The sequence below is a fragment of the Mytilus californianus genome, unplaced genomic scaffold, assembly GCF_021869535.1.
Source record: "Mytilus californianus isolate M0D057914Y unplaced genomic scaffold, xbMytCali1.0.p SCAF_3, whole genome shotgun sequence".
NCBI lineage: Eukaryota > Metazoa > Mollusca > Bivalvia > Mytilida > Mytilidae > Mytilus > Mytilus californianus.
Window position 1 is genome coordinate 41526655 of NW_026262679.1, and position 144179 is coordinate 41670833.

Consider the following 144179-nt stretch of genomic DNA (forward strand, 5'->3'; position numbering starts at 1 on the left):
TTTCAAGGTCTTTTGTAAACAAAACAATAACTGTGCTGGAAAGTTATGCAAAAATAAGATGTAAGCAGTCATTTCTATCAAACTTTTAGTGAATTTATGCACCAGACTGATATCTTCTTAAATACAATTTTGCAAATATGGCTTTGTTTAGACACTTCTAGTTCATACATTAACTAACTTATGTTAGTTATATGGTTAGAGATGATACTGTTGTGACAAGAATTCTTAATTGACCATTTGAGATATAAATTGTGAACTTTCATTGACAAATAGGCATACAGTAAGATGTGGACTGGAGACACAGGCAGGATTGGATACTTTGTATAATCTTGAATGTTGGAATGATTAACTACTAAACAATACATTTATAGTATTCTAAAATGCTTTCAATTTGTTATCAGAATAGTTGCAAACATGTTTTAGACATTTCATGTCAGAAAACATGCACATAGGGTAAGCTGGCAATGATTAAAGTCTTGTTTTCAAATTCTTTTAAAAACTGAAATAGGGGTAGGGGTATAAAATGTACTGTAAAAGGAAACTTAGAGTATATCCAGTGATTTCCTTAAGGCTATAATTCTGATAAATAAGTATTGTTGTGAGAAAAAGTGTTTTTAGAAGGTTTTCTATTTGAATAAATGTTTGTATAGGTTGCACTTTGTAAATACAGCTGTTTCTCAAACCACGCCTCTTTTGGGGAGATATATAATATTCATAGATATGTTAATTTGTTAATGTACTGGTTCCCATTTATGATCTCTGTGTTTCATCTCATAGAGACATCACTTGGGAATGTAACCAGTATAGAAAAACATGGTAGCGCCTAAATTTTAATTCTTAGGAGGTCCAAATATGAAGGTAAGGGTAGTATAGAATTTTAGTATAAGTTTAAACTCTTAGAAGTTCAGGGCATATAAATGTTGAAAATATGCCGCACAGCCCTATATTTTGACCTTTGAATAAAATAGTAGTGCATATAAACTTTCCGTTCTGGGATATTATTTTTCACGAAACTTCATAGTAAAAGTGTCACAGTTTTAGCTGCAAAGGGAGTTCCTATGGGAAATTGCATTGTCTATATTTACAGAATTGCAACCTATATTGAACATGTAGCGATGAAACTGAAAGGCTAACTGGTTATCCATTTGTTTTCCAGTAAGCCCATAACATGTTCACATGCCTGTCTCAAGTCAGTAACATTGTCAATGGTTGTCTAAAAGAGGGACGAAAGATACCAGAGGGACAGTCACTCTCATAGATCGAAAACAAACTGACAACGCCATGGCCAAAAATAAAAAGAAAAACAGACAAATAATAGTACAGATGACACAACATAGAAAACCAAAGACTTAGCAACACGAACCCCACCAAAAACTGGGGGTGATCTCAGGTGCTCCGGAAGGGTGAGCAGATCCTGCTTCACATGTGGCACCCGTCGTGTTGCTTATGTTATTACAAATCCGGTAAATAGTCTAATTCGGTAAGTCACATTCGTGAAAAGGGAGAGTATTGTAGTAACGACATAAGGAACATATCCGATATCATCTGTGAAACGGTTATTCCATAACGGTCAACCAACTCGTGATGGCGTCCGTAAAATTTACGAAGGGATGACTTCAACTTCACCATTTGGAACTCTTGATTTAATAGCTTCCTTGTGAGCAGCAATCCTCTATCAAGGAAATCATGATAGGAAACACAAGCCCGGGAATATCGTATCAATTGGGAGATATATATTCCGTATGCAGGCGCTGCTGGAATGTTGCTACATAGAAATGGAAAGTTCACAATTGGGAAGCTGAAATCATCTCTTTTGTCGTAAAGTTTTGTTTTCAATCGACCCTCATTGTCAATTTCTACACTATTATGTCTGTTTGTTTTGTTCACACATTGTTGTCAATATAATGGAATTTTATGCGACTGTCATACAAGTGAGAGATTTAGCTAGCTGTAAAACCAGTTTTAATCCACCATTTTCTACATAAGGAAATGCCTGTACAAAGTCAGGAATATGACAGTTGTTTTCCATTCGTTTGATGTGTTTGAGCTTTTGATATTGCCATTTGATATGAAACTTTCCGATTTGAATTTTCCTTGGAGTTCGGTATTTTTGTAGTTCTACTTTTTGTTATATCTTCATGTTTTCTTGTCATGTAGGGAAATTGGTGTAGTTTGCATCTGTTGCAGTAAATAAACTCATCATAGATACCAGGATTGAAATTTTGTATTTGCGACAGACGCGTGTTTCGTCTACAAAAGACTCATCAGTGACCCTCGAAGAAAAAAAATCTAAAAAGGCCAAATAAAGTACGAAGTTTAAGAGCATTGAGGACCAAAAATTCCTAAAAGTTTTGCCAAATACAGCTAAGGTAATCTATTCCTGAGGTAGAAAAGCCTTAGTATTTAAAAAATTCAAAGTTTTGTAAACAGTAAATTTATAATTATGACCATACCAATGATAATTCATGTCAACACAGAAGTGCTGACTACTGGGCTGGTGATACCCTCGGTGAAAAAAAACTCATCATAAATACCAGGATTGAAATTTTGTATTTGCGACAGACGCGCGTTTCGTCCACAAAAGACTCATCAGTGACGCTCGAATAAAAAAACATATACACCGTTTAATGGTATTCCAACCTCTGGACCGATACCTCCGCTTGATGACTGTGAGTCCCGGAGGGTATAACCAACCCAGAAGCCCAGTACTTCATGTTTTATTAAAATTTGCTGTATTAAATTAAGGCGACAGTAATTTATCGATGTTCAAATCTCGTAAATCGATTAAGAAGAGACAAATCAAGGTAACAAACAAAAAATAAAGAAATTGCATGCACTCCAAAAGGACCAAGACCGAGTTGGTCGAAAGGGTAAGTGTCTCTCTGAAGATTCAAGACTCCGAAAACATGCCGCTAGTGAGTTGAGACACCGACGAATCGTATCGGTCAACCAATTCGTGATTTTGACCGTAAAACCTCTTAAGTGTCGATCTCAGTAGTTCTTCCTCCTTACTCTGTTAGAACAGTTTTTGCGTAAGGGGCATACCCCTGTTAATTTAGTCCATTTATTGTGAACGAGCACGAGCGTAACGTATCAACTGAGATATGTAAACGCCATACGATGAAGCATAGGGAATGTTACTGCTGAGAAATGGGAAGTTGACAATTGAAAAGTTGAAATCAGCAAGTTTGTCATAGATGCTCTTTTGAGGAAAAGATTAAGATATGAAGTAGACCTTCTACTTTCAGTAGTTTCACTAATATCAATATATCTGAAAGTAAAATTAAAAAAACAAATTGCAAGATCCTTTTTTTATTGTCTTTAAGAAGGTTCTGGATGAATTTTGCTTCATATGAGTACATAAAAAGTAGGCAAGTAATGGTACACAGTTAGTACACATTGGATTACTGCTGAAATATCAATCCACCATACGCCACAAATACGTTGTCAATAAAAAAAAACTTGATGATATTTTCGGTGTATTTGTTATGAGAATCAGTGTCTTTTTTACAAAGTAACATTTTTCCTAACCTTCCTACACAAGGCATTCGTATCTACGTTTCCCATTTTAAAGGGAGCTGTGTTTAATTAGACGACGAAGTCGATTTATTAATCGAGCATAGGGAATAGTAGTGTTACGAGTAGAAATATCAAAGGTTTTGATATTACTGTAAAATTATAAAGATTGAAATTGAAGATTTTTGAGAAGGTTCTTTAGCATTTTAAAGAATCCACATTTGATTGATACCGCTGGTTGAATATACTTCATCACAATATTTTGAAGGCCATCTTTGTTACAGTAGACAGAATGGTGGTAAGATTTTTAGAAAGATGTTAAGTCGAAGATCTTGACGAACAGACTGACTATCGTTTTATACGGTTTTTTATGATGTTTAGGTATCCAGTATGCAGATAGGTGATTTTCAATGTCTTTTTGTTATGCTAATAACAAAGGAATAAAGGACGAATTTTTGATTTTATGAATGATGTAGTGATATGTGGGATTCCCAGTTTTGCTGTGAATTCAATTTTCTAAAGTTAGCCATCCAAATCATGATTTGTGCATCTAAAACAAACTTTTTTAAGGCTTTGCCTGATGGAAAAACAACAATAAAACTTGTTTGAAAATAAGTAATATATCTCCCTATGCATAGTTCTGATTTCTTGTCCACGTTTGGCTATAATTTGTCTTTTTTGTTATTTCTCCTCTTCAACGTTTATACTAGATTTTAGATTATCAAACATTTGTCCTAGGCATCATTGAAGAGATTTTAATTGACAAAATTCTAAATTTTAAAATGCTACATTTAGCTTCAACATAATCTAATATAACAATATGAAAGCGCATATTAAACTACTAACAAAATACCAACATTTTTTTAAAAGATACCAACATCAACCCTCAAAACCTTGTATTTGCTTCTAGTTGGTACTGAATTTTACCTCTTCCATCCGAGTGGGACACATTCTAAGGCAATTCAATTCCTTACAATATATGTTGTTTTAGGTCTTCAACTACCATAACACGATTTGCCACTCCATATATTGATAACAAGTTTAAATATTTTGTTAAATTGTTTTATTTTGTTTTTCAAAAAATAAAAGAGCATCTTACAGGAAAAAGATTATACTTTATAATGACGTGAACAAAATCAAGGATCAAATATCGCTTTCATTCCTGATTGCAGTAAATACAGTTTTGTTTGCAATGCATGATGTGGTTCATCTGTAAGCTGTTTTTTCTACTTCACAGCAGCTCAGATGCAATTGAAATGATTGATGCTTAACGTCTAATGGCAAATATGTCATGCATGTTCAGGACGAGAACAAATTAAGAATAAATACAATAGGTAGGTCCTGCAGTAGAGGCCGTCTGGAATAAATGTCGGGGAACTTTGGACTGTCATTGAAAAATGAGGGTAAATTGGATAGGGACAGAAATTTTGCCTTGCAACAAGCCACCTACGGACCCATCAAAGAGTTGTTGCAAGGGTTTTGAATGTGCAGAGATCGTGGTACTCTCTCTTCACGAGGCATCGAATTTAACGTCTCTATTATGACTAGACGTAGCTGCGAACTTATACATCCCGCACAGCCAAACGGACGCCCTACTTTGGCAAGGGATTTTACTGCAGGTCGGAAGAAAACAAAAGTGACCATATTTCTATTCCCCAGTCACCCTTTGGGATTAGATTTAATTGAAGAATTAGCAAATGAATTTGCAAATGGAAATCATAATGATCAGAAAATGTTCGTGAAACTTCTAGTATAATGATTATGTAACCAAGCATTTTAATACTTTTTATAATTAGTGGTCGTACCTGGACCTTGTATTTACGCGCTTCGCCTTTCTACCACTTAGCCACAGTTATTCGGGTTGATATCGCAGCTGGTGGACAATTAGTATCCGAGGGTATCATCAGCTCAGTAGTCAGTACTTCGTAACTGACATGAAATTAAGGAACCTTCAGGCAAAGTTGACCCAAGTTGGATTTGGTTATTGTTTTATGTCCTTTTTAGTTATAAAGCTCTTCAACTGTTTCCGTTGTTATACATCCTTGGCTTTCAAATATTTGACTTTGATCGTTCCTGATGAAAATTAATCTAGAAAAGCGCTTCGGATGCATGAAATATATAAAATTTAGTTTTCTTTTTTTTTAAATTTTGTTTAGTACTATAACATTTAAAAAAAAATTCTATTTGGTTTATAGATTCCAAAAGGCTACACCCATACTGCTTCTGTGAAATCATTGTTACTTATATTTATATTAAATAGATACACTTAATTTAATATAAGGGTAAAATATTTCAAATACTTTTTCATATTGAAATTTAGTGGTAGAATTTACTTAAGGCTTTGTACTTTGTTCCCCGTAAACGAAAGCAATATACTCCGATAAATAACGCCTGGTAAGAAGTGCAAAATGACATGATTTCTTACCAGGTCATGTCCTGTTTCTTGGATTTTTTATTGAATAGTAAAGCATTGACGTACAATTAGTGTGAATGACGTATGTAATAGACCAACGGAACATTATTATGCGATTTTTTCTTACAAGCGTTGTCAGTTTTAAATGTCGTTATACTTTGGAAAATATATTAACGAATGTCCCTTTTTTCCTTTACTTGGTGTCCATGCCCTCCAAATATCTTATTTATTACTCATTCTTTCTGTGTAAATCTTTTGTCTTGATCGAACATTTATAATTCTATTATTGAAACCTTCGTCCTGCGTAGTAAAAGTAGAGTCTACACCTTTTTTTTCATCAATGTCGTGTGCGTTTGACAATAATTTTTTTGTATCATTTAATGAATACAAACATGTCCTTTTTCTTATCCATTTCTTTTCTGCAATTTCTTATTTAAAATTTTTATTTGTTCTCTTTATAAGGGACTTTTAGTTAGACAGTGGGTTAATGTACTCGATAGGTATATGAATGTATTTCTAGTAAGAGAAAGATCTTTTAAGAGTTAAAAATCCAGGCAAAAGTAAAGTTTCGAGTCACTTATTGCGAAAGAAATGAAAGTTTTACTCAGGCTCATCTGTAGTTTACAGATATGACAGTTGTTATCCATTCGTTTAATGTGTTTGAGCTTTTGATTTTGCCATTGATTAGGGACTTTCCTTTTTGAATTTTCCTCGGAGTTCAGTATTTTTGTGATTTTACTTTTTACCTGTCGATTACAACTTTTGTTAGATCTATTGTCCCATTGAATAAATACAATAGCTATTGTTCTCTGTGGAGTTTATTCACTGGAACCTTTAAATTCTTTTAAGAGAAATCAATCACTCATTCAATAATTTACCTGAAGAAAAAAAATATCGTCTAAAGAGATGAAAACACATGTATTGACTCACAAAAGTGCATGTGATGTTGTATTTATCCAATATCAATAATATATTTTCAGTCTGTTTAATATAAACACTGATTTAAACATTAAAAGTTGAAAACCATAGGGATTATTGGTCTCATTTTTGCTATCTAAACCATTTTAGTTTGAGTGATATATCCGGGCGCGGGATTTTCTCGCTGTCTTGAAGACCCATTGGTGGCCTTGGGCTGTTTTCCGCTCTCTGGTCGGGTTGTTGTCTCTGTGTCATATTCCCCATTTCCATTCTCAATTTTGAAAACAAGTAAAACTGCAAATTTGCAACAAGATGCCGTCACGAAATTACGTTTTTTAGTCATTTTTAAAGTTTTTTTTTCATTGAACATATCGAGACAACTGATTCCTACTTAATAAAAATCAGACAATCCGTTATGATTTTTATATTCTTAAAGTGAAAATGTTAGAATTCCATGCAATTAAAAAAAAGTTATAGGGGCATGTTTCTGTGAAGAAATGTATTTTTGGCGAATTTACGTCTCTAAACATTTATGAATCTTAATGTATTTAAGAAATCTAATTAATTGAATCTCTGGAAGTATACATATTACATATATTTTATTCAGTTGGATTTCATTAAATCCCTCCTAAAATATATATACAATTACTAAGTACTTTGAAAACTGTTATGAAAAGACAGAAGCTGGTTTTAACGATTGTAAAACAAAAATGCTTAAATAGTTGAAACCATCAATCAACGTCTCATTGGAGTTGTTGCCCTCAAATAACATTTTTTATTTTACCAAATTAAGCATGTCCGCCTAGTATCTTAAACAATTATAGTTATATTAAAGAAACACCAACAAAGATGATCAGTAAATTAACATTTATAAAAATACAAATAAATTCAGTTTTATGGCCATGGCGTTGTCAGTGTTTGTCTTCGACTTATGAGTTTGATAATCCCTCTGGTATCTTCCGCCTCCCTTTTATATACTTCGTGAGTTCGAAGCGCTTTATCCGAGTTACCTTTTATCAGAATCGCTGAAACTTAAACATTTGAAAGCCAGGGATGAATAAACACATAGAAATGTTAGGAGCCGTATTATCATAAAGGACATAAAAATAGCCTAATTCATCTAAGGTCAACTTTGCCTGAGGGAGTTGGAATTAGTTATAATAGGTACCAGGCTTATTATTTAATACGCCAGACGCGCGTTTCGTCTACATAAGACTCACCAGTGACGCTCAGATCAAAATAGTAATAAAGCCAAACAAGTATAAAGTTGAAGAGCATTGAGGACCCAAAATTCCAAAAAAGTTGTGCCATATACGGCTAAGGTAATCTATGCCTGGGATAAGAAAACCCTTAGTATTTCGAATAATTCATACTTTTGCAACCTTAGTTTCCTAGTAATGTCTTAATTTATCAATAAAGTATGACAAACATGCCGAACTCCAAGGTAAATTTAAAAAGGGGAAATCCCTTAAAACTGACAAAATCAATCAACAGAACAAGTGAAAAAACATCTGCCATATTCCTGACTTGGTACAGGCATTTTTTGAAGAAAATGGTGGGTTAAACCTGATTTTATAGCTAGATTAAACTCCCAATTGTATGACAGTTGTTTGTAGTTTCGTTATACCAACACAATTGGGTAAGCAACCCAGACAGACATAGTAAATTAATGTGACAATAATTGGGACCAAGCAGGCAAAACTGTATGAACATACATCACAGACATACAAACAAACATACATTAATCTTACAAACACGCCAACAAAAAAGATATCAACGAGGAATTGTCAAATAGTTGTTATAAATCATGTTAGTGCCTAAGAACTGACTACTGAGTTGATGTTACCCTCACGTACTAACAGTCAACTAGCAGCGGTATCGACCCAGTAAAAATGACTATATAATAGATATACATGTTATCACCGAAGTGAATTTATGAAAGGACGCGGAAATCGTACACATGACAAGAAAAATGTTTTCCACACGAAACCTAAGCTAGTAGATATGGAAAATGTTCGGAGAGTAAAGAACTTTTTTGAATCCATCAAAATTGTATTTTCATTTCAAACTTTAATAGTCTGTCGAGTATAATGGTTATATTTGCACGTGCAGTGGTTTACGGTTGGTATTTTCTGAAGATACGTCAAGATGCATGTATCAATTAGTTCATGTATGAACAAGGACCAGTAATATAAAATAACCTTAGCAATATTACTTATTTTATATCGCCATTTTTTATTTCAGTTTCAAAATAATATATTATTTGGAGAGGATTATGTTAAGTTGTTATACATAAATTTTTATCTCATGAAATTGCTCTTTTATTATTGAATGGTCAACACTGTGGAATAACTCCTACCTTTCACTTTTGATCAAATCATAACAAATGTAAATTTCTTCAGAAAAAAACAACATTAAAGGAGGTTATGTGTTCGATATGTCTTCATTGAGAAAAAGGATGACACATATCGTGTTAATTATCAGTTCTGAAAACCTCCTTGAAGCTTTGGTATATGAATGTCGCGGCTGAAGACTTCATTGAGAAAAAGGAAGACATATATCGCGTTAATTACTAGTAACAGTTTGGAGGTTACAATGTACTAAATAAATTACATGGGCGCAGCGTGAAGGGAACATGACATAGAGATGAAAATAGCTGGCTATCTGTGATTGGTTGTTATATCATTTATGTATTTCTCTCCTGGAAAGCATTACGCATAAAGTTTCATGCAAGCACAAATTTGTCCTCAAATGTATATGATCAAGGGCCGGAAATGTTATTTTATTTTGATCAAAATTGGGGAAAATTTTCTGCGAAATCGTATGGTATGGTAAAAAACCCAAAAAAGCCATGGGACCATATACATTTAAGTGCGGTAATATCACAAATAGATATCGAGCTCAAATTAGACAACCGATCCCCTCACGCATGAAATAATAAAAATTGGCAGTTTTTAGATTTATTAAGACGTCTATCAACTTCGGACAGCGTTACACGCCGCCCAAAACGACATTCAATCCCGTTGACAGAAAAAAAACTAAATTTGAACTTGTAGGTCTGTAAATAGAACCATCTGAAAATTTAAATGTCACTTTTTTCGGCAATTACTCGTGGGACGATTGAATTTGTAGAAGTTTTACTCCATGCACACCAGTAAATGATACATGTGTCTCTTCGTTAACGTATTCACCACAGCATAGCATTCTCCGATTTTCAATATTTTGATCAGTTGAATTAGAAAATTGCGATTTAGAAATGTACATACCTTTCGAAGCGGTGACAATTACTCCATTCATGCATAACCGGAAAATCCTCTCACGGTTTTCATTGCAGAACCAATTGTTCTGCGTGTGTAGATTACCAGCCGTGACTATTTGATATTGAAAACGTGAATAGATTATTCTCTTGATTCCTAACCGATATATACCTTCCCTAAACAGTTGATTATTTTTTAAAATCAAAATGTGGTTCTTAATTGGTCACAATTTATTTCCTTTTAGAGTAAGAAAATCACCCCCTTACCTATTATTAACGCGCAGAGCTGTGTAAACTTCCCGTGGAAGAATACATATTTTCTCAAACTTCTCAACGTTATTCTCTATTAGAAACTCATACCATAACTCCTTTATGAAAAGAAGCCTATGAACTTGAAAGAAAAATTTAAGCATCAGATGCCTCGAAAATAAAAGTATACATTTGAGCAAATTCAAAAGTAAACCTTTATACACTGATTATGACTACGCGGTAAAGAACAGTGATTTAACTAGGTACTGGAATTGGATAGCTTAGGACAAATCCAAAGAGTTGCCTCGACATTTCGGCATATAGTTATTAGTTTTCTTGTCCACAAATAACCTTTAATTTAAATCTCCTTTCGTTGGCAGACACAAGGTGCATAAGTACTTTAACGTTTTACATAAATGAAGCATGCATTTTTACCAATGCACCTATAAAAACCAAATAGACCGACAAACATTATAAAACTGTTGCAATGAAGGTGTACTGATACTTATCGGAATATTTGAATTTCTTCAGGCATATTCGTAAATAACTTATATATTTTTCTACATTCATATTTTCATATTTCACTTTTCCAATTACTATACAACCTATACATTATGACTTCAACTCTGATACCATTGTAGAGGTGAAATTGTGTTTTCCAAGTATTATTTTGACGCTTTTGACGATTTTAATACTTTTGTTTTATATAAAAATGCGCATTTGATATATTTTAAAACCTGTAATTAGCCCAAAAGGACTATAAACTGACTGGATTCATGGTGGTAAGAGATATGTCTTTCGTATGATTGAAATATGATGAGTATTTATTTAAACGCTGCAAATAAATAATTTGCTAAACTTTACAATGAATTCTTTATAAAGAGAAATTAATTCGAGAATGTTCGTTCTAATTTAATAAATATAGAGATACGTATGTTACATGTATAAAGGCTAAATTTCGACAACGCAATTTTTTTTTAGTTGAAGATGTGCCCTTCTCCCGGCCAACCGACTTCTAAGATTGACCAATTTATATTTTCTGCGGAGCATGTAACCCATCAGCAATGCCATTGATCTAGTGTTAGAGATAAAAAAAAATGAAAGATAACAAAATCAAGTTGATGGACCATGTACACAATTTGCCGTTTAAATTTCATCAGTGGCGACTGAACAAGAAATTTAAAACACTGAAGATCAAAATTATCACCAGTTAAACAATTCAACAACAAGCAAGCTAAGGAACATATTTGCATCGATAGTATTTGCCACAGTTTTCATATGTTTGTTTCCAATATAAATGTTCTCATATATCATTTTTGTTTTTGTCATAAATTCCACCGTTAGTTTTGTCGGTTTTAATTGTTTAACATTTTGTGATATAGGAAGAAGCTTTTTAAAGCTGACTACAAGGTATGGGATTTCCTCATTGTTAAAGGCCGCCAGCAGTGGTATTGATCCCAGCGGCAGTTACAAGGTACACAAATTAAGTTGGTTCATCATTTCGAATATTTCTTTTAACTAATGAAAAATTTCTAAATAATTCAAGTTTTGAAATTTGTTTGAGTGTTGAATTCTTTTCAATAAAAAAGGGATACCATATATTGCTTTTATATATATTCCACAAAGTTATACTTTTCTCAAACTGTTTATGACATCTTAACACTACATCCGTTGGATGTGTACTGATTGATGCTGTAGATAGGGAGAACATGATTTATTTATTAGTTGTTATTGTGATTGCCTTTGAACTAGCTTTCAGTAACTGTGAGAACTCTTATATCGCTTTTTGTCTATTGTTTTTAGGTTATTGTTTTTTTTTGTTGCTTTGTACCGATCTAATGAATTAGGTCATTTGCAACTGATTTTTACATCGCGATGACCGTGAGGGCATTCCAATGTATTGTTGCCGACGAGATTTCTACTTGCGTAACTTTCGTGTTTGACTGGTAACCAATCTACAAATACGCGGACATTATCGAGTGCAAAATAACATTCCTTATCGCTTGTTATTAAATATTTTTGTTAAGAACATACAGTGATAGATTGAAAATGTTTTGTCGTTCGAAATATTTATATAAGTAAAAAATCATTGATAATATCTATGCACACGTACAGAAAATTTGTGTTAACGCATGCAGAAGAATATCTCAAGAACGTTTTGCGGGAAAATATGAATGCCTGCTCAAATCCAATCTATTAGAAAAATCATATTATTACAGAAGAGTGTCCACCATGCACTTGCACTGCATTATTATTAGAATAGTAAAATAGAATGATACACAAATGGATGAAAATTATATTTTATACATGTAACGGTTATATAAAAACATTGATATAATATATAACAGCAAACCAGAGTATTTTGATTTGTATCACTACAATATAATAGTTATTACGGTGACGTTGAATTCCCTGTCATTTATTCATTATCCACGAACTTGTCTCAGAAAAAACATATATCTCTGTACATTAATCTCACTTTCAGGTATACAGATGTGATTTTTTTTTCTGAGACAAGTGACCATCCACGAGAACTTGCTGTCATCCGATGTTCAGTACTTCAGTACTTTGATTACAGTTTGTTCTTAAGTTGTGTTGTTACACGACTGTCCCAGGTTAAGGGGAATGTTGAGCTCTCACAAACGGGCTTAACCCCGCCCATTTCTGCATTTGCCTGTTCAATTTAGGAGTCTGCAATTCAGTGGTTATCGTTGGTTCATGTCTGTCATATCTTGTTTTTGTTTTTTCTTAAAACAAATTGTTATTAATCAAACCGTTTGTATTTCGTTTGAATCGTTTAATATTTTTCATGCCGAGGCCTTTTATAGCATACTATACGGTAAAGATTTGTTTTATTGTTGTATGTCGTACGGTGACCTTTAATTGCTTAGATCCAAGTAATCGGAACCCCGATGGATAGTTGCCTTGTTGGCAATCATACCACATCTCCTTATTTGTTTATATTATCAACTGAAAAACGTCTTTAAAGCAAGTGTTGATAACACGTTTGAAGGCACGTTTATCATTTGAAGTAGTAAATAAATATTTTCAATTTCGCATGTCGTTGACATGATGGTGTCTAGACAAAAGAACAACATGTTAAACCTTTCTAACAAGGTTTGGAGAGTATGATAAACTTACGGCAGCTGATGTTGTTGTGTTTATGCGATGTTTTTTGCTTTCCTCTTCATCTATTATGACGTTACCAAAACGATAAACATGCCTGATGATGTGACGTCTCATAGAAAAAAAAGACATTTTTTTAGGGATTGGAAAAAAGAAATTTCCCACATATTGTCTAGATCTTTTGAAAACAAGATGCAGTTTGCTTACATTCCGTCTAGAAATCAGTAAAGAAACAGATTTCACCATTTTCTACATGTTCTGTGATATGATATTTTCCCACTCTCACTTTCCTCACAGTTAACTTTCTAACTGTTTCTGGTGGAGAACTATCGTATCGCATTTGATGCAGTGATAGAATAAATATAAAACATATTTTTGAACTTGATAAAAATGATTGTTTAAAAGAAGACGAATTTTGGTATGCATACAATATATGACTTTTATGAATGTAGATTTAAATACTAAATGCAACATGCATGTATATGCATGTATGGTCCTTTTCAAATACAATATTTGAAGTAACAAAATACGGATTTTTACATACCTTATAACATATGTAGGACAGAAAATAACAGGACAAAATGTCACAAACAAAAAGTCGTGGAAAAAAAACAAGATTCAAGTTGAGATGATATTTTGTTTGATTAACACATTCATTTTTTTACCATCAATTTTGTATTTTTTATTATTATATTAAACAACTGTTAATACAATTTATTGAAAAAATCTTTATAGTGATAAATGTTTTGTTTTGAAAACAGGAACAGCTGTCAAAATAACGAGTTAATTTGGCATTCTCCCTTTACGCTAACAAATTAATCATTTACACCAAAACTCACATACGCCAATATTCCTTTTAAGCAAAGTTATTTGTTAAACTTGAATAAAATCATATTTATGCGCCAATTCAACCACAACCCTTTATACCCTTATCATAAGCAAACTGGATAGAACAGTCAGTTCACTGTTTTACATTTTGTACGTACCTTTAATTTTTCGTTATTTCAAATATGTTAATATAGATATTTTAGAACGCTTATCTATAAATTAAGGCATTCCCTCTGATATCATTGAACAGGTAGAATTTAGCTACCTATAGTCTTATTGTTGGTGTTATTCATACTAAAATAAAGCGCAGTTGATACATTTTAACATCTGTTATGAGCGCAAAAGGACAATTGCCTTATTTGATTTTTTAACTATAAACAAATGGACATTTGATATACTAGTATTTTAACATCTATTATTAAAGCAAAAGGACTGTTGCTTTATTTGGCGTTTTCCTTTAGTGTCAAAAAAGGAATCATTTGCACCAATGTTTCTCTTGCGATAATCTTTTCTTAATAACGGATATTCAATGCGCCAAAAATAAAAGCTTAATTTTGCGCCAATTCTCTAAATCTATTTTTTTCTAAATATATACATACATGCATACTCAAACTGTTGCAATGAAGGTGAGCTAATACTTACCCGGAAGTTTTTTTCAGACATATTCGGATATAAGCATTGCCTTTCTCTACGAACCTTCGGGTTTTCATATTTCATTATTTTTTTCATTATATGCATCTTCTAGAACGTTAACACACTCCTGATATAAATTGGTAAAATGTAGTCTTATTTTGGCGGTTTTTATACTTGATTATATATATGTTTTTAATTACTTATTTGATATATTTCAAAAACCTGCAATTAACCAACAAAGACAAACTAGCCAGTTAATTGACTGGATTAATTGTGCTAAGAAATGTATTCTTAGTATGAATAAAATATGATAATTTTTGTAAACAGGAAACCCTCACCTTGTTGATGAACCGGGTTTCGCTCCTTTTGGAGTTAATGCTATTCCCTCAGTTTTTGTGTGTGACCTTGCATAGTCTTCTTAATCGATTTATAAGATTTGAACGTCTGTTAACTACTTTTGCCTATAAATTAACACTGATCATGGCTTTATAGTGAATTCATTATATAAGAGAAGTTATTTTAAGAATTTTCTTTTACATATTGAATGTTATAAACTAATAAGCTGTAACGTCTGTTCCAGGAACTCTTTGTTCTATCAAATTATGAACCTTAGTTTCATTTAAAAGTATGAAATTAAAAACGGGATTTATTTTAGAAGCTCAGAATATAGTGTATGTTACCTTTCAGCAATGATACATACCCACTGGAAGAAATAAAAAATAAAATAAATAAAGATTTTCAAAAGTCATCTATTTAAAGGCTTTTCTTTTTGACAACCCAATTGTTTTCCAGTGGTAGCTGTGTCCTTTTTCCATCCAGCTGATCTTGTAATCCTTAAGCAATATCATCAGTCCAATGTTAAATATACAAAACTGAAAGATACAAAAATCAAGTTAATTGGCCATATACGCACTTTACCAATTGAAATTCCTCTGTGGAGAACATAACACTCTGCAGTGCAAAACGACATCCCCTCCCTCTTTTGGTAAAATAACAAAACGACAATCCCTCCAATGATAAAATAACAAAAAACAAAACTAAGGAATATATTTGCTTTGAGAAAATTTACACCACAGTTTTGATTTTTTTTTTAACCGAAAATTTGCATTCTCTTGTGTAAGTGATATTTACATGTAGTCCGGCATTGATCTCAACGGTAGTTATACAAACTACCAGGTAACTCTGTTCACTATATACTCATTTTGAATATTAAAAACACAATGCACCAATGGGAAATACTAAATAATCGAAGGTTTAATTTTTGTTAAAAATCTTCGATTGAATAAGTTGTAAATTCTTTTCAATAAATAGGGATTATATATTGTGCTTTAATCATCAATTAGAAAATTTCCTTAAAGCAGAGGGAAATGACACGTTTGAAGACACGTTTATCGTTTGAAATAGTGACAAATGTCGTTGACCAGGTGTAATATCAAAATAACGTCAATACAGAAGAACAAAAAGTTTAACCTTAAAAGGTATGAAGTGCTATACAGTATTACAAATTTACATCACTTTTGTATTTGAGTTCGTGTGATTTTTAGGGGGAAAGACGGAATTTTATTCAAAATTCATAATAATTATTAGTTTAATTTGGTGGTTTTCTGATACTTTAATTTGGGTTTCAGTTTTATTATCATAATCATTATTATTATTATCATAATCATTATTATTATAATTATTATTATTATTATTATTATTATTGAAAACAATGAGCAACAATTAAATCAAATAACATCTTCTCTCGCATAAAATAATTATATTGAATATGCTTTAAACAAATAGAGCTTCGGTTTGTAAAATGTAAATTGCAACATTTACAGGAGGGACTTTTGCTACTTTTTTTAAAAGTGGATGTTACCTTGCTGAATATGTTTTCTATACAACAAAGCGATTGAAAGTTCAATTTATGTCAGAATAACAAACATCTTAAAGTGATTCACCGACCTGCCAATTTGGAATTTGCAGAATTAAGCAGTGAAAATCCAGAACAGCACTCGTGTGTTACAATTAATAATTTGTCGAAATACAACCCTTCAATTACTTGAACCCCAGCTTGAAAATTATTTCCCCAGTCATCTAAAGTTGCTCGCTTAAGTTTTCTAACGTCCGATGTACACTTTAAAATGTAGTAATCTTCTTCTGGATCGTCCGTAAAAACGGCTAATATAATCCCGGGTTGTATTAATTCAATGAAACTATTTTCGTCGCTGTTTGCGATTAGTCTTTCATTTACCTCCGTTTCATGAACAAGTTTAAATTGACGAAAAGGTCTGGCTTCGCTAGTACAGGAATTAGTTTCATCACGACAGTTATAACATGAGTAGCAGGACAAGTCGCGAACTAAAACATTTCGAGGACTTGTACTTTTAATTTGGTGAGTGCACCTTACTGAAGGAACGACTTTAAATGATCTATATCTATTTTGGGGTACTTTCCCACATAACGAAAAATTCGCCTTTTACATATAGAGGACTGTCTTGGTGTCTCCAAATTGTCTTTGCAAATGTTGTACATATCATTGGCATTCTGAATCAAACATTTGCCTCTAGCAACAGCAAAATCAGCTTGATTTTTTAAACCTCCTGCGGTATCTTGTACTCCTTTAGCATGGGATGTTTCGAAATAGTTTCTGACTATGTTGAACCCAAAATCTTGTTTTGAATAGCTCAAATCCCCGAAACAGTGCCTTGATTTATACTGCGTTGCGCAACCGTCAGTAAACTCGTGCATGACTTTCACATCATAGTTAATAGTCTTAGGTAATCAGATATTGGCCGTTGTGCCTCATGTGAAAAATGATGATCATGAACTTGATCAGGACTTATAACAAAGAACTGAGAACTGTTCCTCAATTAATCCATCATTAACTTCAAGATCGGACGGACCGTTTTCATTTTCAATTGGATGCCTATAAATCACGGATACATGTATCGAAACTTCAGTTTTCTGAAAATAGCTGGATTGGATTTCAATTTTATCTTTACACGAATAGTTTTCAGAAAAATCATGAATGCAAATAGCTTCATTTTCTTTTAAGTTGCTCTTAATGGATTTCAGTTGTTCTGTTTGCCATTTTGCACGAAAAACGTGTGTTGAAAACTTTGATATCAATTCAAGAAAGTACTTAAACATTTCTCCCGGTTTTGTATTAACCTTAACAAGGCCCAGCTTTTTCTTTTCTCCGCTTTTTGTTGGAACGGAAACATACTCATAGCGCATCCATTCAACATTTGGTGCTTCTGTAGTTAGGGAGAGTTCTTCCTCCGATAAATGCAACTTGTTCACGCCACAGTCCTCGCACTTCCACTCCACACACTTTAACTGGTCGTGAGTTTTTGGACACAAAGTATGATTAGTCAGGTCAGTGTGATGAGTGAAAATTGGAAAATGTTAAGATGTTGGTATGTGTTTTTTTCGAAAATCCATGCAACTTTTAAATAAATATCTAGCCTCTACATGATACCTGCAGCAACATGTTTCTCGGTCACATGGACGTACAAGTAAAACAAAATATGGCTTTAACTGTTCAAATGATCTCTGTGAAATTTTTAAATCCGGATATTTTTCTTTGAAACTAATATAGACTTCTGTCTGAGTTTTTTCAAGCACGTGCTTCATGTGACTGGTGTATAATTTAGGACCTAATCTTTCGCGTTTGATATCACTCGTGTTTGCATCTGTCGTACCGATAGCCGGTAATAGAGTGTGAATACTATGCCCAAAACACATAAACGGATATAACGGCGCACACAAATGTAGGTAATTAAATCTATATACAGGTATTAAGCATTTCAAAATAAAATTGGCAATATTAAAAAAAGGCTCGGTGTTGAAGGCCGTACTTTGACCTATAATTGTTAACTTTAAATACAGTGTGACTTGGATGGAGAGTTGTCTCATTGGCACTCATACCACATCTTCTTATTTATATATATATATCATACAATTATCAAAATGATATTTATTGAAAAGTATTGTATATGGTTGATATTCGTTTATAAATGAAGAAAATGATATTGATAGCATACCTTCTGACATTCTTCTGATGTTAAATCCGAGTTTTTTGGACAACTGTATTCTGCATTTAGATTTTTGAACATTTTCACCACTCATCGCAGCACTCATTACATTTATGGTTGCTCTTGCATCATTTGTTATTTTGTGTTTGGTATCATACACAATGTCCTTCATGTCAGACAAGACAGCTTCCGCCATTTTAATGCTCCTGAGATCTTCTGGGGATGGATGTTTTTAAACTTATGAATCAATGCAACTGTTGGACTCTTTGTATCATTTAAGTAGGACGAAATTAAAGTTGCCCGGATTTCTGGAGTTTTCGGTAAATTATTTTTTTAACTTCTGAAGTGCTCTGTGTTTTTGTGTTCTTGATTGAAATGCAATTAAATTTGTTTTCAAAATCTACACCTTCAATTTCATTCTGTTTTAATTCCAAATTATTGCGGTAATCTTTTTTCTTTCTGTTCATTTCAACTCTTTTTTCTTTTTTCTTAATTAACTCGTCCTTCTTCTGTCGTCTGTAACTCTGTTTCTTCAACGCTGCTCCTGAGGGTTCTTCATTCCGCCCCTCGTGTCGTTTCAGTTGTCTTTTCTCGTTATATAGTGCTTTATTTTTATCATATTTTTTAGTTGTCTTTCTTTTTCCTTTTGTCGCTTTATCTCCCTGTAGTAGGCAACCTTTTCTGCTCCAGATGTAAAAACTGAAAAAAAGATATAGTTCATATAACGAGATATTTTTTTATCATTTCATCATTCTTTTAAAGAAATCGCTAATAACTAAAAATGATTTATAAAAATAGCAAAATTTAATCTGTGTCGAATCTATGTTCCGAGTCTAGCAACATGCACCATTCTTTTTTTCGACAACCATCAATATCTTTTTCCAAATTTCACCACACGATTTGTTTTAATCATCAGGAACATTTAATTGAACCAAATTTAGCACATATATTAGTAACGTCGGAAATAAGCGGTTTTTTTTCGGATTTTTCGACGTTTTCAGACGTTTGGACAAAATTTTTTATGTTTCGTAGCATTTTATTCCTGTAAGACCCAAGCATAGAGTTAATAAAAAAGAATCTAGGCATTTTGTACTCTTCGTGTATCTGTATCTGTATCTATCTAACTTTTGTTTTGATAAATTATGAATAACTTATTGAAATATCAGGTAAAATTAGGTGCTTTGACAAATGAAATATAATCTTGGACAAAATGACTACCGCTTGAAAAACGACTGTGTAGAGAAGATTGTATAGAATCTACAATTTTTGAACTCACGAACAATGAGGCAAATATTTGTACTTTTGGTAGATGTTATTATTATCTTACCTTTTTTAGACATTTTCTGCTATATCTACTTATAAAATTCACTTTCAGTCGTTGAGTCAACGAAAAACGTCGTTGGACATTTTTCTTATTCCAGCTTAATATGCAGTCATCGAGTCAAGTGAAATTTGACAAAATAACGACTTTAACGTCACAAAGAACCGACACACGTCGTTGTTTCCACCAAGTTTTAGGAAGATCAGAGAATAAAAAATAGAGTCACTATACTTTATAGAGTTAAAACAGTTGTTCAAAAATGTAACGTCGAACATTCGTTTTTTTCACATAGGTTTTTTGTTTTAATCCTCAAATATACTAGATATTACTAAGCATATGACCAAGAGCTATAATTACATAATTGAAAACATATACTGAATTTGTTTTTATAGTGGTTAGTGTTTGCTAACCTTTTTTTTTGTTTTGCGGTGGAAATTTCGAAGATTCTGTTTTAAATCCTAGGGGTTGTAGGAACAGCGTCCGTAACGATATAATTATAAGCATATGTATGTTATTCCTGACTGAGTTTTGTCTTTGATACGTCCCCTAGATTTCACATGTAAACTGTATGTGTCATTAGTAGGTGTCGAGAGTTACTGAAAAGGTCTATAATTAGGAAGTTATTTTCAAAAAATAATGTCAATATAAATTCATTTTTCAGTCTTTAGAATTAGAAAGAGTGACATCAGGTCTTTAATGAAGTATTCTTCTGACGTTTCAGTCTCGTTGAAATCTCGTTCTGGAATTATTTCCAAAACATGTGATACAAGTGAAAAATCAATGAATTTAAAAAATATTATAATCAAACTTAAATCTGTGAAAAAAATTGTGTATTTACAATGAGTAGTTTTTGAGTAATAACATTTTCAAATTTTATCACCAATCAAGTCAGTCTCTGTAGCCAAAAATATTGAGAAAATGGGTGAGGGGTACAAGAAATGATTTTCCCAGAAACTTGTACCTCCCATATCAATTTTTTCTTTTCAAAATTCTTAGATATGTATTTTTTCAATCATTTATAACAAAGAAGTTGCAATGATATACTTTTTATTCTAAAAAATGAGAAAAATCCCCAAATTTACAAAATTGACAGCATGGTAAATTTGACACGAAAAAGCAACAAAATTTTATAAAACTTTCTTATATTAACACCTACCTATAGTTTTTTTTAAGTTGAATTTATTCAGATTGGTCCACTTCATCTTCTTTGAAAGTATGAAAAAAAGTTTAATTGTGAAACTGTGATTTTTTTTCATGATAATTGCCCAATAATGGGTAAAAATTGATGAAAAATGGGAAAAATCATCAGAATTGGGTACTTTCAAATGGCCGTAGAAAAGAAGTGCACCAACATATGGTTTTTTCTTCACCATTTTTTTTTTTACAGTAATATAAACCCAAAAATCAGCATAAGGAAAAAAGTTTAATTCTAGAAATTTTTGGCTCCTCAGAGGTGTACATCCTTAAAGACGCTCTTTTATCTTACTTAAAAAAAATTTGTAAGCGAGAGAAATCAGATAAAAATCTCTTAATTCTTATTTGAATAAATGTATGATTATTGTGGATATTCGAAAATCACATTTGAAAATAGTTAAGAAATTAATAAGAAGTTACTAATATATATTTTCTAGAATTAGAAACAAACTTCATGTACTCGCAAAGCTGTTAATTATCATACTTGCCGACATCGAAGTCATCAATGTGTTTATGTAATAACGTAAATACTACACGGAAGTTTTTAAAGTCATATGAAACTTCAACTCTAAATGTACGTAAACTTTCTTGTTAAAGAAAATCCTGTGCGCCTCTCCTTGTCGACCTCTTCTTATTTTCTTACGAGTCTTTAATTTCCCGTCAGATATATTGATGATGTTCTTTCCATTAATAATCCAAACTTATCTGATTGGGTTCCATAAATATCTATTCTCCAGAACTAGAAAATAAAGAAACAACAGACACGGCTTCCTCCGCCTCAATTTTAGACTTATACCTCGAATTTGACATAAGCGGTCATCTCAGTACCAGCATCTATGACAAACGAGACGATTTTAATTTTGAAATTTTAATTTCCCCTACCTTAGCAGCAAAGTACCAACTTCACCTGCATATGGGATATACATTTCCCAACTCATTCGATATGCATGAGCTTGCAACTGCTACTCAGACTTTAAACGTCACCAGTGTCTGAGCAGAAAGTTGATGAACCAGGGTAATGTCAATTAAAGAACGTCTCGTCCTTTTTCTAAAAAAAAGTTCATCGGAAGATACCAAGACCTTGTTGATATATATTCCGTATCAACTTCACAAATAATACATGATAGTCTTGACGAATAGATTCTAGGTACTGACGTTATTTATCATCTTAATTACGTGTTAAAGTGTTCATTTATTTGTTTTTGTAAATATTAGCCTTTACTGTTTAGTCAATTTTTGGTAATATCCTTTTGGCGTGGCTCGGTACTTGTACATCCCGCCACTGTGTTATTGTGCTATGGTCATTTTTTGTTATTTTGTGTTTCATTTTAGCTTATGTGTTTTGTCTATATCACGGCTGGTAATCTACACACGCAGAACAATTGGCTCTGCAATGAAAACCGTGAGAGGATTTTCCGGTTATGCTTGAGTGGAGTAATTGTCACCGCTTCGAAAGGTATGTACATTTCTAAATCGCAATTTTCTAATTCAATTGATCAAAATATTGAAAATCGGAGAATGCTATGCTGTGGTGAATACGTTAACGAAGAGACGCATGTATCATTTACTGTTGTGCATGGAGTAAAACTCCTACAAAATAAATCGTCCCACGAGTAACTGCCGAAAAAAGTGACATTTAAATTTTCAGATGGTTCTATTAACAGACCTACAAGTTCAAATTTAGTTTTTTTTCTGTCAACGGGATTGAATGTCATTTTGGGCGGCGTGTACGCTGTCCGAAGTTGATAGACGTCTTAATAAATCTAAAAACTGCCAATTTTTATTATTTCATGCGTGAGGGGATCGGTTCTGATTGAGGACATCGTGAATGCGTGATGGGAAGTGCAATCATATCTTTATTTCGAAAAATGTAATAATCACTTCAAAGAAAGGCAATTAACTTGCATAGTTTTATTGAAGTTCATACTAATTATAAATTGACAATGGAAATGGAAAAGGCTACAACATATAAGACATAAGCACGCGGAGAAATTAAAATGTGACATTTGTGGATGGGAGTTTTCCTATCATCATAGTTACATTGGTGGAACACAAAGAAAGATGCGGCACAAGATCACCTCCAAAATTTATCTGTTGTGGAAATGGAAATTGCTCTGCATCGTTCACAACAAGGAAAGCACTTACATCACATATGAACAGTCAACACAAGAATTTAACACTTGTATGTGAACGTTGTGGACACTTTTTCACATATAAGTCCTCCTATAGGAGACACCAGATGAGGAAACATGACAGTTAATTTGTTGACAGTTAATTTACTTATATATGTTCCATTTTTTTATTTGTTCGAGAAGTGATCTCGTACATACTCAGGTTTATTTATATATTATATTTTATTTGTTTTATATTGGTCAAGTAAATACCAAAAAAATGTGATATACTAGACTTTATAAATGCCTTGGTTTTTTGGCAGAACTAAACGAGAAAAAAACATAGTCAATCATAAATCTAAACCACTTATATTTACGTTGTAGCCATTTTCATTTCCATTGTCAATTTATATTTAGTATGAACTTCAATAAAACTATGCAAGTTACTTGCCTTTCTTAGAAGTGATTGTTGCATTTTTCGATATAAAGATATGATTGCACTTCCACTCAAGCATTCACGATGTCCTCAATCAGAACAGATCCCCTCACGCATGAAATAATGAAAATTAGCAGTTTTTAGATTTATTAAGATGACTATCAACTTCGGACAGCGTACACGCCGCCCAAAATGACAATCAATCCCGTTGACAGAAAAAAACTTAATTTGAACTTGTAGGTCTGTAAATAGAACCATCTGAAAATTTAAATGTCACTTTTTCGGCAATTACTCGTGGGACGATTGAATTTGTAGAAGTTGTACTCCATGCACACCAGTAAATGATACATGTGTCTCTTCGTTAACGTATTCACCACAGCATAGCATTCTCCGATTTTCAATATTTTGATCAGTTGAATTAGAAAATTGCGATTTAGAAATGTACATACCTTTCGAAGCGGTGACAATTACTCCATTCAAGCATAACCGGAAAATCCTCTCACGGTTTTCATTGCAGAACCAATTGTTCTGCGTGTGTAGATTACCAGCCGTGTATATGCCATTTTGTTTTTCTTTGTTGACATATTTGTTTGTCTTATAGTGATTAAGATTATAACAATGTTGACTGCTGTACCCCTATTTTTGACATTTTTGCCTATTATGTCTGTTTGTTTTGTTCACACCGGGCATTGCTGTCAATATAATGGAATTTTATGCGACTGTCATACAAGTGAGAGGTTTAGCTAACTATAAAAACCGTTTTAATCCACCATTTTCTACATAAAGAAATGCCTGTACCAAGTCAGGTATATGACAGTTGTTTTCCATTCGTTTGATGTGTTTGAGCTTTTGTTTTTGCCATTTGATAAGGGACTTTCCGTTTTGAATTTTCTTGGAGTTCGGTATTTTTGTTATATTTTACTTTTTCCTGTATATTATAAAAATATTTATAAATTTACTGCTATTGAATTATTGTCTTCCCGTACACTAATTCCCGGATATTTTGACCTTAACTACAAGACCTCCTGTGAGAACGTCGGTCACCGCACAGCGCAAGTACGATGAAAGAATGCAAACAAACGTGCACTGGAAGGTAAATAGTAATAACTGATTCTTAAAGAACTAATTTAATATTCAAATAATTAAACACCTGTTAAAGAAAAGTATGATTACCAATTGGGGGGAACATAAAAAAAATATCATGGCTCTATAAATTCACTCATTTGTCACGTGCTCCGCGTGCTTTGTGTTGATTGTTTATCAATGTTACGATCCGGTAAACTTCGGCAACAACTTGAAAGTTAATAAGCTTGCGATCAACAATCACTGAATGCAATATATTATTTGTCTATATTACGTTATAGATTCGTAATAAATATAAAAAAAAAACATGCATACATGACTTAGTATAGTATATATGCATGCATTGGTTTAGTAATTGCAACAACATAAACATTACAAGAACGCTCGTTTCATATGACTTTAAGGATGGACATTATAAATTCTTCTACTTTCAAGTCCGTGCGATCCACAGAAAGTGAAATAGTAAAGAATCAAACCATTACAAGATCTCACGTTAAGACCTACTTTGAACATCATTTATCCTTTGATTATTATTATAAAAGGTTACCTTTTTAACACTGTAATAAGATCTTTAAGTTTTGTTTTTATAAACTGAAATATAACTAAATATTATTCCTAAGCAGTTATGAACACTTCCGGCCTTACATCCTGTCGATGCTCATTTTGGCGTTTCACAAGGTCATGGTTTTTCTCAGACTGGTTTGACGTTTTTAAAATCAATCCCTTGGATATGTCCTGATTGATTTTAGTCCGGGAAACATGATTTACCGTATTCATTAGTTGTAATTAGCTTTGCCCAAGCTTTCAGTAACTGCGAGTACTCTTAGATCTGAAGACTTTTTGTTAGTTGTTTGTTTGTGCATTGTATCGATCTGATGAGTCATTATTTTGTCAACTGATTTTTATCGTTTGTTCTTATGTTGTGTTGTTACATCACTGTCCATGGTTAGTTGGAGGGTTGAGCTAAATCCCGCCACATTATGTTTATGCCTGTCCAAATTCCTGAAGCCTTAGTTCAGTGGTTGTCGTTGGTAGCTGTCTATCATATTTGTTTTATGTTTACTGTTTTGTACATAAATCAGGCGTTTGTTTTCTAGTATGAATTGTTTTACGCTCTCTCATCTATTGTAAGAATTTGTGTAGAAGAGGGGAAAAAATCTCTAAAATCTTATTTGATTAAATGTATGATTATTGTGCATATTGGAATATCACATTTTGAAAATAGTTAAGAAATTAATAAAAAGTTACTAATACGTATATTTCTAGAATTATAAACAAACTTCAGGTACTCGCAAAGCGGTATATGTTTATACCTGCCGATAAAGCTGTCAACAATGTGATGGTGGTATGACGTGAATACCACACGGAAGTTCTTAAGGAATGAAATTATAAATTCTTCTACTTCCTGGTCCGTGGGTTCCACCGAAATTGAATAAGTAAACAATTAAACCATTGCCACATCTCACGTTGAGACCTCCTCTGAACATTATTGATTCTTTGATTATTGTTATAAAAGGTTACCTTTTTAACACTGTAATAAGATATTTAAGTATTGTTTTATCAGTACTTACATTGATGGTGCTTTCAATAAATTAAAAGATAACCAAATGTTATTCCTAAACAGTTATGAACACTTACAGCCTAACATCCTGTCGCTGCTCATATTTTGGCATATCACAAGGTTATGTTTTTCTCAGACTGTTTTGACGTTTTTACACTCAGTCCATTGGATATGTACTGATTGATTTTAGTCCTGGAAAACATGATTTATATGAGAGTTTTTTTCATAAATTGTTCGTCGTATGCATTCAAAAACTAGTCGGTAAGATTAGGTGTACACCTGATTTCCATTGGAATATCATTTTTTTAAATGAAATAAAAAGCATCAAACGAACCGAACGTGTTGTTAATAGAAAGATTAAGCATCTTTATAAGATTGGTGTGTTGGTGTATTTATTTTCTAAATTAGCATAGTACTTTACAAAAATTTTTCCGCATCCAAAACAAGAAACAAGTGAATATATTCCCTATATTGACCAAAGAAATGCTTTAAAGGGAGAAAGTAGTAGGTTGGGTAAGGTCGGGCAGTTGGAACCTCTGTCATTAGGATTTGTTTTCCAAGTTCACGGAAAAATTGAATATAAGGGTGGAAGCCTCTTTTAAAAAAATCACTCTTGTTCTAATGTTTGGACAATCTTTCAAATAAAAGTGAAAAGAAAAAGGCATAATGTAGAGAATATAGACAGAATATATGTTGTTGCAAATCTAAGTGACTCTGATTGACGGAATTTAGTGAATCTTTTGAATATTTAATCACCACCTGATTGCCACTTTTAAAACGACACACCTCTTACGAGTACTGTAAAAGCCTTATTTTGCAAGAATTAGATTGTAAGAATCGAGGAAAAGAATTAAGAGAACATCGTGAAAATGACGAGGATGATGGAGAAGATGTTAAACGTTCAGTGCCACCTATAACATGGATATCAAGATGAGGATATTATTTTTTTAATATATTAATGTGACATGTAATATATTTGAACCCGGCATTGTACTAGACCGACACTGAGCAACCGGATTTTGAATGTGCTAGTCCACAAAGACATTCACTCCACCCGGACACATTATTCTGACACCGAGCCGACCATCTATTGTAGTTCTACAAAAAGAATATTCACAAAATTGATTAAAATGTTTATTCGGGAGCAATAACTCCTATGAGAAGTCAGTTGAAAATTTTGGTCATGTTGTCTTATTATGCTTAACATTTTTGATTTTTAGCATTTCGTTTATGGTTTCTGCCAAAAAAAAAAACATAAAATGGGTAATTATAAAAATTAATTAAATGGCAATAACTCCTATAAGGGGCCAATTGACAACTTCAGCTATGTTGACTTATTTGTAATATTATTTTACTGTACATTTTTGCTATTTACAGTTTGTCACAATCTAATGTTGCGTTTGCAAAAAAAAGGTTAAAAATCCTCATTAGAAGGTAATAAACCCTATAAGGGGTCAATTGACAACTTCTGTTATGTTTGATTTATTCGTAGATCTTAATGTTTTTACTGTTAAAATTATAACTCTATCTGTTATAGTTCTCAAAATAATAACCAAATATTTCGAATTTGCTAAAAAAAATATTTCAAGGACGATAACTCAAAATTGGGATGTCCGATTTTTCTGAAAATCAACAATCAATATTGATACAGTAGTTTTTTGTAATGACGGAAATGTTAACAAACACTTCTTTGATTACCTACCGCAAATGATCTTTAGCCTGATACCATCCAGTTTCCAAACAGACACTGAAATATATTTGGCAGGTAGCATAGCTACATTTTCAGGTTAAAATTGTGATCTTTTAGAAAGATATATTACAGCTTTTGCCACAATGATAGTGGCTCTTTCTCGTATTTATTAACTGTTGTACTGGCATTCTATATTTGCCATTGTGAATGTATGAAATAATTCATTCGTATGATATTTCAACTTTTTTTACATAATTTAAAGGGGCACTAGTTGCGATTGAAACAAAAATTTAAAATACGATTTTTTTTTTGTTTCAAACATTTATAAAAGCGGAATATTGAAATAATTTTTCGCTAATAGCTAAGATGGGTTGCCTTACGCCCTAAGAGATTTCAGAAGCATGTGGTTCTTTCATTTAAAAGAAAAGAAAGGGAACCACAATGAAAAATCATTTCTATATTTATCATATCATTATATACAGGTAAAATGATGATTTACATTTTTTCAATGTATGAAATAAAATCAAACAGACCTCGAAAAATCGTAATTACACAACTCCACGTGCTTCTGAGTCTATTTATATTTATGTTTATGTCGGGTCGAATGACTATCGGCAGTCCTCAAAGATAATCGCGTTGGTTAATTAGATGGCGTCTAGTATTAAATGCGCACGAAATGCTGATACATAATGACGAGTCCATACATTGTTTCTTTTGGACTTTTTGTAATTTGGATTTAGCTTTTAGTACATTATGAATCGAAAATGGGAATTTAAGTCAAATCGGTGATCATGAAATTGACGGCTAATGTTCCTCTCAAGTTGTACGTTGCATGGGGTGGTCGCGATGTCTCGTTGGTCAATATTCATAAATCATGTCAGTACCGTGGCACTGACTACTGAGCTTATGATAGTCCACCTGCAGCGGTATCGACCCAGTGCCATAAAAAAAGAAATAATAAAAAATGTGTTAATTTATCATGACATTGAAAAATTTCCCATCAAAGATAAAAGGTTATAATTTTGTACGCCAGACACAAGTTTCAGTCTATAAAGACTCATCGGTGATGTTCAAATAAAAAAAAGTTAAAAGACCAAATCAAGTACAAATTTGAAGAGCATGGAACAGATTGACCTTTAAAGTTGTGCACGGGTATTTACGATTTGAATGCTTTATAATGGGGAATATTGCCTACATTAATACCATCAAAAACCTTGGTTCTCACAAGGAAGTTCAGACAGGAGAGTTTCTCTGTGTAATCTTTTTCAGGTCTGAAGTCTGTGATCGACAATATCCTAGAAGATATCAAGTTTGTTTTGATTTGAATAAGGATTTGTAGTAGAGTGTTTTCCAAACATAAATTGTACAAAGAATCGAGTTTCGAAAGCAGTCTATGAATATAATTTCTTTCAAAAATGATAAATACTAAACAGCTCCAGTAGACAGAAGGTCATTTACAGAAACACCGTGAAGTGTTAGTGATGTATAATGATGATGACTTGGTTAAATAGTAAATAATCATGTCACTACCACAGGCCTCCTCTGAATATTTGAAGGTCCCCACTATGTATTGGTTACCTTAACTACACAAAAAATCGTTACATCTCGACCTGTAGTAATTGTTCTACTACTAATATGTCAGTGCTTCTAACTACTTCCTTAACTACAATCAAATAACTTATCGTTAACTTTTGTAATAAACATATGAAAATAATGAAATTAACTATTTTTGGAGTGAAAGATTCTTTAGATGTTTTAGATAAATTACGCGCGCTTTTGATGGTCCTTTTGATTCGGTTGACAGTTTTGACTATTCACACAATCTTATCAAACAAGTTTTCCTATTTAATTAAATTTATTTACTGCAACTCCTATAAAGCCCTTTATAGAAAAAGGTAAATATGCTAGATATACTTACTAGATGTGTGATGAGACGGTTAAAGCTATAAAAAATGCTCCTTGACAATAATTATCAATAGTATGTACGTTTCGGTAATAAAGTTTATCGATAGGTTGTATGTACCCGGTATTCCTAATTGTTCCCCTTTAACAGCAGATTTGTTCCTTTACTGTTATGAATCACAGTTTATGGTCAAACTCAGTAAAAACCCGTCTAAATTCCATTTAATTGATAAATTCAACAACAGTTACCGTTATCTTAAATAATTAAGAATTCTCTAAATATACTGCCGACATTTTCCTTAAGGAACTTACTTTAAATGAATCAAATATTGACAGCAATAACTGCCCTTTCCTAGATTTAGATATTTAAGTTTTACACGAGAAACTCTACACAAAAATTAAAGACAAAGGGAACAATTTTCTTTCCCTTCTGTTAATTTTCTTTTTTTGGGCGGTGATGTTCCTTTGGTACCGTTTAAGGTGTTAATATCTCCCAATTCGTTCGCTATGCCCGTGTCTGTAGTGACGTTTTGGATTTCAATGAGCGTAATCTCTGTATTACTGAAAAACTATTTAGTCAGGGATTTCGTTACAACAAATTACCTAAAACCTTTTCTAAATGGAAAATATCTCCCTCATGCACAGCTCTGATTCCTTGACCGGATTTGTATATACTTTAGGTCCTTTTTGGTTTGATCCGCTCTTAAACATTTGTATTAGATTTTAGAAACTCCAATAGTTTGGCCTTGACCATTACCGAAGAGACATTACTTGTCGAAATGCGCATCTTGTGCATTAAAATTGATACCATTTATGTTATTCTTTCATAAATACAAAGATTTGGTTTCAAAGTTTGGCTGTACCCGTAGAAAACTTATTTCAAATGGAATAGCACATCCTAATTTTTACGGTGATGTTGTTTACCAAGCCCAGAAATTTAGGTACGAACCAGGTAAATTTATTAATCTTTTAAATAAATTTATTCTAGAAGGTTACCAATTCAAAACTGTAATTAACACTTTGAATATTGTTTTTATTGGTATAAATATTGATTTTGTTATCAGTAAACTAAAACTACACTAAATATTATTGTTATAAACATATGCACATTCACAGTTCTACAATCTGTCGATATCTTTATTTTGGCATTGCACATTGAAATGCCAAAATGTTTTTTTTCTGAATGTTAATGACGTCTTTACACTAAATCGATTGGCTGTTGGATGTGTCCTGATTCATATTTTAGTCTTAGATACATGATTTTTTTATTAGCTGTTTTTGGCTTTGAACTAGCCGTCAGTAACTGAGAGTACTCTCAGATCTATACCGTGTGTCTTTTTTGTTGTGAGGGATCCCTTGCCATGTCCTGTCTGTGTTTTTGTTTGATGTTTTTCTGCTTTGTATTGATCTGATGAGTTATAACCCCGCTACATTCTATATGTGTCTGTCCCAAGTCAGGAGCCAGTATTTCAGTGGTTGCCGTTGGTTCATGTCAGTCATATTTGTTTTTCTTAAATTGTTTTGTTATAAACTTGTTTTCTCAATTGAATTGTTTCATATATTTCATGTAGGGGCATTTCATAGCCCACTATATGGTATAGGTTTTCTCATTATTGAAGGCCGTATGGTTGCCTATAATTGCTTATATCTACTTCATTTGAACTTTGGTGGATAGTTGTCTCATTGGCTATCATACCACATCTCCTTATTTTTATGTTAAGTCAATTTAAAGAGAAGTCTTCTGTAGCATTTAGCAATATAAAAAAAAATTGACAAATATGTTAGTGCAATGTAGAGCAATGTACATGTGCAACATTTTGGTAATTTTTACAGGTGTTATTGTGTGATTCTCTTTTCAACTCAGTGTTAAATATGGCATCCTGCAAGTTAGGCTATTATTTGCAAAACAAATTATGTAATCATGTCATTTAAGGTCAAGGAACAGTAAATGGGCTATGTCACAGATTTTGCTAAAATTTTGCATACAACATTGGCTCGTTGAACTATAATTGAAAATTTTTCCTAAAAAACAATATATGTTGTTGATACATAAATTTCCGTTTTAATGATTTAAAAAAATCATATGGTCACCGACTTCGTTCTTTGTCTTATAATCAATCTGTTACCTAGTTGGTAGTGAAAAACCTCAAAAATTAACATTTAACGGCCTGCAACGCGATGACGTTACGATTATTTCGACGTTTTGGGTATTTTTTCAGCTATAACACCACTTTGAATGATGTATACTGTAAAAATGAAGTTGGTGACCCTATCATTACTTTACATCATTAAAACAGAAATTTAAACATCAACAACATATAGTAGAAAAATCTATGTATTAGAAATTAGAGATTTGATGATTTTAAGACAAATCTAAGACAGTCTTTCGCCAATTTTATGTGCTTTCTATACAAATGTACAAACCTATTTTGAAAGAATTCAATCAGTAATATTTTAGATGATAAATGAGATAAATGGATTATTTTTTCGATTTTCAGATAAAGTTCAATGAGCCAAAGTAGCCCATTTACTGTAACTTGACCTTGAATCCATGAATCATTTTGTTTTTTTACCTTAATTTGATAATGTTCTTTTGGTTCATAGTGAGAACTTTATAAAACAATACATGTTAACAATTAATAAGCTGTTTTCATGCTTGCTGCCTTAACCATTCAGAGGGATTAGAACTTTTCTATCATGTAACATAGACAATCAAACATGTAGGACAATTTCTATTTTATTCAAATTTCATATTTTATATAAAAGCTTCAATAACAACAAATATAAATAAATTTGAAATAAACGAGTAAAATAATATCTACATAAGAGCAGCAACTGTTGGGAAGTTGTGTTAACATATATCTTATCTTATTTCTGTAAATGTGTTCAAGGAAAATTATGACAATTTCTTTAGGTATTTCAAGTGGTCTACAAATTGTAGTCATGTTTATGGTCAAAGGTCAGTACTAACTTTATCAAAAGTTGCAAGCTTTAATACAGATATTTTTTCATGTAGTTGGCTAACGTTTTTCTAGAGAACTGTATTTTTTTATTTATCTAATTAAAAAAAAAATCATATTTAAATCAATAGGTAACAAAAATGATCTAATTTATATTAGATTGTAATGTAAATTTACCTATTTTGCTATGCACCTAGAAATTGACCAAAATACTTCCTTTATTTTCTAAATAAAAACTACCTCCTCAAATATTCATAGTATTTTGTTGTCAAGCATTCTATTTAAAATTAATTTGGAAAACTATTACTTTAAAATTTCGAAATTACACAATAAAAAAAAAAACTTGAAATATATGTGTTTTTTGTTGTTGCTTAGATTAATATAATTAACAAACCAAGAATTGATCAAAGTAAATGTATATGAAAATAACTGTTCTCTAATTTATTAATTATGTAAATATGAATATTAATTTTCTAATAATTTCATCAAAACTGCTCATTCTACTTTTAACATTCTATACATCATGTACAAATTTTAATGATATAAAATATTTAATTTGTTTTTCATTCACTTATAGATATTGTAACAGAAGAAAATGACAACAGTTTATGATCCTGCGACTATGGTGACTGAATGTCTATTTCAATATAAATGTAAAGTTTTAAGGTAAAATTCATATAATTAATATAACACATAATGGCTTCGTGAAAATGTGTGTCTCATCTACATCATGTACATAGTATACAATTTACAACTATTTATAATATCAGTATAGATTTTTAAACAGGTCTAAAAAGCAGGTATGATTTTTCCTACATATAATTTTCTTGTTGCGATGTTACCTTTCAGCACTATAGTTAATAGTTTTAAAAAGTATATTGATAACTAAGATTTTTATACATGGAATCTTCAAAATCTATGCATAGACAAAGCTGTTGGTGATGCTGTTAACCAAAATACAAACAAGTACATGTATAAAGGTAAATAAAAACACTCAGTTATCTGTTATCAATGAAAAAGTGAACTTATTGCTAAATCTGTTTTAAACCTAGTTGTTGTTGGACTATATATAAATAATCTTTAGTTCAAGTGAAACAATATATATTTGATAAAGTAATTCAACTTCCAAAAATCAAGGGCACATCAACTGATATCTAGTTTTTGGAATATGGAAAAAAGACCCCCCAAAAAATCACTTAAAAGTAGCAATTTTTTTGTCCAATGAAAAGCATTATTCAAGTAGAATCAAAATAAGATGAGAGATTTATAATTGTTTTAGATTGTAAAAAGCAATTTTTGTTGAAATATTTCAAAATTAATCCATCATTATGCATCCCCTCTAAAAAATGTTATATCGCAGGCATAACAAAAAGTGTCTTGAAACTTAAGCCATTGAAGCAAGGAAGTACATAAACTAAAGAGATCTTAATACATATAACAAAAATAATTAAAAATATACACTAGAAATCATAAACGGCCAGTGTTTTTATTCCTGGCAGCAAATTCACTAGATAGTTTATTAAAAAGAAATTTAGCAAGTCTTAAAATAGCAGCATGTATGGCATACTGTAACAAAAGTGCTCCGAAACCTTTGTAAAGTCCAGAAAGTCCTTCTTCTAATATAATATCTCTGAAGCAATCAATTATCCCTTGGTAACTGGTATTGATAGGTATAACAGACACTCCGGTATCAGTATTGTCAATGATTGTTCTGGTTCCCTGCAGATAAAGTCGGTGTAATACTGTCTCAAGTGGAAAAAACATCATGTCTGCTAGAAATCCTCCAGTAAAATTTGCTAACATTTCAGGAAAATGTATGTCATACATGGACTTTGTCTGAAAGTACCCTTCTTCTGAAATTGCGGCTTGCTGTAAAAAAAGAGGTATCAATGAAAATTCAGAAAAGAAGAAACCAAACAAATGTGTTTTGTTATAGATGAATTATTGCTGAGGTCAGGTGGCGGTAAGGGGAAAGATAAAAATAAATGAAGAAAAATATACAATATACAAATAAATTACTGACTCTTGACCTGCTTTTTTAAATAATAACTGCTAACTAATACTAGTGACGACTGCCGACCTGTTTACCTTTTGAACACAAGACAAATACTTTTCTTTTTCAATAACTGTCGACCTGCTAACCTTTTTGCCAACATATAAGAGCTATTATACTGACTTAAAAACTTTTTAATGTCGACTGCCAACCTGTCTTTTAATATATAAGAGCTATTAAATTGACTACCATACATAAAAGGGGCATTAGCTACGAGATATAAAAAAATCTAAATATTATTTTTTTTTGTTCAATCATTAATGAAAGTGAAAAAGTGAAATAATAATTCACTTTTAGCAGTAAGTTTGGTTCAATTTTGTCAAAAAAAGCTAAGAAACTACGCTGCTGAATTATTCACTTGCAAGTGAATAATTTGACCTCATTGTAGTCATTGAATCGGCATTCATGTGACCTTCAATTTAATCCCTTAGCTAGAGATGGGTTACGAATAACCTGTGTTAGGCCTAAATTAATATACTGTTTGTTTCCCAAATCCCGACCCTGCCAAGCCAGGTGTGGGTAGGTAGGTAGGGAAATAATTTTATTTTTCCAAAAAGCTGGAACAATATTGGTTGATCCAGCAAGCCTGAAAATCAGAAATGAATAAAACTAGAGGCTCTCAAGAGCCTGTGTCGCTAACCTGTACTTACTAATGCTTTGGAAATCTTGTAAAATAAGGTTAAAATCATAATTAATAGTATTAGATATTAGATATTATAATGATATCTAAGATGATAACAAAAAACCTCAAAATTTTTGTAAAAAAAACTAACTCAGGGGCAGCAACCCAACAACGGGTTGTCGGATTTGTCTGAAAATTTCAGGGCAGATAAATCTACATCTGATAAACATTTTTGCTACCTGTCAGATTTGCTCTAAATGCTTTAGTTTCAGAGATATAAACCACAAACTGCATTTTACCCCTATGTTCTATTTTTAACCATGTCGGCCATGATGGTTGGAAGGCGGGGTCATCGGACAAATATTTTAATTTAAATACCCTAATAATGATTATGGCCAAGTATGGTTAAATTTGTCTCAGTAGTTTCAGAGAAGAAGATTTTTGTAAAAGATTACAAAAATTTACAAAAAATTGTTAAAAATTGACTATTAAGGGCAATAACTCCTTAAGGGGTCGACTGACAATTTTGGTCATGACAACTTATTTGTAGATCTTACTTTGCTGAACATTATTGCTGTTTACAGTTTATCTCTATCTATAATAATATTCAAGATAATAACCAAAAGCTGTAAAATTTCCTTAAAATTACAAATTCAGGGGCAGCAACCCAACAACAGGTTGTCAGATTTGTCTGGAAATTTCAAGGCAGATAGATCTTGACCTGATAATCAGTTTTACCCTTTGTCAGATTTACTCTAAATGCTTTGGTTTCAGAGATATAAGCCAAAATCTACATTTTACCCCTATGTTCTATTTTTAGCCATGGCAGCCATCTTGGTTGGTTGGCGGGGTCATCGGACACATTTTTTAAACTAGATACCCTAATGATGATTGTGGCCAAGTTTGGTTAAATTTGGCCCAGTGGTTTCAGAGGAGAAGATTTTTGTAAAAAGCTGACGACGACAGACGCCAAGTGATGAGAAAAGCTCACTTGGCCCTTCGGGCCAGGTGAGCTAATAATATTTGACTTGCTTTTGACAATAAAATTTTGTGAGTCAGACCATTTTTGCAGGGTCGGTCGGGATTGGGGAAACAAACAATATTTTATTTTAGGCCTTAGTTTAGCTATTAAAAGGAAAAGAATGTCAACATTGAAAGTGAAACAAGGGTACACCATTTGGTTGACTGATTCAATCCACAAAAAACTCATTCTTGTACAGTTAAAAACGGTTGTCAACATATTTTTTAACCTATAATATGAAATGAAACAGACCTAGAAAAATCTAATTGCATGTGTTCACTATCTATTTATATCTATATTTATGATTATATTGGGTTATATGACAGTCGGCAGTCTACAGAGGTCACCTCGATGGTTAATTAGAGAGCGTCTAGACTAAAACACACACAAAATGCTGATACATATTATCAGATCCATGCATCATCAATTTGTTTATTTTATACGTTTTATAGTTTGGATATACGTTTTATTAAGTTATAAATCAAATATATGAATTTGAGTCAATTTAGTGAACAAACAAATTTGACAGCTAATGGCCCTTTAAATACAGACTTGTCTACACATTTATTTTCAGTTTTTTGTGAGTACGATGCAGTGCGGTAAATCCGCCCACATAAGGCTTTGATTGTATGTATTTCTGCTTAATTATAAACAAATTGTATCAAATTTAATATAAATCGATTCACTGACAAATCAACTTTGAGTTGTATATCTCATTTCCAAAATAAATGGAGAATGTGTCCCAATGGACACAGATGATGTCCCCATTTGCATACAACATTATAAAGGGATATAATTCAAGAACGATAAAAGTGACGCTACCCAAATTTGTACTTGATCTGAGTTTTAAGGTAATAAGTATTGTGTATAGGGTTCATAATGTTTGGTTGGGGCAAACTTAAGTTACAGAACGGAAACTAAAAATTTTGCAATTTTTCTATTTATAAAGGGGCATAACTTGATAATGATTAAAGTGACGCTAACAAAATTCAACTTGATCTGTGTTTTGTGGTAAAAAGCATTGTGTATAAGTTTCATAACATTTGGTTGAGGCAACTTAAGTAAGAGAACAGAAACAAAAAAATTTGCATTTTTTTTCATTTATTAAGGGGCATAACTCGAGAATGGTTAAAGTGACCCCACCAAAATTCAAACTTGATCTTTATTTTGTGGTAATAAGCATTGTGTATATGTTTCAAAAAATTTGGTTGAGGCAAACTTAAGTTAGAGAACGGAAACTAAAAATTTTGCAATTTTTCCATTTATGAAGGGGCATAACTCTAGAACAGTTGGAGTGATGTTTTCAAAATTCAAACTTGATCTGTATTTGGTGGTAATAAGCATTGTGTATAAGTTTCATAACATTTGGTTGAGGCAAACTTAGTTAAAGAACGGAAACTAAAAATTTTGTAATTTTTCCATTTATTAAGGGGCATTACTCTAGAACAGTTAGAGTGATTCTACCAAAATTTAAACTTGATCTGTATTTGGTGGTAATAAGCATTGTGTATAAGTTTCACAACATTTGGTTGAGGCAAACTTAAGTTATAGAATGGAAACTAAAAAAAAATTTGTAATTTTTCCATTTATAAAGGGCATTACTCTAGAACGGTTAGAGTCACCCTACCAAAATTCAAACTTGATCTGTATTTGATGGTAATAAGCATTGTGTATAAGTTTCATAACATTTGGTTGAGGCAAACCTAAGTTAGAGAAAGGAAACTAAATTTTGTAATTTTTCCATTTATAAAGGTGCATAACTCTAGAACGGTTAAAGTGATGCTACCAAAATTCAAACTTGATCTGTGTTTTGTGGAAATTAGTATTGTGTATAAGTTACATAACATTTGATTGAGGCAAACTCAAGTTAGAGAACAGAAACCAATTTTGGGACATACGGATGTACGTACGTACAGACGGACAAGGGTAAAACTTAATTTCCCTTCGCTACAGCGGGGGCATAAAAATACCTGAAATAAATATTAAAATCAACAAAACAAGTGGGTCATCAGTGTTTTTATCGGAAATGTGTTTGTCCGGTAAATCCGCCCATGTGCAGTTAATATGTATGGAGGGCCAGTTTATCACAAATTTATGAAGGGAAAGGTGATCTATTTACATTGATTTATTAATAGACCACTTATAAAAAATTCCAGATAATCCAAAAAAAAATTTCAAGTCAGAAATGAGTTTTGTAAGCAATAATATGATTATCGTTAGCTTTAGAAACTGTATTTTATATATATATTTTCGTAATAAAGGATTTTTCTTTAAAATTTGACATGCAGTGATAAGTACAGTTCCTATGAATAAAAAAGCAGACAAAATACTCCCGGAAGTGACAATTACGGAAGAAATGGGAGTGGGTGGGTTTACCGGACGGGTGGAATTACCGGACACTACTGTATGATTAAAAAAAAAAATTGAGTGTATGATGTTTAAATCATATAGAGCTATTTGTGACATTTGTCCCTATATCCTCATGATCCTTCTTGAACTGAGGGTTTCCCCCAAGACTATATACAACAAACTTCAGAAAGCAAGAGGTATAATTATTAATAACAACAATAATTAGCTATCAGACATTTTAATTTACTATTGTCTCAATATAACTGAAATGAGTTTTTATATGACAAATTGATTGATTGATTATGCTTAAGGTGGTACATAACACTACAGGGAGATAAGTCTGTAAAAATCAGATGAACGTTTTAATCACTTTTTGTTGTTAAGGAAATATTAAGCTTCTCAATGATCAAAATTAGTGTTTGTCAAACTGCTATATATCCAATGAAATTTTTCAGATAAAGTGATTGGTTCAAGTTTTTTGAAATTTTTATATCTTTGTCAAAGGGTCAAAATAAATATTTTGTCAAAACTTTATGAAAATTAAACCAACCAAATTAATTTTAGTTAAGGTGTTCGGGACCACCTTAACATCCAGTGGGGAAATTTTCATACATAATCAGGATGAATTTGAATAATAAAAGGAATTTATCTGCAATTTGTACATTTTCCCTTTGATCTTACTGCCTTATAAATATTATTCAGATCAAGGACAGGACTTGATACTTGAAAATATTAGGCAATAACATCCCACAACAGTGCAGCAACATCATGCATTCATATCCTTCTCACCAATTTAACCAATGAAATGCAGGCAACTTCATTCGTTCATTTATAACTACGTTTTGTTATCTTGCTGATAAAGTCAGTATCAAAAACAAAAATATCATTATTCTATATATATTAAATTACTTATTGATGTGGTATACTTAAGTTTGTCCATAGACATCATAATTCTAGGTTTAAAAAACACACATGGGACTCAAAATAGAGTAAGAGGGAATCTTGTTTACTCTATATGGGGTAAACCTGAACAATTTAAAAAGGTAAACATCATCATACAGATGCAAGATTTAATGACAAATAGAAAATGATACAACTGTGACATTATGACTAATTTCTATTACATCTGTACATCTCTCTTTAACCTTTTTTCTCACTGTGAAATCTTTCTATGTGGAAAGCTGTGAACAAAGCTATGATAACTTACACTTCTAACCAAGCTGTAGTAAACCCTACCAAGGTTGAGTGTACGAAAGCTGATCAATATAACAGTCATAGGTACGTGCAAGAGAATCTTGACATTCACCAAAGTGATTAAAAAGAAAAGTTATGAAATCATTTTACGTGATGGACTTGAACAAAGGTGTAAAAAATAACACTTCTGAACCAAAGAGCAACCAAGGCTTCTCAAACTTGAGGATTTCATGGCTGATAGAAGGGACAATCACTTATAAAAACCTTGACACTCACAAAATAAATAAACAAGGGGCTGCATGTGTCATGTGATGTCATGAAAACTATACCCTACACTCAAAATAAGAAATCTATGCTCAGTAGATATGATAAAAATTCTAAGTATCGAAAAAAAGGAAGTTACCATCAGGCTGATCTGCAAATCAACATTATAAAGTTCCAGATCAAATATCAAACTGTTCCTTACTACAGAAGGTGAGATATATGTAATAGAAAATTAATGCTCAGGTGTGAATAATAAAAAATTCAAAGTTTTGTTAAGCAGGAACTGACAGCCTAGCAGTTCTAACAATTTCTAACGAATACAATCAACTCAATCTTAAAAAATTCAAGATCAATCTTTAAATAATTCCTGTAGTCAGGAGCAGATTAATTTGCAACAAAAATGCCAATGGTAAAACAACTGTATACAAAATATTGTTGACCTACCACTAAGGGTTTCCCTTAAATTGACCTTATCACGAACTTTAACATGTAAACTAAGCAAAATTTTCAAAGTCAATAGACCATGACTGATGAGGGAGGCAAATAATCTCCATGGAAATAAGATGTGCCAAAGCTAATACAACTGCACACCAAATATCATTGAAATACAAGTAGGGGTTTCTCTTTAATCCACCTAGTCACAAATAAATTGTTGACACCACTGCTGTCCCCGCTTGAAACAGCACACCTAAGTCTAGCTTCTTTCGACTTCATCAAGGTGAGAAAAACATTTATTAACAGACAATCCTAGGTCTTAATATTCAGAGTAATTTACAGTTCTAAGCATTACAAATTTGACTGAAATTAACAGATTTTTAACAAAATCTTTTGAGTCTATCAGTCTTCTCAGAGAAACTTTATATATGACCACATTGTCTTGGCACCAGTAATTTGAAATAATGATTTTTTTTTCCATAAAATAAATCATCCATTAAAAGATTAGACTTTTTTATATAAATTATAGGTTATCTCAGTTATTGCATTTTTATGTATTGCCTTCTGAATTCATTTTTATTCATGTTTGTGTAAAAATAATATCCCTTTGAATTCGCAATTGATTTATTTAAGCTTCTTAATTTCAAAGTGTTAATCATTGTTTTATATTAAGTCAGTTTTGTTGTTATTTTCCCCCAAACTTATCTTGTCTAGATGTACATATCCAGCTAATGACTTAGTAATCTGTCAAATGTATATATGCAACTGATTTCTCAAAAGAAGAATTCAATAAATACTATGCAATTACAAACATGCTTGATATACACACCTCATTTCTAATTTAAAGATTTCAGCAGTAAATTTGTTACTTTTCATCCCAAAAATGCTTTCCATGCTATTGTTTTGAAAAAAATGCAGTTTTGTTTTAAGGACCAAATATAGTTTTCTTTACAAGGACCATATGCCACAAGGGAGACAACACCTACTCAAATGTGAATTTGTTGTCCATGATCAATGATTCTGTCATATTTTCAAAATTAGTATTACCAGCATATCATTTCTTCTTCCTTTAACCTTGCGAATATTTTTTCTGTCAACCATATTTTTTCTTTCTTCTCTTTGAAAGTCAGTGATTGTGAAAATGGCTTGAATCATCAATCAATTACAAAATCGTCCTGAACATGCATGAAATATTTGCCCCTGGATGTTCAGCAACCAACAATTAATCAATCAATTACAAAACATTACAATATAGTATTACGCATGATACTGACCCTTTTTTCCTGTTCCTCTTGCTGTATAGTTGTTATAACTGTATATCTCGCCATTTGCATGATGATGTAACGAGACAGTCCCACTAATCCTGTTGGTAGGAGTAACTTCCAAATGGGTATTAACTTTGTAAACTGTGTTGAGCCCATCCCCATCAGTCTAGTAACACCTTCCGTCACACAATTAAATACTCCTGGTCTTTCACTTGATACATCTGACTGAAATATAGATATCAAATTCAAACATACTAAGAATTCAATTATTTTCGTGGATACAAATGTTCGTGGATGGAAGGGAAACTTAGATTTTTGTGGATATTTGATTTCACGGATTTGCAAAAGTCTGTATAGAAACCTTTCGAAAATAAGTATTTCGTTGAACATTTAAATTCATGGTTATGAATAATAATGAATTTGCAGTACTGAATTTTCAAATCATTTTAATATACAAGTATCTATATTCATGTTTCTTATTCTTTGAAAAAATATACCTATCCTGAATGTTTGTTAACTTGTCTTATGATGTGGTTAGCACTTTTGTCAAATATATATTTAATGGCAATTTTTTTTCTTCTTATTCAATTTCTGTTACCATGTCATGCATGTTTGTCTCTCATCAGAGAACAATTTGAAGGTTTGACAAAATATCAACCATAAATCATTAGTGAAACAGATTGTACCATTGTTTTTAAATTTGTTTTAAAAGTCTTGATATAAATATTCAAATATCTACAATACATAACAAACTAAACGCTTTAAAATTGATGTTAAAGATAATGTGAAAAAAATTATGAAAAATATTTAAGGAATGACTGCAATATTTTTTCTGTCTATGAAGAAATAACATCAAAAATGTGGTGCACACTGAATAACCCTCGTAGCTATTTCGAATAGACAGAAAAAATATTACAGTCATTTCTTATAATTTAATTCTAAATTCCATTTTTAACCGGAGTAAACCATGAAAAACATTGATGACGTTACGGTCACATGACAAAATTATGTCTATGAGCTGATAAACAATACAACGTCAGCCAATCAGAAGACGCGTTACATCCAAAATTAAATTATATATGTATAAAATTGTAAGTTCTTAAACTGAACAGCCTTTTCATGTCACATTTTATTGATTGATTGATGGGTGTTTAATCCAACTTTCATCACTATTTTCTATATTGTGGCAGCCAGTTTTTTTGGTGGAGAAAGCACAAGTGGCCAGAGCAAAGCATAATTAATATCTAATTTACTATTGCAAACAAAGTAGTATAGTTTGAATGATAAGTCCACATTAGACAAAGTGCTTGATACTTTTACAGTATGAGTAAGGACTAATTAAATCTGAATTTAAAAAACAACAGTTTTACACAACAATGAAGAATATCTGAAAGGTGCCAACCAATTGGTTTAAATAATATTTCTAGAGTTAATTTTTATTTACGGGAAATTAACTCACTACACCCACCTGTAAAAAACTATTATCAAGGAACATCACTTTATGACTATTTTTAAATCTTCTTTAGTCTAATTTCTGTCATATTTTGCACAAACTAAACTGAAATATGTTAATGCAGTTAATGAAATAGGTATAATACAATGACTGGACTTTGATAGGCCAAACTATTCTTCTGTCATGACTGTCCATACACATCCTGTATATCAACATGGTGTGTGGGAATACAGGGCATCTGTCAGTTCTCTTAAGAGTACAATTCTTGCCAGATATTTATAAATTAATATCAACGGTTTTTATTAGCAAAGTCTGGGACAAGTTAAAAAATTAGACAGGATATAAACATCTTTAAAGTAGATATTCCCCTTGGAATTAAAAATAATATACATGTACCAGCTTTGACAAATACAATATCTTGTCTGCAATTGGTTTTTAAAAATTTAAATCACATGTGGGTTAAAATGTCTTTCTAAATTAATGTAAAAAATTAGGAAAGTAGACTCAAAAGATAGCAGAAAATCAAAGAATCTTTTAACAGCTGAAGCTTTAATGGTTTGAGAGATTGGCCAAAGGTATGGTTTGATATCATTAGGCTTCAAACCTATCTCTATGATAGAAAAAGTCTGTATGAGTTGACTTGAATTGAAATACTCATCATCTTATTTATAATTTTCTATTTTAAAACTTTAATATTACAGAGTGACACATGGAAAACTTACCTGAACTGTCTCCACAAGACTAGATACTAAAAATGGAGTAGTTACTACAAAGGCTAAACTGAAACAGAAATAAACAATCTACAATGTGTATTATTCTATGTAAAGGGGAACAACTCAATGTTCTAACAGGCTTCATTATATCAACAAACTGAGTGTGTATAAGAATGCAACAAATATAAAACATCACCGTAGGCTTTACGTTCTTAAAAAAGACATTAGAGAGAGATCATTTTGCCCTCACCCTCATTGTTTAAAAGAAGTTGAGAATCTAGAAATGTTTTTATAATGGCCTTATTATGATAATATGACTGTGAACGACAAAATTAATCCAATTATATTTCTTTGAACTCAAGCGACTTTGTTACTTCACATGTCTTTCTGATTATGTGTAGTTTTAGGCATTCCCCTTCCACATTTTTCATTTTTCAGGGCCATTCTGATTGCATTATATTTTTTAATTCAACAACCCTGACCCCATTCTATATAAACTAACAAAATAAACATTATGGGGTATACAGAAAAGAGAATAATGAGCAATAAAATGCTCCGCTGGGCACAGCTTAATACGACCGCAGAGGTCAAACCCTGAACAGTTGGGGCAAGTATGGACACAACATTCAAGTTTTGATACAGCTCTGAATTTGGACTGTGATTAAATATTTGACACATCAGAGGTTTCTGACACAGAATGAATGTGGTCTAAGAACTTAAAAAATTTTAATTTACCTATTATGGTCCAATATCCAAAATCTAAATACATACACGGTTAGATTCAGCATATCAAAGAACCCCAAGAATTCAATTTTTGTTAAAATCAAACTAAGTTTAATTTTGGACCCTTTGGACCTTAATGTAGACCAATTTGAAAACAGGAACAAAAATTAAAAATCTAAATACACAGTTAGATTCAGAATATCAAAGAACCCGAATATTTCAATTTTTGATGAAATCAAACCATATCATTATTATTTGCTTTTATATATAAATAAAAAATAACCAACTTAAAATGGAAAATTTTAAAGATAAAAAAAAGGAAAAAAAAATCCCCCCCCCCAATTTTTTGAACCCCCTTATGATCCATCACCCCCAAACTCAATCCCAGCCTTCCCTTTGTGGTATGGTACCTTGCAGTACAATTTCAGAGAGATCCATACACTTGAACACAAGTTATTGTCTGGAAACTGTAAAAATGCTTGTTTTTTGGTCCCTTTTTGGCCCCAAATTCCTAAACGTTTAGGGCAAATACCCCCAAACTCAAACCCAGCTTTCCCTTTGTGATATGGAACCTTGTAGTACAATTTCATAAAGAACATACACTTACACACAAGTTATTGTCCTACACACAAGTTATTGTCCTGAAACTAGAAAAATGCTTGTTTTTTGCCCCTTTTTGGCACCTAATTCCTACAATTTTGAGGCAATTACCCCAAAAAATCAATCCCAGCCTTCCCTTTGTGGTAAGGTACCTTGCAGTACAATTTCAGAGAGATCCATACACTTGAACACAAGTTATTGTCTGGAAACTAGAAAAATGCTTATTTTTGGCCCCTTATTCCTAACCGTTTTGGGCAATTACCCCAAACTCAATTCAAGCTTTCCCTTTGTGATACGGAACCTTGTAGTACAATTTCAGAAAGATCCATACACTGACATACAAGTTATTGTCATGATACTAGAAAAATGCTTGTTTTTTGCTCCTTTTTTGGCACCTAATTCCTAAAATGTTTAGGGAAATTACCCCCAAAATCAATCCCAGCATTCCCTTTGTGATATGGAACCTTGTGGTACAATGTCAGAGAGATCCATACACTAACACACAAGTTATTGTCTGGAAGTTACAAAAATTATTTTTGGCCCCTTTTTGGCCCCTTATTCCTTAACTGTTGGTACCATAACCCCCTAAATCAATCCCAACCTTCCTTTTGTGGTATTGAACCTTATGGTAAAATTTCATAGAGATCCATTCACTTAAACAAAAGTTATTGTGCGAAAACCAATGTGTCTTTGGACGACGAAGACGCCGGACGATGAAGACGACGCCAACGTCATACCAATAAATTTTTGTAATTGTATTAAAAGTGCTGAATAAATGACTAAAAAGTGCAAAATAAATGACTAAAAAATTAATAGAGAAAAATAGGCAAATAAAATAAAAGAAAGAGAATAATTGGGTGTTAAAATATAAAGAATAGAGAATAATGGGCAAAATTTCAAAAGAATAGAGAAATATGGGCAAAATTTCACAAGAATGGAGAATAATGGGCAAAATTTAAACTAAGTGGAAAAAAATGGCTAAAAAATTAAAGAATACAGAATTGAAGGACCCCACCCACCCAGATCCTAATACATTATAACACAAGTATGAAACTTATAACTAATTTGTATATTTACCCTTTAAGAAGTAAATGTTGCATATGTTTCTTTACAGTATGGTGTCTGCTTATTTCTCTGTAAAAAAAAAATAAATCTAGACTTCTACATTTATACTATGGATTCTTGTATTTCTTTTTGTTTTCAGATTTCTTACTTTTTCTGTTGCGCAATACTGAGTAAATCAGTTTTACGTGGCCTTCGAGACTTCACGCACCATACTTGTTCGACAACTTTATTACATTTAGATTGTAATATTATGCATTGTATAATTACTAATTCTTTGTATTTTCTTTTTGTAGATATTAGTATGAACAGTGAGATGTACAATATGATGTATAATGTATGGACTTTTTCGTTTAATTTATTTTGAAAATGTTTTGTTTCTACAAATTAAAACTGTTTGGTGTGTATCTCCTGCCATATTTGTCTTTGTTGCTTTATTATATAGAATCAGAAATAATTTATGTTAGGACGAGCATAGCGAGGTAGAACATAAATTTATTTTCATTGGTACCAATTTAAGGAAAACTTACATTTTTGTGGATATTCAATTTTCTGGTTTTGCGAGAGTCTGCATACAAGCCTATAGATAATTTGTAATTCACTGACCATTCAAATTAGTTGTTAACCTGTACCCATGAAATCCACAAATAAAATGCTCTGTGGGCAAGGAGCTTGATACGACTGCAGAGGTAGAACCATTAACAGTTGGGTCAAGTATGGACACTACATTCAAACTTGATACAGATCTGAATTTGGATTGTGATTAAATATTTGACACATCATCATGATCATAGGATTCTGACAAAGAATAAGTGTGGTTAAAGAACTGAAAAGTTTAAAATTGGACTTTTACCTATTATGGTCCAATATCCAAAGTCTAAATACACGGTTAGATTCAGCATATTATAGAACCCCAAGAAGTTTAAATTGGACCCTTTAGACCACAGTGTGGACCAATTTGATAACAGGCCCCACAATCAAAATACAAGGTTAGATTCAACTTATCAAAGAACCCCATATATTCAATTTTTGTTGAAATCAAACAAAGTTTAATTTTGGACCCCGATTTAGACAGATTCAGCATATACAAGTACACCAAGGATTTGATTAATTTATTCATTAAAGGACAATATGAGCTGAGTTTTTAAAGGGGTTTGATTTATCAAAAAAAAAAAAAATATATATATACATGTATATTCATAATTACTCTAAATATCAGCACAACAATGTTAAATCTGCAAATTTGCAGAAACAAATTTTTGTTCTTCCCTTGCCGGGATTTGAACTCATGCTATTTGGATATTGAGACAACACCGCCTGCACTGTGTCCAGCGCTCTAGACCACTCGGCCACCTAGACTGAACTATATAAATCAGCTTTCGGTGGTCTAGTGTTACCTTTCCTCGCCAGTAGAATCTAGAGTTGTTACACAGTACATGATATATCAAGCATGATGATGGAATTGATTGCAGATTAGCTAAATTATCTGTCCTAAAGGATCGTAAGATACAGTCACAGAAATAATTATTTTGATAAGTGCGTCTAAACAAGTGACAACTCTACGACAGATCCATCCATTGGATCACCATTACTAGTGATACACGGCTGAAAACACATATTATATTCATATGCAGTTCAAATCCATGCGAGGGAAGAACAAAAATTTGCTTCCGCAAATTTGTAGATTTAACATTGTTTGCTGATATTTAGAGTAATTATGAATATAATATGTGTTTTCAGCCGTGTATCACCTTTACTGGTGATCCAATGGATGGATCTGTCATAGAGTTGTCACTTATTTAGACATACTTATATATACATACAGAGTAACAAAATTTCGAAATTACATAATTTCTTCTCTGAAATTAGATTTGAGATAAAATTACATAATTTCTTCTCTGAAATTATATTTGATGGTATCTATTTTCAACTATGACTTTACTTATAATGTCTATTTATTGTGCAATACAGCTCTGAATTTGGATTGTGATTATATATTTAACATATCATAGTTTCTAACACAGATTTAATGTGGTCTAAGAACTTAAAAATTTGGAATTGGACATTTACCTATTATGGTCCAATATCCAAAAACTAAATACATGGTTAGAATCAGCATATCAAAGAACCCCAAGAACTCAATTTTTGTTAAAATCAAACAAAGTTTAATTTTGGACCCTTTGGACCTTAATGTGGATCAATTTGATAACTGGGCCCAAAATCCAGAATCTTAATACAAGGTTAGATTCAGCATAGCAAAGAACCCCATACATTCATTTTTTGTTGAAATCAAAGAGTTTTATTTTGGACCATCTTGAAAGCTGGGCCCAAAATCAAAAATCTAAATACACAGTAAGAATTAGCATATCAAAGAACCTGATGTATTCAATTTTGTTGAAATCAAACAAAGTTTAATTTTGGACTGTTAAAATCAAACTAAGTTTAATTTTTGACCCATGAGACCTTTATATGGGCTAATTCAAAAACAGGGCCAAAAATCCAAATTCTAAATACACGGTTAGATTCAGTATATTAAAGAACCCCAAGAATTCAAGACTTTAAATTAAACCCCAAAGAAATTGGTAAAGAAATAATCAATTTATACAAAGTATTTTTTTGACCCCTTTTTCCTAAACCTTTAGGGTCATAACCCCCAAAATCAATCCCAACTTTCCTTTTACGGTATGGAACCTTGTGATACAATTTCATAGTGATCCATGGACTTATACTCAAGTTATTGTCCAGAAACCAGAAAATCCTAGTTTTTTGGCCCCTTTTCGGTCCCTAATTCCTAACCAGCTAGGACAATAACCCCCAAATTCAATCCCAACCTTTTAATTGTGATATGGAACCATCTGCTTAAATTTCATAGACATCCATACACTTATACTCAAGTTATTGTCTGGAAACCAAAATGTCTTCGCACAACAAAGTTTTTGGCCCTTTATTCCTAAACAGCTAGGACAATAACCCCAAAAGTATCAATCCCAACCTTCCTTTTATGGTATGGAACCTTGTGCTACAATTTCATAGAGATCCATACACTTATACTCAAGTTATTGTCTGGAAACCAAAATGTCTTTGGACGTCAAAGGTTTTTGGACGACAAATATCTTCTGACAACGATGCAGACATCGCCATAACATAATTCGAACACAAAAATTGTGCGATCTTATAAAAATTGGAATTAAACAAATAACAATGAATCCACAGTATATGAAAAGAAGTCATTACTGTCATATATAAAGTATTCTTCTATCTATTTATAGTTTTTCAACTATTTTTGCAAGTATGAATGAAATTACTGAATAAAACATGTTTGAAAATGAGTTTTATTGTTTGATGTTAATAGTTAAAACAATAAATCTTGTCAAAAATTATACATATTTCTCTGTCAATAAACAGTAATTTTCTAGCTGTCAAATTTTAAGAGAAAAAACAAATGTAATTTACTGATGATGATTTAGAACTTGACATATTGTATAGACACCTGACTATTGTTGAAGACTATATTTTACATTGTAGATGTCTTTTGGTAATTTTTTTCAAAAATAAGCGAAAACTTGATACTGTATATATATATATATAGTAAGCTGTAAAAGGCCAGAAGGGCATAACAAGATGTGAAACAATTCAGAAAAAAAAACAACAGCCTGATAAATGCTATAATCACTAAACAAACAAACAATGCAGACAACAACCAACAACATCTATTAATATACAGGCTCCTGTATGTGTGAACATTGTGCAATTATATTATACACCTTAAACTATAGGCTCCTAGAGGTATGCATCACTTATCAGTTATAATGCATGCAAATGAGAGAAAATAGTTGTTAAAATAATCTTAGAATACATATATACCACAAAATTATACTGCAAATCAGAGGGAATACAGCTTAAAACGGCTTTTAATATTTTGTCATGTTGAACTTTACAAAAACTTAGCAATATTTTCAACACTACTTAAATGATATTTGTTTGTGAGTTGAATATTATGTATGTTTTGTGTATACGTATTGATTATACAAATGTGTCTATGTGTATATATTATGTCCTCCTGTACACCTGTGTGTCTGAGGTTTAATAATAAAGTATTGTTCATTGTATTAAATGTATAGGTATAATGGATGATAAGTAAATGAGATAACAACTCAATCTAATTATGCCTTTGATTAAGTACATGGTATTGAAATTTAATAAAGCAGGTTACCCTCAAATGATTATCCTTTTGCATTGCACTTGTTTAACAACTTATAATATGAATATAAATAATTTTTGTCCTCAAATACACAGAACCACTTACTTAGGAAGAGGTGTAACCTCACTAACTACTTTTTCACTGACTGCTTGAACTCCCTGACATACAAATACACTGTATAACTTACTTAGGAAGAGGTGTTATCTCACTAATGACTGTCTCAATGATCATTTGAAATCCCTGACACACAAATACACTGTATAACTTACTTCGGAAGAGATGTTATCTCACTAATGACTGTTTCACTGACTGTTTGAACTCCCTGACATACAAATACAGTGTATACCTTACTTAGGAAGAGGTGTAACCTCACTAATGACTGTTTCACTGACTGTTTGAACTCCCTGACATACAAATACAGTGTATACCTTACTTAGGAAGAGGTGTAACCTCACTAATGACTGTTTCACTGACTGTTTGAACTCCCTGACATACAAATACAGTGTATACCTTACTTAGGAAGAGGTGTAACCTCACTAATGACTAAAACTATTGTTTCACTAACTGTTTGAACTCCCTGACATACAAATACACTGTATAACTTACTTAGGAAGAGGTGTTATCTCACTAATGACTGTTTCACTGACCATTTGAACTCCTTGACATACAAATGCACTGGATATACCTTTCCATAATGCTGACATACCCTACAAATAGATATTATTAAATAATATGATTCATAGGCTTTACAAGCCATTCAACATAGCAAGTGTTTTTGTAGATGTAAACACACAATACTAAAATGAGTCTTAGGCTTTACAAGCCGTTCAACATATGAGAACATCCTTGGTTAGTGCAAATAACTTACTTCATTTAGGTCTACATGTTTCACCAACTTTTCTTCAAAAAGTAAAAGCATGAACACATATTTGAAGTATACATAATATGTGGTTCACCTAAAGAAATGTTACAATGACACCGTGAATCAAAATGAAGTTATTTATAGAACGGTAAACATTTTCTTGTTCTGTTTTTGTAAATGGTGTTGTTGGTGTCTTTCTATTTAACTCTGTATTTGGGTTGTCTACAGAGGTTTAGGAACTCCTCCAGATTTTAGTAGCAAGAATGTGTTTGTAATTTAAGGGGTATATCCTAGCTTGTTGTAGTGTAAATATTGATTTATAAGCCTGCTCTGGGGATCACACCAAAGACTTGTTCTATCTTCAGACATGTTAAAGGTATTCCTGTACATGTACTCGATGTTGATATATAAGCCTGCTCTGGGGATCACACCAAAGACTTGTTCTATCTCTAGACATGTCAAAGATATTCCTGTACATGTACTCGATGTTGATATATAAGCCTGCTCTGGGGATCACACCAAAGACTTGTTCTATCTCTAGACATGTCAAAGATATTCCTGTACATGTACTCGATGTTGATATATAAGCCTGCTCTGGGGATCACACCAAAGACTTGTTCTATCTCTAGACATGTCAAAGATATTCCTGTATGTGTACTCAATGTTGATTTATAAGCCTGCTCTGGGGATCACACCAAAGACTTGTTCTATCTTCAGACATGATAAAGGTATTCCTGTATGTGTACTCAATGTTGATTTATAAGCCTGCTCTGGGGATCACACCAAAGACTTGTTCTATCTTCAGACATGTTAAAGGTATTCCTGTACATGTACTCGATGTTGATATATAAGCCTGCTCTGGGGATCACACCAAAGACTTGTTCTATCTTCAGACATGTTAAAGGTATTCCTGTACATGTACTCGATGTTGATATATAAGCCTGCTCTGGGGATCACACCAAAGACTTGTTCTATCTCTAGACATGTCAAAGATATTCCTGTACATGTACTCGATGTTGATATATAAGCCTGCTCTGGGGATCACACCAAAGACTTGTTCTATCTTCAGACATGTCGAAGGTATTCCTGTATGTGTACTCAATGTTGATTTATAAGCCTGCTCTGGGGATCACACCAAAGACTTGTTCTATCTTCAGACATGATAAAGGTATTCCTGTATGTGTACTCAATGTTGATTTATAAGCCTGCTCTGGGGATCACACCAAAGACTTGTTCTATCTTCAGACATGTTAAAGGTATTCCTGTACATGTACTCGATGTTGATATATAAGCCTGCTCTGGGGATCACACCAAAGACTTGTTCTATCTCTAGACATGTCAAAGATATTCCTGTACATGTACTCGATGTTGATATATAAGCCTGCTCTGGGGATCACACCAAAGACTTGTTCTATCTTCAGACATGTCGAAGGTATTCCTGTATGTGTACTCAATGTTGATTTATAAGCCTGCTCTGGGGATCACACCAAAGACTTGTTCTATCTTCAGACATGATAAAGGTATTCCTGTATGTGTACTCAATGTTGATTTATAAGCCTGCTCTGGGGATCACACCAAAGACTTGTTCTATCTTCAGACATGTCGAAGGTATTCCTGTATGTGTACTCAATGTTGATTTATAAGCCTGCACTGGGGATCACACCAAAGACTTGTTCTATCTCTAGACATGTCAAAGATATTCCTGTACATGTACTCGATGTTGATATATAAGCCTGCTCTGGGGATCACACCAAAGACTTGTTCTATCTTCAGACATGTCGAAGGTATTCCTGTATGTGTACTCAATGTTGATTTATAAGCCTGCTCTGGGGATCACACCAAAGACTTGTTTTATCTTCAGACATGATAAAGGTATTCCTGTATGTGTACTCAATGTTGATTTATAAGCCTGCTCTGGGGATCACACCAAAGACTTGTTCTATCTTCAGACATGTCGAAGGTATTCCTGTATGTGTACTCAATGTTGATTTATAAGCCTGCTCTGGGGATCACACCAAAGACTTGTTCTATCTTCAGACATGATAAAGGTATTCCTGTTTGTGTACTCGATGACTTATAAGCCTGCTTTGGTGATCACACCAAAGACTGCATGTTTTTTCCCAGTCTTTCTTCATTCTAATAAAAACATTGAATCATTCACTTTTAGACACTAAAAATTGGTGGTACCCATACTGCTTAACATTAATTTACCTGTTGTTGTTGTAATTTGTACATAACAGGTAATAGGGTAAATGGAGTCAGATGATACCAGGTGGCAGTGTGATGTACCTGAAACATGGAGAAGCAGCCAAACTAATCAATATTTATCTTATTTGCTTATAAAAGTAACTTGGTACATGTTAGAGTACATACATGCAAATGTTATTAAAGGATGAAAACGTTACTTCACAAATTATGTCGTAGGTTATTAGTGCCTTAATGTGCCTGAAAAATATGTAACTTATTAAGAATATATCAAAATGAAAATGCTTTATTTTTGGTCAACTATTGTAAGTGTGGCCAATAAAGATAAATTTTGATATAATTTTAAGAGATTTTTTAAAATGAAGATCAACATAGTTGCCACCTGAATTAAAATACTTATGACTTGACACTGACATTTCATTATTTTATTGTTGTGTAGAACATAATTTTGTTTAGTAATTACCTCCTTTTATACCATTTCAAGTGTAAAATATAATTCTTTCAGATTTTTTCTTGGAAGACATGCCATGTACAATACATTGAGGCTTCAATAAAGCAGTTTAGTTTTATTATGCCATAAAAACACTAAAATCTTTTGAATATTATTGAATATTCTATCAATATATCTTTATTCTAACATAGCTGATGCAGATGGGAATGTTAAGTCACTCTGATTCCCTGGCTGGTGACCCTTGTAAACAGGTGAAACTTTTTTTCAGGATGTGGACCCTCAAAGTATTCAGTTGTCATACCTATTCATAAATTATTTTACATGTACATAAAATCAGCAATTAAAATTAAATGATAAAGATACATGTATAGATTGCACACATGGATGGAGGAACTAAGCACCTGCTTTGGACCACCTTAGTACCTGTATCATTGACATTTATCTCAAAACTTCTAAACATACAACTGTATCCTTAAATAAATTACTAGAAGGAGCCTAGCTATGAAGGTCTCACACATTGTAACATGCAAACATTAAAAAAATATTATAACATAGCTACTACTGTTCTGGCCCTTGGAGCATTCTTTAAAGTTTTTTTGAAAATGTGCAGCTTACCTGACATTGCCTCCTCAGTACTATACATGGATGTGCCAATATATGTTCTGCTAAAATTCCACTGAAACAACATATTGTAAACATTACACCAGGTCTGGAAAACCCTGACCAATAAACAGGGTATGGCTTATTCAAAATATACAGTTTGCACAGCATTCATGTATGTGTTATACCAAGCATTTAACTTGTAAATAATAAAAATAATATTTCTTGCACTTTTAAGAAAATTTAAAATAATTTGTGTAGGAAATATAATACATCTTAAAATAAGAAGGATTGTGAGCACTTGCTCACTATTAATGGTACATTGTACTCCCAGATACAAATACATGTATAAGAAAAAAATAAATTTAAAAAGTGATTGATATGAAAAGTCATCACACACATTGAAAGTCATGACAGTAAAGTACATGTAGTATGCTCACATGAAGCTTGATTAAAAGTCATCACACACTTTGACAGTCATGACAGTATAGCATGCTCACATGAAGGTTGATTAAAAGTCATCACACACTTTGACAGTCATGACAGTATAGCATGCTCACATGAAGGTTGATTAAAAGTCATCACACACTTTGAAAGTCATGACAGTAAAGTACATGTAGTATGCTCACATGAAGCTTGATTAAAAGTCATCACACACTTTGACAGTCATGACAGTATAGCATGCTCACATGAATTTGATTAAAAGTCATCACACACTTTGACAGTCATGACAGTATAGCATGCTCACATGAATTTGATTAAAAGTCATCACACACTTTTACAGTCATGACAGTATAGCATGCTCACATGAAGCTTGATTAAAAGTCATCACACACTTTGACAGTCATGACAGTATAGCATGCTCACATGAAGGTTGATTAAAAGTCATCACACACTTTGAAAGTCATGACAGTAAAGTACATGTAGTATGCTCACATGAAGCTTGATTAAAAGTCATCACACACTTTGACAATCATGACAGTATAGTATGCTCACATGAAGCTTGATTAAAAGTCATCACACACTTTGACAGTCATGACAGTATAGCATGCTCACATGAAGCTTGATTAAAAGTCATCACACACTTTGACAGTCATGACAGTATAGCATGCTCACATGAAGCTTGATTAAAAGTCATCACACACTTTGACAGTCATGACAGTATAGCATGCTCACATGAAGCTTGATTAAAAGTCATCACACACTTTGACAGTCATGACAGTATAGCATGCTCACATGAAGCTTGATTAAAAGTCATCACACACTTTGACAGACAGTCATGACAGTATAGCATGCTCACATAAAGCTTGATTAAAAGTCATCACACACTTTGACAGTCATGACAGTATAGCATGCTCACATGAAGCTTGATTAAAAGTCATCACACACTTTGACAGACAGTCATGAAAGTATAGTATGCTCACATGAAGCTTGATTAAAAGTCATCACACACTTTGACAGTCATGACAGTATAGCATGCTCACATGAAGCTTTTTTAAAAGTTATCACACACTTTGACAGTCATGACAGTATAGCATGCTCACATGAAGCTTGATTAAAAGTCATCACACACTTTGACAAACTGTCATGACAGTATAGTATGCTCACATGAAGCTTGATTAAAAGTCATCTCACGCTTTGACAGTCATGACAGTATAGTATGCTCACATGAAGCTTGATTCATAGTCATCATACACTTTGACAGTCTGTCAGTCATGATAGTATAGGATGCTCACTTGAAGCTTGATTAAAAAATTAGAAAGCTCTGATTTGTAGTTCTAGAGAAAAATGTGATGAAAAGTTTCATACATTGCTATTATGTGTAAGAATGTATATCTGTAAGTAAGTATTAAGTAAACAGAAATTTGATTTGTGATGACAATGCATCTTAAGATCTTTGTTTATTGTATTCATAGGATTCAGTATAAGAAAAATAAAATGTTATTTTAAACTGATTGACCTAAATCAGTTTTGATCCTTATTTAGAAAACAACCTGAATATATTTATGTTTTGTCTAATCTGTTTGTCCCAGTGTGTACATGTGGATTGGCCAGACAAATATAGTATTAATAAAAAAATTGTACTAACTCACCTTGAAATACCGATGGTCCATCCTGCAAAGGTCTGAACTTGATCTGAAACACAAAAATGCATCTTTTAATTCACAAGAAACAAATGAGAAAGGCTTCTCCCAAACTCTGATTGCATTTGAGTATTAAAATCATGATACAGAATTATTTTTTAACAGTGCAAACTAATTCAGTAAAACTGTCATCTTTTAGCTTCTTAAAGATCTGTTGTTTATTTCTGGATTACCTGCATGACTTTTTTAATCCACAATCAAGATAGTACTGACTTATTTTTCTGGGTGGTTCCTGAACTTGCTGTTGTTGTATAATTACTAGGTGAAAATTTGTTCTATCTCCCTAATCATCAAGATACAGCTTTGTAACCTTCATAGGTGTTCCACTTAATGCAAAATTTGGAAATTAGAATGATAATTTTCTATTAACTGTTTTCTGTCCTTTGAATGTGTTGATAATAATGTAAGAAAGCACTGATTTTATATACATGTAAGTAAAATCCTTACATTTTCACTACAACTTTTTACCCTATTAGTGAATTTTTAAATTTTTTCCTAACAAAAACCTATTAAAATAAATAGACTTTCCATACCAGCATAACCAGTGCTCCAAAATTATTTAGGCTTTAACCTTAATTTCATTTACAAAATTCTTGAATTTGAATAATTTGAAAGAGAGGTAGTTTAAAGTAAATTGTTTTAAACTATCAGTCAAAATGCAAGTCCTTATGTAGTAACATCTCAAGCTCTGTTGTTACCTTCAAACACATGTCAAAACACAGAAATTAGTCAGATAAATGAAAGAATGGAGAATGGAAACAGGGAATATGTCAAAGAGACAACAAATCGACCTAAGAGCAGAAAACAGCCCAATGCCAGCAACATGACCAATGGGTCTTTAACCCTCTTGCTGCCAGTTGTTTTTCAAGGTTGCATTTCGTGTGCCAGAAATATGACAGCTCGACGTCTGTGATATGTGACGTCACACTAACATGACCGTTACATTTGGGACCCATTGAAGAAAAATATTACACAGTTTAATATTTGGTCTTTTATTTGATAAAGACACAGCAATGAGGAGAAGCTTGCATAAATTAAAACATGGACATATGTGTCCCTCCGGCACAGTCGGTGTGGACACATGTGTCCCTCCGGCAGCAAGAGGGTTAATGCAGCAAGAAAATCCTACACCCAGAGGCTTCAGCTTCATATGATCTCTTATTCCCCACTTTATAAGCTATTTGTCCACCATTACTAGTCATTATTAGTGTAAAATTTTTATGATATAAAAGAAAATTTCTAATGAACAATGCAACGGTGAGTGTTGTATAACATCAACAGTTCATCAAGTGTCACAGATTCTGAAATAGAGATAAGGTCTTTTCCCTGCATTCATTGATTCACTTATTAATAAATTCTGATGAGGAGGTCCATTCAAATGATTTCAGTGATTAGACCTTACATGATTTACATGTAAATCCATCCTACCATGAAAATCCTTGGATAAACAATAGAAAAGACAAACGAGTTTAAAGAATCCTGGTCACACTCTGTAAAATTATGCCAGCTAGCCAACCTTGTTAGTGTTAGATAGTAGGGTACTCTCAGTTATATAGAAATGCACGTTACGATAACGGCTATATATAATGACCTGTACTAAGGTGGTCTGTTTGGTCTATGATGTACGTTAACACAAAATTATTGAGATGAAAGCGAAAATGAAAGTAGGGATTTATCTCCCTTAGTTATCATTCACCTGGCTGATCATCTGGTGGTCTATTATTCGACCATCTGTCGTGTGCTTCTTGTCTGTACGAAACGGGAGTTCCAGTGTGAAGTTGCGTTGGTCTATCCCTGTCCGTCTCTTCTTTATAAGATGTGTTTCTATTGAATGACCGGCCACTCATTTTGAAGGGTATTCCGTTACCAATGCATTGTGGTCAAGATTCCGATAACTACCGAACTGTTCCGTCAAATCCGATTGAAAGTGAAAGTACATTTTCAATTTTAAAATAGCAACTTGTCGCGATCATCCAGCCGCTTATTTTGTATCGGGGTGAAATCATTACGGGAAAAATTTTCGAATATTTTCTCTGTGATTTAAATGACAGAATATCGATGCACAGAATAAAGATATCATCCAATTACAGAAAAATTAATTGAAGTAAAATCATGTTCATGAGAATTTTATAGATAAAGAAAAAAAAAAAAAAACTTAAAAATTTTACAAAGAATACAAAAATTTAGGACCCCATCCAGACCATCATAAAAATATGGCTAAACAAAACCACAGGCGTTTTTTTTTTTTTAATGTTTTTTCAAAGAATATGAATAGAGGGGCGTCACATACAAACTACTGTTATATTTTAATATCGTATGGAATTAAGAGAAAGAACATATTAATTAAGTGAAAATAGGTTAGAATATTAAAGAATATTTACTAAAACAAATTAAAAAAAAAAATTAGAAAAAAGCCTGCGTTCTAAACACAACCGGTACATTTTCATGGTTCTCAAATGAAGAAAATATATCCAACACAAACATGTGAAATTATTATATTATATTACTTTCTTTGCGACCTGTATATAATATTTTTATATTTTTTTTTTTTGCATTGTGTATATATGTGTATTGTTCATATGCTATCAACCGAACGGGGTATAAAAGTGCATTTCTTTAAATAATAAATATATATTATTGTCAGTAACCGCTGTGTTGGGTCCTCTACTATTTCTTTTATATATTAAAGACATTACAGATAATCTCCATAACCTAGCCCGTTTATTTGCAGACGACACCTCTCTCTCATATTCTGGTAGCAACTTTCAAACAATTGAAAGTGATATTAATAAAGACCTTTTTAGTTTAAATGAATGGGCCAAAAAATGGTTGGTAGATTTTAATCCAAAGAAAACCAAAGCATTGGTGATTGCAAATGTTAAACCACCAGTAATGAATATTTTATTTAATGGTGAAAACGTTGAAACTGTTAAATGTCACAAGCATTTAAGGTGTCACACTTTCATCAGATGGAAACTGGACCAGCCATATAGATAATATTACAAAGTCTACATTAAAACAAGTAAATGTATACTAAGGAAACTAAAATTTACACTTTCCAAAAAAAGCTTATCCAATATCTATGTCACTTTTATAAGACCACTATTGGAATATGGATGCGAAGTATGGGCTGGGTGTTTTGAATATGAATCTAATAAACTAGAAAAAGTACAATTGGAAGCTGCAAGGATAGTAACAGGGCTTACAAAATTTTCAAGTTTAGAATCCTTATATTTTGAAACGGGCTGGGAAACTTTAGCAGAAAGGCGTAGACAACGAAAATTAACAATTTTCTATCAAATGCATAATAAATTTTGTCCCCAATATTTAATCGACTGTCTACCTCCAGTTACATCTGATGTCAGTGGATACAACCTAAGAAATAATGATAACTATATACCCCTAGATGTAGACTACGAATAACTGAGAAGTCATTCGTACCATCTACTGTCAGAATATGGAATAATTTAAATCCAACAATAAGAAACGCACCAACTATCCCACAATTTAAACGAAAAATAAAGGGTGAACTATTTAGACCTCCAACATATTATGGTGAAGGGCCTAGAAAATTTAACATACTGCATACAAGACTAAGGCACCAGTGCAGTTCATTAAATGCAGACTTAAATAAGATAAATGTAGTGAATGATTCTAAATGCTCCTGCGGTTCCCCTGTTGGAGATGCCATCCATTACTTTCTAGAATGTCAATTATATTATAACCAAAGAATATCTCTGATTAATGATCTTACAAATATGAACATACACATTGATATTGAAACGCTATTGTTTGGAAAAGATGCATATAATTACGAAACTAACTCTAAATTTTTTGATAAAGTTCGTTATTTCATTAAACAGTCAAAACGATTTTAACGTTCTAAGTCAGCAGCTTTCTTTTTTCTTTCTGTCCTATTTGCTTTTTTGTTGCCATGCAAATGTGTGACCCCTTCCTTTATTTTCTATAATTGTCGCTATATTATGTATGTGTTTGCTGTCATCATATATGTGTATTGTATATGTAAGGAGAGGACTTAATATAAGTTGTTCATGATAACTTGTGTCCAATCCTATTGCTTGATAAATGCAATAAAATATTATTAAATAAAAAGACCGCTGTGGATAGTAAATTATAGCAATTAATAATAAATAGTAAAAGTTGTTATTTATAGTAAATACTAACAGTTATACTATTCCCAGGTAAAAGTAGTCAAAGCAGGTTGGTTTTGTTGTTGGTAGAAAAACTGATTGGTAAGTATTCAGATTGTTTGGGAAGATTTTCATAATGACTCGGTTTAAACAAAGTGGGGCTAGTGCGTAAGCACTACACATAAAGTATAATATATTTTGAATAACCTAAGGTGGGCGACTTTGCAGTTTAATTTATGATGGGCGTTACTTTGCAAATTATTCTTAGTGAGGTTGAATGTGTGCCCATTGCGGGACATTCTTTATCATGTTATCGGTGAGCGAGTTGGCAGGTCTTTAATCAGAGAGATCATAAGTGAGTCAAACTTACCTTCAGCGGGCGGATTAATGTGTTTAGAACGCAGGCCATCCGTTCGCCTGTATTTTCTAGAACTCATTTTAGCGAAAAAATTACGTGGTTGGACAATCTCACCATACTAAAACCATGCACAGTAATTTATGCTGGCTTTACAATTTAGTTGCTTACATTTTCAATTTGGAAATCATGGAAATAAATGTCGTTGAAACAAACAGCTAGGGGAAAAAAGTGCAACATGTGATGGCTGACACACCCAGCTAATTACGTTTCTGGATACTATCATCAAATTTCAAACAACAACATTATATTAAATAAGAAGTATTGATGAACCTGCACCTCAATTTAGACAAGATAAAGAGAAGGAACATTCCTTATCACAATTTTATGAACATTCTTATACAGGAGGTATATCAAGAGCCCATTACTTAATTACGTTAACTGGGACATTAATTGACAACTAAACATTTGAGTTAACTTTTAAGACTTTTAGTGTTGCCATTTTATGGACATGATATTTTTTATAGTTTGTGTCTTGAAACTATTAGAATGTATTACTCTCCGTTAAATAAGTTACTGTTGCTAAAATGGGAATTGATAATTTCATTTTTCACTTAAATGGGTAAAAAATCTGGCGCTAAAATGGGCTATACTTTGTCGATAAAACGTCCGGTTTTTTTTCTCGCTAACATGTCCTCCGTCGCCATCAGCCTTCAGCTCCACTTTAGGAAAAGCAGCATATATGTACTTAAACAAATGAGCCTGCGCTCAATAATGAGCTCACCTATCTATTCATGCCCCTGATATAATCTTCATCTTTAAACAGAGTGAGTGAGCATAGTCTGAACATTGCGACAGAAAGGCTCAAAGTCCCTTTGACATCTTTACCATTTTGAAATGCTTGATTTACTGCTAAGAATTATTGAAACTTGATGCCGATAACAATTCATAAATGTGGTGCATCCGAAGCGCTTCTTTGAATTTCTGAATTCATCATGCACGCTCGAACCCAAACATTTGAAAGCCGTGAATGTGTAATACTTGAATACGCAAGGAACTATTAAATAAATCACATGGGACTGCAAAAATCCGGATTGAATCCAAATCCCATGGGATTATGCAACATGGGATTTTACATATGGGACTACAAAATACCATGTTTTTTTAATTCAAATTGCAAAAGAACTTTATAGTCTACAGTTTTAAAACTGGGTATTTAATGAATCCCATGTTATTCTGTACATCAGAATAGCCAAATCCACATAAGGTCAACTTTGCACGAGGGAGTTGGAACTAACTTCATTAACTTTCCAGTCATTTTTTTTGACAAATTACCAACGTGATAATATTGAATTAAAAAGAATAACACTTTCAAGTTTAATAGGTTATTAATATCATGCCATATCAATAGTAATGAAAATGAAATTAACGTGCTATTTAGTCGTGATTGTGGCTTCTATTGTAGAAATTACACACTTTTATCGCTTATTTATGGCATGGCATTCTCAAATCTAACCCCAAAAAGTCAAAGTTTTAAAATTAATGATGCAAGGTCAATTAACTAACCGTATTTATATTTTGCACAGTTTGAAAAACAGGAAGTCACAGTTAACTACTTTGCAACTTAACATTTTGGTTTTGATGGTTTACCAAGCATGCTAATTCATTTACATTTCAAAAGTTTGCATAACATCTGTATATGTACAATTAACCCGTTTATATTTCTGTTATAGGTCAAATTCAGGTCTAAAAATCTTTAAATTTTTTTAATTTCATATCTATACGATATATATAAAACAATTCAAACGAGACTGAAAACTAACGGCCTGATTTATGTACAAAATGATGAACGAAAAACAAATATGATATACTGCAACAAACGACAACCACTGAATTACAGGCTCCTGACTTGGGACAGGCACATACAGAATGTGGCTGGGTTAAACTAGTTAAGACTGTTATTTTAGGAAAACCATTGAAATGAGAATGAAATGGATATATGAGCAAGACATCTTGGATCTTTTGATCAAAATTAAATCTTCTATGATGTTTTGCAGTATGTGCATTTTTCTTTTCAATCAGTTTGTCCCAAATCGACATTCACGACACTGATTGTAAGGTTTCAGATTCGATGTTACATAAACCTGCATATTATTATAGTGCTCTTTTTTATGTAAAATACTTGCAATGAATTAAATCGCTTCTATATATTGTGACACCTGAATTATCGCGATACATTACTCCATTCTGTTAAAGATTTCATATGATTCCTTTCTTTTGCGTTCACCTTTTCAAAAGCAGACAAAGTTCATTAAAACAAATCAACATTTGAAGAAAAAAAATATCTTAACAATTTATGATCACTGCTCTTTCCGTTTGCAACTGTTTTTCATTTCTCTATAGCTAACGAATGCAGTCAAATTAAATTTCATAAAATGAAAATGAAATCATGGAAGGCTGACCAGCCGCTAATCCTTTCTGTTAAAAAAAAAATAAATATTGGTAGGACACAAAAAACCCCGAAGACGACAAGTAAAAATCCCATATACCCTAAACGATGATTACTATACATTGAGTATATTGTAATAAACACGAGCTTTTATAAGTTTCTTGCATTCGTCCGCGACTCGGATACTTATTAATCATCCATTTTAGCACAACGTTAATTATACAGTTATATAAATTCAAACGGAACATATAGCTGCTAAATATAGATACTTACAAACAGACAGACAGACAGACAGACAGACATAAAAAAAAATCATTCTGTTCAAGAAATGCACTCACCGTCTCAAAATGTTTCTGCCTTTGATTTCACAATACACGTAACTTTTGTCTGACATTGATGTTATGTATATGATTACCTCGTCGTAAATTCTAAAGTGAATGAGGCGGAAGTTACCAAGGGTACACCAAAACCCCATCAAAACAGGGGGTAATCTCAGGTGCTACGGTGATTTAAAATTACCATTCTTTTGTAAAGGTAGCATTCTCTTTTGTATTGAATCCAAGCCCTCAGTAAGGTTTGGCTCTATCCGAAATAGCAGAGCATGCAAGGAAATTTCGTTCGTTATTCATCAAGTTCGGAACCTGTATTGAACAGATTGGGGACTGCCATCCAAATTTTTTCATGTGTACAACGAACTAAAACATACACACCGAGTCTTTGCCGATATACAGCAACACCTAACAATTATTTAATATGTACAAAAATGATACAATCTAACAACATGTCCTCTGTACCGAACAGTCTGTCACTATCCGACAGTGCACGGCTGGTACAGTCTGTCCTCCCAGTGGCAGATATTATCTAAAAAAAAATTTGCAAAAGGCCTCCCTTACACATTTCTAATGGAAAGAAGACTCGCTTTTGAGATGCTATAAAGCGTATTTAGTTTCCTATGCATGTGCTATGATATATAATTAATACATTTTATTTGCAATTGGCTGTTTGATGTTTTGACCACGTTAAATGTTTTGAAATTGACGATAACCACAGTAGGTATAGTGTCCGGCTGGGATCGTGTTTTTTCGAGTGATTTGATCGGGGTATTTTCGAGTGTGACCATGTTTTTTCGAGTGAATATATGCTTAAAAAATGTAAACAAACAGACTTCTTTTTTGTAAGGCGTGAAATAGATGCTTAAACTTAATATCCAAGATCATACAAGGTAAGTTAGTATTGGTGATAAAAAGAAATCATCACCCTTACATTATTTTGTGTTCTAAAAGTTTAATTTAGCTTTATAATGCTTTTATTTCTAAATATAGAAGAAAACTATTTTTATATAAGTACCAATGCAAATTTCAAAGGAAATGTATACTTGGAATCTATACAGACACTTTATAAAAATTCTTGTTATTACTTTGAGAAGGAAAATTTTAGAATAAATTCATTCTATATGTCCGTGTTTTTTCGAGAGCAGTCCGGGTTTTTTGAGTGCGGTCTAGGTTTTGATCGGGTGATTAAACAAAATTTCAATGGCTCAAAATCTTATATGTCTGTGCGATTACGTTTGAAAAACAATGAAAAGGTTCAAATAAAGTACTTTTTAAAGCACGAAACCTATGCATTTAACCAGTTTGATAATACTGTAGTACGTAACACGTACATTCGTAAAAAGCATCGTATATTGGTATATTCACCGGCATTGGTATATTGGGATATATCAAACCTGTCCACGCCCATGTAAATATGGTGGAACTATCCAACAAGTTAACGCCCAGGTACACGTGTTGTATCGATCCAAGCATACGCATATCGATGTCGATTCAACCAAATATGGATATCATACAGTAAATATTCGTGTTACAAACAATATTTATGTGAGCACAGACTGTTTATAAAGAAAAGAAAATGTGGTATGAATGCCAATGAGACAACTATCCACAATAGTTCAAATGACGAAGATAAAAGTAGATGTGGGCCACTGTACGGCCTTCAACAATGAGAAAATCCTATGCCTTATAGTCAGCTCTAGCAGACCCCAACATAACAAAATTGAAACAATTAAAACGAGAAAATTAACGACATAAGTTATATAATACAAAGTACGAAAACAAAAAAATATGACGGACATGAACCAACGACAACCACTGAATTACAGGCACTTGACTTGGGACAGGCATATAAAGATTGTGGCGGGGTTAAACATGTTTGTAAGCCATCAACCCTCCCCTAACCTTGGGCAGTAGTGTTACAGCACAAATTAAGAACAAACTGTAAAAATCAGTTACAAATTCGGTACGAAGCACAGACAAACCAACTAACATAAAAATAATAGATACAAAGTATCGATATAAGAGTACTTGCGGTTACTGAAAAGCTAGTTCAAAGCCAGTTACAAATGATAGATAAATCATGTTTTCCCAGAATAAAGTATCAAGCAGTAATATGTTGGATTGAGACGTACGTACATTGTGTGTGTTAAGCGGGTAAGTGCATTTAACAGAAAATACATCCTAGATGTTTCATTTACTATTTGTCTTGATGATAATTTGTTTTATAGTTCCATGAATGGAAAACAAGATCGATTTTCAAATGCTACTTCTGTAGTGCGGAGTATGATCTAGCGTATGTTATACTTGATCACAAAGCAATAAAACATCAGTTAGCAGTGTTTAAAAAAAAATGAAAAATACGGATCTCTATCTAGACATTACAATTACAAATGTATATCTATTGAACTCTGCGAAAGACATGAATTAAATACACGAGGTGTACGCTATTGTATACATATTTTTCTTATTATTATTTCAAAAGGATCATATAAAAGCTTATAGATTAATTATAATATTGTTTAATATATGCATGTATTCCATTCAATTCAAAATATTTTGTCAATAGGAAATAATACATGGGCGGATTAATTGAATTTTTTTTTTTTTTTTTTTTTTAGGGGGGGGGGGGGGGGGGGGTGGGCTTGGCTGATCACCGGCCGCTCTTAGAAGAATATTTGTGGTATATTGCATTTTACTGAATTTCTAACTTCTGTCCCTTTGTTTTCTTAATCCTATTTTAAAACTCCATGTTTCGCCACTGTGATATATATAAATCATAAACTATTATTTACTGTAAAAAATATTGTTGCATGAAATGATATTGAAAAAATTATGAGTCCCCTGTTCTCGGTTCTATAAAGAATCCAGTAATTTCTAATATATCTTGATACTGCAAGGTTATGGTAAAACGATTTCAGAACAGAAAATTATCATTAAATTGAAAAGGGTTAAATTTGATGAACATAGTAATTTAACATGTTTTGTTACTTATTAGGAATATATAATATTGCTCTTCGCTAAATTACAGTTACAAACTAGAAAAAGTTCGTTTTCAAGCGTAAGAATGCCTTCTTTCTTATTCACATTTTTTTTGAAAAACCCGGACCATTTGTTTAAAAACCCGGACGTTTTAAATCTTGCTCTCGAAAAACCTAATCTTAGATATATAAGTCTCAGAAACCTTTTCGGCCTGCTTTTCAATATAATAATTATGATTAGTAATTATGAATACTCTAGAAGATGTCAATGACATTCTAACTCACGTATTTTGTTAATTTACTGACATAAGCAACACTTTTCATATCAACAATTTATTTCACAGGTATCACGTCAATTACAAATATTTCAAACGTTCATTACTCATACAGTAAATACAAAAATCAAACAAGTCAAATTCTTTCACACGGCTTAGCTCATTTACACTATACACTATAACGAAAACCATCCAAACATCTTACTCGATCATGCTCATACAATATTGACACTTTTAGTTTTTCATTTATTCTTTTACAGAAAAAAACAAATGAAATTTGCATAAAGGTATCCAGGCCTATTTTTTCATATAGAATAAAACCGATTTATCAAAGATATGACTTATCTAGAATGAAATTAACATATTTTTAAGATTACAATGTGTTTGAGTTCGTTTTCTTTTCTGAAAAAGAATTTAAACATGGATTCATGTACCGACATTAACGCATTCACAATGGGAAGGTACTTCAACGGCAGCAAATGTTACTGGAGGATAATGTGGTAAATGGTCATCCCAAATCAGTAACCATTGGTGACGATACATCTGTACACATGTATTTCTACCACACGTTGCATTTTCTCTGAAATTAAACAAACTATTTTCAAGCAGATGAAAGTTTACAGAACAAACTGTGTAAACCTAGTAAACATGAATACTTCTAAACACCGGAGCTTATTATGATATCATCTCGGATAGTTTATTTCAATTTTCTAGAACTATGATACGCTATATTCTGAATGAATCAATTTCCAGAAGGCCGGCACGATTTCATACAAGTGTATAAGAGTGCAGACCGGCATGATTTGATACCAGTATATAAGAGTGCAGGCCGGCATGATTTCATACCAGTATATAAGAGTACAGGCCGGCATGATTCCATACTAGTATATAAGAGTGCAGGCCCTCATGACGTCATACCAGTATATGTTTTGTACTTTGAACTAGCTTTTAGTAAATAAGAGCCTTCTTTGGTACGATATAATACTATTTCTTGTTCTTAGTTGGTACTGGTTTTAATATTTTATCTCTTATATAAATTATTTGAATCAGACTTATCACAGAGTTTGTACTTGTATAGACAACACGACGGGTGTCACGTGTGGAGCAGGATCTGTTTATCCTTCCGGAGCACTTGAGATGACCCCAGTGTTTGGTATAGTGTTCGTGTTGCTCAGTCTTTATATTTCTATGTTTTGTTTTGTATACTGTTGTTTGTCTTTTGATGGTTGTTGCCATTGTGTTGTCTGTTTGTCGTCAACTTACTCAACGCCACCGTTATTTCAAGTGTGTATGTTGCCTATTCAGGAACCTCGTCCGTGGTTGTCTTTTGTTATATCTTAACGTGCTTTGTTAGTGGAACAATTTGGTGTAAGTGACAGATCTTTTATAGTTTCTTGTTTAACTTCAATAGCTTTGAACGATTTAGAGCTTGACTATTGTGTATGAATATGTGTATTGTTGAAGGCCAAATGTTGACCTCTAGATGTTTTGGGTCGTTGCGTTGCTATTTCACTGACGAATACCACACATCTCTATATTTTCGTACTTATTTTTGTACTATTACTACAAAATACTTCAAAGAGCTTTAAAACAAGTGTCCATTGCTTTTTTACTCATTCACTAGACATTGACAGATACAATGTAATTAACGTGCAATCATAATAGAATGAAGCTAAGATATACAAGTTAAAACAGACATTCTGCTAATGTCAGTTTTAGTATACTTACGGACATTTTCCAGTAGGGACAAACTGGAAAGCATTCTCAAAATGCACGACCTTCAAATTTCTTTTGTTGGATACAGTTGTGTTTATTACTTCATATGCGAACTCCCTATAAATACAAAACAACTATTTGTAAATACAAAACGGTATAAATCTATTTTTAGTAACTCAAAACTAAAATCTACCTGCTTGTGTGGTACATGTTCACAGGCTTTTTGACATGTCATACAGTATCTTGAAAAGGTTTCATTCTTATTAATCAAAAGATTTAAGTGACGTAGGCAACGACGAAAATAACTTCGAAATCAGTTCAAGAAATCTATTAATTGCTAACTCTAAAATGAAATGAATTCAAAGGTTGATAGTGTATATTTTGATCCCCAACACTTTTCAAAAATATATTTTGATACTAAAGAAGAAAGTATATTGGGAATATTTAACTGCAACATTCATTACCGTATGAATAAAAGTAAATATAATATCACAGCAAACCAACAACATAAATGCACCAAAAACAGACACAGCACTGGTTTCCGGGAAAAAAGGAGCAGTATGGTGTGGTTAAACTGTCAGTGTGTGTACTCTATCGTTCTTTATTTTATTGAAAAGTATTTGTCTTGATAATATCGAAATTATAAAAGGCTACACTACAGAAACATGAAGATAACACTATTTTTACCAGCAGTGGACATCTGATGCCAAAGAATACTTGTAATTACTAAATGCAAGCAAGCCTTTTGATGTTGAAATCAAGCAGTCTTTATTTATCGCAATGCCGACAAAATATCCTTTAAATAAAATTCATAAAGCAATGCCATTAAAGGTGCAAGAGAACATCTGTTGCCATAACCAATGTAAATATTCCATAAACAGAAAGAAAAGAAAACAGATAAAAGGTTAAATAACAACTCAATATATATTCTTAGAAGGAAATAGGCTATGCCAACTTGTCTTTTGTAGAATTCTGATAAAACTAAGTAAAGAATTTGACAAGGTTAGGATATGAAATTTATTCTTTTCTGCAATGAGAATTTTGCTTTCATCGTGTTGCTAATTGTCAAAACCAAATAAAATCTTTAACATAAAGTCTATTGCTTGTTCGTGAACGATGCCGACCAGTCTATGCTGTTCATCCTTAGTGTCACGTGCTTAGCGGAGAAGCAGAAAATAACAATTTTAAAGTCTCTGGTTTGACCCGGCCGGGGTTCGAACACACGACTTCCCGCACTCGAGGCGAGCTCGAGACCACCGAGGCGGTCTTAATTAGATCGAATCAACCAACTGAAAATTAAAAAAAAACGGCCAGTGAGAGGAGCCAACGAAACATCTCTATTCGGGAAAGGAGAATATTTACATCGGTTAACGCTTTTGGTAAACGCTGCTAAAATAGTTATAAAATTAAATTACCGTTTTGGGTATATATTTGGTTGGTTGAACCAGATAATCCTTAATCCTATCGTAAACAAAACATGCTTTTAAAAAATGAAAAACCCTTTTTTTACATGAATTCTGGGTCAGTAAATGTAGTGAATACTTTGTAGTTATGCAATATGTTTAAACCAAATATCTAACAAATCCGAAGTAAAATCTTCAGTACAGATGGAACTAGTTTAATCAATTTTCACTTGAATGACGAAAAAATCCAACACCGATTCCTAACAATGTGCGTGTGTTTTGTGAGACGGAATTGCATGTATAACATGAGCATACCATGTACTCATGAACATTGCTTTAATTACGCATGTTAGTTTTCCATTATGTTTTAGAATATATGCAGATGAAGAAACTTAAATTAAGTAGGTGTTTAACTGAAACAAACGTCAATCGTCTCTAGTTAAGGTATATCGGTAGGTATATTGGAATGTTACTTTCAATTAAAATTTTATATAGTCGTTGATACAAAGTAATCTAATACAAGGTAAATTAAATTGTTAAATGTGTATTTTTTAAATATGCAAATGGAAGTGTACTTTGATAGATTTTCATATTTTTTACACGAATATTTACATATATTAATAAAGTCATTTCTAAAACGATTTATGCCTTTGTATTTGATATAATATATTATCGCAAACATACATAAATTAATAACGTACTTTTTAAACAATTTATACATTTGGAATTAGTATAATAGTTAAGAGTATACATGGTAGTAAATTTTACTTATACATATCGTTGTCCATTTAATGTCGTCCCAATTAGGAGCATTCTTCCAGCATTAGAAAAATATTATATATCTATATGCACATAGTTTTATGCACATTGCAAATTAAAACTGACAGCAACTTGCTTTTTTTTTTTTAGAAAAGTGTAGAAAGACTTACGTTTGGCAACATGAATCAAGCACAGTTTTGCTGTTTGGAATAATATTTCCAACATAACTTGTTTCATGAGTTCGTCGTGTACCTTCAGGTTTGATGACAGGTAATTTTGTAAGATCATTGGAATTGATCAACAGTCCTGGAAACATAGTTCTGACAATTTCACTCATGGGTTTAGGTGTTGATGTTGAATGATCGGAATGATCGTGATGATCCGAACAGTTACAGTTTGGTTTCTTCCACCATCCGTGATGCTTTCTCCACCATCCCTGATGAGAACAGTATGAAATGCCATACACACAGCTTAATACCAGCAACAGTAATCTCTGGTAATGCGCCATGTTGTAGGTCCTAGAAGTAGATCATAACATACCATAATTCAAGGGTATTTTATAGGAAAACACCACTAAATTAACATTTTGACATTAAAAAAAATAAATAAAAACAAAAGTTTAAGATAAAATCAATGCTAAACTATGCAAATATATAAGATTTGATTAACTATATGCGGTTTTGGTCTTTAAATAAATGAATTGAAAATGAAATTGAGGATATCGTAATATTACAAACATAATATAACAATGACGGAATTGTAAAAAAGGATCCCTTGAGGTATTTTAAAAGTCCAAACGTAACGGATATAAGAAAGAAAGAGTGGGGCTAAATTTAAAGTTAGTCGACCACCTTTGCAAACTCAAGAAAACAAAAGACCTTATGAGTACTGACATTTTTATTTAATGTTCAAGTTAACATTTCCCGTCTGTGTGTTTATTTTTGAAGTCGCAAGGGTTATGTTATGAATGGATACAAGACACACATTAATAAACTCCCATTCAGTATTTATGTCAAAAATTTCATTGTTTAACAAAGAATTATTTATTTCTTGTCAGTATCTATATCATATAGAAGTTAATGGCTTGTATGTCTCTTTTTACCTGTGGTGTATCTTTCCGCCTGTAAAAGTACAGACTTGCAATTTTTCATTTTTTTTTTCAAATTGAAAATACATCAATATAGAAGATGTGGTTTTAAAACAATGATTGGTCTTGATATGTCAAAATATCTATAAAAATGTAAACCAGCACGACTGCTTTATAATGATGACAAGGCAAGTAAATAAAGGCAGATTGTAAATACACATTTAGAAGTAGTGACAATATACCCCGGGGATTTTCAATATGAAAAGGAAAGGTTACTATAATGAAGTCAGGTCACATTAGTGCAGAATTGTTATTTGAGATATCAATTTTGTGTCACAAAACTGTCATTGTTGTTATCAGATATGACCAATTTATATGAAACCATCGGTAGAATTAATCATGCGCAACAACCTTAGCCGAAAGGATATTTGATTAATATCAATCTCATATTGTATATATAATACATCTTGCGGCAAACAAGTTGTTGCCCACATCTGAATATCAGTCACGGCAAGATATTAGACTTTTGGTAGTTTTAATAGTATTTCCTGCAAATGCAAAGATTTTGAAGCCCCCGAGCAAAGCTAATGTGCGATATAATTAAAGCATAGTTTTATTGATAATTGACAGACTTATTTATTTAATTCATAATTAATGTTATTCAAAAGACTCTGGTGGAGAGTGGTTTCAATGGCAATTATACAACATCTTATTTTTATATCATATTCACTTTTAATTTTTGAATTCAAGAAGTTATATAAGCGGCCTTATGATATTTTCGTTTTGCTTCAAAAACTTAAATTTAAACTTCTTAAGGTCTTATTTCATTATATATCACTTTAAGTTGTATAGCCTTATGTGGTAATAGATACGAAGCGTTCGGCTTTGAGAAATTCTGGAGACGGTTTATCCAAAAAAAAAAAGTACTTTTAACACAATCAAACCAAAACACTCGATTAATTTCAGAGTACTGTTTAATAGATATATATACACTATAAAAATAAGGGCATGTGATATGATTGCAAATGGGACAACTTTACACTAGATACCGAAGGATGATAATGAAAAGAACTATAGGACACGTTATGGCTTCCAACAATGAGCAAAACCCATACCATATAGTAAGCTATAATAGTGTCCGGTATGACCCCTAAAAAATGAAACAGTTCAAAAGAGAAAACCAAAGGCATAATTTATACTAAAAACAGCAAACGAAAAACAAATCAGTCAGACAACAACCAACGACAACCACTGAATTACAGGCTTCTGACTTGGGACAAGCACACACATAATGTGGAGGTTTTAAACATGTTTGTGAGCGTTCAACCCTCTCCGTACCTGGGACAGTGGTGTAACGGCACAACATAATAACAAACTGTAACAATCAGTTGGAAAAAGCTTGACTCATCAGATCGATACTAAGCGTACAAAAACCTCTGACCAGAATACAAAATACACAAGGTACCGATCTAAGAGTACTCACAGCTACTGAAAACGAGTTCAAAGACTTTTCCAACTAAATAAATACACCCTGTTTTTCCAAACTGAAGTTAGTACACCTCCATTGGATTTAGTGTAAAGACGTCATAAACAGTTCGAGAAAAGCACGACCTTGTCAAAGCCAAATATACGTATCTACAGGATGTAGGACCAAAAGTGTTCATCACAGTATACAGCCATACATATATTTAGTTATGTTTTAATCGTTTAAAAACAAAATCAATGTTAATACCGATTATGACAATGACATGATATAATAGGCATGAAGATGGAATTGATTGCAGATAAGCTAAATTATCTATCGTAAAGGAGCGTAAGATGCAGTCACAGAAATAATTATTTGATATATATATATATAATTCGTCTAAACAACAGCCCATCAATGTTAGATCTGTAAATTTGTGGAAGCAAATTTTTTGTTCTTCTCTGGCCGGGATTCGAACTCATGCATATATATATATATATGTAATCAGTATACAGGTAAGTGTTGGCTATGCATAGAACATGTTACTGGGGTCGTAGTTAAAAAAGAATAGACCCAACAAAACAATCTGCCGACCAAAGAGTTCCATCGGTCATAAAACTTTACTCAGTAATCGGAGTACAAAAGCGCTTGAAACACTAAATCCAGCATTTTGGTTGCATTCTGAGTCCGAGTAGGATAATTGTACTCCAAGTTTTTATGATCGCAAGGCCTGATTCTTGTAAAGGAAAGCTAATTAAGTCAGATAACATACATAGAAAAGAACAAATGCTGATACATTCTGAATAAAAACCATCAACTTCTTTTTAGAGCTTTTGTAGCTTGTTAAATAAGTTTAAGTTAAGCACCCAATTATGCTCTATTCTTTATTTTTTTGGCCTATTTTTCTCTATTATTTACTTTTTTAAGCCCTTTATTCTGTTCATGTTACCAATTATTCTCCATTCTTTGGACCCCATTCAGACCCTCATAGATATAGATTTGTTGGATATCTTCACATGACCAGGGTGTGCCGTGTATGTGTGGCTGTTCTATTCCCCCTGTAATTAAGATAATGCTAAAAATTTCCAATAAATCTATGGATTGTATGAATTTCTTAAATAACCTCTAGAAAAAATGTGCCTATTCCTTACAATTCTCAACCCCAACATTTGAAATTTTTTATTTTCATTTATTTCGGCACACTTATTTTCGTTTCAATTCTTTTAATTACAGTCTTTGTCCTATTAAAATCGAAATTATTCCTACAAATAATAGATTTGTTATCATTTTCACATGGCCTGAATCGTTATTTTCGCCAATTTAATTCGAATATAATGAACACCCCGTGCCATGTGAAAATGATAAAAAAAAATCTATGACTTGTATGAAGTATTGCGATTCTAATAGGACAAAGATGGTAAGATAAGTGTGCCGTGTTAGTAACACGGCTGTTCTATTTTACCCTGTAAGATAAAGGTAAACATTTCTAATAAATCTACGGAGTGTATGAATTTCTTAAATAACCTCTAGAAAAAAATGTGCTTACTCTGCATAATTCTCAACCCCAACATTTGCAATTTTTGATTAACAGTTTTTTTCTTTCGTTGGCTGCTATATCTATTTACCGTAAAATCCAGTATATTTGACATGTCGCAACTGAGGAGAGACTTGCTGAAATACATTAATGTGCGAACAGTGAAATAGAATTGAAAATGAAACAACACCTACCTCAAAACTTAATTTGATATTATCCGAATTTGGAACGTACAAGTAACGGACTTTCAGCATGAAATTATTCATTCGTATAAGTCATGTTTTTGACAAGATCCTCATTTCGAGGAATTTTACTTTATTTTGATTTTATACATTTTGTCTAAGCTCTAATGCATTTATTTATTTTTATTTTACATTGTAATAGGAATAGCAGTCATTGTGTAGGTTTTAGACAATGGTGTTTGCACATATGTTACGATACATGTGGATTTACGTGGGAGGTAAACTGTAACAGCCATATATATGAGTCTACGCTAAATATAGAAATCTGCTTGTTATACAAAATGTACGGTACATAAAGGTTATATAATACCAAAACAATCTGATCAAAGCAATATTTATACACTTCATACAACGTATGCAGTTTTTCTTTGAATGCATCTTAACATGATATCATCTCATCTTCAAATTCCAATCAATGTTTTACTCTTTCCTCCACAAAGTACTTTTCAAAATTACCTTCATTTAAGGTAGCACAATACAAAAACAACTAAATTTTATCAAAATTTCATTTTCAGCTGTTTTTGTTACTCCTTAAAATTCCAAACCACAGAAGAAATACCATATCTTGCACTGTTAATGAGTTTTGATGATAATTAGTTTTATAAACAAATGCACGTGTTTGACTGATACAAGATAAGAACATGTGGGCAGTAGTTTGTGGTTAATCAATAGAATCATTTGACAGCTTTATGACAACTAACCAGCAATACAAATAACAGTTATGAAAAAGAGGTGGATTAGGGATTTATGGAAAAAAAGAAGATAATGAATTACAAATAAAAATACATTTCTATATTGGAGCTGCCAGGAGAAAAAAACAAGACAACTATTTGGAGATATAGAGGGAATCAAAATATAAATGTACAGGTATTAAACAAATATAAATGTACAGATATTAAACAAATATAATTGTACAACAATTAATGTTGCTGGTAGTTATATTTGAATTTGTTGAGGAGAATGTTTAAATACGAATTCTTTTTTAAAAGAAAACACAAATTAAATATTTCATTTTCAAACTACAAAAATGAAAAAAAATCTACTTTGTGTAAAACACCATACTGTCATTATATACAATTATAATTCTAGAAATCCCCCATAAGAATCCTCTAGACTGACCAACTGATCATTTTGTGTTCACACGCATAACTTACTTTTTGTGAAAATGTTAAAAACAAAATATATTGTTTTATGTACTAAATGAATAAAATCCATATTAAAAAAAGTAAATGCAATGTGTAATTCAACTTCTGAGATCATTCATAATCGATGTGTATCCAGGTGGGCGGAGTTTAAACTTTTGACCATATCAGAAGCAACTGACTTACAGCAAGGTCAATAATGATATAACTTCTCCCGCCAGATCTGATTTTTGATGCATAGGGTGTGCATTTTCTTTATATATTTTGAATAGCTGAAATGGAATGCTTTCTTACTGGTCAAAACCTAACTGATTTATGATTAAAGGCCAATCTTGAAGTATCCCCATGATACATGTGTGAATTATATTGAAGTTAATGGGGTACAAGTAGGAAAATCCTTATTTATTCAATTGTGACACATACATTTTTGTCATGAAAATGTAGTTTTAAATGAAATAAGCTCCTAGATGGGTGCCCCTATATGTCTGATTTTCGCACATGTTGTTCCTTGACCAGTTATCTTCAAAACAGTGTCTCAGATTTATAAAAACATCGATAGAACAAATTTTACACCCAATTAAATTTAGTGATCTCTAATGAATTGAGATTTCAAACTTCATTGAAGGTTTATGAGAGAATGAAATGCAATAGGAAAAATCTGAGACACATTTTTGGAGGTCAAACTGTGTGACACAATAATCTATCAAAAACTTTGGGATGCTATTAATAACAAAGCTAATTTCATTCAAGTGTGGACATCACAATCTAGCAACTAATTACATAATAATTAATTATGTACTAATTATGTAATAATGAAATTATCACCATTTGAAAGATTAATCTTTCTTCTTTCTTTTGGTACCTCATTTATAAATTTTAAAGCTGGATGAAAGAAATTACATCAGTTTTAAGTTGTCTGATTGGGGGTGAAAAAATCTTTGTATTGTGCTACCTTAAGAAGAAATTTATAATCTATTATTGTTTTCCCATTCATTTAAAATGTATCCTTTTATTAACATGATCACAAAAGGGCCAAATTTTATCACGTTGTTGTTTGCAAAGCGAGATCAGCAAGTTAATTAGTAGTGTGCAATAATTATAATGACTTTATATTTACATATTATCTAGGTTTGTCGTCATTTGACAATGATATTAGAAAATTCTAGAATTCTATTAAAGAATTTACGTCATTGGACCTAAAAATCACTATCTTTTGAAAACGCGAATTATTGTCTAATTCTTACTTAAGAAATAAAATAATATATCAGACAAGTTGCTTTCTTTAAAAAAAGAAATGCAATCGTGAACCTAAATGCCTGTTTGGCATGAACGATCAGAAAATTGGTACATAAAGAAGCATAATTTTACCTTTTATAATATAAAATGTAGAAAAATTGATATGGGTTCTTAATGAAGCTGCTTTTCTATGTAGGGTATAATTTTCTTGTTAAAGAAATAATTTCTCTCTCTCTTCCGATAGATAACATTACAACATGCAATCTGATTAACATTCACATCTATCTTAACTCGCGTGCTCGTACATATAAGCATACGAGGATAACGAAAACACATCTCTTCTATATTTAAATTAGATTGTACAACATACTAAATAAGAGGCAACCACTGTTTGTTCCATTCTGAGGTGCTATTTTGGAAATTAGAGGTAACTTGCCGGCTAAAGTCGAAATTTAAATGTGAAAACAGTCTTTGTTTTGAAGAAGTTTATGCAATGAATCATGATTATTTGTTTGTAGCCATATTGAAAATAGTTCTCAATTTATTTAAACCCCAAACAACAAACTCAAAACAGACTTTTTGAGTAGAAGTAATTTGAAACCTCAACTTTATACTTGAATCAGTTTGCTCAAACATTTCGTTTCATACGGATATTGATTTTAAGAAAAATAATTTTTTACTAAGTTGTCGCCAAACACGCTCTAGACCTCTGTCAACTAGACCCTCTAAATTCGCTTATGACTACATATTGGCTCGACTCCTTGAAAACAAATTGACGGAATTCCCAAAAACTTGCACTGATTCTTCTTTAGGTGGGACATGAAGTTTTGCACCAGCTGCCTCAACTTTTAATCTGATTTTATTTTGAAGGGGGTGGGTTGTTTCACATACCGAAAACATAAAAAAATCACTTTGCCATTTATAGCTATATGTTTTGGAGAGGGAAGTCGACACGCGTGCCCTTTGGAAAACTCACACATTTTTCTAAAGAAAATTAACATACGCATCTCTAATTTCATAACAGAATCATGAATAGATAATACTCATCTTCCTGTTATTTTAAGTCTTTGGACAATTGCTAGCTCTATCCTCGCAAACCACATACCGGTAGTAATTTGTAATAGATTTCAATGCCAAACATCGAGGAATATATCAAACCTCAATTTGTTTTATTTCATTGACCATAAGTTTTAAATAAATAGTGAGTTATCGCCTCAACTCCAAAGAAAATCACTCAGTGTCTGTAAATCTTTTCATATCTTTAGAATTATTTTAAGGACTCAAACACATATTCATTTATGAACTGTTTCGATGTGACGTGTAATTTCTGCATTTAACACACATACAAGGTGCCTTTAAATTTCGTCGTAATTTCCACAGTTAACTTGTATTTTTAAATAAGATTAAGAAGTTAACAGCTATATGTCACCGTACGGCCTTCAACAATGAGCAAAATACATACCGCATAGTGAGCTATAAAAGGCCCCGAACTGACAACGTTAAACAACTCATACGAGAAAACTAACTACCTGATTTCATAGCGTTGTCATTTATTATAATTATTGCTTTTTTCCCCCTTATTTATATTGAAGTTTGATAAAACTGTAAAGCACTAATTACTATAAATAAAAATTTTCATTATCTTATCGCTGACTGTATCTATCATCACTGAGTCTCTATGAAGGACAGTCGTTATTTTATTTCTGACTCTGTATTAGCTATTATATATATAGTATTTCACCACTGCTATTGACTCTGTATTAGCTATATATAGTATTTCACCACTGCTATTGCATATGCATTATCTTTTTTTCTGTTATACGACATCACAAACATCAAGCCAAAGCATTTAATTGTTCTTTCATAATTGTCATTCAACATACCGCTAAAATATATTAAAAAATAAAAATTTTGTTGTAGCATCTTATATTTGCATTTTACACAACTCAACGATTTTTTAAGGTTCGGTTTGTTTTTCTTTAACTTAATTTCTTTTTGTTTTAATTTGTATTTTTTCCAATATTTTACCATTTAAATAATATGCGACTATAATAATTCCGTTTTTGTTATTTTGATCAAAATAGGAACAATTTTAGGCCATCCTTCCTGGACGTAGAATTTTAATTGCTGCTTAAATGGACTTAATCTTTTTTGATTTCGCTAAAATGGCTGTTTGAAAATCGTAAAAATGCCCTGTCTATTGACCGTCACATTTTTCGCTTAAAATCTACTTGATCTCCAATGTGAACACAGCTTGTATTTCAGAAACCTTAACATATGCGACTCTAATTCAATTAGCTATTGATGTACGATGTCAATCAGTCTCGATGAACACTTATCTCTATAGCAACTGTTGGACGCTAATACATATTCATTAGATCAATCCATACCTAGTATACGCAGGTGGCAATAGAAAAGAACAGATGCATTCCGAAAAGACAGTAGGCATTTCCGGTATTCCGAAAGACTACAGCATCAATTAATATATATGCGCAGGTTAGATATACTGTTCCCAGATATGCGTGAACCCTCATGGGTTCACGCAAATATTGAAAAGGACAAATTTTTTAACAAGTTTTGGCAGACGCCAAGGCCTGATAAAATCTAGGATCATAATCTACAATCATAGGTCACTTTTCCGAGATTCTTGATATATATAATGGTCGAAAATTTATGATGAAATATATGACAAGGCTGCTGATTGAATCATAATTCAGTATCTGAAACTAATATCAGATGTCGGTTTCCTTACACAGATGCGATTAAAACTACAGTCATTAATGCATCAGATATTTTTGTTTTATCTATTTACCTCTCCGTGTAATAGCGTAAGCATGATAGCTATAGGTATATTTTTTGTCAAAAATATATGATAGGGTATGTATTTTTGTGCATGATTCAAAAGATATGAAAAGTGTGGGGGTACCAAATGTCTCAGCTACTCACCCCTACCACAAAAAGGTAGAAGTGCCCCCTCCCCAGGAACTATGTAACAGGATGAGGCTAGCAAAAGATTAGTCTAGCTAACACGATTATTGTTATATACTCATGCAGCTTCAGATCCACTTAAAGTATGATATAGAACAACGATTGGTGGTCTTCTAAGAAGAAGCCAAGATGGCAATCGAAAATATATGTCCAAATGAATTGACAACACAATGGCCAAATAAAAACGACAAAAATAAAAAAAAAATATATAAAAAAAACAATACACAAGTACAAAAAAAAATCATCAGCAATACCCTCACACAAAAAGAAAAAGAAAATTGGGATTAGTTCTGGTGCTTCAGCAATGTAATCAGTTCCTGCTTTACATGAGACACCAGCATTCGGTAATGTCACCATCGAGGCCAAGAGAACGGATGCAATGAAGGATTAAAATAGTTTGCATCGGAATATATACTCAACTGCAAACAAAAATCACCACCTCCACTTATTTCTTTGAAGTACACATTTTTATTGCTGAAGTACACATCTCTATTGCATATTACTTTTTTTTAAAGGTGATTGAAATGAGTCAAAATTTTGACACAACGTTTCTATTACAATAAATTCTGTGAAAATGAGAATTTTTTTAATTTCAAATTTTGACATCTTAAAAAAAACATTTTTTTCCAAAAACAATATGTTTCCAAAGTGTGAAATCTTAAGTCATTTTTAACTTTTTAGCCGAAAAAAACGACAATGACTTTGGTTTTCAGTTTCTTACTCGATTTCTTTTCTAATGAGTCGACCAATTTGAAATTGGCTTATCTCAGACTTTTGATTTTTTTACTTTTAAAGTTGAAATCTCAATTGTCGCCACTTACAGGAAAATTTCTCTGTAAACTCTGCATTAATTTGAAGGTTATGCTTAAACTAAAATAGATTTCTACAATTTATAGCAAAAACAAGAATTTGTAAAGCTACTTTATATATGGTAAGATGTGGTGCGATATTTATATTGTTAAGAATACATACCATTACACTATATTAGTTATCCTTCTTTGCTCGAAAAAAAAAATCCTCCTAAATATCATACAGCCTCATGAGATAAAAAAAAATAACTTTGAAACTGTTTTTTCCTATTCAATGCAGAAAGGTTCATATGTGAAACGGAGAACACAAATATGTAGAATGTTTTGAATAAGATAGAATGGTATTTGACTCTCCTTAAGATTTTTTACGTAAACCGCAATCTACATCCCAATGCATATAACACTGAATAACTTTTGTGATGTAAAGTAGTTTAAAAAAAACCTCATATTTGTGTTCCCGAGAAATATTGGTGTACGTCGAGCATTATATGTATGCATGCCTAAATCTAAAAAGAGTATGTTTTTTGTAAGCTCATGAACTGAAAAACATGGTATGCGCAGGAACTGAAAATCATGGTACTTACTTTATGATCAAATTATTTGGTGATTTCTCTTTATCCGTAATCCTTGAGAGGCATTCTGTCGTCTCTAAAATTTTCAAAATTTCTTAGAGAATTCTTCACATTTTGACTTATATCAGAACACAGCTCGTTCATTAGAAAATAATTAAATAACTTAACAAAAATTCGTGTCACATACCTAATTTATCGCCAACTTAAAACAAACCGCCTCAGTAGAACATTTCTTATTGACGTTTTTGACAAGATATTGACAGATGTGCATTTCACAGGTGTATTTTGAGATGGTTTCGACTTTAAATAATATATATCAGACAAGAAATTTAATCAAAGTGTACTGAAAATTAATGACGGAGGGGTTATTGTAATATATATCTCTTTGTTTTATATTTAATGTATATAATCAATCAAAAAAAAATTATAATGCACGTAAAATTTTTATCCACTTTATGTATATGATTTTTTGCAGATTTTTTTCTCAATAGTTAAAAATTTGCAAATGTATCATTAAAAGATTAACATCTATTATAAAAAAGCTTTTAGCTTCAAATGAATTTTTCTTCATAAATACATTAATGAAAGTAAAACCGTGTATATTTTCTAATAAAAAATAATAAAGGGATACCAGTAAAGGAATTGCCACAAATGCCACACAGTACAACATATAACATCAAGTACCAATACCCGTCGCCTTAAAGTCATGATACTTCAAATTAGAAAATGAAAGTTGAATATGTTTTATATTCTTGAATGGCTAAGTTTTAATTTAAAACACATGTATACATGGCATTTTTTTAAAAATGAAAATACTTTATCTTATCAAAATCTTCAGAAATGTACTGCTATTGAATTATTGTCTTCCCGTAATCTTAGTAGCGGACAGCTTTTCCGTATATAGGGACCTTACATATGAGATATATCATTAGAACTTCGGAAACCACTCAGCGCTCGTGCGAGGGAAACCGTGGTGAAAAGGTAAACAAACGTGGAAGTAAGAAAGTGTTGATTGATTCTGAAAGAAAAATAATAATACACCATTCATTTAACAACTGTTATGACAAAGTTCAATTCAAAATGGAAACGCATGTGAAATATAAAAAAAAACATAAACTGGCTCTATCTTATCACTTATTATTTACGTGTTCCGTGATTCTGTGTTTATTGTTTAGCAAGGTGAAATATAAATAAACAACATATGAACATCGCTCTATCTTATCACTTATTTTTCATGTGCTCCATGATTATGTGTTAATTGTTTATCAAGATGAAGATAGGTAAACTTCGTCACCGAAACCCGATAGTTATATAGCAGCCAAACAATCACCGAATGAAATATTTTTTGTCGATTATACATTATGGATTCGTAATAAATGTAAATAAACGTACACAAAGGGCTTAGTTTAGTATACGTGCATGCTTTGGTTCAATTATTTCATTAACATTTTAATCACCAGAATCAATTTTTAATTGACTTTAAACAAAAACTAAACTGATATCAGAAACAAAAAGCAAACATCAACAATGTTGTATGTATGTTTCAAATAACACAGTTTGATCTACTGTTACAGTAAGCATAGAGCAGAGATCGCTATTAATATGAATAAGAAGATGTGGTATGAGTGCCAATGAGACAACTCTCCATCCAAGTCACAATGTGTAAAGAGTAAACAATTATAGGTCAAAGTACGGCCTTCAACACGGCACCTTGGCTCACAACGAACAGCAAGATAACGGGCCCCAAAAAGACTAGCGTGAAACAATTCAAACAGGAAAACCAACGGTCTAATCTATATAAAAACGAGAAACACTTATGAACCACACCAACAAACGACAATATACTCTGGATTTAGTAAGAGCTAGTTAAGTTGGATTTTCATATCTTTATTTAAGATAAATTTAAATTGTTTAATGAAATTATGTTATTTGAATATCTGTAGGCATTGTTAAAAATATCTACACAGTGGTGTTTCTTTTTTGGGTAATAATAAAGTTTAGCCGTAGAATGTGATTCACAATTTAAGAAACAAATGAATCTGCGATAAGAGGGACACACACAGAGATACCCCCGTTGGAATACGAATCAATTGACGACATCTTTATATATATAAAAAAAAACGAAACGTAAATATTATCAGACAAAAGATCATGATTGGCTTTAATCTTTTTTTTGCTTGTCAAATTAGTATTTGTTACGCAGACAAAGGAATTGTAAAGATAACAACAGATACATCTATATCCAGATTTATCGAAAGACCATTTAATTATTTTTTAATGATTTTAAAATTTCTCTTTGATAAGATTCAGTTTATAGAGCAGATATTTCATAGCTGTTAATAGAGACCTACTGACCTTCAAAAATTAACTAAGCTTAACTTCACACATTTTTTTTAAAGGGGGCCTTTTATAGCTGACTATACGGTATGGGTTTTTCTCATTTTTGAAGGCCAAACGGTGATGACCTGTACACATCATTTGAACTCTGGAAGATAGTTGTTTCATTGGCAATCATACCATATCTCCTTTTTTATATATTATCCTAGACATCATAAAAATTAAGCACTTCTGAAATACTCAATACCGCTATTAACACAATTTTGTCATTGGTGACGCATTCCTTAACGGTAGGATGACCACTATAGTAGTCATGCCACAGGATAATTGTTGGGCTTGATGTTGGCAAATGGAACATGCAGTCTATAACAGCTAAGATTGAGGCCATGTCAAGTTTCTCCATACCAACCATCTAGAGACAATGTTGTTATTATTAAAATTTTTGTACAAATTTTTCAGCTATTTCCATCCAAATTACGAAGATGTTAACTTTATGTAGGCTGGACAATCTAAGCTGATTTTAATGGAATCAAAGCTGTTTTAGGCAATACTATATTATTCCAGATAGAATACAACAGATACAGTTAGGTCAGCCTCACATCTTGACTTACATATAAAAATTGACAATGAGGATTGGTTGAAAACAAAACTTTAAGACAAAAGAGCTTCCCAATTGTGAACTTTCCATTTCTGTGTAGGTAGCATGCAGCAGCAGCACCTGCATATCTATACTACTAAAGAGAGAGACCGATTTCGTTGAGCCGCAACTCCTCTGAAACCATACAGAGTCGGAAATATTTGTGATATGACGTATAAATGTAGTGTTTTGTACTTCCTAAATTTGTCTTTAAAACAATCTTTTTTCCACAGAAAACGCAAATTTTTGAGAAATATCGAAATTCGGAGACCGTTATCGATCCGTGTCTTATACGCTTTCGCGCATGCTCAGTCGCAGTAACGCCCGCGAAATTTAAAAATTCTTTGTTTCAACACTTGCCCAATTGTACCGCGATTTCGCGGGCATTTTCTAATAGAGTATATATCTCCCATCTCCCAGTTGATAGATCGTGATATGAAATTCCAAAGTTTGCATTTCAAGTCTATCTTGATTTCCTTGATAGATTTTTTTTTGCTACTCGCAAAGAAGCAAATAAACCAAGAGTTCCAAGTGTTGAAGTTAAAATCATTCTTTCGAAAATTTTACCGACGCCTTCACGAGTTGGTTGACCGATATGGAATATTTGTTTTATAGATGACGACGAGTATTTTCCAATTGTCGTTACCGCAATCCTGTACTCTTTCCTCGAATGTGAAATACCGAATTAGACTTATAATCTGGTTTGTACTTACATAAGAAACACCACAGGTGCCATATGTGGGTGGAGCAGGATCTGCTTACCCTTCCGGAGCACCTGATATCACCCCCGGTTTTTGTTGGGGTTTGTGTAGCTCAGTCTTTAGTTTTGTATGCTGTGTTTTGTATACTGTTGTTTGTCTTTTTGTCGGTTTTCATTTTTTGCCATGGCGTTGTCAGTTTATTTTCAACTTTGACGGTTTGAATGTTTCTTTGGTATCTTTCGCCTCTCTTTTACTCACAGCTCACAGATTTTTCAAACCTATCTGTAGATGTACGTTTTGTTGTTGTTTGGGTACGCCTCTCTTTTACTCACAGCTCACAGATTTTTCAAACCTATCTGTAGATGCAATTTTTGTTGTTGTTTGGGTACGCCTCTCTTTTACTCACAGCTCACAGATTTTTCAAACCTATCTGTAGATGTAAGTTTTGTTGTTGTTTGGGTACGCCTCTCTTTTACTCACAGCTGACAGATTTTTCAAACCTATCTGTAGATGTAAGTTTTGTTGTTGTTTGAATACGCCTCTCTTTCACTCACAGCTCACAGATTTTTCAAACCTATCTGTAGATGCAAGTTTTGTTGTTGTTTGGGTACGCCTCTCTTTCACTCACAGCTCACAGATTTTTCAAACCTATCTGTAGATGTAAGTTTTGTTGTTGTTTGGGTAGTATGATATGAAAATCAGAATAATGTTGATCAACCAGTTTGCCACTTTTACTAGAGAAACTATTTCACCCCCGTTTTTTGGAGGGGTTCGTGTTTCTCAGTCTTTAGTTTTCTATGTCAGATTTTGTTATTGTTGTTTCTCCTTTCGTTATTCTTTATTTTTTGGCCGTAGTATTTTTTAATTTGGTTTTTGAATGCCACTTAGTATCTTCCCCGTATTTTATATTTACGAAATACCAATAGAATTTTTTCAAATATAAGAAAAGAATGTCCTGCTTTGTTGTTAGCTTTGCAATATTTTGATGTTTATTTTAATATAGCTGTACGACCTATCGTAGTGTTCAGTGTTCACAACCCTCTCGCATACCTAAATGAAATGAAATCACGGATTATGAAGATGCATGATCACGTGATAAATTCTACAAGATAACTATTATACATGCTAAAGGACAACGTTAAATGTGCTTTTTGCAGAGCTTTTAATCTTTTAAAACAATTGTTCACAATTTGTTAAACTTGCATGTCAATAGGGCAATAAAAACGATAAGGAAAAAAAACCAGACAGTACCATAGCCAAAAAGAAAAACGACGAAAATACACATCAGTCCACAAAATATATACAGAAAACTAAAGATAGAGCAATATGAACCCCAGTAAAGACTGGGTTTGCTCCTGACGATTAAGCAGAGTTCTGTCCCCTGGCTTAATACATACGCTCAAGATTTGAGACATATTTATCTTTCTGCAGTGGCACTCATCGTGTTACTCATGGTAAGTAAAACTTTACTGACAAGTCACATTTGCCAATGTCACAATCAAGGAAAAGCTGTAAATTATTTAAAACACTTTCATTGCATTCAAACGGCTTCTAAGGGTGTCAAAAATAAAATATAACCCAAACAAGCAATATAAACAATAGAATTAAAAAAAAAAGGCATTGTTGGTATCACCTTTTTTGTTGTTGCTCATGTCAGTTACATACATCAAAACCATAGGTTTTTTTTATGTTTATGGAATAATAAAAAACCCACATAATTCGCCCAGAAATACCTAAGCGTAAGTGTAAAATGTACTTTTTTTGTAAATAACGAACATTATGAAAGTATTGCTTAAGCCATGCAAATGCAGTTATGTCTTCAATTGGCATTGTTTTATCAACATATTATACATGAAAATACCTGTAGCGGTTTGAAGAATCAGTCTGGAAAACATTCACATTGGTGAAATTTACCGGCTTTTGGGTTATCTACTTAGGCCATCACAACATACTAACGGTTTTGATATATTTTACCCCCAAGTTAATACATGTTAACACAGAAGGTCTGTACCGATTTCATACATGAACCTATTACTGTTAGGCATCTGATGTCCCAAAAAACCTTACTGCAAGAAAACGATTCACGTTGTTTTTAAAGTTGACAACAACTTGGACGTGAATGCTATTAAAGTGTGGGATTGCTGGTGTGGTGGTTTAAATCTTTTTATTCAAACATTGTTTGTGACATGCAACTTAGCAAGAATGCTCTCATCTGACACCTTTTCACCTAAACTGTGCAACGAAAATCCAAAAAGGCTACTGTTTACAGAATTGTCTATTTAATAAAAGAAGGCTCATGTGGTCCTTTGTCAGAATTTTTTGTTGTTGTACTGTTATAAAATCAAACATATCTTCTCCGAAGGGTCAAAGTGGTAATTGAACTTTATGATGTATAATTTAGAATCTATGTTGAAAAGTTTTTTAATTTCTATTTTAAACCAGTTGGGAGATAGATTTACAGGAATGATCATTGGTAATATCACTTCAGAAACAAGGTTAATGAATTAAATACATGTTGTCTGTCAAAATGGTTATCGTGGCAAATGCTGCGTTCTGACTGAAACTTCATTTGTTCTTCTCATTTCAAGTGAAATCAATGCAAGCAAAAAGACGCATTACAGTTCACGGTACAGTAAACATATGTTCTGAACCTCCAACAGCGATTGGTTAAAGAGCTCATCAGAGCTTATGTTTTCTTTGATATTGTGAGCATATATACCAACATTAGATAAAATTACTTACTTACTGAACAGGGCTCGATAGTATTGTCAATCATTCAAATGAAAGTACTTATCCCGACCGCCAAGATTATATACAATGTACAATGAAAAATAAAAAAAATCGGTGTATTATATTTGCGCGTGAAAAAACATTACATTTGCGCACATTCATTTTACAGGTGAACACATTGTCAGATAAATTATAGCTTCTTATATACATATTATGTTATGTAACACAATAATTTATACAATTAAAGTTATAAGTTATATAATTATACCCATTTCTTATCAGTCTAAGTCCCCTGCTCATCAACGATGTGATGGAAGTGGGGTTTCGAGCAGGATATGTCCGTTTTGTTATGCAAAGGTAAAATTTTCCGGATTTCTTAATTGAACAAAATTTATTAAAGATCTAAATTTATGGCCTCATTCTGAAAAATATTGCACGATTTGTTCAATATTAGGAATTAAAAATTTTCGATATATTATTAAGAATTATCTTTATATTTACATGCTTAAACAAATATGTTACGAAGCAGAAATGAAGTGTGGAACAATCCGTGTCATGAAAGACCCAACAAAGAGTTTAACATTAATTTTATTAATCCCAGATTAGAATATGTATACATGTAATTGTTTTATACTATATTCCTGTAATATGACTTAAACGATTATAATTTAAACGGATCATTATGTGTATTATACATGCTCTTATAGTTTACAGTGATTAAATATATTCTTGTAATAAGACCGTTAGATCTAAATTCCATTAGAAAAGAAAGGAGTAACTGAAATAAGGTAAGATTATTATGTTATAATTTTTGTATATTTTTTCTTCTTGTAAAACTACTGAGAGGAATGAAATTACTTTCCAAAATAAATAAAAATGACTGATTGGTATATTAAATCAAGTAAAATTATTTGTAATTTTAAGTTGATGTAAATCGAGAGACAGTTATAGTATAAATTATGTAAGTTTAAAAACATTCCGTACTTTACATTAAAGGAGATGTAGAGCTGCTAGCGACACATAAACAAGGCTTATCTAACCTAGTTGTACTAGAGACACATAAAACAGGTTTAACTTAACCTAGCTGTACTAGCGACACATAAAACAGGATTAACTTAACCTAGCTGTACTAGCGACACATAAAACAGGATTAACTTACCCTAGCTGTACTAGCGACACATAAAACAGGATTAATTTAACCTAGCTGTACTAGCGACACATAAAACATGGTTAACTTAACCTAGCTGTACTAGTGACACATAAAACAGGGTTAACTTAACATAGCTGTACTAGCGACACAAAAAAACAGGGTTAATCTAACCTAGCTGTACTAGCGAATCATAAAACAGGGTTAATCTAACCTAGCTCTATTAGCGACACATTAAAATGGGTTAATCTAACCTAGCTGTACGTACTAGCGACACATAAAACAGGATTAATTTAACCTAGCTGTACTTGCGACACATAAAACACGATTAATTTAACCTAGCTGTACTAGCGACACATAAAACAGGGCTAACCTAGCAAAGCTGTGTCAGTATTTCAAATATTCTAGAATACGAAAATATGTTGGCAAACATTGAAATTGTACGACTAAATTTAAATGTTTAACAAGTAGAAGGTTATTAACAACTAATCAATTTACCCAAAGTAAAACTTGCATACCAGATTGCGAGTTCAAAGAGCAGAATATGTCGGGAAGCTGGTCATCTGTGTATTTATACCGTTCCAGTAACAACAAAAGAAATACTATTAATAATAATGATTTTACTGTGTATATTATGTAAGATCGGTAGCCATGGTTTGTTTGTTAGTTGAAATTAGGCTTTGAATTGGCTTTCAATAACTGCGAGTCTTCTCATAATGGTTCTTTGGGTCTTTTGTCATTCTTGTTAAGTTTTTTGTGTGTATGTGCTTCAATCCGATCTGATAAGTCTAGCCCCTTTTACAGTTTGTTTTTATAGTATTAATTAATGGGTGTTTTCATAATGGCCCTGTTATATGTCCAAGGTCTATTATAATGGTCGAGAATGCCTGTAATGGCACGAGGCAACGCCGAGGGACATTACACCCTCCGAGGCCATTATTACTGACCGAGGACAAATAACAAGGCCAATTTGAAAACACCCATTTCTTAACACTTTTATTAACCAAACCGTCAATGTGTAATATTTAACCAAGCCAAATCAGTATATAATTATACCAAATGCAATATTCAAAAGAAACTTTTAATGTGATGTGATGGAATGACATGTAAATGTAAATATAGTTTTATTGTTGTCCTATTCAAAGCAATTTATGGCATACAAAATACAAGATTTCGTTCTGGATTTTAAAACTCAAAATTAAACAAATTGATAGACATAATGTAATGTACGTATTGTGTAATTTTGAACTTGACAACTTGGGAACTTTCAATTTCTTGATGTTTCCTTCCCCCAGAAATGTATTTGAATTGATAACAACTAAAAATCCGTAATAGCCCTGATTTTTCATAATGGCCCTGTTTTTTCATATAGTGGCCCTGTATTTTTCATAATGGCCCTGTTTTTTCACAATTGCCCTGTTTATTCATAATGGCCCTGTATTAATGCCTCGTAAGTCTATAATGGACCAGTTTTGCTTTTATTAATAAAGTGGCATTTCCATACAAACTTGTTAATAAATTGTTGTACTGTTACATCACTATCGCAGATTATACATAGGTGGAGAACGATGATCAATCAAACACATGTTTAACCCCGCATAATTCTATAAATGCATTATCTCGGGACATTTAATTCAGTGGTTGTCGTTGGTTCCTGTCTGCCATAATTGTATTTCGTGTATTCGTGTTTATCATCATTTTTTTCTTTTGATTTTTTTTCATATTTAGTCATCCCTGGTCTTTTTATAGTCTCCTATACGGTCTGAGTTTTGTTCATTGTTGAACCTTTAATTATTTCACATCCTTGTCCTCTGATCTTTGATGCACTGTAGTCGTCTCATTGGCAGTTAAACCACATCTTCTTATTTAAAAAAATATAAATTTTATTAATTGAAGTCATTTCAATTTTAAACAGATACAGTTATATACATGTATATATGTTTCAACCTTCTGTGCTCTTACATCTATTTATAAACATCATTATGTCATCATACGCTAGAAGTACAATGCACAAACAAACAAAAAATAATTCTAAATATGCATCGTATATATTAATTTAAGAGACATTCTTAACCTATCGTTTTTTGGTTTAACACACCAATCTTTTGGTAAATCCACCGGCTATTGTGGCAGAAACACCCTTTTGTCATTGTTTGTGATCCCAATAAAATTATTTGTTATTTCAGATTATTTTTCTATATCTAGTGCGTTTTTTGCTCATATCAATAAATCTTTTAGAGGAAGTAGTTTACACGAGTCGCTTCCAATATAAGAGTGTGTTTGTTTGAACAAAACAATGTTCAGTAAAGAAATAAAAAGGCAGTTATAATGCAGAATTGTAATGGAAGATATCGACCTGAATATGTGTGAAATATTAATGACTGGACAATCATAAAAAAAAAAGAAAATAAATTAAGTAAATAATAGTTCGGTTCCCTGAAACATCAAGTTTCAATGAAAATAACACTGACCTGAATATTACTGTTTTTTATTACTGAAGACAGAATCTCATATTTTTATTTTGTACTGCGAGACACTCATGGGTAGTCAAGGTCGTTAAAACAATCCTTAGTAGGTGTACAAATGTTTTTTTCCCATAAAATTGTATAAATTGTGCAAAATCTAAACGAAAACATTTTTTTTTAATAAAGTCATCTAAAAGCTTCGTTACATCTCATATATATATTGATATAGAATCATTTATATTTCCTCCCTTACACTTAAAGAAAATAAAAACATTATTTTATTCTGTTATTTTCCACATTGCAATTTTGTACAAAATTTTGGGCATTGATCCTGTACAGCTATCGACTCTAGATTGAAGGATTGCATAATTTCAAATCGGCCGGTTTAACTCTTTGTGCATGCATACTTTCCAGTAACTGATTATTCTATATAGGTCGTTGTTTTGCTTGTGTTTTTGTTTTGTCTTGTTATCTATTGTCTATTATATATATATATATATATGTATATATATATAGAGTCTATAAGAATCTACCAACCAGTAAACTTAATAGGTATTGGATCATCAAAATTGACAATACTACACAAACAGGGAAAATTATACGAGTCTAAAAGATTGTGTAACAATACCGATAAATAGATGGAAAACAAAACACTAAAAAGTGTTGAATATCATCGCACAAAGATGGAAAAACTGAACAGATGATATAAATTATACAATAATTGCAAATATTTCGGCTAAACAAATGGCCTTCCTCAGTGTTAAAAGTTTTAACAATACTGATATATAATGTATAAGGTGTAAACATAGATCAATAATAATACAGGTAAAAACTTTTAACACTGAGGAAGGCCATTTGTAACTTCATCTTATAGACTTTTTTTAGCACCCCTAAAAACCATAACAAATGTAGGACAAATAGTTGAATAATGAAAACAAAAAACTTATCTCAACCGACCATATTTAGTATTTGATCAATACCTAAAACTCAATTAATGTTAATATATGTAAAAATAAGAAAATGTGGTATGACTGCCAATGAGACAACACTCCACCAGAGACCAAATGACTTAGAAGTAAACCATAGGTCACTTTACGACCTTTTACAATGCGCAAAACCCATACCGCATATAGTCAGCTATAAAAGGCCAACTTGGGACAGGCACATATAGAATGAGGCGTGGTTGAACATGTTTGCTGGCACCATACTCTCCCTCATACCTGGGACAGTGGTTTAACAGCACGGCATAAGAAAGAACTATAAAAACAGTTGAAAAAGGCTAAATTCATCAGATCGGTACAAAGCACCACATATAAACTCTAACACCAACACAAAAGACACACAGTACATATCTGAGTAGTATTTATATTGTTGATAACCATGAAGTTTTGAAAATAAACCAAATATCCAATATAAATAAGGATACGATAGAAAAGGAACCAGATGACATCATAGAAATGTCCTTTTTTGTGGGTGGGTATTTTCAAAAGGAACTGGTTTCAAAATATATGTTTTCAAAACCCCTTAAAATAGCATGTGTATGAATTGATATGAAACACATCCTAAAAAAATCTGCCTCAAAGAATCATCAATCTCTTATTGGTTAACCAAGTTAGAAAAGTTAAACTTGAAAAGAGTTCATGTACTTCAGTTCTATGGCTGGATTATATGACTTATCAATTGGAATCTACTTAACATTCTCACAGGACTCTCTTATAAATATATGCAAATTAATTTTGAATTATTGGCGATTTAAATGTGTTTCAACTTTATTATTGTTCTGTGATTAGGAATTTAAAATATCAACACAAAACGAGTATGTAATCCAGTAGTTGAAGGTTGCCGTCTGTCATAAATCAGTTTGTTTTCCGCTTAATGTTATAACCTTAAATAGTCTGTCAGTTTTTTCTTTTGAATTGTACATTTTAGATTTTGTTATCCTGTGACTTACTTTAGTTTACTATGCGGTATTGGTTTTGTTTATTGTTGAAGGCCGTTTCCTCGAAATTATTTGAAGCTATAACTTTTGTTCAATGCTCTTGGCTCGAAGGTGAGTCACATGCAAACTAAACTGCAGTAGTATTCCCTTTGTATTACGAACCGAAATTCACTGTCATTGGCTCAATATTCCTGCCCTAATTGAATGGAAAAAAAATGAAACACGGAAGTTCCTTTAGCTATCTTCATAAGTAAGGCATACGATGAGTTTTAAGAAAACAAACCAACATGCTTTAAACCTTTCCATTTAAGATCAACAGACACCAGTCATAAAAGGCGTTTCATTTTTACCAAAAAATAAATTAATATATCTAAAGCATGTGATATAACAGAGCGTTATTATGAATGCACTGTAACAACCAAGGCTGATGTCCGTGTACAGAAATACCTCACAGCTTTCACGGAAATACAAAAATCAGTTTGAGCAATAATTATGGACAGCTCATGTAAGTCTGTAAGAATTTTAGGAGAAAACAATGCTACTTAATAAAGTATGGATTGAAAATTTTCAATTCGTGATAACAATTTTAATTCGTGATTTCGAATTCAAATTTGTATTTTTGGGAGGTCCTAAATGGGCTTCCGTAATAAATTGTAGGCACGATTGTACAATAAATATTCGGTACATATCCAACCTCGTTGCTATGGTTCAAATTTATTGACTATCAATCCCTAAGAAGTTTATACTTTTAAGGACATTTTACTATCACACATTTAAAAAATCAAATGAGGCGGTATGATAATCGTCAACAATGTGCCCTCAAATTAAAAAAAAACAATAGTTAAATATGTTTTTATTGTGTTACTGCAAAAAAAAAAAAGTCAGTTACAAAATTCTCGATTTATAAAAATTTTACTTTTACATCAAACCATAATTAAACAACTTTGTATATTTTTAACTTTGCAGCAAAATTGCCCGAGAAAGAGAGCGCTGAAAAAGAGGTTCATTCCATTTGTGTTAATCACAATGAGCAGCGATGTAAAGAATTCCCGATTTTCCATTTTTTAAAACCAAAACCATAATTAAACAAGAAGAAGAAGAAGAATAATATATAATTTGAATTTTGCAGGAACAATGCCAACTGTAAGAGAGCGATCTTGCTCGGAAAAAGAGGTTCAAGCCATTAGGTTTAATTATAATGAGCAGCAATGTTTAGAAAAGAAAATAAACGGACTGAAACAAGAGGGAGCATGCTCGATTCATCTTATAAATCAAACTCACAAGAATATCAAAGTTAGCTATAAATCTTTGAAGGACAAAGTTTCAAAAATAAAATCTCATTTGAATGTTAAAGAAATTGAAGAGTTTAGAAGATTGGAAAACAACGGGAAAATTGAAATATTTAAATCAATTTCAAAACCAGATTCAGCAAGTCGAATTTCGACATACGCTAAAAGATTACAAATTGAATATGATGAAAATCAATCGGCTTCTGCAGCGAAACATAGCGATGATTTAATCCACAACAACCCTTTTAGTGACGATGATATGACACGAAAGGATCTTCTATTAAGACAAATAAGCGATCTCAATGATCGTTTTAACGCTGTACGGGAGAAAGAAAGAGCTTTGGAAAATGGACTTGTTCCTAATAACACAACGATAATTTCTGTCAAAACTAATAAGAAAAGAAACAAAAGTAACAGTGATAACGAAACCGACCAGAGTGACATACAACAAAGGACAAATGTAAGTCAATCCGAAACCTCTTCAAAATATAAGGGTTGCAGAAAGGAATCAATGCTAAGACCAAGTACGGCATTTGACTTTTCTAGCAATAAACCTGTACATGACATAATACGACCAGCAACAAGTTTGGGCAATTGTAAATCTGAGGTATTTGAAAACAAGAAAAATAAATCGTCGGCCATCATTAAACGATCAAAGAGTGTAAAAGTAGCTCCTTCGAAAGAATCAGCATATACTCAAGAATTTAAAACTGTTAAGGAAATCAAAGGTGTCAAATCCAAATCTGTTAGAAGAACAAAAAGTTTGAAAAAAGCTACATCTCTTGATAGTTCAAAGGAGAAGGATATTGTTACGGAACTTGACATGCCACACTTGGCAGATAAGAGTTTCAGCTCTGAACCTACCTTTAAAACCGAAAAGAACCCAATTGAGAATGTTATCTCTGAAGGTGCTGTAGAGAAGCATGTATTAACCAACGTGGACGAATATTCCAATATAATGCCGGAAGAACAAACAAATATCAAAACTTCAAAAGGAAAAGGACAAACTAGAATATCCAGTAGTTTTAAGCATGGTAATTCAGCCACAGAGCATCACGTTTCCATCTATAATAACCCAGACAGTCAGGGTAGCAATAAAGCAAAACTAAAAAGGCACCACACTGTAAAAGTAAGGCCAACAACAGCTGTAAGCACGGGCTCTGATAACAATTCCGTACAAAACATGATTTTTAAGAAAGGTTCAAAGGTCAGACCGTCAACTGCCGTAAGCAATTGCACAGAAAACAGTACACCTAGAAGTGCAGCATTGTCTGCACTATCTGGTAGAAGTGAAGCTGTGGCAAACATAATAGCGTGCATGAATGGTCCGCAACATGCTCCATTTGATTGTCATGCCGCTGCAGAAAGAGTGGAAAAAGAAATCAATACAAAAACAATACTGGAAGAGGGCAGGACCAAATTTTTATCACGTGATTCTGTTGAAAGCAATCTCGGACATGATTTACACCAAGAGCTGAGAAAAGAACTTATTCAAGAGGAAGAAAAAGAAGCAATTAAAATTGAGGATAAAATATGCAGTTTTATGGACAGATTAAACGATAAGTTGAAGTCAGAAAATAAAAGTAAAGAAGCGTGGTCAGTTCAGACACCAATGTTAACCGTTAACGATTCGTTGAAACGCCAACCGGATGCTCCTCAAATCAAACGTGTAAATATGAGAAGACAAAATAAGTTTTCTGAAGAGGAACAAAGAAAAATGGAACAGAATATGTACAGAAGGTCATCTTCAGCATGGAAAGACGTAAACAAGTGTAGATATCTAAGGATCGAAGAGAGTAAAATAGATTTATCTGGGATAAAAACGTTAGCGGCAGATCAGTTTTCATTGCTTAACAATCTAAAATATGCCGGTTATGAGGCGGTTGTTTAATTTGTAACATGACAGTGGCTTTAGTAGTGCTATGAATTATTGGGGTGCATAATATTTATGGCATATTATATATCATTTTTGCTGAAACTAAATCTAGATAATTCGAATTGAATTTTGTTAAGCTGACAACATAAATACATGAATGCAACTTGCTGGTTTTTCTTCTTCTTCAGAAAGCCATTTGAGAAGCGTTTGTTTATGAAATAGCACAAATAATGAAATGCTTATACTGACGTCACAGAGACGTTTGAATTGTTCATTTTCATTTTCATCATCATTTGATATTTATTATTTATTGAATCAATCGTTTTTCGTCACTTACATGGTCTAACATATAATACACATATGATTGTTCCGTTTTGATATGGTTCTAACACTGTTATTTCTAAATCCCGTCTAATAGCTTTGGTTTGACCATCTTCTACCTCGTTTTACCGCCTGATGCAATCATGGTGTTCATTTATCTAGAATTTGAAACAAGTAATGGATGGTAAAATGTGTGTTGAATAAACAAGGAGTTATCGCTTTTTTTAATCATATTTGAATAACTGATAACTGGTCTTTTTAACTTTAAAAGATACTTACACACAGCTATAAATTGATTTTAAAACAGTACAAAATGTATGTGCTTAAATTGTACTTTTATTTGAGAGTTCGTTCAGTTAGAAAATGAATAAAGATTCATTCTTCTGTATTAAGTATTACATGTATCAAAAAAATAATACATTTTTCTTGAGCAGAAGAGAATTGGTAAAATTAGTTTATATAACATTAGAGTGTAGTTGAAATAAGTATGATAGCTATTTCCGTGCTAAAGACATTTGTTTCTGGAATAATGTTGATCAAATATGCTAGTGGTAATTTTTTAAGCTTAATAAAAGCAAAAATTAAAAAATACATATAAAACAGCATCAAAGACAATAGTCAATATATTATAAAAAATCAATACGGAACAGCCGAAACTGTCTGAGATCAGCTGCAGTCTTATTTTCATACAAATACATCGTTTATGAACTGAAATGTGCAGACAAATCAATCATTCAAATCACACTGAATACTCTAGTCAGTAGGAAATCTAGTGACAAAATATTACCTCCCGTGTAAACACTGAAAACTAAATCTTCTCAATGTTTGTCTTATTTAGCAAGGACACTATCAATTATGGATTCACGGAAAACGTTCTGGTAAATAGTAAAAATAGAAATAAGTTGAAATAAAAACAAAACTTCCATTCAACTGTAGCAAACGACAAGTTCAGCAGGCTTAAGAAGTTTGCTGTAAAATTGGTTTAAAATGTTGCTATTCGAATAAATTCCTGGAGTACCAACTTCTATTTATTTTTCTATTGGCTGTATACCTCTCTGGAACATGCTAAGTATCCGTATATATTTATATATATACAGCTAGATCAGAGAAAATCAGGGGGAAAATCCAAAGGAATCGACCGATATGCAGCAAAGATTGGCACTTTTGAAATTAAGTTACCAAGCAAATTCAAACGGACCTTATCTCATGTAACCATTGAATGTGAATAGATCGAGAAGACCGCAAATGCATGTACAAAAATCGAGACGACCTTTTCTTAAAATTTTTATAAAAAATAGAAGAAAGGTACCTCCTTTATAAAAATAGTTATCTTTAATTTCTTAACCTGCACAGACAGACTTTTAAATTTTTATATTCAAGGAAAGACAATATTTCTCTATTGAACGTACATGTGACAAGAGCAGACCGATGTGCTCGATAACTTAGTTGGGAAAAAATAAGTATACTTTGGGAACTTGTAACATGCTAAGGACTTTGTGGAACACTCCGAAAATTGGTGACCCGAAAGATCTTTTAGATTTTGTATGTATAGGATTTTTTTCATTTTTTTTTTATCAATATGCAGCAAAGATTGGCATTTTTTAAATTTCAGTTTCACAAGCTTCTGATGCAATTATGTCGACAAATACTGGACATAAAACATCGTGTATTTACATGTATATTTCTGATAACACAGTTTAACAAATAATTTCTTTAAAATGCAAAATTATTATTTAGAAATAACTTTTGATCAGTATCGTCACCGTGCCTCTTTAGCATTACCTTCCGCGATAAAACCAACTTAACATTTTTTAAAGCGCAGTCCCATTCGGCGTTAAGAAACTGTATGTGAAAATAATTGATGTTCATTTCAGCCCGCTTATCATATTTTTGGAAAATGTTCATAAATGCTATATGATAAGAAAGTAATTTTATTTTCAAATGCTTTAATCGCTTCCGGCTTTCTTTTCAACGTTTTACCATGTTGTTATTCCAATTCAGGAAAAATAGCTCGAACGACACATTTTCGATACACAAGATAGTAAAAATGTACAAAATTAACAGTGCTTAGAACGCAGCTACTTCTTGTATCTTTACGACTTTGAATTACAAGAAATTGTTGAATTTATGGTTTAAATTGTTTCAAATACATGTATTAGTTTTTCTTTATATTTTGAAATGTAAAGTAAACGATAAAAGATCATACAAAGTTGACATTTTTTTACATAGCAAAATTCCTGATTATAGTATATAAATATAAGTTAGTACACAGGTGTCATTCGGTATATCGAGAAAAATGATCGTGAAAGAATACCTAATGGTGGTCAAGTATTGCGATTGCATCGTGAAAGCTCTGGTATAGGATCGTGAATGAAATCTTATCGAGAAGACATTTGCAAGGTCAAATACTAATCTAATTTAATGAATTATACGGAAAATTTACAAAAAAATAAAACTGCCTGTCAAAATGGTTCAACATTATGATCAGTATCTGAGAAAAATCAAGGTTTAAAAGTACACCGTTTTTACAAAACTACAAAAGGCAGATTGCTCCTCGACATTTCAATGACAATAAATTTGTAAACAAACAAGATTTTTTTCATAATTCGAATGACTAAACAACTTTTCTTTGTGAAATGTCATTCCATTTAAATGATTCAAATGGTTCTTAAAGTTAATTTGTGTTAGAATAATCAGAAATTTTGCAAAAATTGAAATATTTTCTAAAAATATGATTTAATCATACGATAATTTAAAGTTTTAATTGGTATAGCAAATACTGAATTTGCCATACTCATTCCAGTTCTCTTTTGTTGGTGAATATGGCTATAATCGTTCAATGCCATTGGATCTGATTATCTTAATATGTAAAATACCACACCGACTAGGAAACTTATAGCAATAACACTTTATTTGTCCGTTTTTCTTTAGTTTTGATTTCTTAAACAAATTTAAGATTGAGAAAAGAACTTAATCGGCTAAATTACAGTTTAAGCTGGGCATTAGGCACAGTCGAGGTACGTTGATTGGTAATTTTCCCACTAAGTTGAATACAACGACATATAGCTATTGTGAACAGGCTGATCAAACAAGTAGAAATAAAGTTATCTTGGTACCTTTTAAGTTCATGTCAGCGCAGCCAAGAAATAAGCAACAGATGAGCTAATATTGTCATACTATATACGCACGAACGACACTCCATATATCTGAAAGTAACAACCCTTACATGCACAAAAAAAAATGCGTACCGTGACATGCATATATTTCCGCGGCGGATGCATTAAGCATTATATATATGGAACCATATTTACTTTTACTTTACGATAATTTACGCTCCTGAAGGTACTTTTATCTAGTAAATTTACCTTTTTAGGCACGTTTTTAGTTTTTTAATAACTTTTAAGAAAAAATGTTGAAATAAAAAAAAGTGAGGAAAAAAAATGAAAGCATTAATGTTATCAAAATAATTACACACTTCAACTAGTTGCAAGAATACTAGTCAACAAAAGTAACGATACAGAACTTCAATTTATCATAAACTAGGAAAAATTGTTAAATTATCCAATAAAAAATATTCCTTTACAAAGCAATTTCATATGATTGAAAGAATCTGACCAAATTGGAAAGTGAGAAAATACCGTGTCATTGAACACAGGGGTCATATTTATTTTGAGGAAAATGATGACAAAAGTTGGCACTTAATTTCTAAGATGAGAATTAAGTATTCAAATATCTGCAAAGGCATTCAAAATCTTAAGCATACCATGTTTAAGTTTAAAGTTTTAAGTTCTAATATCGATTTTTGAAATTTTGGGTGAAAATACGATTTTTGAAATAACAAAAATTGCAAAAAAAAAAAAATCGCGTATTTGCCTTAAATCAATGGTTTTGATAAAAAAAAAACACTCTGTAAATATTAGACGAATTGGGCAATTATTTCCCTTGGTACAGTGTATCCAATTTCATTATATATGGAAAATACATTACCTTGTATCGTTTCTTTTTTTGACTGGTATATATCAATTGGTAAAATAAATATTGTTTTCTAATTATTAAGTCTGGTCCGGCGCGAGACATTTGAGTGGTTTAAAAATAAAATTTCGGTTTTCACAAATTGAAACAAGCTTGGATCAACTATGATGGTGCAGTTCCTCGGACTATTCATGCACCTAAATGGACACAAGAGGAATATAGTTTTCAATTTTGAATTCACTAATAAAAAAAAAAACTGAATTCGGTCAAAATTTAAATGTTCCATCCATAAAAGGTTCGTTTTCTCAATCGTTTACCTAGAAACGTAACTATACTATATTTTTTATAATACGTCTAGAGTACCCGAATAATTTTTTTCTGATTTTGTCGTTAATTCGGAAGAACTTTCAAAACAAATATGTACATCTTTCCATGCTATGGTAAATTTTCAAAGATTACAGGTAAAAAGCGAAAATGTCTTGTCAATTTTGTACAGGTATATCAAAGTTTAAAGCGCAAATGTCCATAGTGTTTGAAGCGCATAAGTCCTTTAGTGTTACAGGTAAAAAAGCGCAAACGTCCTGCGCCCGTCTGGTCACACCTTGTCTTTCACGATCAAGATAATGCGTTGCCCGATCTTGTTCGATCAATTTTGATGAAAAATCAACAAAATTCAATGTTTTCAAAACAAAAATGAACGGTTTCAATGAAGAAAAAACTTGTATTCTACTGTGCTATCTGACACGCCAAAGATTCACTTTCAAATATATCATTATATATTGGAATGTGACCATTGTAGGTACAAAACGTGTTTTTTTTAATGAATCCTATAGACTTGTGTTGCGCCTTTTGTGTTTTCTCATAAAGTCCTGCATATTTTCTTAATCTTAATACACAGTATTATTGAGAAAGTTGAATCATTTTGACAGACATAATTTTTTTCCGGATTTATTCCGCGTTTTGAAGATACAGCAGGTTTTTCAGATTTTGAAGTAAAAATACAATTAATTACATTCACGATCCGATACCAGATCTTTCACGACCCCATCGCAATGCTTGACCACCGTTAGGCATTCTTTCACGATAATTTTTCTCGATATACCGAATGACACCCGTGTAGTAGGTGCGGTATGATTACCAATGCGACAAGTATCCACCAGAATCCAAATAATGTGGATGATAGCAACTTTAGATCACCGTAAATGAGCAAAGCCAATACCGTGTAGACAGCTATAACAGACCCGGACAATATATGAAACAATTAAAACAATTCAGTTCCGTTTATGATTTCAACCCTTGAGCCCCTCAATTCTATAGCTGGTGTTAATATGATCTAGGTCTCTAAATGTATAATATGAACAAATGCCATAAATTATCTTATAAAACTTGTTGCTGCTCACATTAACAGATTAATCCCAATAATCGACAAATCAGGAAAGAATTAACGAGTCATCCTGTACAAATCTGGATTAAAAAATACAATTGTTATAAACAGTTCGATTGTTATGCCATTGTAAAGGTATCGTTTAATCTACTTTCAAACAAAGTCATTTTATTACCTTGGATTTAAAATTCAAATAATCTGAAAAACGTGCAAAATGATTATCCGCTTAAATACTTACCAATAACCGATATCAATATGATATCAATGTTTGAAAAGAAATGAAACGTCAGAACTATTCGATCATTGACTTTTGAATTAGTTTTGAAAAATAACCAAGTTTTAGTCTCTCAAAACAATGATGCCTTGGTAATTCTGATTATATGTATAATATTATAACGTTTGTGTATAGATAATCTGGGACTAATTCATTATCTATTAGTCTCAGAGATAACGGATAACAATGAGCTGAGACGAAGTTAAAACGGATTTAGAGAAAACAAAAGTTCAAAACGGAAAATATTTAGTTGGTTAATATCTAATTTAAATCCAAAACAGGCACATCCGTTCAAGTCGTCATGACGGAAATCGCTTTATAGTGTGATTTCGACAGGTTTGGTCAAAGTCAATTGTCATTTATGCAAACCGTTATCAATTTTTAATGAAATGTGGTGAAGACTTGGCAATCAAAATTTATTAATTAATATGTCTTAGAGAAGTATAAATCGATATGATTTTTGTAATAATTTTTGCACTAAAAAACCTAGAAAAGCTGAAAATTATTTTTGGTTGTTTTCAATGTGACTGAAAGTGTCATAGAATATATAACAAGAATGCACACGCTAAAATGTCTCGCCTGTTTATTTCTTTAATAATAATTGAATAAAAATGATGAGGTCAAGGTCTAATGAACACTGGCAGACAGACATGTCCACCTTACAATCATTCCATACGCCATATATAGTTGACCTACTAGTATTGCTTATAGTATCTGAGATACGGACTTATAAAGTTTTAAACAAATAGTTTACGCCGTCTGCACCGCGGCCGCAAATTGTAATCCCTATATCTCGCATTTATCCTGGCTTATTAATCCGAGGTCATACAAGAACACCCATACCATAAAACAACTAAAGAACCTTTGTGAGCACGCTCACATACCTCACGCCCCCACATTGTCACTGGGCAAACAAAATATCACCAGTTTCATAAGTTTCATAAGTTCAAAGACTCATAACTGCTACAAAAGTCAACTGATAAAAATTTCTTGTGGATATGCACATCTACATGGTATGTCCTAACTATCTACAAAGTTTCATGAAATTTTGTTGTGTGGATTCAGAGGAGTTGCTATGACAAACTTTTGCAGAAGTATATTAAGGTCGAAATTCTATGTTCAAATGGGCATAACTTCTAGAAAAAAAATCATAATTTCCTGTCGATATGCACATCTACATAGTATGTTCTTTTATCTACAAAGTTTCATGACATTCTGTTGTGTGGATTCAGAGGAGTTGCGATGACAAACTGTTGCAATAGTACATAAAGGCCAAAATTCTAACTTCAAAGGGGCATAACTCCTAGAATAAAAAATTGAATCATAATTTCCTGTCGATATGCACGTCAACATAATATGTTCTTATTGTCTACAAAGTTTCATGAAATTCTGTTGTGTGGATTCAAGGGAGTTGCGATGACAAACTGTTGTAATAGGACATAAAGGCCAAAATTCTAAGTTCAAAGAGGGCATAACTCCTAGAAAAATAATTGAATCATAATTTCCTTTCGATATGCACATCTACATAGTATGTCCTTGTTATTTACAAAGTTTCGTGAAATTCTGTTGTATGGTTTCAGAGGAGTTGTGATGACAAAAACAGGACTGACGGACGGACGGACTGACGGACGGACGGACGGACGGACTTCGTTTAGTGTGTATAATAAAACTATATCTAAAAGGTAGCGTTCTCTGGGTAAAATATGAATTGCAGGTTAAAGTAAAATGTCAAATTTGACTATTTTGTTGGTTTCTCGCAGGTTAACTTTTAAAATCGTAGGAGTATGAATAAAACGGGAGATGTTATATACACGCTCGGGGGGAGGGGGATTTTCTATGTAATGTGTGGTAGTGAGCCACTGGAATAGGTCCCTTTTCCCAGCTTAAGATATGTGATAAGGTCGATAATTTGAGATAAAATATATGACAAGGTTGCTGATTGAATCATAGGTACTGAATGAAATTAATCAGATGTCGATTTTTCACAGATGAGATTAAAACTACAGTCATAAATGCATCAAATATTGGCCAAATCTATTTGTCTCTCTATGAAATAGCATAATCATCATAGTTGAAAAAATATGTGGTAGGGTATGTTTTTTTTTGTTATTCAAAATATATGAAAAGTATAGGTTACTCGATGTCTCTAAGGTCGAAGCCCCCGCCCCCGGAGGATACACGTCAATGACCTGGAAGCCAAACGATTATTTAAGGACATATTAGGGTTATAATATGGTTTTCAACAATACATAGGTGTCTATACAATATGCCCAGCAGTTATACTCGACATCGCCCTGAGATAAACTTAAATCTGAAGTATCTTATGGTATTTTGATTTTAGTACACCATACTTTCTGGATATCAAATAGCAACATAATCTGGTTTGGAAATAAGTGATTTATAACCAGTGAAATATGAATAAAATAAACATTTAGTTTTGCTTAAAAGTGATGCAGACGGTAAAAAGAATATTGTCGACAACTCACATAAAGTACGACTGAAAGTTACATCGGAGCAACCACAACGGGCTACTATTTTTCTACCTCTACCACGAGCAATATTTAATTTTTAAGAAAAAAATACCAGTATAATAAAAACTTTAGTTAATTTTCCCATTCAAATAAGTAAATGTAAGTCTTTAAAAGGGATTTTATCTTTCTTTTAAAGACCACTTTTAGAAAATAGATAATATCTTGGCTTTTCATAAATATATTTTCTCATATACTAGGAATATCTATTACAAAGTTATAAAGGTAAAATGAATTATATCAAAGTAAGGAAAAATCTAAACCATTTTGAATGTGAATGAAATATAGAGTATACAAGCCATTTTGAATGTGAATAAAATATAGAGTCTACAAGCCATTTCAATTGATATTTTATTGTGTGTCTTTTTATGTTGTAATGTTATACCACTATTTCAAGTTAGGGTGAAGGTTGGCGCCTGTTAAAACGTTTAAACCCGCTGCATTTTAATGCACCTGTCCTAGTCAGGAGCCTGTTGTTCAGTGGTTGTCGTTTGTTAGTGTGGTTCATAAGTGTTTCTCGTTTCTCGTTTTTTATATAATAGATTAGACCGTTGGTTTTCCTGTTTGAATTGTTTTACACTAGTCTTTTTGGGGCCCTTTATAGCTTGCTGTTCGGTGTGAACCAAGGCTCCGTGTTGAAGGCCGTACTTTGACCTATAATTGTTTACTTTTTACACATTGTGACTTGGATGGATAGTTGTCTCATTGGCACTCATACCACATCTTCTAATTTATAAGTCATACATGTATATAAACACACAATATGCATGGTTGCAATTATAATTCGATGATAATGACATGCCGACTACAAACTGCTTATATCAAGATCATTTATTAAGAGCGGAGAATTTATTTCTATTTTGTGAAGTTCTTTTCAGATACTACAAAAATCATAAATTGTTGATAATTCGTGACAATCCGTGCCAGTAATATTCTCTTGTAAATTTTGGAGCTATACATGATGAGAGAAAGTGTTCCAATGTTTCCTGCTCTTTCTAATTTTAAATTGCTGTCCAAGTTTAAACTTTTGTGTTGATATTGGTTTAGTACGTTTAACACAAAAAGTCCATGACGATAATTTGGTCTATTCAGAAGAATCTGCGGCTTTTATTTCGAGATTTTCTTCAAATGTCCATCGGCAGTTTCCTTTTCTAACCTACAATTTAACAATGTATCTGAAACCATTCCACGAGAGTATTTGATGTATTTTATTATCAACTGCAGTTGTTTCCTGTAGTATCAGATTTATTGTTTACTATTGACAATGTTTGTTTTATACTGCTTCTTTAACATGCTTAGTTTTACATATAATTGGATTAGATTAGCAGGTCATAAATCAATACTGGTTATGCACAAAACTGAAAGAATTCAAGGCAACCATCCGAATTTAGAGAAAATTTATTATCGGATATGTCCCCATAAAAAAAAATTTGCTTTGTTGGTGACGTAAGGAAAAAAGTAAGATAGAGTTATTTTTCTTTGTATTTATTTTCATTTACCTCTTGAGCCTAAATAACAATGAGTGAGTATTGATTTATTGTATCTTGAATGCTTGCCCCCAGCAGCTAAATTAAAAATAAACAAGGACAAAAACAAATAAACGACGAGTTCGGAAGCACATAAACTAGGAGATTCATTTTAAACCCCAATTCCATTATATGAAATGAATGGCCCAAATAAGTACAAATATCTAGGTTTAGGTAAGATCAAATCATACTAAGACCACACTCAGTTTGATTAAATAAAAAGTTCTCTAAAACTGACATCCTACAAGATGCTTGTTTTTTTTTATTGACAACTCATTTTTTACGTTTGGGAGATCTGTTTTGAACAGACAGTGGGTATTTATATGGGAACCAACTTTGCTTCTTTTCTCGCCGTCTCGTTCCGTTATTCATATTAAGCAAACCTTATACATTTCTCAAGAAGAATCGCTAGAAGCTACCATTATCATTTAAACCCACTTTCGGCTTAATAGATAATTTCCTTTTACTGAAAAATTTCAAAGTTTGGTGACCAATGTTGATCACAACTATCCCATTAAACTTGAAATAAAGGATACAAGTAACAAAGTAACATCTAAGTTTTGAATCACATTAAGAAATTGATAATTAAGTTCGGGTAAAAAACTACACTTTGCGACAAAAGATATAATTTTAATTTTCCAATTTGAAGTTTCAATTTCTAAGTACCAAAATTCAAGCAGCGGATATAAAAATAAGGAGATGTGGTATGATTGTCAATGAAACAACTATCCACCAAAGATGTGAACAACTAATAACCACTCTTAAAAAATCTCCCAGGTTAAAAATTCAAAATTTGAAGAAATGTAGATTCTACCTTTGAATTAAATGTGAGATGACATTTCTCCACTTTTAAACAGTTATTTTATTTGATTCAAAAAGAGAGGTTTGAAATTTTAAAGTTTCACGTTGTTTTAAAGGTTTAAATTTGATGCATAAATTTTCATAATGGCAATCTATCTTCTTACTTGTTTAATTATTTTTAGGCAATGTCACTTATCCTTTTTTGTCATATTTGAAATTAATTATTTTTAAGGAAATTCATGTTTAATTTTGCTGTATAAGTTGTTATAGATTATACTAAATACTAGTTCACAGGAGATGAAGTCATAAAGGTTTCAGTTTTATTCACTGTGTTGATATTCACGTTATGTTTTGCTGTAAAATATGAATCAAAGTTAAAAACCACTTACTTTAGATATTTCCCTTCTAATTGGTAACCAACTTGCATGATTTAGGCGTGCATTACAAAATTTTGACCGCTTGTCCCAATTGCACTATCTTGATCATAATAATAGCGCTGATATATAATTTTGTAAAATCTACATGAAAATGTTGATTTCAGATTTTGAATAGTTTGCAAGGGAGACAATCGTGATTAGAGATAATAACATTTTTATGACAAACTGTATATTACTAAATATTGTGAATGAAGCAGACATTTCAGTTATTCAAATGGACAGTGGATTTTGATAGCATAAAAACCAATGTTGAAAAAACACTTAAAAGCAGTAACGAATCAATAGCAGCTCCAAGGTTGATGATTTAATAGATTTACCCTGAACGAAATCAGGCAAGTTTATTTAAGCCATACAATTTTTATAGATACTATAGAAATGAACATGTACATAAAAGTACACAAGACAACAAACAATATGATTATTTTTATCTTTCTCATTCATAACACCAATAACAAGTGCATTTACCATTTTCATATATTCTATAATAAGTTACGAGGTATATGAAAACAATTATAATATCAAATTATTTTATCTTTAAGGGGAGACAAGTACAACAAACAAACAATAATGTTTCATTCAATGGGAGTTTACTCAGATATTTTTTGTGCAGTTGGAATTAAAATCAAAACTTTTTCCAGCTCTTAAATTCCTACAAAAACAGGACAGATGCTTTATTATTGGGTAGTAAGAAACAGAAAAACTTTTATAAAGTTTAACGATGATAGTTTAGTTAAATTGGAAACATATATAATTTGTGTCAATTTTAATTCCTTTTAGGTTATTTCTGGGACATGTTTCATGGTATTGGGAGTAAGGCTTGGTGGCTTACTACAGCTTAGATATAAGTAGGTTTATAATTCTTTTTTTTGAAACAAATATGTTCATTATACTATAAAAAAAAATATAGGGAAAATAATGTGACCTGAGGATTGAAAAAATATGTAATCAGTATTGTTATAGGTTACAATAAACCTTTATAAATATAAGGAGATGTGGTATGATTGCCATTGAGACAACTATCCACCAAAGTTTACGTGGTTCATAAGTGTTTCTCGTTTCTCGTTTTTTATATAGATTAGACCGTTAGTTTTCCTGTTTGAATGGTTTTACACTAGTCATTTTTGGGCCATTTATAGCTTGCTGTTCGGTGTGAGCCAAGACTCCGTGTTGAAGGTCGTACTTTGACCTATAATGGTTTACTTTTACAAATTATGACTTGGATGGAGAGTTGTCTCATTGGCACTAATACCACATCTTCTTATATCTAAGAAGTGGATGTAATAAATCATAGGCAACCAAACGGCTTCAACAATGAGAAAAACCATACTGAATGGTCTGCTGTAAAAGGCCCGACATGAAAAAATGTGAAACAATTCAATAGAGGAAACTATTGGCCTAATTTATAACAACAATTGACGAAAAACAAATATGACAGACATGAACCAAATACAATCACTGAACTACAGACTCATGACTTGGGACAGACGCATTAAGAATGTGGCGATGTTAAACAAGTTTGTGAGTGCTCAACACTGTCCTAACCTGGAACAGTGGTGTTACAGCACAACATAACAACAAACTAAAAATAAGTTGCAATTGGCTTAACTCAATAGATAAGTACGAGGTACAAAAACAACTAACATAAAAACTATAGACACAAAAAAATAAATCATGTTTTCCCAAACTGAAGTAACATATTATGCACGGACCACTTGATTTTCTGGGGTGGTGGGGCCTGGGATTTTATATGAAGCAAGATTTCTAAAGCAAGATAAATTTGTTTTTACATCATTCATATCATACTTGCTGAAAATGAAGCCAGAATGTTCTTTTTGGAACTGAATAGGTCAGATAATTTTTTTTTTATCAAAATGGAGGCAAGATTATTTTTTTCAAGAAAAACACAGCCCTTTCTTTAATTCTGTGCCAGGTTTTGATTTAAAAATCCACTTTCTAAAGTCTAAATGTCAGCTGAGGGCTACTATTGTCGCTTATCGGGAAATTAATTGTATTTTGCAATGTATACGACTAAATGTGAAGAACCCAATGTTTTGACCCATCCGTTTATCCGTCAGTACTGTTCTTGTCATTGCAATTCCTCTGAAACCACACAATAGAATTTCATGAAAATTTGTAGTTAATGAGGACATAATATGTAGATGTGCATATTCACAAGAAATTTTTATCAGTTGACCTTTTTAGGAGTTGTGAATTTTTGAAGTTAGGAATTTGATGATATTTTGTTTGTCCAGTGACAATGTGGGGATTGGGGTATGTGATCGTGTTCACAAAGGTTCTTTAATTGTATTTATAACTGCCTTGGTTGTCTCATGGTAGCGTCTTTGCCTTGAGTGCGGGAGGTCGTGATTTCAATCCCCAATCGGGTCAAACCAAAGACTTGAAAATTGGTATTTGCTACTTTTCTACTAATCACACCTCATTTAGGAGTATGAGGAAAGACTGGTCGGAATAAAGTGTCCAGTAGGGTTCTTGTGGACTGTTACCTTATGACCTAACACTTTAAAAATGTAGCTCAGCATGTCAATCTAGTACAAAGCAGTTTCCATATTAACATCGCACTTACATGCTCTTGTCCTGAATATGCATTTAATTTGCCACTGGACGTTAAACAGCTATCCATCCACCTTGTAATGAAATGTTGATTTTTTCCTCAATCCCCACAAAAATAAACAACAAATACTGCCCGTCAATAATTTAATTTTAAATTAAAATAACTCAAATAACACATAGCTGTGATGCAGATAATGCAGATTGTCACTACTTGAAAAAAAACATTGTCATCTTTGGCTTTTCATTGGTTGACAATGTTATATTCTTACAGCTATAATGTTACATAGCTGTGAAAATAATTTTTAACAGATCAATTGAAGCACCGATAGATTTCTTTAACAAGTATGTGTTATTGATATACTGTTTTGTTAAAGAAATCATATTAAAAAGAAGATGTGGTATGATTGCCAATGAGACAACTCTCCAGAAGAGACTAAATGACACAGAAATTAACAACTATAGGTCACATGAAACGATATTTTACTGTTTTTTTTGTGTAGTTTAGGTAACCAATACATAGTAGGGACCTTCAAATGTTCAGAAGAGCCTTAAGCTGTGATGTGGCTATGATATGTTTGTTTACTATATGACTCTCTGTGGAGCGCACCGGCGGACTTGAATGTAGATGAATTTAAGATTTCATTCTTAAGAACGTCCATGTAGTATTTACGGTCGGCATACCACCACCATACCATGCTTGGATTGATCTGTAAAAGAAATATTTCAAACCAGTATATATTTTTTTATTATTTGTTTATAGCCTGATGTAATGACTATGATTTCATGGTCTTGGGAGACCGGAGTAAAACTTGGGAGATCTGATACTGCTAACATGGTGGTAGGTATACAAACTTTTTTTTAATCTAAAAGTGTTTGATGTCAATTTAATAATGATTCAAGTATCAGAAAATATTGAATTACATGGAGATATTCAGCTCCAGAGGAAAGAAGGTACATAATTGTCCTAAATGGTGAAATACTGTCAAGCTAAGAAAGAGAAATTGGTTTTGACGTTTTTTCTATTTGACTGGATCTCGTGAGTAATAGTGAACCACAAATTTAAATGTTCAACGAAGTAACAATTTTCTATCAATCAACTTTCAATCAAATATCTACAGAAATCCAATTTTTCCTCAATCCCTATGAAATTAAATGAATCTACAGAAATCTGATTTTTTCTCAAACCCCACGAAAATCAATGAACCCTAACCCACAGTAGATTTTTTGAAGAGTTTAAATAACTGATTCAACTTTATATTACAGGTTAGCATCACACAGTGCCCTTATGGATACTGGCTGGGGTAGCATTTGGATTTGTTTCAAGGTGAGAATATATTTATTCGTCCACATACAAATTTAATTAATTGATGTAATCTTATGGACAGTTTAAATTTCTATAAATCTTTATTGTTTGTAATTATATTTCATCTTTATATTTTATACTGTAACCTTAATAGATGTAAATCAGATGTTTTTTTAATAGTTCAGAAGGTTTCTAGTCCTTTTTAACTACTTTCTCTTGTTCCATCTTTAAACTTTTACCTAATGACCATGTACTGAATCATAAAGAAAATCATTGTTTTTATGATAGTAAAGAATTGTGTTTATTTGAAAAGGGGAGATACCCTCACATTCATTTGCAATTAAATGGCAAGCTATTAAACCAAGAGTTCCAAGTGGTGAAGTTGAAATCATCCCTTCGTAAATTTTACGGACGCCTTCACGAGTTGGTTGACTGTTACGGAATATCCGTTTCACAGATGATAGCGGATATGTTCCTAATGTCGAAACTACAATCCCGTCCCCTATTCCCGAATGTGACCTACCGAATAAGACTTATAACCGGATTTGTACTAACATGAGCAATACGACGGGTGCCACATGTGGAACAGGATCTGCTTACCCTTCCGGAGCACCCGAGATCACTCCCAGTTTTTGGTGGGGTTCGTGTTGCTCAGTCTTTAGTTTTCTATGTTGTGTTTTGTGTACTATTGTTTTTGTCTGTTGGTCTTTTTCTTTTTTAGCCATGGCGTTGTCAGTTTATTTTTGACTTATAAATTTGAATGTCCCTTTGGTATCTTTCGCCTCACTTTTACAAAAAAATGTCTTAATTATATTAAACTTTGCTTCTTATTCAGTTTTTTATTTCTTTCAATACAAATTTCCAAAGAATTCATTTCTTCAGTCAATAAATGGATAAAACAAAGTAAATGTCATAAAACTTGAACCAAACAATGAAAGTTTATCAAAATAGCCTGAATAATTTTATCATGTATGTAATTTTTTTCAAATTTTCAGCTTAATTGCTTCTGCGCTTGTCTGACACTCAATGAAAGATTAATGGGATATCGGTAATTGTGATTTTAACACCTTGAAAATCAAAATTGGTATACTAAGATGGCTTTCCATTTTATGTCAAATTTAGCTGCACGATTTCTATTGTAATATTTTTTGGTAAATCAATAAATTTGAATAGAAAACAAGTAGTTTTACATACAACAATATCTGTCAATTTAAAAGAAAAATTGCCACTCAAATATTCAAACATTACCAAATTCATATGTTTTATCATTACTTAATTACTATTAATTGTCAACAAATGAAATATTATTTTATTTCTTTTACATGTCTGTTCCTGCTGCTGCCTTGTGTGGTTAATCCTGTGGAGTATAATAATCATGCAAACTACATAATATTTTAAATTTTGATAGCTGCATTATTTATTTGCAACATGCCCTTAAATGACAATAATTAATTTAACCTTTTTGTCCAATGTTTAACAATCCCAAGCAATAAATGTTTGCCATTTTTTTTTCAATTTACAGTATAAATATGTTTTCATTATTTATATATTCCTGACATTATTGTACATTGTATTTTGCTTTATAATAAACTAAATTGTATAATAATTATTATTTGAGAACTACTAGTGTACTGTTTTACAAAGCATCCATTAGACTTTCATCAGTTTACAGACGTCATTAAAAATTTGCATGTTGGCACACTGGAACATGCTGTATCCGTTGAAGTTGACGGCTTTTGAAATGGATAGGCTTTATTTTAAAATAAAATGTTCCACAGGGTGCAGCTTGATATGACCCGAACAGTTAGGGAAAGTATGGATACAAAATTTAAGTTTGATACAGCTCTGAATTTGGATTGTGATTAAATATTTGACACAACATAGGTTTCTGACACAGAATGAATGGGGTCTAAGAACTTAAAAATTTGAAATTGGACATTTACTTATTATGGTCCAGTATCCAAAATCTAAATGCATGGTAAGATTCAGCATATCAAAGAACCCCACATATTTAAGTTTTGTTCAAATCAAACAAAGTTTAATTTGGACCCTTTGGACCTTAATGTTGACCAATTTGAAAACGGGACCAAAAATTAAAAATCTAAATACACTCTTAGATTCGGCATCATATACAACCCAAGTTATTCATTTTTTTTATGAAATCAAACAAAGTTTAATTTTGGACCATTTGGATCTCAATGTGGACCGATTGAAAAAAGATACCCAAAATTCAAAATATAAATACAGGGTTAGAATCAGTATATTAAAGACCCCAAGAATTCAAGACTAAACCCCTTTGAATTTGGTCAAGAAATACTGTAAATTCGGAAATTATTGCGTGCTTTTATTACATGGAATTTTTTAAAATAGACCAAAAAAAAAATGAGATTAATTATTGAGATTTCAGAAAAATCTGTATACATATCTTTGTATCAGATATAAGAATGCAAGTTCTTATTATTGCGATACTCAACCAGTTGCATTATTCGCATTCATAAGAACTTCGCAACAATTTCTGAATTGACAGTAAGCAATTTATACAAAGTATTAGAAAAGTATTGTTTATGGCCCCTTATTCATAAACGGTCAGGGCCATAATCCCCAAAATCAATCCCAACTTTTCTGTTTTGGTATGCCTTTTTTTGGAATCTTGTACAATTTCATAGAGATACATAGACTTATACTCAAGTTATAGTCTGGAAACCAGAAAATCCTTGTTTTTGGCCCCTTTTTGCCCCTTAATTCCTTAACGGTTTGGGCCATTACCCTCGAAATCAATCCCAACCTTCTTTTTGAGGTATAGAACCTTATGGTACAATTTCACAGAGATCCATTCACTTAGACTTAAGTTATTATCTGGAAACCAAATGTCTTTAGACGAAGTCATCGCCATACCATTATACGGGAAAGAAAAATTTCGGTCGTATAAAAAATAGTGAATAATGTATTAAGTCAATAATTGGCAAAAAAAAACCACTTTCAAGTAATATATCCTCTTTCGGGCGTCTGTATTGAGTAACTTCGATAGCGTCCTATTGTGTACGTACCAACCTATGAACTGGGACTATTATACTTAGTTATAATAATCCCAGCTTTGAACAGTTCTATATCTGAAAGATTATTTTCGGTCAAAAGTTACCAAAGTTATAGTTCTGTAAGGTCACATTTTAACTTGGCCTACTCTTCACCTTTCTCAAATTTCATTTAAATCTCGCTTTGACTTTATATGCTGTGCTGGATGTATAGATACGCAGCCACGTCCGATCAGAATGGAAACGTTAAACCCAATGCCTCGTGCAGGCGAATGCCACACACTGCACGTTAAAGAATCCTTGTAATATTCTCAAGTCGTCTGTAATTATTGGTGGCCTGTTGTAAGGCAAAATTTCTACCCTATCTCACACATCCTCTTTCAAAAGGGGCAGTTAATATTTGTGCTAACAAGCATTGAAGAATTGACGTATTTTGATTTCGTCCTGAGTATGCATGAATTACTGCCACTGTGTATTCAACAAGAAACATTCGTTCTTTTATGCATAGATGTACTGTATCCACGAAATTTGAAAAGTAAAATACCGAACTCCAAGGAAAATTCCAAATGGAAAGTCCCTTTATCAAATGGCAAAATTAGGCTCAAACACATCAAACGAATGGAAACTTGACAACTGTCATATTCCTGACTTAGTACAGCCATTGATTAAATTTCCTTAGGGGACGACCATTTGATTCTGAGGGGGGCCTTGCAAATTTGATGTCAGAATATTTTCACTCGGACCAGGACCAGAATATTTATTTTCTGCCCATCCACAAACTGACACAAAAACTACCCCTCCTCGCCCCTCAAAATCAACTTTTCACCCCTAAAGTAATTAAACTTTTGTGATACAGTTCACCTATTTGTAGGATACACATACAACTTCAAAGAAATAGAGCAGTCAAAATGAAGTCTAGAATATAGATCAATATATATTCTATCAATATGAAAATATAGCCTTACAATCAAGGGTGGATCCAGGGTCCAAGGAAAGAGGGGTGTTATTGTCTAAAATGGTAAAATGTCTGGTTACGCAGCGAGTCAAATTTTTTTTTTTAAGGTCTCATAAACAAAATTTTATTTTTTCGGGCCAAAAGGAGAGTAGATGTACACTATGCCCTCCAAAATTACTACCGACAATACCTCTGTAAAAAAAAAACAATTTTATAAATTTTATGCGTCCAACAATATTAAAATGAGGAAATGTGGTATGATTGCCAATGAGACAATGATCCACCACAGTTTAAATGAAGTGGATGTAAGCAATTATAGGCAACCGTGCGACCTTCAATAATGAGAAAAACGAACACCGTATAGTCGGCTATAAAAGGCCCCGATTGAAAAATATAAAACAATTCAATTGAGAAACTAACGGCTTAATTTATAAAAAAAAACCAATTTACGAAAAACAAATATGACAGACATGAACCAACGACAACCAATGAAATACAAGCTCCTGACTTGGGACAGGCACACATAGAATGTGGTGTGGTTGAACATGTTTTTGGGCGCCCAACCCTCCCCCTAACCTGGGACAGTGGTGTAACAGCACAACATATGAATAAACTATAAAAATCAGTTGAAAAGGGCTGAACTCATCAAATCGATACAAAGCAGAAAAACCGGTAACAAAAACACAGACCGGACGTGGTATGGTATTCATACATCCCCACAACAAAAAGTACAGATCTGGGAGTACTCGCAGTTACTGACAGCTAGTTTACAACTTATAAACAAATCATGTATCCTAGACTAAAATATCAATCAGTACACTTCCAAAATCCAATGGATTTAGTGTAAAGACGTCATTAACAGTCAGAGAAAACATCACTTTGTGCAATGCCAAATTACAGGTATCGACAGATTGTAGAACCGTGAATGTGCATATGTATATAACAATGTTTTTATTAGTTTGGTTTTAATTTACTGACAACAAAATGAATATTTATACCAATAAAACAATATTCAAAGATCTAATTACAGTCTTGAATTGGTAATCTTTCAGAATAAGTTTATTTAAAGGATTGATGAGTTTACCAAAATCGTATCTAAATTCCCGGGCTCATTAAATAATATCACTTAAAAAATTATTAAGTTTTCTACTGGTACAGCCAAACTTGCAAACCAAATCTTTGTATCTATGTAATTTTGGTATCGAAATCCCTGACAATAATTTACCAGTAATATATAGATTACGCTCATTTAAATCCAAAACGTCACTATAGACACGGGGACATCATTTTTTGGATTATCTATAACTATTGGAAACCTGTTTGAATGAGGCGAGCGAAGCGAGTCAAAAATATTTTGAACATATTGAATATTTAGGGCCAGAATATTTTTCATATATGATAAGGCAAGATTATTCATTTTCACCTAAATGGGGGCGAGATTATTTGGTTTTTATTTTTTACAAAGAATACCTACTTAAAAGGATATATATGTATATAGGGAACAAAAAAGTATTCCGAGGGAAAATAATGTTTTGACTGAAAAAAATAATACTGTTTTCAGCTGTTTTGGTTGTTGTTGTTCATCATTTCTCCTATTGCAGACATGCGTCCCATAATTATGTATACATGTACATTGTATTTTCGGCATACAAGCAATTATGTCCTGCTTGATATCGGTTAGAAATATTTTTGTTTACTTATACAATATAAATAAGAAGATGTGGCATGAGTGCCAACGAGACAACTCTCCATCCAAGTCACAATGTGCAAAAAGTAAACAATTATAGGTCAAAGTACGGCCTTTAACACGGAGCCTTGGCTCACACCGAACAGCAAGCTATAAAGGGCCCCAAAAATACTAGTGTAAAACAATTCAAACAGTAAAACCAACGGTCTGATCTATATAAAAAAACGAGAAACGAGAAAGACTTATGAACCACACCAACAAACGACAACCACTAAACAACAGGCTCCTGACTTAGGACAGGTGCATAAAAATGCAACGGGTTTAAACATTTTAACAGGCGCCAACCTTCACCCTAACCTGAAACAGTGGAATAACATTACAACATAAAAAGACACGTATATTACGGGAAATATACATTGGCTCCCTTTCATTCAACTAAAAGTAAATTATCCATGGCAATAACTTTTAATAATCTGTTTAAATAGAGGGAAAATAAACATGGGCAATAGCGAAATGAATACTAGTTCTATCTGCTACTACTACTACTTCTACTATAACATAGAGGATGGATTAGGGACTCGTCTTTATAAATCATCTGGGAACGATAAAAAAATTTTTAAATGTGTCAAATATCTACGATAAAAGTAAAGAAAATTCAAATTTAAAGTCGCCTAAAGGTAATTTGGAAATTGAATCAAGCAAATGTCTAATAGGATTTGAAATTTTTTGTTTCAGTTACATTTTTTGTATCCAAACACATACTAAATTGAAAATAAGTTCTATAAGTATCAACTAAATCAATAATGGCAAAGTGAAATATCATCATGATCATAGTTTTGATTTTTTGTTTACTGTGTATGACATACGATCGAAGTAAAGTGCAGAATTTTCTTTTTTAGGGGGAGGGTAGGGGTTGAAAATTTACACCGAGATCAAATGTCCATATTTCAAAATTTGAATTTAAAAAAAGACCCCATTGTAAATCAATCGCGACGCCGTTTTTAACCAATGGCTAATACTTAACCAACCAAAAAGTACCGGCTAAATTTATCCAGCGGATAGCACAATTTATCCACTGGATAATTCTTGAGCAATAGAAATAATCCATTGGTTTAAAGTTCACCAGTAGATAAGCAGTTTAAACACAGGTTAAAACTATCCAACGTTTTGAGCAACTCAGTCCTACTAATAACTTTATCCAACTCAGTCCAGTATACCCAAACAATAATCGAAAAACAATAATTGCAGACAGCAACCGACGACAACCACTGGGTTAAAGGCTCCTGGCTTTGGACAGGTACATAAAAAATGTGGCGGGATTGAAATGGTTGTGAGCCCTTTACCTTGGATAGTGGTGTAAAGTTGAAGGACAAGAACATCATATAGTTGCTTACCGCTACGTCATTTGGTCTCTGGTGGATAATTGTCTCGTATGCAATCATACCTCATCTTTATATTTTTATATGTAAAAATCTATTCGGAAGGGCTTGACTAAACACAAAAGCAACATAAAAAGACACAACGTACTGATTCAGTAACTCAATGCTAGTTGAAAAAGCCTAATTTTAAAGAATAAATATGTTTTCTCCAGACTTAAGTAATACTAGAGTAAACGCATATGCCTCAAAATTGATACAATATTCAAGGGCTTGCATTTACTATCATGATTTCCTTGATTGCATACTTGTACGAATAGCCTTCTATCATTTGGTTGATCTTAGTACAATAACTGGGTCGTTACATTTTCCACCTGTCGTAGCGGTAACCCCGCCCTGATCTCCTCGACTGTACCATTGAACATCAAGCACTGAATACGACTTATAACAGGATTTATACTTGGTATAGCAATGACTTTTTACTCTTTCGGAGCACTTGAGCTCAGTCTGGTTTTTGGTGTGGTTCGTGTTGATCAATCTTTAGTTTCCTATGTAATGTTTTTTTTGTTTGTCTTTTTTCTTTCGTCTATGGTATTGACTGTTTTTTTTCTCTTGGAATTTGATGACCACTTTGTTTCTTATCCACTTTTACTACAATTAGATACAGTATGAGGAAAAAAATAAATTATATATGTCCAGTTGTTTCTTAAAATTGATTCTGGTTTTAAAAAATGTCATTTGCTAACAAGTCTTTTTAATTTGCAATTAATAAGGAAATCTGCTAGATATGAACTTTTAATGACTAAACCCTCTTTAACAAAATAATTAGAATTTATATATTGTTCCAACTAGTATTAACATGTTGAACTGATACATGTATCAACTGGTCCATATACAGAAGATGGACCGAGAGAATAGACTTGGACAGACGTTTAATAAGATAGTGACCATTCTATGTACAGGGTTAAACCTAGATTGTACGTTATTTGATTTTCTGCATGTATCAAGATCAATTTGATTACTTCAGATCTTTAACTTTCACAATATCTCTTCGTAAGACATTTTTGTAGGTGGTGTAGGGTCTATAAAACGGAGACATCCCATACAAAGATTTCACTAAGATTAGATAACAAATTTCCTCCGGCAAACATAGATTAATACTACTGAATTAAAAGTTCGTCGTTACATTTATTAAATGTTTTATTGTCTTACAATTTATGATGTAAAAAATTAACAAAACAATCAAAGCTAGGAATGCTTACAATGAGGTCCGTGCATAAAACGGAACAATGTCAGACAATTTTATGTTTTGGAACATAGATTTCTGGACTATATTTGGAAATAATTCGCAGTTTACCCGAAAATCCAAACATTTCTGATTAGGTTCTATTGATATATCCTCCAGAACAAGAAATTAAAGAAACAACAGACACGGCTTCCTCCGCTTCATTTTTAGACTAATACCTCGAACATAAGCGGTCATCTCAGTACTAGAATCTATGACAAACGAGACGATTTTAATTTTGAAATTATAAATTTCCCCCACCTTAACATCAATATACCAACTTCACCTGCATATGGGATATATATGTCCCAACTCATTCGGTATTCAAGAGCTTGCAGCTGCTACTCAGACTATAAAACGTCACCAGTGTCTGAGCAGAAAGTTGATGAACCAGGTTTATTTTAAAGAACGTCTCGTCCTTTTTTTTAAAGTTCATCGGAAGATACCAAGACCTTGTTGATAAATATTCCGGTATCAACTTCAGAATAATACATGATGGTCTTGGAGTATAGATTCTAGGTACTGACGTTGTTTATCATCTTAATTACGTGTTATAGTGTTATTTTTATTTGTCTTTGTATATTTTTAACCTTGAATGTTGAGTCCATTTTTAATTATATACTTTTGCCGTGGCTCGGTATTTATACATTGTATTCTTTTCTTTCATTTTTGCTAATGTACTTTGTCTATATGCCATTTTTGTTTTTCTTTGTTGTAATAGTTATTTGTTTTATAGTGATTAAGATTATAACACAATGTACTGCTGTACCCCAATTTTTGACATTTTTACCTATTATGTCTGTTTGTTTTGCTCACACATTATTGTCAATATAATGGAATTCTATGCGACTGTCATACCACACCATAAGTTTAAACCACCATTTTCTACATAAGGAAAATTATGCATGTACCAAGTCAGGAATACGGCAGTTGTTTTCCATTCGTTTGATGTGTTTGAGCTTTTGATTTTGCCATTTGATAAAGGACTTTCCGTTTTGAATTTTTCTTGGAGTTCGGTATTTTTGTTATTTTACTTTTTTTTAAAGTCCTTAAGTAAAATATACCCGAAAATTTGATGATAAAGAAGATTTGATTAATGAATGCTAAAAGGTCACGGAGCATGACCCCTTATGACATCTTCAGTTCCTACACGTGCCAATTTCAATTAGACGTGGTTGCGTATTTATTATATCCCACCCAACCGAACAGGCAATTAAATCCACTTTAGCATGAGATTGGAAAAGTCATGATGATCATAGAACTTATAAAAACTATGGAAATATTTAGGCTAGAAGGAGACTATTATTTCTTTTCTTTAAAATTAGGATTATCATTTATTTTGGTTTCGAGATGCGTGTATACTGCCTTTGTGTCTTCTTGTGACTAAATGAATGTCGGAAATATTTTTATTCGTCCGAATTCCTAGAAAATAATTTTTATTTAATTCTCAGTTGGCCATCTTGGACATCAGTTTAACCACAGTGAGAACAGTTAGTACTTCATGCCTTCACATCAAATACCATCGACCTTTTTTACTGAATTTAAACTACTAAACAACCTTTCACAAATATCTACATAGCACAAATCTAAAATTAATTTAAATGACCTTTAAGTTAATGGATTTATTGTCATCAAATTTATCTGACACTGATGGTATTCTTACATCTTTTATGGATTTTGGTAAGATTATGAGATAAATATGCCAGTCTTGTTTATATACATGCATTAATATTTATATTGCAGAGCAAGAATATATTTCCAATGAAATGTTGTTAGAATTGATCATAAAAATCAAGTACACTATATAGAAGATGCTTACCCTTCTGGACCACATGGTCTCAATTTCGGTTTTGTGAGGGAGGTCGCCGCGCGTTGTCTAAGCGTTTTTATTTTGTTTTTACTTAACTTTTCCGATACTTGTTTTGTTACTTGTCAAGTAAATACCTTTCAGATGCCGATAAAACCTTCTAAATACTACTAAGTTAATTCTTTTGACAGTTATGGTAAAAATTAAATTCAAGTATCCTTTATAGTTCAGGTTCCAATGAAGACCTTCAGAGACAAGCTGGACCGTTCTACAGGCAATGACTGTTGTATTATTGACCATATCTAGACACAGCGGGATCGTCAGCAGAAACAATTCAGTCAGTATTGTCTTCAACAATGAGCGAGAAAAACCCAAGGCCCCGGTATGATAAAACGTGAACCATTTAATACGACAAAACCAGATAACAGAATTATGCTGAATCAATAAACCAAAATCAGATAATACATGCATGCGACAATCACCGACAGTCACTGAATTACACGCTCCTGAGTTGGGACAGACACATAAAGAATGTGGCGAGGTAAAACATTTTTTATGAGCGCATAATCTTCGCCCTGAACTGGGACAGCGATGTAAATAGGCTTATCATACAAAATGTAGATACCAGGATTAACATTTTGTACACCAGACGCGTGTTTCGTCTACAAAAGACTCATCATTGACGCTCGAGACAAAAGAGTTAAAAAGGCCCAATAAAGAACGAAGTTGAAGAAAATTCAAAACAAAAAATTCCGAAAGGCTTTGCCAAATACAGTAAAAGTAATCTATAATTCCTGGGGTACAAAATCCTTAGTATTTTGAAAAATTCAAAGTTTTGTAAACAGTTAATTTATAATGATGACCATATCAATGATAATTCATGTCAACACAGAAGTGTTGGGCAACAGCTATGCAAACAAAGAAAGATAAAAGACACACAGCACTGATGTAAGAGACTAGCATGTCCTGAAATCCATGGTTCACACAGCTAACAAATAAATCATGTTTTAAAAGACTTAAATATCAATGTGTACACATTCAATGAAATAAGCGTAACGATGTCATTAGCGGCCTTATAAAAGCATGCTCTTGTGCATGCAATGCCAAAATATAAGTACTGTCTTTTGTTACTGCATATCATATTAGTTTTTCGTTTATTGTTTGATACAGTTTGTTGTTGTGTTTTGCTGTTGCACCACTGTCCCGGGTTAGGGGAGGTTTGGGCGCCCCAAAACAAGTTCAACTCCGCCACATTCTGTATATGCCTGTCCCAAGTCAGGAGCCTGTCATTCAGTGCACTGGTTGTCGTTTGTTGCTGTGTATCATATTCATTTTTCGTGTGTTGATTTGTACATAAATCAGTTAGTTTTCTAGTTTGAAATGTTTTACATTTGTCATTTCGGAGCCTTTCATAGCTTGCTATGCGGTATGGGTATTGCGCATTGTACAATGCCGTATGGTGACTTATAGTTGCTAACTTCTATGTCATTTGGTGACTGGTGGAGAGTTGTCTCATTGGTAATCATACTACAACTACTTATTTTTATTGGATGTATATTAAGTTATGCTTTGATAATTTATTGAAAACAAAATAAACGTTAATCAGTATAATTCTTGCTTCTTATATTACATAAAATCTGTAACCTTTTCTCTTAAACTACTAGTACTGAGTACTGAGCCAAGATATGTCTTACATTGAATTTATTCCATTACACCATTATGAAAAAAAATTACCTTTTCCCAAATCTTTTGATACAGCTTAGTTGAGTGCCCGACTTTTTGTCAGAATAAACTTCTTTTTATTACCATTGCGTTGTACTGTTTCAGCCTTGTATATTTTTGTTTGATTTTAAATACTGCCATTGATACTTATAGAATAACTAATCGAAGAATTCAAATAGAGAAAAATATTCAACGAGTGACCGAACAACACATTAATTCACGAATGCGCGTGTTATTCGGTCACGAGTTGAATATTTTTCGATATTTGAATTCTTTGATTAGTTATTCTTTTTATTACATTGGCAAATGGCTTTTTTTTATGAAATTAAAGTAGAAAATGTAAGGAACTATATCTTTTTCTACGCATTCACAATTTGTTTTGATCCGACGTTATCGACGTCTTGACAACCAATGTCCCTTTAAATGAATCTAATTGGCAGTAATGTTGAGTATTTAGTTGTCTTGTGACTTCTGCTATGTAGTCTAGCCTGTCTAAAATAACACAATTTGAATTGTTATCTGCCTTTTTTATTCAGTGACTATTGTTTCATCATTTTTCAAATTGCGTACTTGCTATTCTTTCGCCCTTAGTAAGATTGTTTTTTTTTTATTTATTAGAAAAGATAATTCAAGCTTTGTTAAATTGATATAATTTTCCGACGTATGGCACGTAGAAGCAGGTTTATATCCTGTATTGCTACGAAATGGATGAAGGTCATTTTTGTCGAGCCTTCGACTTTTGTCGAAAAGCGAGACATAGCGATCCTACATTCCGTCGTCGGCGGCGTCCACAAATATTCACTCTGTGGTTAAAGTTTTTGAAATTTTAATAACTTTCTTAAACTATCCTGGATTTCTGCCAAACTTGGACAGAAGCTTGTTATGATCATAAGATAGTATCCAGAAGTTAATTTTAGTAAAAAAAAATCAATTTTTTTTCCGTATTTTACTTATAAATGGACTTAGTTTTTCTGCCAGGAAATATAACATTCACTCTGTGGTTAAAGTTTTTAAAATTTTAATAACTTTCTTAAACTATCCTGGATTTGTACCAAACTTGGACAGACGCGTGTTTATGATCAAAAGCTGGTATCTTGAAGGAAATTTTGTTAAAATTTTGTACCTGTTTTTCTGTATTTTACTTATAAATGGACTTAGTGTTTCTTCCAGTTAACATTACATACAGTCTGCAGTTAAAGTTTTTAAAACATTTATTAGATTCATAAACTATCCTGGATTTTTACCAAACTTGGACAGAAGCTTCTTACTATCAAAAGATAGTATCGAGAGGAATATTTTTATTAATTTTTTTCCTCATATTTGTTGAGCCTGCGATTAACAGCAAAAGTAGGCGAGACACTGGGTTCCGCGGAACCCTTACAAATTTTTTTCTTCATGACTGAAAATATATCGACTGTGAAAAAGTCCACATCCTTGACATCCATACTACAACGCACAACATGTATTTACGAATGTTGTTTACAAAAATGGGTTTTGGAATGAATTAATGATTTTTTGGGATATTTCAAAATAGTTTTAGGGATACGGGATATTTGTAAAAAAAAATTATTGGGATATTAGGGGTAAACATTATAGGGATATGGGATATTGGGACAAAAACTTAATAGGATATGGGATATTGATACCCCCCTAAACAAGCCTCATTAGCATTTACGTATAAATTTACATTGGTTAAAAATTAAAAAAAACATGATCATTTAAATGTATTCTCTCAAAAAACCTCCTGGCAGTCCTGCTTTTTTAATCGAATTATGACATAACAGCACAGTTATGTGTTCAAACAAAATGTTCTATTTCTATTTATACTTCAGTGTGTCCTGTCAAAGTAGAAATTTGTTGATTAAAGACGAAAAGAATAAATTTTAAGTTCGTAATTTGTTATAAATATAGATATACATACCTATTAAATCATGTTTTGTTGTTAATTTTCTTCAGTGAAACTTCTTCAATTGCGATCAAAAAGCAAACTTCCGGTACATTAATACGTCACGCGCTGTTATGTACGCGGTCATGTTTGGAACACATGGCGTTCGGGGAAAATGGTAAATTTGAACGCATCGTGTTCGACACCAGAACGCTTTAACAATAGCAACGCTTTCATGAGCATTTACGTATTTAATTGGTTAAAAAATATACCCAAAAGAACTTAAGTCGTTTAGAAAAAAGATGTATATTAAAAATCAATCATTTGCACGCTTATAAATACGCTCTTGTAACTGCTTTAAGTTTTTTTTTACCAAACTGATAATTTGCTTATGTTGATACAGCTAAAATACATTTTATCGTCAAATTATAATACGAATCACTCTTATTCATCGTCTGTTTGAGTCTGAAGCGATGAAATATTTATCACTCCCCATTACAATATTAGAACACTAAAGTGTTCAATTTAGAACACTGGTCTTGAACATATGCGTTAAAAGACTGAACACAATGTGTTATATTCTTTAACGCTGGCGTTAAATGTGGAACACTAATGTTAACAACCGAACATATTGTGTTTAGAATTGGAACGCGTCCGGACGCGTCAGGCGTCCGCAATATTTACATGTCGTATCTCAGCAGACAATGAATTTTGAACAATAGGAAATTGAGTATAATTCACAGTAAATTCAGACTGACAGAAAATAAACAAATATATAATATGATACCATTTGATTAAAAAGTGAATTTTGTCACTTTTATCTTAATTACAATTCACTGAAGAAAAATATTACAAGACTTGTGTGCTTTAAATTCAACCATTTCTTTTTGATTTATCTAGATTAAACTATTTTTGTTCTCCTAAATCCATGTGCTCGCCCGGGCGTTTTGACGAAAACGTAGCTACGCGCCTGACAAATGCTACATGAATTACCGTAAATGCTATAATAATTATCGCAAATGCACCAAATGAATTTTTGACCCTAATGGATTTCAGCCAGGGGCGTAGCTACCTTCTTAATGAAGTGGAATCACAAACTATAGGGCGAGGGATCTGGGGGCCCCCTAAGGCCCCCAGTAGGTCCAGGGCAAAGCTCCGCATATATAGCGTTTCAAAACAATCACAACTTGACCGAAATAAAACTTGGACATTTTTGTTGTGGTTTTTTGGTCAACTATTTGTTTAACTTCGAGTCGAATGAAGACTTAACATTGTCGCTTGCGTTTTTTGTACGTGAAAGCTTTTAAAATCATGGAGATTTGTTCCATATGCTAGTATTTGTATTGAGCAAAGTAGATTTAAAAAAACAAACAATAAACATAAACACAATACTATATGTGGAGTTTCTGTTAGCAAAACATCATGGATTCCAAATACTGGGTGGACACATTCTCATATATTTTGCTTAACATATGTATTTAGATGTTTAAAAATTTTGTGGGTAAACTCTACAAGAGAGAGATGGGAATTTCGAATTTTACGTAGTTAGGAATATTCGAAGTTAAAATTAATGAACTTTTTTCAGAGTAAATGGTACTTTGATCACGATCTTTTTCATGATCTGCGTTTTTAATTAGCCAGCTAATTAACAAATGCATATGCATTCGACCAGTTGTATGGCAATATCTAGATGATAACAGTGAAGATACGTGTAATAAAAGTTTAGTGTATCTTTCGAACAAGAATCAACAGTTTAGTGTCCTACTCGGACAGACAGTTCTTTTTAAAATTGAATGACCTAATAGTCCAGTAAAACGAGTTAGAATTAACAATTTATTTACATGTAAATGGATTTACGATCAACCATTCGTATAGCCGGCCCATATAGAAACGACTTCGAATTATCGAATCTATATAAAAGATTTTTTTTTGTAAAATAAATAAAAACGTAAAACATGTCCTGGAAAATGTGTACTTTTTTTTACAATAACAGCAGTTCCAACTTCTCATCTACTAGTATACGGAAACTATTGATTGATTGAATGGTTATTAATGTCCGGTAGCAAATATTACATGCACACAGGACGAGATACGTTGACGTTATGTGAAAATGAACTATTCGTGTTGTCAAGACCTACATACTTAGTCAATATTGAACTAGTTCACAAGGTAACAGTCATTATTCCCGGATCGATAAAAGTTGAAAGTCTTCATTCTAGTAAGATGTGTGCTTTGGGGCGAAGCGGAAAATAATAATTTTCAAGTTTTTTTGTTAACCCTAGAGGGATTAAGTTTTTTTTTACACTCAAAGCGAGTATACGGTATGGTTGTGGTACCAACAACTATGTAGCTGGTATTTTCTAAACAATGCCCGTAATATAAAAAGTTCCTCTAAGTTTACACCAGTTGTATGTATTTATCGTACACATACATGTCTTACAGGATTAAAAATTTCGCTGCATGTGTATTCTTCTTGCTTTTATTCTTTGTGTAGTTTTTAAAATGCATACACAGAAAGACCAATTCCTCTTTTTTTTTTTTTTTTTTTTTTTTTTTTTATTTGTGAAAACGACGTGGATGCACGTGCTGCCGTGCCTCCGGGTAGCTACGCCCCTGTCAGCCGCTCGGATTAGCTACAAAATATCACAAAAAGCGCAAAACCTACAATGAAATGGCATTTGCAATATTGAAAAGAGCATTTGCAATTTTGAATATAGCACGATTTGCAATAATTTTGTGCTATTGCAAGATAAAATGACTTTTGACCCTTATGTCACGCCATACACATCTCCTTACTTTATGATGACTCATCCCAAAGGAAATAAATATCTGTGATTACATGATTTCATGCCTTCACTAGTCAAGCGACGTTACTAAAGGCTCAGGGGCGGATCCAGTCATTTTTAAAAGGGGGTTCCCAACCCAGGATAAAGGAGGGGTTCCAACTATATGTCCCCATTCAAATGCATTGATTGTCCAAAAAAAAGGGGGGTTCCAACCAAAACAAAATAAGCACTATTAAAGTCGACATCCTTTTTGAACTGTGACTATTAAAGTTGAGATTTTGTTTGAACTGTGACTATCAAAGTCTAGATTTTATTTTAAACTGACTTTACGAGTCGATGTTAATCCCCCTGAAAATTCCTGGCTATACGGGCATGATTTTTTACCTAATTTTAACTAATTATCGTGGACCTAGACAATTGACGTACTGATTTGATCTTTTGTTTTAGTCTAGTGTTCAATATTAAGTCCTATTATAAAGTTAAAGTGAAATTTTTTTTCACTGTATGTCTTAATTTTTTTCCAGTTCACGGTTCATTAAGCCGCATGCTTTTCATTGGTTACTGTTTTGGCGGGTAATTTCTATTGTTGTAATTTTTCATATGATGGAAGTCATTTCGAAGTCGAAACGTAATACATATTTGGTATATTTGTCTTAGTCAGTTAGTGGTTGGAAATTTCATATATCACAAGTCAGGTTAGTCTTATTCTTTCTTTCCTAACATCACAAAAATGGCCCTATTGAGGCTATTCAAATTTTTTTTTACACATTATGAATGATCATGTTGAAAGTCGAGAACGAGTTGTACGCAGTAAAAAAAAATTTAAATAAAAAAATATTTAATAGTAAATGTCAATTAACATATACTGTTTTAGATTTAAACAAACTGCAATAAAATATTTATGGGACATTTGATTTTCTGGTATTTTTTACAGGTGGAAATTTCTTCATCACCTGTTTGCTGGACATGCTTTGCTTATTTATTTCATTTTTGTATATAATATATAACTGTTTGCATTTTTGTTCGGCAGAATTTTCATTTCCATCCTGTTTATGGCAAGATATTTTTTTCTGTTATCGGAATATTAATTTTTCAAGTCCAAAATCCTCCTGTCACATACACAGAAAATCAAATGGTCGTCTAGCGTAATATTCAAATGAGTTAATGTGCATATCGAGTTGACCGGTATGAATGCTGAATTTTTATGGAATACAAAATTTACACACCCCATTACTCCACTCTGGTGTTAAGGTTCATCATAACAAATGGACAAATATGGCCGTATTTTCACCTCAAAACTACTCTGTGTACAGACTTACCTGTGCAGTTTGGAAAGTTTTAAGGCCTGGCATCCACTAGATATATAAAAGTTAAATCTTATTTTGCATATCAGAAAGATAAAATCTTTTTTTGAATATGATGGGCATTTTTTTTCCTTCCTGCAGAAGGTGTAAAAATAAAACACCTGAATTGCATTTGATACTGTCCACTCAGTTACTACCTTTAACTCACCTATAGATGTGTAGATATCTATTGTCCATGCCAATCAAGGACAATCAATACAATACAAATCAGTTGTTACCTGAGATGGAGCATCTCAAAGTTATATCCCAACTTAGTTTATTTTTACACCTTCAGCATGAACAGAAAAAAATGCCCATCATAATCCAAAAAAGTTTTTATATTTCTGATATGCAAAATAAATTTTACTTTTATATATCTAGTGGATGCCAGGCCTTAAAACTTTCCAAACTGCACAGGTAAGCTTTTTTTTTTGAGGTGAAAATACGGCCATATTTGTCCATTTGTTATGATGAACCTTAAAAAATTATTTTTTTTAATAATTTTTACTTGAAATGGCACATTATATAACTTCACTCCCGAAACCTGCAGCAATCGAAAAAAAATTAGTCTTTTAATAGCTGAAATCTTAAGAATTAATTTAAAAAATTGAAAAAAGCAATTAAAATTGACATGTTTTTGAAGCACTAATTGAGTTCCCAAAAACATGTGTATTGAGGCTTTGAAAATAACTTTCATTTGAGGAAATTATTTACTATTTTGGGAACTTTTCCCATTTGTTGTTATACCCAATTTAAACCATTTGAAAACCTTGTAACATAGGGTCATGCAACTTACCTTAAACAGGTTGGGCTCAACTCAGGAAAAGTGGGGTATTCCCTGTTTTCAGGGATCACCCCAGTTTTCTGGTGTTAAAAACCCCCAGTTTACAGGGACTTCCTTTTTCTATTTCAATTTATGGCATGAAATTTACAAAAGCACATGTTTAACTGTATCAGTAGTATTTGTAAATACTTTAAGTATTTCAGGAACAACAAAACATGAATAAGTGAAGCCTTGTTTTTTCTAGAATTCAAAAACATACAAATCTTTTGTTTAGGAATCAGTTGATCAAGCTGTATGCTCCAGGTGTAACTGATCATAACTGAATTATGTTCACTTCTATTGAAAATTTATATTTATTGAATTTAAATGCCTAAGTGATTAACTTATCTTTTTGTCTTCTCATAATTGATGATCAAGGTATGAATTGGTGAACAATGGAATTGTTTTGTTGTGAGTTGAGCATCAAATAAGACTTGAAATTAGCTTGATTTTTGAACATATAAAAACACTTGCGATCATATAACATTGTTATCACATGTAGAAGGTGAGCTTTTGTAGATTTCATACCATAAATTGACAAGGAAAAGAGAAGTCCCTGTTTACTGGGGTTTTTTAACACCAGAAAACTGGGGTGTTCCCTGAAAACAGGGAATACCCCACTTTTCTTGACTTGAGCCCAACCTGTTAAAACTATAATGTATTGAAATGCAGAGAGGTGATTAAGGTTCATCATAACAAATGGACAAATGTGGCCGTATTTTCACCTCAAAAACTACTCTGTGTACAGGCTTACCTGTGCAGTTTGGAAAGTTTTAAGGCCTGGCATCCACTAGATGTATAAAAGTTAAATTTATTTTGCATATAAGAAATATAAAATCTTTTTTGGATTATGATGGGCATTTTTTCCGTTCCTGCTGAAGATGTAAAAATAAACTAAGTTGGGATATAACTTTGAGATGCTCCATCTCAGGTAACAACTGATTTGTATTGTATTGATTGTCCTTGATTGACATGGACAATAGATATCTACACATCTATAGGTGAGTTAAAGGTAGTAACTGAGTGGACAGTATCAAATGCAATTCAGGTGTTTGTTTATTTTTATACCTTCTGCAGGAAGGAAAAAAAATGCCCATCATATTCAAAAAAAGATTTTATCTTTCTGATCTGCAAAATAGATTTAACTTTTATATATCTAGTGGATGCCAGGCCTTAAAAATTTCCAAACTGCACAGGTAAGTCTGTGCACAGAGTAGTTTTTGAGGTGAAAATACGGCCATATTTGTCCATTTGTTATGATGAACCTTAATATATTTCCTCCACAAACAGATCATTCTATCTTGCATTTCAACTTCATTGATAATGTTTTATATTTAATTTAATTTCATTTTTAGAATAGTATGATTATGAGAACTGCTGTCATCTTACCTAATGGTGATGTGATGCATCTAGGTGAGCAGATATTATATTTAACAACCTCCCCCATGGTAGCCTCTGTATGGGAGAGCTAAGTGATAGTATAACAACCTTCCCCATGGTAGCCTCTGTAAATAGGAGAGCTGAGTGACAGTATAACAACTTCCCCTATTGTAGCCTCTCTGAACTGATATGTTAGTGTAAGCAATATTTTATTTTGAAAATAACTAAACATATGATATGTTAGATCCTGATCCTGATCCTGATCCTAAGGTCAAAGTTGACACAATTTGTATCTCTGTACTGTTTTTTCCTCTTATGGTACAATGTTGCACATGGTAGCTGTTCTGCTCTTTGCACTCCCAAGTCGACTTAGAGAATATGTAAATAGGAGAGCTGAGTGACAGTATAAAAACTTCCCCAATGGTAGCCCTAGTTAATAAAGGTAGAATCAGCAATTTTGTTTTCTTGAGATATAAAAATACAAGAAATTTCAGGGGTCTGGGTACTTCGGATTCCTCTACCAATAAAAACTAGCTTCCGAGATATAACCAAGTGTGCTGAAAGTGATGTTAAACATTAACAGTGAATTATTAGAAACTAGATGAAACAGTATGGATAAGTGTTTGTGTCCAGTGGCAAATATTATAAACATATTCAGGACAAGAACATGTAAATAAACCTGTATGTACTTACTAACAGATTTCTAGCATGCTAGTTCACAAGGCAACAGTCTGAATGAAGACCTGTTACCTTTACCAGTTCTAAATATTATTCTTACTTCAAAAGTCATATTTTACTCACTGAAATTTCCATTTGACCTAGTTGGGAATTGAACTGATAACCCCTTGCACTCTTCCATGTGGTGTTTAGTGATCAATGAAGATGTGATAACGACGACTCCAGTGCTGCCAAGTCTCGTGCATTTAGCGCGAGACTCACACATTTTCATGCTTATTTGGCGGCATTTTCATTGATCTATGGGTTTTTCTCTTTGATCTTTACAATTTTGGCCAAATGTCATGCATTTGCTTCATGAAAACTTGGCAGTACTGCGACTCTCCAGTGGCAGTGTCTTCATTAAATCAGATAACATTCTTAAAAAAAAAAAAAAAAAAAAAAAAAATGTTGAATAAAACATGTATATAACTTGACATTTTTATAGAAAAAAATAATTTAGTTGAATAAAACACATAAAGTTGTCACAAGTTGAAACATTAACTTAAAAAAACAATATTTTAGAGAAACCAAACAACGTGGCAGAAAACAGAAAACAATGCAACAACCTTTAAAAGTGAGCAATGTTTGTATACATGTGTGTTACACAGCTCTTGAAGTTTCTGAGAAGTTTGGTAAGAGTACTTTTTGTCGAGCCTGCGACTTTTGTCGCAGAAAGCTCGACATAGGGATAGTGATCCGGCGGCGGCGTTAGCTAACTTCTTAAAAGCTCTATATTTTAGAAGGTGGAAGACGCTGGATGCTTCATACTTTGTATATGGATGCCTCATGTTACGAAGTTTCCGTCAGTCACATGTCCAATGTTCTTGACCTCATTTTCATGGTTCAGTGACTACTTGAAAAAAAAGTTAACATTTTTTGTAATGTTAAATTCTCTCTTATAATAAGTAGTAGGATAACGATATTTATTATGTGCGTACCTTGCAAGGTCCTCATGCCCGTCAGACAGTTTTCACTTGACCTCGACCTCATTTCATGGATCAATGAACAAGGTTAAGTTTTGGTGGTCAAGTCCATATCTCGGATACTATAAGCAATAGGTCTAGTATATTCGGTGTATGGAAGGACTGTAAGGTGTACATGTCCAACTGGCAGGTGTCATCTGACCTTGACCTCATTTTCATGGTTCAGTGGTTATAGTTAAGTTTTTGTGTTTTGGTCTGTTTTTCTTATACTGTATGCAATAGTTCAACTATATTTGGTGTATGGAATGATTGTAAGGTGTACATGTCTAGCTGGCAGGTGTCATCTGACCTTGACCTCATTTTCATGGTTCAGTTGTCAAAGTTAAGTTTTTGAGTTTTGGTCTTTTTTTCTAATACTATATGCAATAGGTCAACTATATTTGGTGTATGGAAATATTTTATGATCTATATGTCAGTCGCGCAGGTTTTATATGACCTTGACCTCATTTTCACGGTTCATTGCTCAGTATTAAGTTTTTGTGTTTTGGTCTGTTTTTCTTAAACTATAAGCAATACTAGGTCAACTATATTTGTTATATGGAAGAATTGTTAACTGTACATGTCTGCCTAGCATGGTTCATCTGACCTTGACCTCATTTTCATGGTTCATTGGTCAATGTTTAGTTTTCTTGGTTAATGTTAAGTTTATGTGACAGTTGTAATAAAGATTTATATTTAGGACTATCAACATAATATCAATGATTAGTAAAGGGCGAGACATTTCAGCGTGTGCACTCTTGTTATAATTGTACATGGTAAGTACTTTTTTGTGGCATTATTGCTACAAGATAATACAATAATGGCAAATATTTATCAAGTAATAAAATTATCTTTGTACAAAAATATAAAATTTTTATCACATGATTTTTTTTAATAGGCATCTTATTAGAAACCTCATTGGCCTAAAATATTTCAAATTGTTCTTTTTTCAGATCCTTAGGTACTTTTGATTTTTTTACAAGTGTATGGAAGTTGGTTTTATTTAAAGTTGACATTTAATCAGTGGGAGAAAACTCTGATAACATGATATTTATTTTTATTTCAATTGATAGTTATGGCCTAAATTATAGTTACCTTTAAAGCAAATATTACATGTATTGCCTTTCCCAATTTTGTTTTTAAGTTGTGTTAAATTTATCAACTATAAAATATTCACCACTTATTTAAACTTGTTAAAAGTTTTGTGATCATTTGAATTTTATTTTTCATTGTTTCATTTATATTTTTATTTCAATATTAAAGAATTTTTTTAAAGTGAATAATATTTCATGTGGGGGGTCAGGAGGATTTGTTTTGAATAGGTTATTTATTTTTGTAAACTAAGAGGACAGATTATCTATTTTCTGCACTATTGAAGCAAGATTTTTCATTTTCATTAAAGCAAGGGACTGATTATTTATTTTCACAACTATATTTATAATATTCGAAAACATACAATTTTTAAATTATTTGTTTATTTTAAACAATTCATGTATAGTCAAGTCATTATGCACCATTTAATCAGAATTAATTATCATCCTCTGCAGAAATGAATCTTCTATATTCCCCAATGCATATACATGTATTGCATACATACACAGTATTAAAGTTTGGTTGTAACTAAGGCTCTTTTAAAAGTATTGGCAAACATGTTTTGCCGAGCGGAGCGAGGCAAAATTTTTTTTGAAGGGTTTTTGAACCGCTGAAGGCCCAAGAAGCTATAGAACAAATGATTCAAAATCATGCCTTCTGGGTGTTCCCCAGACCCTTTCTTAAACTGAAAATGCAAGTTCTGTTTTAATAATTTTATGACAATATTTTGGTCTCAAAGCAAAATCACGTTATAGATTCAGTGTAAGACTTAAGTTTCTAGGAACAACATCAAAAGACAAATATGCATGATAAAGCAAAAATGTAATTCACATAGTTAAGTCTGTGGCTGCTGTGTATTTTTGAACTCATGATCAAGTTAATAATAAAATTACTAAATTACAAAATGAATGCAACACTAACAGAATACAGAAGGGCAATCAATGAACAAAAGACAAATAAATAAGAAACATTGATCCAGAAAAATCAGGAGCTACGTCTGAGGGAGAACAGAACTTGCTTCTTGCAAGGCACTCACGGTGAACACAATTTGATATGGAGACAAGCGTTTGGTTTTGAAATTTCCTACATGAGGCATTTGTCTCAATGTAGTTACTGCCCTGGTTTAATAAAAGTGAGGTAAGTGTTCCTGAGACAATTAACCTCAAGTTAAATGAAACCAATTTTCTGACATTTCAAGTATATTTAAATAATATTTATACTTTTATTATTAAAAGATATGGGAAGTGTTTCCCGATTTTTTTTTGGGGAAAAAAGATGAATTTATGAAGAATCTGGTGCCATCTCATACTTTCGATTAGACCTGCTGAGTTATTTATTTTCAATACATTGCAAGTCAGGTAATTTATTTTCAAACTACCACAGAACAAACCATTTATTTTTGTGATTATCAAGGCTGAGTTATTTATTTTCAAAATCCTCCTGGCCCCCCCCAGAATATCAAATGGTCGTCCCCTAAACTGTTCTGTGCATTAAAACATCTCACTGACTTTGACTTTGTAGACATCCAGAGTATAAATGGGTTTGTTTCAAACAGTTATTTTAAGTTTTAACAAGATTTTATGTCAATATTTAATAAAGGTTCACCAATTTTTATAATATTGATAGCAAGTCTTTAGGGTTAATGCAACAAAACAGGAGATTTTCACTGTTTAGCGTAAGTTGAGGAATTGAAGAGATTGTATAGCCAAACTTGAGGGTGATATTATGTTAGACATACTTAGGAGGGGTATATTTTTTTATTAGGAGATTTGGAAGGTAATTAAACGAACATTATATTCTCCATTAAACATTTTTATAATTAAAAAGGCAAGCAGAGTATACTTTTTTTCATTTAATTTTATCACTTTTAATTGAATCAGCAATCTATTTTTTCAGTGGTAAACATAAACATTCGAAAAGTACCAAAGCAACTGAAAAAGAAACAATCATTGTCAAAATCTTGTGTAATTAAGAATGACATCTGCAATCAAAAGATTGACAGGGCTTCAGCTTGTATACATTATTCTTAAATGTTATTGAAAGTTAAGTATTAATGCAGAGTATAATGTATACAGGCTGAAGCCCCACCTATCTATTGATTGCAGATGTCAATCTTAATTACAATGTTTGAGCAAACATTTATACAAATGAAGTAAGCAAGCCAACCAAACTTTTAAACAACAAGCATTAGGAAAATAGCCCTAATTGTATTGCTGTTTTTCATAATCAAGTTCACAGACAAGTCCTTCAACAATTAGAAAATGTTTAAGCTTGAGAAGGGGTCAGAACTTCTCCAAAACAAAGTGATGTATTTTGGCTAAGGTATTCAGTTAATTGTGTATATCCAATGAGAACTTCCAACTATTGTCTCTATGGTGGATTATTTGGTAAACTATGTATAAAAATGTTGTGATTTCTGTAGATTCTGAATAATAATAACTCTTTTTATTTCCAAGTATACCAAGGATGGCAGAAAAACCATCGGAAAGTGAAAGATTTGGAAGAAATATAGGCAAGTAGAATGTTTAATTGATTGTTTCTTTGTGACTTTGGAGCTTTTTTCCTAATGCTTGTAGTTTTTAGGTTTGGTTGGCTTAATTGCTTTGTTTGTATAAATGTTTGCTCAAGCATTGTAGTTAAGATTGACATCTGCAATCAATAGATAGGCAAGGCTTCAGCTTTTTTACATTATACTCTGCATTATACTTAACGTCCACTAACATTTAAGTATGAGTATAATGTATACAGAATGAAGCCCCACCTATCTATTGATTGCAGATGTCAATCTTAATTACAATGCTCTAGCAAACATTTATACAAATGAAGCAAGCAAGCCAACCAAACCTTTGAACAACAAGCATTAGGAAAATAGCCCTAATTGTATTGCTGTTTTTCATAATCAAGTTCACAGACAAGTCCTTCAACAATTAGAAAATGTTTAAGCTTGAGAAGGGGTCAGAACTTCTCCAAAAAAAAGTGATGTATTTTGGCTAAGGTATTCAGTTAATTGTGTAAATCCAAAGAGAACTTCCAACTATTGTCTGTATGGTGGATTTTTTGGTACAAACTGTATAAAAATGTTGTGATTTCTGTAGATTATAAATAATAATAACTTTCTTTTTATTTCCAAGTATACCAAGGATGGCAGAAAAACCAGCGGAAAGTGAAAGATTTGGAAGAAATATAGGCAAGTAGAATGTTTAATTGATTGTTTCTTTGTGACTTTGGAGCTTTTTTCCTAATGTTTGTAGTTTTAAGGTTTGGTTGGCTTGCTTGCTTTGCTTGTATAAATGTTTGCTCAAGCATTGTAGTTAAGATTGACATCTGCAATCAATAGATAGGCTGGGCTTCAGCTTGTATACATTATACTCTGCATTATACTTAACATCCACTAACATTTAAGTGTGAGTATAATGTATACAGGCTGAAGCCCCACCTATCTATTGATTGCAGATGTCATTCTTAATTACAATGCTTGAGCAAACATTTATACAAATGAAGCAAGCAAGCCAACCAAACCTTTAAACAACAAGCATTAGGAAAATAGCCCTAATTGTATTGCTGTTTTTCATAATCAAGTTCACAGACAAGTCCTTCAACAATTAGAAAATGTTTAAGCTTGAAAAGGGGTCAGAACTTCTCAAAAAAAAAAGTGATGTATTTTGGCTAAGGTATTCAGTTAATTGTGTATATCCAATGAGAACTTCCAACTGTTGTCTCTATGGTGGATTTTTTGGTAAACTATGTATAAAAATGTTGTGATTTCTGTAGATTCTGAATAATAATAACTTTCTTTTTATTTCCAAGTATACCAAAGATGGCAGAAAAACCAGAGGAAAGTGAAAGATTTGGAAGAAATATAGGCAAGTAGAATGTTTAATTGATTGTTTCTTTGCGACTTTGGAGCTTTTTTCCGAATGCTTGTAGTTTTAAGGTTTGGTTGGCTTGCTTGCTTTGCTTGTATAAATGCTTGCTCAAGCATTGTAGTTAAGATTGACATCTGCAATCAATAGATAGGCGGGGCTTCAGCTTGTATACATTATACTCTGCATTATACTTAACATCCACTAACATTTAAGTGTGAGTATAATGTATACAGGCTGAAGCCCCACCTATCTATTGATTGCAGATGTCAATCTTAATTACAATGCTTGAGCAAACATTTATACAAATGAAGCAAGCAAGCCAACCAAACCTTTAAACAACAAGCATTAGGAAAATAGCCCTAATTGTATTGCTGTTTTTCATAGTCAAGTTCACAGACAAGTCCTTCATGTATTTAGTATGGCGTTCATTATCACTGAACTAGTATATATATTTGTTTAGGGGCCAGCTGAAGGACGCCTCCGGGTGCGGGAATTTCTCGCTGCATTGAAGACTTGTTGGTGGCCTTCTGCTGTTGTCTGTTCTGTTGTCGAGTTGTTGTCTCTTTGACACATTCCCCATTTCCATTCTCAATTTTATTGAGCAAATATTTATACAAATGAAGCAAGCAAGCAAGCCAACCAAACCTTTAAACAACAAGCATTAGGAAAATAGCCCTAATTGTATTGCTGTTTTTCATAATCAAGTTCACAGACAAGTCCTTCAACAATTAGAAAATGTTTAAGCTTGAGAAGGGGTCAGAACTTCTCCAAAAAAAAGTGATGTATTTTGGCTAAGGTATTCAGTTAATTGTGTATATCCAAAGAGAACTTCCAACTATTGTCTGTATGGTGGATTTTTTGGTAAACTGTATAAAAATGTTGTGATTTCTGTAGATTCTAAATAATAATAACTTTTTTTTATTTCCAAGTATACCAAGGATGGCAGAAAAACCAGCGGAAAGTGAAAGATTTGGAAGAAATATAGGCAAGTAGAATGTTTAATTGATTGTTTCTTTGTGACTTTGGAGCTTTTTTCCTAATGTTTGTAGTTTTAAGGTTTGGTTGGCTTGCTTGCTTTGCTTGTATAAATGTTTGCTCAAGCATTGTAGTTAAGATTGACATCTGCAATCAATAGATAGGCGGGGCTTCAGCTTGTATACATTATACTCTGCATTATACTTAACATCCACTAACATTTAAGTGTGAGTATAATGTATAAAGGCTGAAGCCCCACCTATCTATTGATTGCAGATGACAATCTTAATTACAATGCTTGAGCAAACATTTATACAAATGAAGCAAGCAAGCCAACCAAACCTTTAAACAACAAGCATTAGGAAAATAGCCCTAATTGAATTGCTGTTTTTCAATATCAAGTTCACAGACAAGTCCTTCAACAATTAGAAAATGTTTAAGCTTGAGAAGGGATCAGAACTTCTCCAAAAAAAAGTGATGTATTTTGGCTAAGGTATTCAGTTAATTGTGTATATCCAAAGAGAACTCTCAACTATTGTCTCTATGGTGGATTTTTTGGTAAACTGTATAAAAATGTTGTGATTTCTGTAGATTCTAAATAATAATAACTTTCTTTTTATTTCCAAGTATACCAAGGATGGCAGAAAAACCAGCGGAAAGTGAAAGATTTGGAAGAAATATAGGCAAGTAGAATGTTTAATTGATTGTTTCTTTGTGACTTTGGAGCTTTTTTCCTAATGCTTGTAGTTTTAAGGTTTGGTTGGCTTGCTTTCTTTGCTTGTATAAATGTTTGCTCAAGCATTGTAGTTAAGATTGACATCTGCAATCAATAGATAGGCGGGGCTTCAGCTTGTATACATTATACTCTGCATTATACTTAACATCCACTAACATTTAAGTGTGAGTATAATGTATACAGGCTGAAGCCCCACCTATCTATTGATTGCAGATGTCAATCTTAATTACAATGCTTGAGCAAACATTTATACAAATGAAGCAAGCAAGCCAACCAAACCTTTAAACAACAAGCATTAGGAAAATAGCCCTAATTGTATTGCTGTTTTTCATAATCAAGTTCACAGACAAGTCCTTCAACAATTAGAAAATGTTTAAGCTTGAAAAGGGGTCAGAACTTCTCAAAAAAAAAGTGATGTATTTTGGCTAAGGTATTCAGTTAATTGTGTATATCCAATGAGAACTTCCAACTATTGTCTCTATGGTGGATTTTTTGGTAAACTATGTATAAAAATGTTGTGATTTCTGTAGATTCTGAATAATAATAACTTTCTTTTTATTTCCAAGTATACCAAAGATGGCAGAAAAACCAGAGGAAAGTGAAAGATTTGGAAGAAATATAGGCAAGTAGAATGTTTAATTGATTGTTTCTTTGTGACTTTGGAGCTTTTTTCCTAATGTTTGTAGTTTTAAGGTTTGGTTGGCTTGCTTGCTTTGCTTGTAAAAATGTTTGCTCAAGCATTGTAGTTAAGATTGACATCTGCAATCAATAGATAGGCGGGGCTTCAGCTTGTATACATTATACTCTGCATTATACTTAACATCCACTTACATTTAAGTGTGAGTATAATGTATACAGGCTGAAGCCCCACCTATCTATTGATTGCAGATGTCAATCTTAATTACAATGCTTGAGCAAACATTTATACAAATGAAGCAAGCAAGCCAACCAAACCTTTAAACAACAAGCATTAGGAAAATAGCCCTAATTGTATTGCTGTTTTTCATAATCAAGTTCACAGACAAGTCCTTCAACAATTAGAAAATGTTTAAGCTTGAAAAGGGGTCAGAACTTCTCAAAAAAAAAGTGATGTATTTTGGCTAAGGTATTCAGTTAATTGTGTATATCCAATGAGAACTTCCAACTATTGTCTCTATGGTGGATTTTTTGGTAAACTATGTATAAAAATGTTGTGATTTCTGTAGATTCTGAATAATAATAACTTTCTTTTTATTTCCAAGTATACCAAAGATGACAGAAAAACCAGAGGAAAGTGAAAGATTTGGAAGAAATATAGGCAAGTAGAATGTTTAATTGATTGTTTCTTTGTGACTTTGGAGCTTTTTTCCTAATGCTTGTAGTTTTAAGGTTTGGTTGGCTTGCTTTCTTTGCTTGTATAAATGTTTGCTCAAGCATTGTAGTTAAGATTGACATCTGCAATCAATAGATAGGCGGGGCTTCAGCTTGTATACATTATACTCTGCATTATACTTAACATCCACTAACATTTAAGTGTGAGTATAATGTATACAGGCTGAAGCCCCACCTATCTATTGATTGCAGATGTCAATCTTAATTACAATGCTTGAGCAAACATTTATACAAATGAAGCAAGCAAGCCAACCAAACCTTTAAACAACAAGCATTAGGAAAATAGCCCTAATTGTATTGCTGTTTTTCATAATCAAGTTCACAGACAAGTCCTTCAACAATTAGAAAATGTTTAAGCTTGAAAAGGGGTCAGAACTTCTCAAAAAAAAAGTGATGTATTTTGGCTAAGGTATTCAGTTAATTGTGTATATCCAATGAGAACTTCCAACTATTGTCTCTATGGTGGATTTTTTGGTAAACTATGTATAAAAATGTTGTGATTTCTGTAGATTCTGAATAATAATAACTTTCTTTTTATTTCCAAGTATACCAAAGATGGCAGAAAAACCAGAGGAAAGTGAAAGATTTGGAAGAAATATAGGCAAGTAGAATGTTTAATTGATTGTTTCTTTGTGACTTTGGAGCTTTTTTCCTAATGTTTGTAGTTTTAAGGTTTGGTTGGCTTGCTTGCTTTGCTTGTAAAAATGTTTGCTCAAGCATTGTAGTTAAGATTGACATCTGCAATCAATAGATAGGCAGGGCTTCAGCTTGTATACATTATACTCTGCATTATACTTAACATCCACTTACATTTAAGTGTGAGTATAATGTATACAGGCTGAAGCCCCACCTATCTATTGATTGCAGATGTCAATCTTAATTACAATGCTTGAGCAAACATTTATACAAATGAAGCAAGCAAGCCAACCAAACCTTTAAACAACAAGCATTAGGAAAATAGCCCTAATTGTATTGCTGTTTTTCATAATCAAGTTCACAGACAAGTCCTTCAACAATTAGAAAATGTTGAAGCTTGAAAAGGGGTCAGAACTTCTCAAAAAAAAAGTGATGTATTTTGGCTAAGGTATTCAGTTAATTGTGTATATCCAATGAGAACTTCCAACTATTGTCTCTATGGTGGATTTTTTGGTAAACTATGTATAAAAATGTTGTGATTTCTGTAGATTCTGAATAATAATAACTTTCTTTTTA

The 144179-nt window shown here is 32.4% G+C and overlaps 3 protein-coding genes across 3 annotated transcripts; 1 reads left to right on the forward strand and 2 right to left on the reverse strand.

The window, feature by feature from the left end:
• Positions 1-32978: 32978 nt before the first annotated feature.
• Positions 32979-59326, reverse strand: LOC127734588 (mitochondrial outer membrane protein SLC25A46-like). The gene is made up of 9 exons (XM_052244543.1): positions 59133-59326; positions 57386-57428; positions 55308-55368; positions 54248-54325; positions 51781-51881; positions 46989-47045; positions 44598-44655; positions 42432-42647; positions 32979-35088 (listed from the first exon to the last, which is right to left on the reverse strand). The coding sequence occupies exons 1-9, from the start codon at positions 59281-59283 to the stop codon at positions 34687-34689; spliced, it is 1167 nt and encodes a 388-aa protein (XP_052100503.1). The 5' UTR covers positions 59284-59326; the 3' UTR covers positions 32979-34686.
• Positions 59327-68046: 8720 nt separating this feature from the next.
• LOC127733558 (uncharacterized) lies at positions 68047-72366 on the reverse strand. Its single transcript, XM_052242903.1, has 3 exons — positions 72025-72366; positions 69705-69809; positions 68047-68556 (listed from the first exon to the last, which is right to left on the reverse strand). The coding sequence occupies exons 1-3, from the start codon at positions 72360-72362 to the stop codon at positions 68403-68405; spliced, it is 597 nt and encodes a 198-aa protein (XP_052098863.1). The 5' UTR covers positions 72363-72366; the 3' UTR covers positions 68047-68402.
• Positions 72367-95924: 23558 nt separating this feature from the next.
• LOC127733559 (uncharacterized) lies at positions 95925-98217 on the forward strand. The gene has a single exon (XM_052242904.1). It carries the CDS (start codon positions 96020-96022, stop codon positions 98063-98065), a length of 2046 nt encoding a protein of 681 aa, XP_052098864.1. The 5' UTR covers positions 95925-96019; the 3' UTR covers positions 98066-98217.
• Positions 98218-144179: the final 45962 nt, after the last annotated feature.

Excerpts from the sequence above, each read along its gene's own strand:
- LOC127734588 (XM_052244543.1), bottom strand. The coding sequence starts at position 59,283 with ATGAGTGGCCGGTCATTCAATAGAAACACATCTTATAAAGAAGAGACG. Across the intron at positions 55,369-57,385 it reads TGGACCATCGGTATTTCAAG|TGGAATTTTAGCAGAACATA; the intron begins GTGAGTTAGTAC and ends ATGTTGTTTCAG. Across the intron at positions 35,089-42,431 it reads AAGAGGAACAGGAAAAAAGG|CAAGCCGCAATTTCAGAAGA; the intron begins GTCAGTATCATG and ends CTTTTTTTACAG.
- LOC127733558 (XM_052242903.1), bottom strand. The coding sequence starts at position 72,362 with ATGGCGCATTACCAGAGATTACTGTTGCTGGTATTAAGCTGTGTGTAT. Across the intron at positions 69,810-72,024 it reads CTTGATTCATGTTGCCAAAC|GGAGTTCGCATATGAAGTAA; the intron begins GTAAGTCTTTCT and ends TTGTATTTATAG. Across the intron at positions 68,557-69,704 it reads GTCCCTACTGGAAAATGTCC|AGAAAATGCAACGTGTGGTA; the intron begins GTAAGTATACTA and ends GTTTAATTTCAG.
- LOC127733559 (XM_052242904.1), top strand. The coding sequence starts at position 96,020 with ATGCCAACTGTAAGAGAGCGATCTTGCTCGGAAAAAGAGGTTCAAGCC.